Source organism: Phyllobates terribilis, unplaced genomic scaffold (genome assembly GCF_046119375.1).
Source record: "Phyllobates terribilis strain yellow unplaced genomic scaffold, ASM4611937v1 Scaffold_3__8_contigs__length_932513732, whole genome shotgun sequence".
In the NCBI taxonomy this organism is placed as follows: domain Eukaryota; kingdom Metazoa; phylum Chordata; class Amphibia; order Anura; family Dendrobatidae; genus Phyllobates; species Phyllobates terribilis.
In genome coordinates, this window is record NW_027362763.1 from 744,634,692 (window position 1) to 744,778,870 (window position 144,179).

Here is a 144,179-nt window from a genome sequence, read left to right on the forward strand (position 1 = left end):
TTGGTTTTTATTAAGTTGCCTAATAATTCAGCACAGTAATAGTTACCTGCACAAACAGATATCCTCCTAAAATAGCCAAATCTAAAAAAAAAACACTCCAACTTCCAAAAATATTAAGCTTGGATATTTATGAGTCTTTTGGGTTGATTGAGAACATAGTTGTTGATCAATAATAAAAATAATCCTCTAAAATACAACTTGCCTAATAATTCTGCACACAGTGTAGTGGTCGCCATGTTGCGTTTGGAGAGCCCCTGATGTGCCTAAACAGTGGAAACCCCACCCAAGTGACACCATTTGGGAAACTAGACCCCTCAGAGAACTTATCTAGATGTGTAGTGAGCACCTTGAACCCCCAGGTGCTTCACAGAAGTTTATAACATTCAGCCGTCAAAATAAATTTTCACATTTTCCCCACAAAAATGTTTTTCAGCCCCCAATTTTGCATTTTCATAAGGGTGACAGGAGAAATTGCACCATGGAATTTGTTGTGCAATTTCTCCTGAGCACGCCAATATGTCATATGTGGGGGAAAACCACTGTTTGGGCGCACGGCATGGCTCGGAAGGGAAGGAGCGCCATTTGACTTTTTGACTATAAAATTTACTTGAATAATTAGCGGATGCCATGTTGCGTTTGGAGAGCCCCTGATGTGCCTAAACAGTGGAAACCCCCCATAAGTGACACCATTTTGAAAACTAGACCGCTTAAGGATTTTATCAAAAGTTATAGTGAACATTTTGAACCCAGAGGTACGACACAGAATTTGATAACATTAGGTCATGTAAGATGGCTGCCGGACATGTCCTTGATGGGAGATACAGTACAGACCAAAAGTTTGGACACACCTTCTCATTTAAAGATTTTTCTGTATTTTCATGACTATGAAAATTGTACATTCACACTGAAGGCATCAAAACTATGAATTAACACATGTGGAATTATATACTTAACAAAAAAGTGTGAAACAACTGAAAATATGTCTTATATTCTAGGTTCCTCAAAGTAGCCACCTTTTGCTTTGATGACTGCTTTGCACACTCTTGGTATTCTCTTGATGAGCTTCAAGAGGTAGTCACCGGAAATGGTCTTCCAACAATCTTGAAGGAGTTCCCAGAGAAGCTTAGCACTTGTTGGCCCATTTTGCCTTCACTCTGCGGTCCAGCTCACCCCAAACCATCTCGATTGGGTTCAGGTCTAGTGACTGTGGAGGCCAGGTCATCTAGCGTAGCACCCCATCACTCTCCTTCTTGGTCAAATAGCCCTTACACAGCCTGGAGGTGCGTTTGGGGTCATTGTTCTGTTGAAAAATAAATGATGGTCCAACTAAACGCAAACCGGATGGAATAGCATGCCGCTGCAAGATGCTGTGGTAGCCATGCTGGTTCAGTATGCCTTCAATTTTGAATAAATCCCTCACAGTGTCACCAGCAAAGCACCCCCACACCATCACACCTCCTCCTCCATGCTTCACGGTGGGAACCAGGCATGTAGAGTCAATCCGTTCACCTTTTCTGCGTCGCACAAAGACACGGTGGTTGGAACCAAAGATCTCAAATTTGGACTCATCAGACCAAAGCACAGATTTCCACTGGTCTAATGTCCATTCCTTGTGTTCTTTAGCCCAAACAAGTCTCTTCTGCTTGTTGCCTGTCCTTAGCAGTGGTTTCCTAGCAGCTATTTTACCATGAAGGCCTGCTGCACAAAGTCTCCTCTTAACAGTTGTTGTAGAGATGTGTCTGCTGCTAGAACTCTGTGTCGCATTGACCTGGTCTCTAATCTGAGCTGCTGTTAACCTGCGATTTCTGAGGCTGGTGATTCAGATAAACTTATCCTCAGAAGCAGAGGTGACTCTTGGTCTTGCTTTCCTGGGGCGGTCCTCACATGAGCCAGTTCTTTATAGCGCTTGATGGTTTTTGCAACTACACTTGGTGACACTTTCAAAGTTTTCCCAATTTTTCGCACTGACTGACTTTCATTTCTTAAAGTAATGATGGCCACTCGTTTTTCTTTACTTAGCTGCTTTTTTCTTGCCATAATACAAATTCTAACAGTCTATTCAGTAGGACTATCAGCTGTGTACCCACCTGACTTCTACACAACACAACTGATGGTCCCAACCCCATTTATAAGGCAAGAAATCCCACTTATTAAACCTGACAGGGCACACCTGTGAAGTGAAAACCATTTCTGGTGACTACCTCTTGAAGCTCATCAAGAGAATGCCAAGAGTGTGCAAAGCAGTCATCAAAGCAAAAGGTGGCTACTTTGAAGAACCTAGAATATAAGACATATTTTCAGTTGTTTCACACTTTTTTGTATATAATTCCACATGTGTTAATCCATAGTTTTGATGCCTTCAGTGTGAATGTACAATTTTCAAAGTCATGAAAAGACAGAAAAATCTTTAAATGAGGAGGTGTGTCCAAACTTTTGGTCTGTACTGTATGTATCACTGAGGTTGGCAGCTTCAGTGATGTAAAACTGGGAAAGCATGCTCCAGCACACATAGTGCTGAGTGGGTTAATTGGGCGTATCAGGGCAAGTTATTACGCGCAGTCATAAGAGATGGGTGGAATTGGCTGCTCACATATCCCCACCCCAGGGCGTGTGTATAAAATGGAGACCGAGTATCTCATTCAGTGTCTGTGGCTGGAGGTGTGACGACTTCCGGCGTGTCTGTGCTACAGGACACTAACTAATAGCGGGCGAACCTGCAGCATTGTATGTGTTACGCTCGCGCCCGGACTGACTGGCGTGAGCGTGATTAGTGATCCCACTGTACCATGAACCGAGGAGTGCCTGGAGGGGCGTAACTAAGTATCAACCCGATCCGACCAAGGTTGCACGGCGGCTTAGTCGACTCCGTGGACCAAGGAGGAACTGAGCAGAGGGACCAGGTGCGACTCCAGGTCAGACCCCGGTCACAGTTGTTGACCCACACCGGGGAATGCAGGAACAGGCAGGTTAGACTGGCATACAGGCAGGTGGGTATTGGCAAGTACGGCTGGTATGCAGACAGGTGGGCAATGGCAAGCACGGCTGGTATGCAGACAGGTGGGCACTGTCAAGCACGGCTGGTATGCAGACAGGGAGATACTGGCAAGTGAAAATAGAGGAGAGTAAATTCAGCTCACCTGATTGCTGTAGGCTTTGGAAGGAAGCACGGGTACGTGTGGCCTCACGTGTTTGCATGAAAAAAGGTTGAAGAAACCAGCTTCCAAAAGTGCAAATATTTATTGAAACAAATCCACGCAGTTTAAAAATTTCCAAATTACATCGGGGAATCTCACATGGAAAAAACGCAACGCGTTTCGAACACAGAGCTGTGTTCTTTGTCAAAGCTGACATGCATATGACACTCTATAGTATTATATCCAATAACAACCAATCAGATCAATATACTTGGTCACATGAGAGTGTGAATAAGGTGCATAATTAGTGTGAGCCAATCACATAAAATGGAAAAAGGCAATAAAACCATTATAGAGAAAAAGGACAAGAAAGGAATTAAAATTAATTTTAACATAAAGTGTTACATGAAATGGATAAAATAAATTAACAGAAACATGAAGTGAAATCAATAATGAAACATGATTTCACGGCATGCATTGACTCCATCTGGGAAGAGGGATCCAAGGTTGTAAGTCCAGAATGCTTCTCTGGTGAGTAAACGATGTCTGGAATCTCCTCCTCGATGTGCAGGTTTAACCCTCTCTATACCAATGACCTGTAGAGAGCTGCACGATCTCTGGTGAAATTGAATAAAATGCCTAGAGGCATGTGAAATATTACGGTTGGTACTAGAAAGAGAAGATATATCAGTTAAATGTTCTGAAATGCGAACTTTAAGATTTCTTGTTGTGCAACCAACATATATGAGATCACAAATTTTGCATAGAATTATATAAACCACATTCGTGCTGTTGCAATTTATGTGTCCTTTGATTTTAAAAGTTTCTGTGTGGTTATAATTAAAAAATTCTTTGGTAGCTGATGTATATTTGCATGTCCGGCATCTATTTTGGCAGCACTTATAGAAACCAGAGTGATTTAGCCAAGTATTACTTTTTAAATTATTAGAGGAGAAAAAAGATGGTGAAACGATGTTACTGATAGTGACACCTCTCCTTGCTATTACAGAGCAATTGGATTGTAAAATTTTAGATAAAGTTGCAACCTCATACAAAATGGATATGTGTTTGAAAAAAATAGATTTGATTATATTAAACTGAGGGCTATACTGCAATGACAGGACTAGTTTATTAGAATTATTATGAACAATACGTGATCCCAAATTTTGGTGTCTCTTATTCTTGATTATATGTTTAGCTCTATTCAGGGTCCATTTAGGATACCCACTTTCCGAAAGTTTGGACCATGTATGTGTAAGTTCTGTAGATAAAGTGTTTTCATCATTGCAATTCCTTGCAACACATGTGAATTCACCCACAGGTAATGCTTTAGTAGTGTGGGGCGGATGACTACTACTTGCATGCAAAATAGTGTTTCCAGACTGTGGTTTACAATAAGAACTGGTCAATATGTGTCGATCTGGGATGGCCTGCAAATTCAAATCCAGAAATGAATTGGCAGAAATTTCAACCCTATACGTAAATGTCAGATTGCAATGATTGACATCTAAATATTGCACAAAGTCTGGTATGGCAGACACATCGCCCGACCAAACGAACAGTAGGTCGTCTATATACATGGGATACCAGACAAGGTGTTCGGCAAAAGGATTAACAGTACTGTAAAGATAACCTTCCTCCCAATAGGCCATAACTAGATTGGCTAATGATGGAGAGTGTTTAGCACCCATTGACACGCCTCAGGATTGCACATAATATTGGCCATCAAAAGAAAAATAATTACATGTCATAAGAAAATTGACCACTTGTATAATAAATGTACATAGGTCTTCCGTATAATCACTGTATTTTTTCAAATGATATGAGAGTGCTTCCACTGTAATTTCTAGAGGGATTGAGGTATATAATGCCGTTACGTCACAAGCAATCCATGCACAATCTTGTCTTGAAACTATGTTAGAAAGTTGTCCCAATACATCTCCAGTATCTTTGAGAAAACCAGCTGTTCGTTGTGATAATGGTTGCAAAAGCTAGTCAACCCACTCACTTAATCGTTCAGTGACCGATCCTATGCCCGAGATGATGGGCCTCATAGGGGGTGGGCTGACTCCCTTGTGTACCTTGGGCAATGCGTGCATAATAGGGGTGATTGGAAAATCTACCAAAAGGTAATCTCTTTGGTTTTTAGATAGTACACCCAACACATAACCGTCATTTACAATTTCATAGGTTTGTCTTTTAATATCTGCAATCGGATCACACCTTAATTTACGATATGTAGATTAATCCTCCAATAAAGATGCAATCTGGGATCTGTATGTGTCAGTGTCCAGCACAACTACTAAGCCCCCCTTATCAGCCATACGTATAACAATATGTGCCATATTTCTCAATTCCTGCAATGCTTGATAATGTAAAGATGATAAGTTATGGTGGGAACCATGATGCTTGACATCTTGTGCCAGCAATTTGAGCTCTCTTTCCATTGTATCCTGGAAGCGATCAATACAGTCCACCCTTGTCTGTAAGGGATAAAAAGAAGGATTTCTGGTTTTGAACAAAGTAGACATCGAGGTTTGAATAGAAGCCGGTTCCAGAGGATTCTGAAGATCCTGCAAATGCAATAGGGACATCTGTTCCATGAAATTCAAGTCTCTGTATTCATTGAGAGTAATTCGAGGAAGTTCAGGTTGCTCATTATCCCCTGTTATAAAATGTTTTTTGATAGTAAGATTCCGTATGAATCTATTCAGATCCAATAGAGTAGAGAAAAGGTTGAAATTACGGTCCGGTACAAAATTCAAGCCAAGTGAAAGAACTTCATCTTGTTTCTGAGTTAAAACTTGTTTTGACAAATTCAGAACATTGGATTTATGTGATGTTAAAAAGATACTGGCAAGCACGGCTGGAGTGCAGACCGGGAGGTACTAGCAGGTTGGAGAGCAGGCTGGATAGGGTCCAGTAGAGACTGGGAGACAGGTACAGAGCCGCAGATGCGGTAGACAAGCAGAGTAAAGCGAAACCGCCGTAGCGGAGGACAAGGTAGAGCAGAGAGGAACTGCTGGTGCGATGAGCAAGCAGAGCGGAGCGAAAACCGCAGGTGCAGTGGGCAAGGCAGAGCAGAGAGGAACCACCGGAGCGGTGGACAAAGCAGAGCAGAGAGAAACCGCCGGTGCGGTGGACAAGGCAGAACAGAGCGGAACCGCCGGAGCGGTGGGCAAGGCAGAGCAGAGAGAAGCCGCCGGAGTGGTGGGTAAGTCAGAGCAGAGAGAAGCCGCCGGAGTGGTGGGTAAGTCAGAGCAGAGAGAAGCCGCCGGAGCGGTGGGCAAGTCAGAGCGGAGAGAAACCACCGGAGCGGTGGGCAAGTCAGAGCAGAGGGAAACCGCCGGAGAGGTGGGCAAGTCAGAGCAGAGGGAAACCGCCGGAGCGGTGGGCAAGACAGAGCGGAGCGAAACCGCAGGTGCGGTGGACAAGGCAGAGAGGACCGGGCTCTGTTCACATGGAACAGACTGGAAAATACAGGAAGATATGGAGGAAGGGAAAAGGGACAAGCAGAACCAGATACTCACAAGGTACTTCCTATGAAGTAGCGAGTGGACACAAAACTCACAAACAGAAGTACAGAGACAACGAGTTGGAGTTAGGTGCAGGTTCAGATACTGCAGGAAAAGGGAAGGTATTGACATAGAGACAAACAGGTAACAGGCTAGGATACAGTTCAGACAGGAACTGCAGAGAGGACAGGGCTCTGTTCACATGGAACAGACTGGAAAATACAGGAGGATACGGAGGAAGGGAAAAGGGACAACCAGAACCAGATACTCACAAGGTACTTCCTATGAAGTAGCGAGTGGACACAAAACTCACAAACAGAAGTACAGAGACAACGAGTTGGAGTTAGGTGCAGGTTCATATACTGCAGGAAAAGGGAAGGTACGGACATAGAGACAAACAGGTAACAGGCTAGGATACAGTTCAGACAGGAACTGCTACTGCAAGAGATACAAGAACGAGCCTGGGAATACAGGCCCCAGAGTGGCGGAAACAGACTAGAAGTCAGAGATAACAGGTCTGGGAATGCAGCCCCCAGAGTGGCGGAAACAGACTAGAAGTCAGAGATAACAGGACAGGACCTGGCAATAAAGTTGCAAAGACAAACTGAGTTAAGGTGTTGCTCAGGCCCCTCCTACTGGGTGGAGGGGGTTTAAATATCCAGTGACTCACAGCAATAGGCTGGAGACGCATTAGGGGTGCGCCCACACCAGCTATAAGAATCAGGAAGTAACCGGGCCGCCGCCCTAAGCAGTCAGTCAAGGGAGCAAGGTTAGTAGGCTGGACTGACAGGTAAGATTGCGGTCTTGCATAGTGGTAGGTGGTGCACTATGCAAGCACGCCGCCAGGGATGTTACAGTATGGACTGTTTTTACTGTTTTGTTACTTTGTGCCGGACAAGGATGTTTTTCACTTACCTGGAGATTGCGGTTTATGATGTCCGAATGAACCCACCATGGACATTTTTATGGAACCTGGCTCCTGCGACTACCTTGAAAGAGGCTGAGTGAGTACCAACCCCCTACAGTCATCATATTGAATAAGTTGTCATTAGTCTTGAGCACAAGTGCTCGCTACTTGAGTTTGCATCGGGTACTCGGCTATGTACCAAGTATCGAGGGGGCTCGAGTGACATGCTCAAGTCCCGCCCTGCATGTTTCATGGTTGTTAGACACCCCAAAAAAAACATGCGGGTATCGCTTGTGCATGGCAGGCAATCTCCGCGTGTTTTTTTGGCTGTATAACAGCCGCAAAACATATGGGGCGGAGACTCGAGCATGTCACTCGAGCACCTGCGATGCTCGCTGCATACCCGAGCACCAAATGCAAACTCAAGTAGCAAGCACTTGCGCTCAACACTAGTCGCCATATCATCATTTTTTTTCTTTACTTTTGAAAAAATCCCAACCTCAACACAACCCTAACCCTAGCACAACTCTAACCTTAACACAACCCTTATACAACCCTAACCCTAACATAACCTAACCCTAGCACAACCCTAACCGTAACCCTAACCCTAGCACAACCCTAACCCCAGTGTTTATTTCTAACGCCGTTCCTCGTGCGGTATAAGTGATTAGATGACTTTATTCTTCGGGTAGGTGTGATTACAGCGATACCAGATTGATATCGGGTTTTTATGATTGACAGCTGTCACACACTAAAAAAAAACATTTTTGTTTGCAAAAAACTAGTTTTTGCATCGCCATATTTTGAGAGCTATAATTTTTCCATATTTCTGCCAACAGTCATGTAAGGGTTTGTTTTTTGCAGGACAAGTTGACGTTTTTATTGGTACCAATTTTGGGCACGTGACATTTTTGGATCGTTTTCTAATCCGATTTTTGGGAGGTAGAATAAACAAAAAACAACAATTCAGCGCTATTCTTCGGGTAAGTACGTTTACAGCGGTACTACATTTATATCTTTTTTATGTTTTAGCAATTTTACATAATAAAATCTATTTTATAGAAAAAAAAAATTCTTTGCATCGCTTTATTCTGAGAGCTATAACTTTTTTATTTTCGGCTGATGGAGCTGTATGCATTTTTATTTACATTTGTCTTTTTGATTGCATTTTATTCCATTTTTTGCTTGGCGGTATGATGATAAAGCATTGTTTTTTGCTTCGTTTTTTATTTTTTTTACCAACTTCACTAAAGGGGTTAACTAGTGGGACAGTTTTATAGGTTAGGTCGTTCTGGATGCGGGGATACCAAATATGTGTACTTTTATTGTTTTTTTTTTCATAATAATATTTATTTATGGGTACAGTATATATATATTTTTTTTTGATTATGTTTTAATTTTTTTTTTATATTTTTACAATTTTTTTTATATTTTTTTTCACTTTCTGACACTTTTTTTTACTTTTACACTTTGTCCCACTATGGGACTTTTATTTTTTGCAGGCTGATTGCTTGCATAGCATAGAGATGCAGCAACAGCATCTCTATGCTAAGCAGCCTGTCAGCCCTGCAGACGCAAGTTAGATAGATCATGCTCAGTGCACAATCTATCTAACTTCCTGATGCCTGGTGACCCGCATGTTGTCATGACGACATCGGGTCACCATGGCAACGATCAGGACCCTATGCTTACAGCACGGGTTCGCCGATACAAGGTAAGAGGGGCACTCTTACCTCTGCTTGTCCCGGAAATGCTGCGATCAACTTTGATTTCAGCATTTTGGGGGTTAATGTGCTGGGAGTTATTTCTGCAACAATTGTGTGACAAGTCTAGTGAAGGGCTGTATGTGTGATGTAAGGGAATAGTTATTTCTGAACCAATACTTGAGAGAGATGCCCCAAGTTTCTCCCCTGGATTTCTTTCTGTTTTTATGTATCATCATTTATTAACAACAAAAAGGAATTTATTGCTTGTTCTGGTTTTATATTAATCCGAGATGCAATATTTATTCTGCTAAATGATTCCTAGAAATCACATGTAACAGATGAATAATGATGAAGCATTACACACTGTACGGTTATATCTCTTCAGTTGCCACCAGAGGTCTCCAGTGAGCACGAAATCATGAGCCCTGAGAACTTTACAATGACTCTGATCTTATTTCTTTGTAATTATGTTACATGCTGCAGAGATCTATAAGTCATATCTGCGAATATATTATTACCTTACACCAAAATGTTCATATCGATAACAATCCTGTATTATCTGATGCATTATAGTTATATGCATAACATTAGATTGTGAGCCCTCGCTGGCAGGGTCCTCTCTCCTCCTGTACCAGTCGCTGACATGTATTGTTCAAGATTATTGTACTTGTTGTTTGCTATGTTTACTCCCATCTCACATGTAAAGCGCCATGGAATCAATGGTGCTATAATAATAAATAATAATAATACATTATATGCATTTTTCCTGGCGAAACCAAACGCAGTCTATTTTTTTGTTTGCAAACTAATTTCGGAATTTTAATATTAGTAAATAAATTTAGGGTTAAAGGAGTTTTCTAATATTATTTGACCCCCTTTCATAAGACCTAACTCTTCGTTGGGAAGTTCTTGCCATTAGAAGCATATCACAGCACTTGTCAGCAGAAGGCGCCGGCAGCTCCAAATCATCGGCAGGATCCATGCAAAGAAGTGCGATGTCAGTGATCTGAGCATTCGTGCTCAGTCTCCTGTCAATCATTGAAAGGCAGCTCTGCGCCCATCAGAGACGCCCTCCTCTTCTCATTTCATCCTATTCTAGTGCCCAGATCGGAAGTAGCAGAGCAGGAAGCAGCGGCTTCATGATAACAAAGGGCTATGGGACTCACACAGAGCTGCACTCATGAAAGCAGCGTAGGGAATAAAAGTATATTGAAAAAGTTAGGAAGAGTTAGAACCTATGAAAGATAGTCAAATAGTAGTGGAAAATCCCTTTAAATGGGATACTCAGATGAAGCGTCATCAATGACACTCGTTTCAGGATCTGTGCTCATCCCTGCACTGAGAGCCCCGCTGCCAGGGGGAAATTAACTTTATTCCCCCTGGCAGGCTCGGTCTTTCAGGCATAGGGGCGGCGACGACACTGTTTCAGTCACCGTTGTAATGATGAGTCAGCTGTCTCTTATTGTGGTGGTGTGGTTATAACTGCCGCTTTCTGTGTACTGAATGTCATGATCTGCAACATGTACTAAGGAAAGATAGGGGAAAGCTGTCCCTACAGTAAGACTAAGCTGAATCCCTACGATGTAGCGGGCTGCCTGTTCCTAGCGAACAGACCCGCCTTAGTCCTCGGCTAGTCTGAACGAAGACCTATAGAATAAAGGGATGGGTCCCTAAAAGAGCTAAGGACTGGGACAAAAATGGGACACCTCCTAAACAGAAGTTGTTGCAGAACACAAAAAGACAAACTGACAAAAGGTACTAGAGGTCCCAGAAGAACCAAGCGAACTGACAGAGAAAGACACCGAAACACCAGGCTAGAGAAACAGTCAAACACTGAAGTCCAGCACAGCCAAAAGGGCGGAGCTGGAATATAAAGGCAGATGGTCACGTGACCGCAAAACACAAGATGGAAAAAACAAATAGGAGGGTTCTAACACTGAAACCTTGATGGCACCACCCCTATGACTGAAAGACCGAGCCTGCCGGATGGAATAAAGTTCATGTCCTCCCGGCAGCGGGGCTCTCAGTGAGGCGGCCACATGGTGTCAGAACGCTATTAACCTACAGATTAACCCCAAATCTGCAGGTTAATACATTTTTTTACATGACAGGTTCCCTTTACGTAGGGTGTGGTATCGCCACATTGGCCACAGCAGGGAGCTGATTGCACTTGCTTAGCTGGCGGACAGCGCACATTACCATTCTTTCTGGCAGGGTGGTAAGACAAGTCCCAACCACAGCAGTATCCCTGACTGGGCACCACTTGTGTCTCCTCCATCACCAGCAGAAAGAATTTGGTGGCACCTGCCAACAGTAACAACTTTGCTGGTTATTGTTACATCCCCACCTGGACAATCTTGGGGCACTTTCATATTTAGCCAACAGGGAAGATATTATATTTTTAATTTTTACAGAAATACTACAATGTACTAAACTTTTGTAATGTATTTTCATGTTTCATTGTGCTTATACTTACTGTTTAGAATTAATCTAGATTGTGAGCCCCAATGGGGACAGTGCCCATAATGTCGGTAAAGCGCTGTGGAATTAATGGCGCTATATAAGTGAGTAAAATAAATAAATAAAACAAATTAATCACAATGATTGGATAAACCCACCTGCGAGGTGCGCAGTACGGAAAATAGGACATGTCTTCTGAGATGTGCACCTCTTGGGAGGGGATTGAAGCGATCAAGGGGACACTCAGGACTCAGCCCCCCACCAATTTTCTTGTAATTATAAGAGCAATGATATATGAAAATACATTACAAAGGGTTAGTTACTCTTCAAGTTAGAGCGAACCTGTCAGTAGGATCAACCCTCCTAAGCCATCCATATTGGCATGTAGGGCATAGGAAGCTGAAGAAAGTGTTACCTTGATACCTTGATATCTGTGATCTCATGTCTTATTCCAGAGAATATGGTTTATTCAGGACTATGGGTCGGACATAGATCTGCATGAGAATCTGCCTTTAGAAAAATAAAAGGGGGAGTTACCAGTGTGATGTGTGATGGCCGCTCTCTGCTCTCCTTTCACCTGTTTATCTTCTTTGTGTGTACTGGAACAAAAAAAAAAAAAAGAGAAAAAAGGAAAAAAATTGTACATAATTTCACCCAAAACTCCAAAAATGGACGGGACAAAATTGTTGGCACCTTTCCAAAATTGTGGGTAAACAACTTTGTTTCAAGCATGTGATGCTCGTTCAAACTCACTTGTGGCAAGTAACAGGTGTGGGCAATAAGAAAATCACACCTGAAACCAGAAAAAAAAGAAGAGAGGGAGAAGGTGACTCAATCTTTGCATTGTGTGTCTGTATGTGCCACATTAAGCATGGAGAACAGAAAGAGAAGAGATCTGTCTGAGGACTTGAGAACCCATATTGTTGAAAAATATCAACAATCTCAAGATTACGCCTCCATCTCCAGAGAACTTGATGTTCTCTTGTCCACGGTGCGCAACATAATTAATAAGTTTGCAACCTTTGGCACTGTAGCTAATCTCCCTGGATTTGGACAGCAGAGAAAAATTTATGAAAGATTGCAACGCAGTAGAGTCCGGATGGTGGATAAGCAGTCCCAATCAAGTTTCAAAGAAATTCAAGCTGTCTTGCAGGCTCAAGGTGCATCCGTATGCAGCGCGAACTATCAATCAACATTTGAATGAAATGAAGTGCTATGGCAGGAGACACAGTAGGACCCCGCTGCAGACACAGATACATAAAAAAGCTAGACTGCAGTTTGCCAAAATGTATGTGAGTAAGCCAAAATCTTTCTAGGAAAGCATCTTGTGGACAGATGAGACCAAGATCGAGCTTTTTCGTAAAGCACATCATTCTACTGTTTAGTGAAAACAGAATGAGGCCTACAAACAAAATAACACAGTACCTACAGTCAAATATGGTGGAGGTTCAAAGATGTTTTGGGATTGTTTTGCTACCTCTGGCACTGGGTGCCTTGTCTGTGTGCAAGGCATCATGAAATCTGAAGATCACCAAAGGATTTTGGGTGGCAATGTAATGCTTAGTGTCAGAGAGCGGGGTTTGCGTCCTAGGTCATGGTCTTCCAGCAGGACAATGACCCCAAACATATTTCAAGAAGCACCCAGAAATGGCTGGAAACAAAGCGCCTGAGAGTTCTGAAGTGGCCAGTGATGAGACCGGATCTAAATTCCATAGAACAACCATGGAAAGATCTTAAAATTGCTGTTGGGAACAGGCGCCTTCAAATATGAGAGACCTGGAGCTGTTTGCAAAAGAAGAGTCATCCAAAATTCCAGCAGTTTTTTTGTTATGTTGTTCCAATACACACAAAGGAAATAAACAAGTGTATAACAAAACGTGTGTAATTGCAATTGTCTGGGAGAAATACTTCATTTTCTTGAACAATATCAAGGGTACCAACACTTTTGCCAATGACTGTATCCCAGTGATTCTGAAATAGTTTTTTGTGACATGTTGTACTTCATATTAGTGGTAAATTTAGGTGCCTATGGTTTACCTTTACTTATGAAAATATTGAAAATTTGACAAATTTTCTTTAAAATGTTGCAATTTTCAAACATTAAATTTTTATGCTCTTAAACCAGAGAGTTATATCATACAAAATAGTTAATAAATAACATTTCCCACATGTCTCCTTCACATCACCATAATTTTTGAAACATATTTTTTTTTGTTAGGAAGTTATAAGGGTTAAAAGTTTATTAGCAATTTCTCATTTTTCCAACAAAATTTACAAAACCATTTTTTTTTAGGGACCACATCCCTTTTGAAGTGACTATGAGAGCCATGTGACAGTAAATACCCTAATGTTACATCAATTTAAAAACTGCACCCCTCAAGGTGCTCAAAATCTATAGGGGCTTCACCAGAATTAAATCAATTAAAACAACGTGGAGGGAAAAAAAAATAATTTTTTTCCCATCAAAATATTGATTTAACCCCAAATTTTGCATTTTCAAAAGATTAACAGAAGAAAATGAATCATACAATTTGTTGTGCAGTTTCTCATGTAAGGTTTGAGTACATGGCAGAGTTCAGAAAGGAAGGTGCACCCTGAACTTTTGTAGCGCAAAATTGGCTGGAATAATAAGCGGATGCCATGTTGCATTTGCAGAGCAAAAACTGGGGACTAGTGATGAGCAAGCACTAAAATGCTCGGGTCCTTGTTGCTCGGGTCGAGAACATTGGAATACTCGGGTGCTCGACCCGAGCAACGAGCCCAATGTAAGTCTATGGGAAACTCAAGCATTTTTCAGGCGGCTCCCCCCGGCGATCTGCAGAGGGCCTAAAAATTGCCCAAATCAATGTGAACAGTGCTCAAATGACATGGCAACAGCAAAGGGACGACCCCTGGAAGCATTTCTGACTCCCAGGTCACTGCTGTCAGCAACGTTGTCAGAGGTATTACGCCACTTTTAAGGACTCACAATAAAACATACAAAAACGAGTCCAAAATGGATTTTCCTGGGAAATATGTTAAGGAACATCCTTTCCAGGGTAATAACTTGTATATAAGGCAAAATAAATAACCAAAACCCAAAATACTCCTCCACACCTTGGGCTATGTTCACAAGTAGCATTTTTGATGCGGTTTTGCACTTTTGCATTGCTTTCAACCAAGACTAATGCATTTACTGGGAAATGTAATTTCAACATTTTACAACCTTATCTGGCAATGTGGTGTGTGACACGTCATCAGACACATGCATACAGTGCTGAAAAGACATGGGAACAGCACAGGGAAGACCCCTGGAAGCATCTCTGGCTCCCAGGTCACTGCCTAAAAGTGTGCCCATCATAAGTGATCCTTTGCACTTGCGAAGATGCCTCCCACCATGCACCTGTCGTTGCAGACTTGCAACAATCACCGTCCACGTCCTTGTCCCAGTGCAGCGTTCAGTTGTCCCTACCCCATTCCTTGGAATGCAAGCGCAAGTATGCAGCCAGCCACCCACCCACCCATAGGCCACAATACTATACTGCCAAATTTTTGACAGCTGCTTGCACTTGAAATGTAGCCTTTTAGGCTCGTGGAGGCGGAAGCTTTTCACAACCTCATGCCGGCAGCGGCCGGGGGTCCATACACGGTCCCCAGCCACCACTCTTTCTCCCGGTGTCTTCTCCGCCTTCCACAAGCATGGGTCACACAACATTACCTGTGCCCTCCCCAGTGAACTTACTGGGAAGGACCGCCTACCCACAAACATGTGGTCAAGTGAATGTGGCCAGGGACGGTACGGAGCCAGTCCACAGCTTTTTTTGCTGAGTTGTATTTCACCACAGCCATATTCTTTAGCTTGGTGAAAGGACTTGGGAAACCATACCTTCTCCAGCTGTCATTTCTCCCAGGAAGTCCTCTAAAGCTGCTTGCACTTGAAATGTGGCCTTTTAGGCTCGCGGAGGCAGAAGCTTTTCACAACCTCATGCCGGCGGCGGCTGGGTGTCCATACTCGGTCCCCAGCCGACACTATTTCTCCCGGTATCGCCTCCGCCTTCCACAATCATGGGTCCCACAACATTACCCGTGCACTCCCCAGTGCACTTACTGGGAAGGACCGCCTAACCACAAACACGTGGACAGGTGAATGTGGCCAGGGACGGTACAGAGCCAGTCCACAGCTTTTTTTGGTGAGAGTTGTATTTCACCACAGCCATATTCTTTAGCTCAGTGAAAGAACTGGCATAGAGGGAAACCGTATCTACTCTGGGTGTCATTTCTCCCAGGAAGTCCTCTAATGCAGCTTGTTGCAGAAGCAATGGCAGCCCATCCAAAATCAGCTCGCACTTGTCGGTGGTGCTTTGACACGTAAACATCTTTCTTTGCACATTTAATTTCATGACTACAGAGTTGGGCAATGGCCTGATCTGCAATGCGGTTTGAGAAATAACATGCATAAGCACGTCTGATCCACATTAAAAAAAGTTGCCATAGAGGGTCCGGGAACCTTCCCCCACACTTTTCTTAGCCAGGGTTGCTTCTTGGCAGGGTTGGACGGGCCCACCAGAGAACCGGAGACTCCTCCGGTGGGCCCTGGCTTCTCCTTCAGGAGAGTTCATAGTGCCGAGGTGAGGCCATGATGATGATAGAGGCCATAGTTTTCTGTTACTTGGAATGCAAGTATGCAGCCAGCCACCCACCCACTCACAGGCTGCAATACTAAACTGTCAGATTTCTGGGCAGCTGCTTGCACTTGAAATGTGGCCTTTTAGGCTCGTGGAGGCGGAAGCTTTTCACAACCTCATGCCGGCAGCGGCCGGGTGTCCATACTCGGTCCCCAGCCGCCACTATTTCTCCCGGTGTCGTCTCCGCCTTCCACAAGCACGGGTCCCACAACATTACCCGTGCCCTCCCCAGTGCACTTACTGGGAAGGACCACCTAACCACAAACACGTGGTCAAGTGAATGTGGCCATTGGCCAGGGACGGTACGGAGCCAGTCCACAGCTTTTTTTGCTGAGCTGTATTTCACCACAGCCATATTCTTTAGCTTGGTGAAAGGACTTGGGAAACCATATCTACTCCAGCTGTCATTTCTCCCAGGAAGTCCTCTGAAGCTGCTTTCACTTGAAATGTGGCCTATTAGGCTTGTGGAGGCGTAAGCTTTTCACAACCTTATGCCTCGTGTCCATACTCGGTCCCCAGCCGCTACTATTTCTCCCGGTATTGTCTCCACCTTCGACAAGCGCGGGTCCCTGGACATTACTGCTGGTACTTTTCTGTGGGAATCTGTTTGCCTCCTACCCGCCTGGAATATTTCCAGTAAACTATGGTACGACGCCATTGTATTAGCACTGCCCCCAGTACCAGTAGCAAAGCCATCCCCAATTTCCTTCTCAGGAATTTTATTTGGTAGACTGAGTGGCTGCCCAAATACATTAGTTTCTCACAAAGGAGCTGAAGATAGAGTGGCAGTAGGTGCAAGTTTTTCCAGCCTGTTAGATATCAGAGGGTGAACGGCAGCACATTGGATCAGTGGTTAGCACTGAAGCCTTGCAGCGCTGGGATCCTGGGTTCAAATCCCAGCAAGGACAACATCTGCAAGGATTTTGTGTGTTCTCCCCGTGTTTGCGTGGGTTTTCGCCTCAGTAAAAAAGCAGCCATAGAGTGTCCGGGAACCTTCCCACACACTTTTCTTAGCCAGGACTGCTTCTCGGCAGGGTTGGACGGTCCCACCAGAGAATCCTCTGGTGTGCCCTGGCTTATACATCAGGAGAGTTCATGATAGCGCTAACTTTGCAGCTGCTATGGGGCTATTGAGCGTGGGAGAAAGGTGAGCCCTTAGAATCAAATCCTCTGGTGGGCCCAATGTTTTTCAATCTGAAACAGCTTTTCAGTGGGAGTTGTACTTCACCACAGCCATATTCTTTAGCTCGGTGAAAGGACTGGCATAGAGGGAAACCATATCTACTCCGGCTGTCATTTCTCAGTCACCAGGTTCTGCCCATTGTCACACGCGATCATGCCTGGCTGTATGTTCAGCGGTGAGAGCCACAGATCAGGCTGCTGTGTTACAGCTTTCAACAACTCTGCAGCGCTGGGCAGTTTGTCACCTAAGCATTAAGCATGTTATCTTCATCACAGCTTGTTGCCGCTTGGCCAAGGCAGTGCTGCAGTGCTTTCAGCTTGTGATTGATGTGGTCATTTCGGAGATGGAGGAGGAGGTGCAGGAGCTGAACAATGTAATTACATTGAGGTTACATTGGAGACAAACGCATTTACCGGGAAATGTCATTTTAACATTTTACAACCTTATCTGGCAATGTGGTGTGTGAGACATCATCAGACACATCCTGTTTCATTTATGATGGAGGAACTCTGAAAGTCACAAAGCCTATTTTTATAGGGCCATCAGGCCGCCCTTACTATACTTAAAAGGCCAGCAGTCGGCCCTCGCTATTGTTAGAGAGCCATCAGCTGACTATGCTTTGAGGTTCCCATTATTAACGAGTGGGTCTCCTATACTGTTATTGCGTATGCAGTGACTGCAAGGGCTGCCAAAAATTCGGACGCAACCCAATACCCCTTTGAAGAGACATAGAGGATGTAACGGGTCTGGGAGGCGGAACCTCTGGGCTACTATACAAGGGAGCGGTCCTTGTAAGGGAGCGGGTGGCGACCAGGCAGGCAGTCACAGCAGGTGACCGGGACAGTCTCTGGGTGTACGGGCAGGAGGTCACGGCAAGTGATCAGGGCAGTCTCTGGAAGAACGGGCTGGAGGTCACGGCAAGTGACCGGGGCAGTCTCTGGAAGAACGGGCTGGAGGTCACGGCAAGTGACCGGGGCAGTCTCTAGGTAAAGGGTAGGTACGACCTGTGATGGCTGAACCTCCAGGTAGGCTAGCAAGGCAGATGGAGGATGTGTGCTCCCAGGTGAGCAAGCGAGAGTCTCTGGAATAGCAGGTGGTCACAGCACGTGACGGCGGAGCCTCCAGGTAGGCAAGCAGGCAGGTAGCGGAGAAGCGCTCCCAGGTGAGCGGGCAAGAGTCTGGAATAACTGGTGGTCACAGCACGTGACAGCGGAGCCTCCGGGCAGGCAAGCAGGCAGGTAGCGGAGAAGCGCTCCCAGGTGAGCGGGCAAGAGTCTGGAATAGCTGGTGGTCACAGCACGTGACAGCGGAGCCTCCGGGCAGGCAAGCAGGCAGGTAGCGGAGAAGCGCTCCCAGGTGAGCGGGCAAGCTGGTCCATAGACAGACTGACCGGAGTTGTAAGGCAGACCGTCGGACCTCAGGCAAGCAGGCAGGTAGCTGATGTGCGCTCCCAGGTGAGCGGGCAAGTTGGTCCTTAGACAGACTGACCGGAGTTGTAAGGCAGACCGTCGGACCTCAGGCAGGCAGGCAGGTAACAGGAAATCAGGCAGGATTAGGACAGCAAGCTGGCAGGAATCTGGCAGGTAACTGGCAGGTAACTGGCAACGGGACCTGAGGGCTGAAGCAGAGTAGAACGGTGCAACAACATTGCTCGGGCACCTCCATTTTGGAGGAGGTGCCTTATATATGGTAAAGTCCTCCGGCCATTGGCCGGGGACTCCTTAGGACGGCGCGCGCGGCCCCTTTAAGAGGGAGGGAGGGCGCGCGCGCGCGCCCTAAGCACAGTGGCCGGGAAGGAGCGCGCGCTGCCAGCAGAGCGGGAGAGGGACGCCGGGCACGGAGCAGAGCGGTGAGGGGAACAGCGTCCCTGCCTAGCAGAGGGCAGGGACGCCGGCACTACAGTACCCCCCCCTTTAGGCCCCCCCTTTTTTAGGCCAGATAGAAATTTAGCTAGGATGAGAGGGGCATGGATGTTCTCCCGGGGCTCCCACGTTCTCTCCTCAGGACCAAACCCCTTCCAATCTACCAGAAAAAAGGTCTTTCCTCTTACCCTTTTGGTGGCAAGAATGTTCTCTACCTCAAACTCGTCCTCAGCAGAAACCGGAGCAGGAGGCGTACCTGTAGACTTGGAAAAAGAGTTAAGCACCACGGGTTTGAGGAGAGATACATGGAAGGAGTTAGGGATCCGTAAGTTGGCCGGGAGTTTCAATTTATAGGCCACCGGGTTGATCTGACTGATGACCTCCAGAGGACCGATGAACCGAGGCCCTAACTTGTAAGAAGGTATCTTGAGTCGAACATATTTAGATGAGAGCCAGACTTTATCTCCTGGACGAAATTGTGGAGGATCCAGGCGTTTTTTGTCAGCGTGTCTTTTCATACGCTCGGATGACAGAAGGAGTGCGGACCAGGTACTCTCCCATATGGAGGAAAATTTGCTAACGAGAGATTCCGCAGCCGGGTTGTCCACAGAGGTGGAGACAGGAAAAGGAATCCGAGGATGCTGACCAAAGACTACAAAAAACGGGGATTTGGAGGAGGATTCGCTCTCGTGATTATTATAAGAGAACTTGGCCCATGGTAGGAGATCCACCCAGTCAGAATGGTGGGCATTAACGAAGTGCCGGAGGTAACTGGTCAGGTTCTGATTGATCCGCTCCACTTGACCATTGGACTGTGGGTGGTAAGCGGGAGAGAAGTCCAGGGTGACGTCTAGTAGTTTACAAGTGTCTCTCCAGAAACGTGAGGTGAACTGTACCCCACGATCCAACACGATGTGGAGGGGCAGGCCATGAAGACGGAAGATGTGGCGGATAAAGTCTTTAGCCAGCTCGGGTGCAGACGGAAGGCCTGGCAGGGGGAATAAAGTGAGCCATCTTGGAAAAGCGGTCAGCGACCACCCAAATGACCGTACAACCGGCAGAGACGGGGAGATCAGTTATAAAGTCCATTGCTATATGCTGCCAGGGGGCAGCAGGTACAGGAAGCGGAAGGAGGCGTCCGGCTGGCAGATGTCTCGGGACTTTGTTGCGGGCGCAGGACACACAGGCAGAAATAAAGTCTATTATGTCCTTGTGCAGGGTAGGCCACCAATAGTGCCGGGCAATAAGCTGGAGGGTCTTTTTCTGACCGGCGTGGCCAGCTAGTTTAGACGAATGGCCCCAGTGTAGGATCTTCTCCCGATCAGGTACTGAAACAAACGTGTTACCGGGAGGGAGACGATTTAGACTCACGGGAGCCACCTGCATTACTCTGGCGGGATCGATGATATGTTTAGGTTCTTCCTCGAGATCGGACACCAGAAAGGATCGGGACAAGGCGTCTGCTTTGACGTTTTTGTCTGCCGGGCGAAAATGAAGAACAAAATCAAAGCGAGCAAAAAACAAGGACCACCGGGCTTGGCGCGGGTTAAGTCTCTGGGCATGCTGGAGGTAAGCCAAGTTCTTGTGGTCAGTGTAAATTATTACCGGATGAAGAGCCCCCTCGAGTAGGTAACGCCACTCCTCCAACGCCAGCTTGATGGCCAATAACTCTCGGTCTCCTATGGAATAGTTGCGCTCAGAAGAGGAAAAGAGTTTGGAGAAGAAGCCACAAGTTACCATTCTCCCGGAAGATGATTTTTGAGTAAGTACCGCTCCGGCTCCAGAGGAGGAGGCGTCAACTTCCAGGAAGAACTGCTTGTTGCCGTCCGGGCGATGCAGCACCGGGGCGGAAGAGAAGGCCTGTTTTAGGGAAAGAAAGGCCTCCTCTGCTTCGGGCGGCCACTCTTTGGGATTAGTACCCTTACGGGTGAGCGCGGAAATTGGGGCAGTCCGGGAAGAGAAGTGCGGGATGAAGAGGCGGTAATAGTTGGCGAAGCCCAGGAACCGTTGAATAGCCTTCAACCCCTCTGGTCGGGGCCATTTCTCGATGGCAGACAGTTTCTCAGGATCCATTTGTAGGCCGGTCTGAGAGATAATGTAGCCCAGAAACGGAAGCGAGGTCTGCTCAAAGAGGCACTTCTCATATTTAGTGTAGAGATGGTTCTGCCTGAGCCTGAGCAGGACCTGACGAACATCCCTCCGGTGAGTCTGGAAATCCGGAGAGAAGACCAAGATGTCGTCCAGGTACACCACTACGCAGGAGTAGAGAAGGTCCCGGAAGATGTCATTGACCAACTCTTGAAAGATGGCAGGAGCGTTACAGAGGCCAAAGGGCATTACCAGATATTCATAGTGGCCGTCCCGGGTGTTGAATGCCGTCTTCCATTCATCCCCCTGACGGATACGAACCAGGTTGTACGCCCCACGGAGGTCCAGTTTGGTGAAGATTCTAGCCCCCCTCAGACGATCAAATAACTCCGGAATGAGCGGAAGGGGGTACTTATTCTTCACCGTGATCTGGTTAAGGCCTCTATAGTCTATACAGGGACGGAGAGAGCCGTCCTTCTTTTTGACGAAAAAGAAGCCTGCTCCCGCCGGGGAGGTAGATTTCCGGATGAATCCCCTGGCCAGATTCTCCTCAATATATTCGGACATCGACCGGGTCTCAGCAGCGGATAATGGATAAATACGCCCACGGGGAGGAGAAGTACCAGGTAACAGGTCGATAGGGCAGTCGTATGGTCTATGAGGGGGTAGTGTCTCTGCCTCCTTTTTATTAAAGACATCAGCATAAGACCAATAAGGAATCGGAAGTCCAGGTAGATTAGCTGGGGTAGGAGAAGGACGGACGGGATGAACGGGAACCAGACAGGTCTTATGGCAGCCCTGTCCCCAGCGAAGGACTTCTCCGGTCTGCCAGTCAAGAACGGGTGCATGTTTCTGGAGCCAAGGTAGGCCTAGCAAGAGGGCGTGAGAGAGTCCAGGCAGAACATGGAAGGAGATACTTTCAGAATGCAGCATTCCCACCTGCAGAGTAATGGATTCGGTGATGAGTTGGATGGGGCGTGGTAAGATCCCCCCATCCACGACAGCAACAGACAAGGGTACAGCCAGAGGTTTGGTGGGGATGCGGTATTTCTCTACCAGGGACTGTGAAATAAGATTCCCGGCTGCTCCAGAGTCCAGTTGGGCTAGTTCGAAATAACGGTTCTCCCCGTAGACGATTGAAACTGACAACAGCAGGGATGGAGAGGATTTATTCTTGTCTAGGTGGACCTCTCTGAGCGAACCTAGACACAGGCGTTTCCCGACCTCTCCGGGCAGGCACGGATCCGGTGCTCCTTACTGCCACAGTAGAAGCAGGTCCCCTCGGCACGGCGTAAGTCCTGACGGGTCTTGACCATCTTGGTCTGGTCGACCTGCATAGGCTCAGGAGGGTGTACCTGGTTAGAGACTGAAGGAGTGACGGGTTTCTGAAAAGTAGGAGCTAGACGTGGTAACCTCCTCTCACGGGTGACCTCTCTGGCACGCTCCTGGAACCGTAGGTCAATCCGGGTGGCAAGAGTTATTAAGTCATCGAGAGTGGTAGGAATGTCCCGACCGGCAAGTTCATCTTTAATACGGCCGGACAGACCCTCCCAGAAGACGGAAACCAGAGCGTCGTTATCCCAGGCCAGCTCCGAGGCAAGGGTACGGAACCGTATGGCATATTGGCCCACGGTGAGACTTTCCTGACGGAGGCGTAGCAACGATGATGCGGATGAGGTCTTCCGTCCGGGTTCGTCGAAGACTTTCCGGAAAGCCGTGAGAAAAGCAGGCAAGTTGGACACCAGGGGGTCTCCTCTCTCCCATAGAGGATTTAGCCAGGCCAGGGCCTCCCCGGTGAGATGGGACATGATGAATGCAATTTTGGCTCGGTCGGAGTTAAACTGGTGGGACAATAGTTCAAAGTGCAGGGTGCACTGATTTATGAAGCCCCGAGCCTGGGCTGAGTCGCCTCTGAAGCGAGGAGGTGCAGAAAGCCGAGGTCCGGAGTAGGATATCATGGTGTTAGTGGACAGCGGAGCTGCCGGATTGCGAGACATGGCACTGGCGGAGGTTGTTGGTGGAGCAGTCAGAGTGTCCAGGCGAGTATTGACATTCCGCAGGTGACCCAGGATGGACTCCTGTTGGGACCTTTGACGGGACAGTTCATGACACAGGTCCGAGAGCGAGGGAGCTTGGGTGCCACCGGGTTCCATGGCCCGAGCAAAACTGTAACGGGTCTGGGAGGCGGAACCTCTGGGCTACTATACAAGGGAGCGGTCCTTGTAAGGGAGCGGGTGGCGACCAGGCAGGCAGTCACAGCAGGTGACCGGGACAGTCTCTGGGTGTACGGGCAGGAGGTCACGGCAAGTGATCAGGGCAGTCTCTGGAAGAACGGGCTGGAGGTCACGGCAAGTGACCAGGGCAGTCTCTGGAAGAACGGGCTGGAGGTCACGGCAAGTGACCGGGGCAGTCTCTAGGTAAAGGGTAGGTACGACCTGTGATGGCTGAACCTCCAGGTAGGCTAGCAAGGCAGATGGAGGATGTGTGCTCCCAGGTGAGCAAGCGAGAGTCTCTGGAATAGCAGGTGGTCACAGCACGTGACGGCGGAGCCTCCAGGTAGGCAAGCAGGCAGGTAGCGGAGAAGCGCTCCCAGGTGAGCGGGCAAGAGTCTGGAATAACTGGTGGTCACAGCACGTGACAGCGGAGCCTCCGGGCAGGCAAGCAGGCAGGTAGCGGAGAAGCGCTCCCAGGTGAGCGGGCAAGAGTCTGGAATAGCTGGTGGTCACAGCACGTGACAGCGGAGCCTCCGGGCAGGCAAGCAGGCAGGTAGCGGAGAAGCGCTCCCAGGTGAGCGGGCAAGCTGGTCCATAGACAGACTGACCGGAGTTGTAAGGCAGACCGTCGGACCTCAGGCAAGCAGGCAGGTAGCTGATGTGCGCTCCCAGGTGAGCGGGCAAGTTGGTCCTTAGACAGACTGACCGGAGTTGTAAGGCAGACCGTCGGACCTCAGGCAGGCAGGCAGGTAACAGGAAATCAGGCAGGATTAGGACAGCAAGCTGGCAGGAATCTGGCAGGTAACTGGCAGGTAACTGGCAACGGGACCTGAGGGCTGAAGCAGAGTAGAACGGTGCAACAACATTGCTCGGGCACCTCCATTTTGGAGGAGGTGCCTTATATATGGTAAAGTCCTCCGGCCATTGGCCGGGGACTCCTTAGGACGGCGCGCGCAGCCCCTTTAAGAGGGAGGGAGGGCGCGCGCGCGCCCTAAGCACAGTGGCCGGGAAGGAGCGCGCGCTGCCAGCAGAGCGGGAGAGGGACGCCGGGCACGGAGCAGAGCGGTGAGGGGAACAGCGTCCCTGCCTAGCAGAGGGCAGGGACGCCGGCACTACAGAGGATGTTATGATCTGCAACATAAACTAGGGAAAGAAGGGGAGAGCTGTCCCTACAGTAAGACTAAGCTGAGTCCCTACGTTGTAGCGGGCGACCGGTTCCTTGTGAACAGACCCGCCTTCATCCTCGGCTAGTCTGAACGGAGACCTATAAAGAAAGGGAGGGGTCCCTAAAAGAACTAAGGACTGGGACATAAAATGGGACACCTCCTAACAGAAGTTGTTGCAGAGCAAAAGATAAACTGACAAAAGTACTAGAGGTCCAAAGGACAAAGCAAACTAGAGATAGATAGGCACAAAAGCACCTGGCTAGAAAGACAGTCTAAACAACACTGAAGTCCAGCAAGGCCAGAAGGGCGGAGCTGGAATATATAGGAAGATTGTCACGTGACCGCAAAACACAAGATAGAAGCAAAAACAAACAGGAGGGTTCTAACAGTACCCCCTCTTTTATGAGGATCCTCCGGATCCTCCAGGCCCAGGCCTATCCGGAAATCTCCTGTGGAAAGCTCTGACAAGTCTAGGGGCAGAGACATCATCCGCCTTAACCCAGGAGTTATCCTCGGGACCGAAAACTTTCCAAGCGACGAGATACTGCAATCTCCCTCTATGCTCTCTGGAATTCAGGATACGAGAAATTTCATATTCGCCGTCTTCCACCACCGGAGGAACTGTGACAGTGGTCTCCCTATCCGATACATCAGCCTTTTTTAACAAGGAAACATGAAACAGGATTATTCTTCCAGGAGGAGGGAACCTCCAACCTAACAGCAGACTGGTTAACCACCTGAAGCACTTTAAATGGACCCACAAACTTCGGACCCAATTTTTTAGAGGGAATCCTCAACCGCAGATTCTTTGAGGACAACCAAACCATGTCACCCACAGCAAACAAAACGTTTCCTGTTAAAATACTTCTTGGACTTTTTGTTAGCCTCTTGAAGGTTACAACGTACATTAGTCCAAACTCTCTCCAAATCACCGGAAAAATTCTCCTCCTCCGGCACCGCCGACCCCAATTTGGAGAACGAACCAAAAGATGGATGTCTCCCAGTACAACAAAAAAAAGGAGAACACTCAGCTGAGGAGGATGTATGATTGTTAAGAGCAAATTCTGCAAGTGGCAGAAACTCAGACCACCCCTCTTGATTGTCTGCCATAAAACAACGCAAAAACTGTTCAACATCCTAGTTCTTTCTTTCAGTCTGTCCATTAGACTCAGGATGATAACCAGACGAAAATGACAAATGGACTCCCAACCTGTCACAAAAAGCACGCCAAAAGCGAGCCACAAACTGAGGTCCCCTATCAGAAACAATGTCGGTGGGAACGCCATGGAGCCTGACAATTTCCTTAACAAACACCTTAGCGAGTGTCTTAGCGCAGGGTAGCTTAATTAATGGAACCAAATGACACATCTTGCTAAAACGGTCCACGACCACCCAGATGACAGTGAAACTGTTAGAACCTTGCTCTTAGGTTTTTTCCTTTGCTGGTCACATGACCTCGTTGGCCTATTTAATCCTGCTCCGCCCTTCTGGCTTTGCTGGACTTCATTGTATAACTACTTTCTAGCAAGCCTGTGCTCTGTATCTAACTCTGTTAGTTTGCTTGGTCTACGGACCTCAGTGTTCTATATATTTTGTTTGTTTGTCTGTCTGCTACTATTTCTGTTAGGAGGTGTCCCTTTTTCCTCCCAGTCCTTAGTACTTGTAGGGATTCCTTCCCCACATCTATAGGTCTCCGTACAGACTAGCTTAGGACTTTAGCAGGTCTGATCGCAGGATCAGGTTCCCTGTTACATCGTAGGGATTCAGCTGAGTTCTATCGTAGGGACAGATCTCCTCTCTTTCCTTAGCTCTGGTAGCAGAACATAACAGTAAGTCCAGCCTGCAAATTCTCTAAGGAAAGATTTTTCTGTTCCATCATGGTGTCGGTTCAGGATTTGGCTCATCGCCTGCAGGGACTCTCTCTGGAGGTGGCCGAGCTCCGTCAGCACGTGAGTAACTGTCCTGGAGCACATTTCTTGGAGCCTAAGGTATGTTTGCCGGATTTATTTTTTGGTGAACACCGAGAATTTTTTTCATTTAAAAATGCTTGCTTATTGTATTTTCGTTTGAGACCCAAGTCCTCTGGGGATGAATCCCAGCGCATAGGGTTCATAATGTCACTTTTGCGCAAAGAGCCTCAGGAGTGGGCCTTTTCTTTGCAACCTAGTGATACATGCTTCAGATCAGTGGATAGTTTTTTTTCTGCTTTGGGACTATTATATGATGATCCTGACCGTGTCGCATCAGCTGAGACTGAGTTAAGACGTTTGAGACAGGGATCAGGTAATGTGGAAAAATATTGTACTCATTTCCGTCGTTGGTCTACTCAAACAGGGTGGAACGATTCTGCTCTGAAAAGTCTATTTCTTGCTGGGCTCAATGAAAGGGTTAAAGACCTGCTAATTGCTTATCCTACACCTGAAGATTTGCAACAGGCTATGCAATTAGCTATACGGGTGGATAGGAGACTGCGTGCAAGGGTTAATGAGAGCAAATCCTCTGCTATGTCAGTTTCTGGTTATGAGAATGTGTGTACTAACAGTGGTGAATCGATGGAGATTGGATCGGTGGCACCTCGCTCTCAAGAAAAAGACCGTCGATTTTCTGAAGGCTTGTGTTTCTATTGCGGAAAATCTGGTCATTTGATTAAAGGCTGTGAGCTTCGTATGAAGAAAGAAAAAAAAATGGTCAGTCATGCCCGTATTGCCTGTTTAAATTCCAAGGGTGTATTTTTAGCTGCTTCCACGATTGCTCAGGAAAAATTAATGGAATTTCGGGTGTTTGTTGATTGTGGATCTACTCTGAATGTAATTGATGGGGGATTCTTGGAAAGACTCAATTTAAAACCCGAACCTTTATCATCCCCCATTGCTGTGGTTTCTGTGGATGGTTCCCCTTTGAAGAATATTACTCTCAAGGTCTGTGAATTTCCTCTCACTATTAATGGTGTTCACCATGAGAAATTGGATTTGGTAGTTTTGAATAACTTGCCTTCTCCAGTAATATTGGGATTGCCCTGGTTAAAATTTCACAATCCTGTACTGGATTGGTCTACCAATGAAATTAAATCCTGGAGCCATAAATGTTATGACAAGTGTTGTAACGGGCGTATTGCAGCTTTGGATAGGGGAGAATTGCCTGTTCCTATTCAGGATTTTTGGAGAGTTTTTTCTGAGAAGGAATCGCAGGTTTTGCCTCCCCATAGAGACTATGATTGTTCTATTGAATTTGTCCCTGGAGCGACTCTTCCTAAAAGTCGTTTATTTAACCTTACTATTCCTGAGAGGAAGGCTTTGGATGAATACATACAGACAAGTTTGGCCGCCGGTCACATTAGGCCCTCTAAGTCTCCTGTGGCGGTTGGATTTTTTTTTGTAAAAAAAAAGGACGGCGGTTTACGTCCTTGTCTGGATTTTCGTGAGATTAACAAAATTACTGTACGCAATCCTTACCCACTGCCATTGATTCCTGATCTGTTTAACCAGTTAATGGGGGCCAAGTGGTTCTCTAAAATTGACCTTAAGGGGGCATACAATCTGTTGCGCATGAAGGAGGGTGACGAATGGAAGACTGCTTTTAACACTCCTGTGGGTCATTTTGAGAATCTGGTTATGCCTTTTGGTCTTACTAATGCTCCTGCATTTTTTCAGAATCTTATTAATGACATCCTTAGACCTTTGATCGGCAAAAATGTGGTTGTGTATTTGGATGACATTTTGATTTATTCGCCGGATCTGGAGTCTCATTGGCGGAGCGTACGTGAGGTATTACAATTGTTAATGGACAATTCGCTTTTTGCTAAGCTGGAGAAATGTGAGTTCGCTGTACAGAGAATTAGTTTTTTGGGTTACATTATCTCCAGCGAAGGTTTTGAGATGGACCCGGTTAAAGTTCAAGCTGTACAGGAATGGCCTAGGCCTATTGGTTTGAAATCGATACAGAGGTTTTTAGGTTTCGCCAATTATTACAGAAAATTCATAAAAAAATTTTCTAGTATTGTCAAACCTCTGACCGATCTCACCAGGAAAGGTGCTGATGCGGTTCAGTGGTCTTCTGAGGCCATTGAAGCTTTTGTGTATCTCAAGGAGAGGTTCACCTCTGCTCCCATCCTTATGCAGCCTGATGTGACTAAGCCGTTTTTGGTTGAGGTTGATGCTTCTTCGGTGGGGGTTGGCGCAGTATTGTCTCAGGATAACGGGGATGGATTACATCCCTGTGCCTTTTTTTCAAAAAATTTTTCGGAGACTGAACTGAATTACGATATTGGTAATCGGGAATTATTGGCTATTAAACTCGCATTTGAACACTGGCGCCACTTCTTGGAAGGTGCGGAATTTCCCGTTCAGGTTCTTACGGATCATAAAAATCTGATATATCTTGATGCTGCCAAGCGCCTGAATGCCCGTCAGGCTAGGTGGGCACTGTTTTTCTCGCGGTTTAATTTCTCCGTTACTTACATCCCTGGTACTAAGAATGTTAAGGCGGATGCCTTGTCTCGCAGTTTTTCTCCCATAGTCGGTGCTGAGAAAGAGGAGAACATTTTACAAGAAGGTGTTGTGATAGCTGCTTTGGACTCCGTTTTGGAAGATGAGATTCTTAAAGCACAGGAGAATGCCCCATCTAACACTCCTCATGGGAGGTTGTTTGTGCCTGGGACCTTTAGGAGAGATTTGTTTATTGAGTGTCACGAATCTCGGTTGGCAGGTCATCCCGGAATCTCTGAGACCAAGAGACTGGTGGGTCGCAGTTTTTGGTGGCCTGGATGGCAGAAGGAAGTCATTAAGTGGGTGCGTCAATGTACTATAGGTGCTAGATCTAAGTCCTCACATACTCCTGCTGCGGGGTTGCTTTGTCCTTTGGAGGTTCCTAGTGCTCCTTGGACACATTTGGCTATGGACTTTATATCTGACCTTCCCCCCTCTGAGGGTTTTACTGTCATCTGGGTGGTCGTGGATCGTTTTAGCAAGATGTGTCACTTGGTTCCCTTCGTCAAACTGCCCTGCGCTAAAACTCTCGCTAAGGCCTTTGTCAAGGAAATTGTCAGACTTCATGGCGTTCCTACTGACATTGTTTCTGATAGGGGTCCTCAGTTCGTGGCTCGTTTTTGGCGTGCCTTTTGTGACAGGTTGGGAGTTCATCTGTCGTTCTCGTCCGGATATCATCCTGAATCTAATGGCCAGACAGAAAGGAAAAACCAGGATGTTGAGCAGTTCTTGCGTTGTTTTGTGGCAGACAATCAAGAGGGGTGGTCTGAGTTTCTGCCACTTGCTGAATTTGCTCTGAACAATCATACATCTTCTTCTGCTGGTTGTTCGCCTTTTTTTTGTTGTTCTGGGAGACATCCGTCGTTTGGGTCGTTCTCCAAGTTGGGATCTGCCGTGCCTGAGGAGGAGAATTTTTCCGGTGATTTGGAGAGAGTTTGGACGGATGTGCGTGGTAATCTTCAGGAGGCCAACAGAAAATCTAAAGACTACTTTGATAGGAAACGACAGGAGGTTTTGTTCGCTGTTGGTAACATGGTTTGGTTGTCCTCTAGGAATCTGCGGTTGAGGATTCCTTCTAAGAAATTGGGTCCCAAGTTTGTAGGGCCCTTTAAGGTGCTTCAGGTTGTCAACCAATCTGCTGTTAGGTTGGAGGTTCCTACCTCCTGGAGAATTAATCCGGTATTTCATGTCTCTCTGTTAAAAAAAGCTGTTGTGTCGGATGGTGACGCCTCTGCCTCTGTTCCTCCGGTGGTGGAGGACGGGGAATATGAAATTTCTCGCATCCTTAACTCTAGACGGTATAGAGGTAGTTTGCAGTATCTGGTGGCCTGGAAAGGTTTCGGACCCGAGGATAACTCTTGGGTGAGGTCAGATGATGTTTCAGCGTCCAGACTTATCAGAGCGTTTCACAGGAGATTTCCTGATAAGCCTGGTCCTAGGGGATCCGGAGGATCCTCTTAGAAGGGGGGGTACTGTTAGAACCTTGCTCTTAGGTTTTTTCCTTTGCTGGTCACATGACCTCGTTGGCCTATTTAATCCTGCTCCGCCCTTCTGGCTTTGCTGGACTTCATTGTATAACTACTTTCTAGCTAGCCTGTGCTCTGTATCTAACTCTGTTAGTTTGCTTGGTCTACGGACCTCAGTGTTCTATATATTTTGTTTGTTTGTCTGTCTGCTACTATTTCTGTTAGGAGGTGTCCCTCTTTCCTCCCAGTCCTTAGTACTTGTAGGGATTCCTTCCCCACATCTATAGGTCTCCGTACAGACTAGCTTAGGACTTTAGCAGGTCTGATCGCAGGATCAGGTTCCCTGTTACATCGTAGGGATTCAGCTGAGTTCTATCGTAGGGACAGATCTCCTCTCTTTCCTTAGCTCTGGTAGCAGAACATAACAGAAACCCTCGGACACAGGAAGGTCAGTAATAAAATCCATTGCCAGATGCGTCCAAGGCGCACTAGGAACCTCCAGAGGGCAAAGCAACCCTGCAGCAGGGGTATGGGAAGCCTTTGACCTAGCACACACTGTACATTGACGCACCCACTTGATGACTTCCTTCTGCCACCCAGGCCACCAAAAACTGCGACTGATAAGTCTCTTAGTCTCAGAAATTCCTGGATGACCTGCCAACCGAGACTCATGATACTCCACAAACAAATCTCTCCTAGAGGTTCTAGGTACAAACAACCTCCCATGAGGAGTGTTAGATGGGGCATCCTCTTGGGCTTTCAGAATCCCTTCTTCCAAAACGGAATCCAATGCTGCTACCACAACTCCTTCCTGTAAAATGCTCTCCTCCTCCTCAGTACCAACCATGGGAGAAAAGCTGCGAGATAAAGCATCGGCTTTAACATTCTTAGTACCAGGGATATAGGTAACAGAAAAATTAAACCGAGAAAAAAAAAGTGCTCACCTAGCTTGACGGGCATTCAAGCGTTTGGCAGCATCCAGATAGATCAAATTCTTATGATCTGTGAAAACCTGAACAGGAAATTTAGCACCTTCCAAGAAATGACGCCAATGTTCAAACGCAAGTTTAATAGCCAGCAATTCCCGATTACCAACATCGTAATTAAGTTCGGTTTCTGAAAATTTTTTCGAAAAAAAAGCACAGGGATGTACTCCATCCTTGTTCTCCTGAGACAAAACTGCACCGACCCCCACCGAAGAAGCATCAACCTCGACCAAAAAAGGCTTGGTCTCATCAGGCTGCATAAGGATAGGGGCAGAACTGAACCTCTCCTTGAGATACTCAAAAGCTTCAATGGCCTCAGTAGTCCACTGGACCGTATTCGCACCTTTCCTGGTGAGATCGGTCAGCGGCTTAACAATTATAGAAAAATTCTTAATGAATTTCCTGTAATAATTGGCAAAACCCAAAATTCTCTGTATTGATTTCAAACCAATAGGCCTAGGCCATTCCTGCACAGCCTGAACCTTCACTGGGTCCATCTCAAAGCCCTCGCTGGAGATAATGTAGCCCAAAAACTAATTCTCTGCACAGCGAACTCACATTTCTCCAGCTTAGCAAAAAGTGAATTATCACTCAATAACTGCAACACCTCATGTACGCTCTGCCAATGGGACTCCAGATCTGGTCAATAAATCAGAATGTCATCCAAATACGCAACCACATTCTTGCCAATCAAAGGTCTCAGGATGTCATTAATAAGGTTCTGAAAAAACGCGGGAGCATTGGTAAGACCGAAGGGCATCACCAGATTCTCAAAATGACCTACCGGAGTGTTAAAAGCAGTTTTCCATTCATCACCCTCTTTCATTTGTAACAAATTGTATGCCCCCTGGAGATCAATTTTAGAGAACCACTTGGCCCCTACTAACTGGTTAAACAAGTCCGGAATTAACGGCAATGGGTAGGAATTGCGTACGGTAATCTTACTAATTTCACGAAAGTCCAGACATGGACGTAAACCACCGTCTCTTTTTTTTACAAAGAAAAATCCAACGGCCACAGGCGACTTAGAAGGTCTAATGTGATCAGCAGCCAAGCTCGTCTGTATGTATTCCTCCAAGGCCTTTCTTTCAGGGATAGTCAGATTAAATAAGCGACTCTTGGGAAGAGTAGCTCCAGGAACAAACTCAATGATGCAATCATAGTCCCTATGAGGAGGTAAAACTTGCGACTCCTCCTCTGAAAAAACCTTCCAAAACTCCTGAATAGGTACAGGTAATTCCCCTTTTTCCGCAGCCGCAATTTGACCAATACAACATTTATCATAGCACTTAGGACTTCAAGACTTAATCTCATTAGTAGACCAGTCCAGTAAAGGATTGTGCAGTTTTAACCAAGGCAAACCTAAAACGACTGGAGAGGGTAAATGATTTAAAACCACCAAATCAAAATTTTCTTGGTGAATGCCATTGATAGTGAGGGGAAATGCTGCAACCTTGTGAGTAATACATTTCAAAGGAGTGTTATCAATTGCAATCACAGAAATAGGTGATGACAATGGTTTAGATTCCAATTTAAGTTTTTCCAAAAACCACTTATCAATCACATTAAGTGTTGAACCACAATCCACAAATACCTGAAATTCAAGCAAATCTTCCTGCAATGAGGTACTCCCTGAAAGAAATACTCCCTTAGAGTTTAAACAAGCAATACGGGCGTAACTGACCTTTTTTTTTTTCTTTACTTAAACGAAGCTCACAGTTCTTAATCAAATGGTCAGATTTACCACAATAAAAACACAATCCCTTGGAAAACCTGCGGTATCTTTCCTGAGAGCGGAGTGACATCGCCCCAACCTCCATTGGTTCTCTGCCGTCCAAGCAGACCCTCTGGGAACTAGGAGCTGCCATTGCAGTAATCTTTTCATCATAAACCCTGGCACGCAGTCTCCTGTCCACACGTGTAGCTAATTGCATGGCTTCTTGCAAGGTTTCAGGTACAGGAAATGCAATCAGCAGATCCTTAACCCTTTCACTTAGACCAGCAAGAAAAAAATTTTTTTAACGCTGAATCATTCCATTTCACTTCTGAGGACCACCTTCTGAAGTGTGTACAATAATTTTCAACATCACCTGACCCCTGCTTCAAACGTCTCAGTTCTGTCTCAGCAGATGAGACTCGATCAGGATCGTCATACAATAGCCCCATAGCAGAAAAAAAATCCTCCACTGACCTAAAGCATGGATCATTTGGTTGGAGAGAAAAGGCCCACCCCTGTGGTTCCTTGCACAAAAGTGACATGATAAACCCAATGCGCTGTGATTCATTCCCAGAGGACTTTGGTCACAAACGAAAATATAATAAACAAGCATTTTTAAAGGAAAAAAAATCTTGTTGTTTACTATCAAAAATATCAGGCAGTCCTACCTTCGGATCCACAAAATGCGCTCCAGGACAGCTACTCACGTGTTGCCGGAGCTCGGACACCTCCAGAGACAATCCCTGCAGGCGTTGAGCCAAATCTTGAACAGAAACCATACTGATCCCCGGATTTCTTTCCTTAAAGTTTTTTTGTTTGTTTTGGGCTGGACTTACTGTTATGATCTGCAACATAAACTAGGGAAAGAAGGGGAGAGCTGTCCCTACAGTAAGACTAAGCTGAGCCCCTACGTTGTAGCGGGCGACCTTGTCAACAGACCCGCCTTCGTCCTCGGCTAGTCTGAACGGAGTCCTATAGAGAAAGGGAGGGGTCCCTAAAAGAACTAAGGACTGGGACAAAAAATGGGACACCTCCTAACAGAAGTTGTTGCAGAGCAAAAGATAAACTGACAAAAGTACTAGAGGTCCAAAGGACCAAGCAAACTAGAGATAGATAGGCACAAAAGCACCTGGCTAGAAAGACAGTCTAAACAACAATGAAGTCCAGCAAGGCCAGAAGGGCGGAGCTGGAATATATAGGAAGATGGTCACGTGACTGCAAAACACAAGATAGAAACAAAAACAAACAGGAGGGTTCTAACAGAGAAGGGTCTCAGTAAAAAAATGTTCCCATTAGAAAGGAGCGGGTCTCCTATAGTAGTAATGCCCATGCTGTGACTGCAAGGGCTGCCAAAATTTGGGAAAAACCCCACTAAGAATTTAAAGACACAAAGAGCAGGGCCACAGTAACGAGTACGACATGTTCCCATTAGAAAGGAGAGAGTTTGTTATACAGTTACACGGTATGCAGTGAGCCCAACGGCTGACCAAATTTAGGAAAAACCCCACTAAGAATTTAAAGACACATAGAGCAGGGCCACAGAAACGAGTACATGTTCCCATTAGAAAGGAGCGGGTGTGCTATACAGTTATAGGGTATGCAGTGAGTCCAACAGCTGACCAAATTTAGGAAAAACCCCACTAAAAATTTAAAGACACATAGAGCAGAGCCACAGTAACGAGTACAACATGCTCCCATTAGAAAGGAGCGAGTCTGCTATACAGTTATAGGGTATGCAGTGAGTCCAGCGGCTGACCAAATTTAGGAAAAACCCCTCTAAGAATTTAAAGACACATAGAGCAGGGCCACAGTAACGACAAATTCCCATTAGAAAGGAAAGGGTCTCCCATAGTGTTGGCCTATGCAGTGAATGCAAGGGCTGCCAAAAATTGGGAGGCACTCCAATGCCACATGCAAGAGACGTACAGGGCCTCATGAAAAAATGTTCCCATTATTAGGAAGTGGGTCTCCCATAGTGTTGGCCTATGCAGTGAATGCAAGGGTTGCCAAAAATTGGGAGGCACTCCAATGCCACATGCAAGAGACGTACAGGGCCTCATGAAAAAATGTTCCCATTATTAGGAAGTGGGTCTCCCATAGTGTTGGCCTATGCAGTGAATGCAAGGGCTGCCAAAAATTGGGAGGCACTCCAATGCCCCTTGGAAGAGACGTGGAGGAGGGCCTGATAAAAAAATGTTCCCATTAGAAAGGAGCGGGTCTCCTCAACTTGTAATGCCCATGCACTAAGTGTATGGGCTGACAAACCTTTACCCCTGGGGGGGTATACATGAACATACTGTCTAAAAAAATTGTTTTACAGGCATGATAAAGACCCTTTAAAAAAATTATGTGGGTGTTGCATCACGGACCACGGTCACCCTGGTGATATGGTGGTGGACGATGAGGATGAGGAGAAGGAGGACAAGAGCAAATAGCCAAAATCAGGAAGCGTATACCCATGTGTGGGTGTGAAAAGGTGCATGGGAATACACCTCCCAAAATAAGACACTGGATTTGAGTTTGTTACGCTGCTATCATTCGATGGTATTGAAAAGTCTGGCCCAATCCAGCCCTTGTTCATTTTTATAAGAGTCAGCCTGTCAGCATTTTCAGTTGACAAGTGGATGTGCTTATCAGTTATAATTCCACCAGCGGCACTAAAAACCCGCTCTGATAAAACGCTGGCGGCAGGGCAGGCCAGGACTTCCAAGGCGTAGAGAGCCAGTTCATTCCACGTATCCACCTTGGATACCCAATAATTATAAGGCATAGAGGAATCACGGAGGATGTTGGTACGGTTGGCAAGGTACTCCATCAGCATCTTCCCAAACTTTGCACTCCTTGTGAGAGTACCCCGCGCCTCAGGCCTTGTGTGATGGGAGGGGCTGAGAAAATTCTCCCAGAACTTTGACAGTGTTCCCCTGTCTCTGCTGGATTGGAGTTGTGTCTCTCTCGCCTGTAGTCCTTGGTTGTCCAACAAACTATGACCTCTGCTGCCAGCATTTTCAGATGGGAATTTTTTTAATAGTTCCGCAACAAGGGCCTTCTGGTACTGCCCCATTTTTGTAGACCTGTCCGCCTCGGGAATAAGAGATATAAAGTTCTCCTTGTAGCGTGGGTCTAGAAGTGTCACCAACCAGTAATGATTGTCACCCAAAATTTTGAGAACGCGGGGGTCATGGGAAAGGCAGCGTAACATAAACTCAGCCATGCGTGCCAGACTACTAACAGGCAAGACTTCCGTGTCCCCACCAAGAGGACATGTGACCATGCTCTCCTCCTCCTTCTCTCTGTCCTCAGGCCATCCACGCTGAACAGACGGTATGAGAGTTGTGCAGGTAGTACCATCTATAGCGCATGAAACTAGCTCCTGTTCTTCCTCTTCCTCATTGTCACCCAATCCACGTTGGGGTGAGATGAGGCTGGGCTGTGTGTAATCACCCTCTATCTCATCATGCTCCGCCTGCAATGCATGCTATTTGATCGTGAGCAGAGAGCGTTTCAGAAGACAGAGAAGCGGGATGCTGATGCTAATTATGGCATCATCGCCGCTCACCATCTTGGTGGAGTCCTCAAAGTTTTGGAGGATGGTACGTACCTTGTTGATGCTGGTACTCGAAAACTGCCCTCTTCTGCTCACAAATCCTTCCCAACATCTGCAGTGTAGAGTTCCAATGCGTGGGGACATCACACACCAGTCTGTGAGCCGGAAGCTGCAAACGCTGCTGAAGCACGGCAAGGGCGGCGGAAGCTGTAGCTGACTTTCTAAAATGGGCACACAGGCGGCGTACTTTGACAAGCAGATCTGGCAGCACCGGGTAGGATTTGAGAAATCGCTGAACCACGACGTTAAGCACATGGGCCAGGCATGGTATGTGTGTGAGCTCACCTCGCCTCAGAGCCGCCAACAGGTTCTGGCCATTGTCACACATGACCATGCCTGGCTGTAGGTTCAGCGGTGTGAGCCACAGATCTGCCTGCTCTTTCAGAGCTGTCCACAACTCTTCAGCATTGTGCGGTTTGTCACCTAAGCATATTAGCTTCAACACAGCCTGTTGCTGCTTGGCCGAGGCGGTGTTGCAGTGCTTCCAGCTTGTGACTGATGTGGTCATTTCTGTGATGGAGGCTGAAGAGGATGGGGTGCAGGAGCTGTACACTGTGGGGGCAACCCTGATTGACCTAGGGCCTGTGATCCTTGGCGTCTGGAGGATGTGTTCTGTCCCAAGTTCCGACTGGGTCCCTGCTTCCACTATGTTAACCCAGTGTGCCGTCAGCGAGATGTACCGTCCCTGCCCACAAGCACTTGTCCACATGTCCGTGGTTAGGTGGACTTTCCCAGTAACTGCGTTGTTGAGGGCACGGCTAATGTTTTGGGGCACGTGCTTGTGTAATGCGGGGAAGGCACACCGAGAGAAATAGTGGCGGCTGGGGAACGAGTACCGAGGAAAGGCCACCGCCATCAGGTTGCGGAATGCTTCCGTCTCCATGAGCTTAAAAGGCAACATTTCTAGCGCAAGCAATCGTGAAGTGTGGGAATTTATTAGTGTGGCCTGTGGGGCATTGGCTGCGTATTTGCGATTGCGTTCCAAGGACTGGGGTATGTACTGGCAACTTCCTTCGTGTTGGTGTTATGGGGAACGGTTGCCTGCCTTCTTTCTGTGGCCACCACACTGCTTCTTCCTGCCTGTTGGGGTGCTCTGCCTCCCTCCCCCTGTGTGCTGTTCTCCTCGCTCTGCATGTCCTCCTGCCAGGTTGGGTCAGTTACTATATCATCCACCACCTCGTCTTCCAGTTCCGCACTCTGGTCCTCCTCCTGACTTTCTGGCAATTGTGTCTCATCATCGTCCACCTCTTGTGACACTTTCCCACCGTTGCCTTCGTGTGACCGTGCCTGCTACATGCGATCTCCTCTTGCCCCGCTTCAAGTGGACCGGGCGAGAGGCCCGAATCTATAAATGGAAAAGTGAACAGCTCTTCAGAGTGTCCTAGTGTGGGATCAGTTGTCTTCGGGCACTCGGCATGGTTGGAGGAAGGAGGTTCAGGGTGAGGAATATGCGGTCCAGACTCACAGCTACTGAGACTTGACCGTGTGGAAGACAAGGTGGTGGTGGTGGTGGCGGCTTAGTGACTGGAAGCATTATCTGCTATCCAACCAATAACCTTTTCACACTGCTCTGTGTTCAATAATGGTGTTCTGCGGTCCCTTATTAATTGGGACAGGAAGGTCGAGCGAGAAGATGTGGGTGTTTGTTGTGGCACAATTTCAGTTTGCCCACGGCCTTGGCGTGCACCATCACGTCCAGTTCCCTGTCCCTTGCCATGCGCCTTGCCTATTTTAAATGGAGGACAATATCTTCCACGCTCACTACAAATGACTGAATTTGGAGTGACCGTATATGTGATCTGTGTGACGGACAAACCACAGTTTTAAATACCTGGCCTGTAGGTAACTATTTTGAACAGCAAACTGGTGTCAATTGCTTCACTGACACACTGAAACAAATTTTTAATGGAGGCCAGAAATGGCAGTATTTCTGAAACGTATGTGTGATCCGTGTGACGGAGAAAACACAGTTTTGAATACCTGGCCTGTAGGTAACTATTTTGAACAGAAAACTGGTGTCAATTGCTTCACTGACACACTGAAACAAATTTTTAATGGAGGCCAGAAATGGCAGTATTTCAGCGCAATTATATGTGATCCGTATGACGGACAATCCAGAGTTTTAAATAGCTGGATTTTTAGCGCTGTAATATGGAAAGGACCTGGCTGTATTCTGCAGTGCCAACAAGCAAATGGCGCAGAACAACGGTGTTCTCTGGACTGCTTTTTAAGCAAATAATGAGGATTAAGATCCCCAAAAAAATTATTCCTGGCCTGAGACCTGGGCCTATTTCTAGAAATATCTAACAGCAGCAGCAGACAAAAGTGGAATGGAGCCTCTTGTGCACTGAAGTCTGCTATATACCCTTCCTGCCTATATACACTGCCTGCCTGATATCTCTGCAGATGGATTAGTCCTCAGAAGGACTGTTTGTTGACATGGATATGTGTCTCTAATATAGTTTGGTATACCTACACTAACTAGAAACAAGCAAATCTCCCCCTAGCTCAGCAGAACCTCTCCCTACACTGTCTGATTCCGGAGTGACTGTGACGAGCATGGCGACGCCAGGTCTGGTATAGACCTGATGACGCTGTGCGGCCAGCCAATCACTGTAATGCGACAACCAACATGACTGCGGCATTACAGTGAGTGGCAGGCAATCCCTGCATATTCATTGGCTCTCTAAAGAGCGCCAAACATGCAGGGAGGGGACCCGAGCTCCCGCCGAGCAACACCGGAAATACTCGGCGAGCATCGAGCATGCTCGCTCATCACTACTGGGGACTTCTGACCTGGTGACACAAAGTTGGCAGCTTCTGATACGTTGGCCCAGTAATCTAGCACTTGGGACCTGGTTCAAAATTCAAATCACTCGATTCCCATTCTAATGCGGAGTCACACATATAAACGTATAATGAATGTGATGTTGGTACGGACTGACATTCTGGTTTGGAAACATTTATCCTTGTTGCCGTCCTGGTAGGCTGGAAGAAATAATTAGGCCACAGCCCCACTATCAGTATTCGGTCAGCATTTTTTCTCAGGAGTGGGAGCCAAAACCAGGTGAAGAACTCCTGAGAAAAAATACTGACCGAATACTGACCAAATACCGTTAGTGGGGCCATGGCCTTAGATACGATGTAGCAATGTGACAAACCTTTCCTGTAGGTCACAGTGATTGTCCCTCATATGGGATCGGCCAACTCTAGGCTAAGTGACTCGCCCCCAGGGCCGTGGGGTACTCGGCAGCCGGGCCTCTGGTTGCCAAGGGATATCACGGTGGCTAGCCCGATCCGTGACCCAGGGCGGTCAGTGAAATGGGGGGCGAAACTTTTATATGGGGTTTTTGGGATTTTTCGTGACGCCACCTGTGGTGTCTGGTGAGGATCACCAGCGCTGCAACAGTCCTCTGAGGCAGTTGGTAGGGCAGCTTGTGATGGAACGGCTCCCCACAGGTGGAGCAGGCCTCAGGGCAGTGTAGATAAATGGAGGAGGTGCGCTGGGCGTTGTAGTGCAGGGAGGGAAATGGCACTGGCGAAATAAAGGAGCAGAGGCAGCTCAGTGCAGTCATCCAAGATTTACTCACAGTTCTTAGACAGTCCACAGGTGCACTGTACTGGTGCAAGTCTCCCGCGTCGCACTGCGTTCACCGGGCAGGGGTTCAGTCCTTCCTCAGGCAGTTCGGGTGTACCTGGCGGAACCCCACTTTCTTATGTACCTCTCTAGACCGACTTCACGCTGGGTCTTACGCCCTCCTGCCCTGCGCTTCCCACTGTGGATCCTGTTCGGGTGCTGCGAGGTCCCCCCTGTCCGTCGGAGTTGCACAGACCTGCTTGACCTTACTTGGATTAAAGTGGGGGTTTGGCTTCTGGCTATAGAAGTGAGAAGCCTCTGGTTTTTCCAGCCGAGGCCTGAAGCTGCACGACTGGGCCAGGGGCCGGTCCCCTTCTTGCGGCCTAGATCCTCCTGACAGTTGGCAGGTTCGGGGTGTACGGGTGCCGCCTGCACTCGCCGTACACCCCTAGGATCCCTTCTGTAGAACGGAGCTTTCTCCTTGCTCCCCTCCTGGGCCTCAGTCCTGGGCCCTTATAGTGGAGCAGAGCTCCTACAGAGACTCTGCTCCCAGACTGTTCCTCTGAACCACACTCCTCGACTTACCACTGTTCTAAGATGTTTGCCTTTTATATATCTACTATATGAGTGCTCCCATAAACTACTTCCTCCACCCACACCCACTACTGGTTCCCCCTAACTTTGGGTTCCCCCCACCCCAGCCAGGGTCAGGGCTCAGCAGAAAACTACATTGCGTCTTGCCCCTCCTGCTGACCTGGGGTAGTGTAGTGTTGGATGTAGGTGTTGGGGTCCTGTGCAGCACTCCCTCCTTAGCTGAGAGAAGGGAGACACCACACCTCTGGGTGAGGTGCAGTACCTCTGTAGCGACCGAACCCTCATGGGCGCCACATTCCCCCCCCAGTAAAACACAGCACGTCCGCGGGCTGGAACAAAGCAAAACATGGCATCAATGACATGCAAATTTTTAAGATGCATCCGCATATAAGATTATAAACACATTTCTTCCCTTTATGGGAGGCACATCATTTTAAACGTTACATTATAAAATACTCTTTGTAGAAAACATTTTAAGAGAGTTCCTGCACCAGGGTGCAACAGCAGCAGAATGAGGGACCCGTCCGCAAGCCTCCCGCGTCGCACTGCATTCACCGGGCAGGGGTTCAGTCCTTCCTCAGGCAGTTCGGGTGTACCTGGCGGAACCCCACTTTCTTATGTACCTCTCTAGACCGACTTCACGCTAGGTCTTACGCCCTCCTGCCCTGCGCTTCCCACTGTGGATCCTGTTCGGGTGCTGCGAGGTCCCCCTTGTCCGTTGGAGTTGCACAGACCTGCTTGACCTTACTTGCATTAAAGTGGGGGTTTGGCTTCTGGCGATAGAAGTCATAAGCCTCCGGTTTTTCCAGCCGAGACCTGAAGCTGCACGACTGGGCCAGGGGCCGGTCCCCTTCTTGCGGCCTAGATCCTCCTGACACTTGGCAGGTTCGGGGTGTACGGGTGCCGCCTGCACTCGCCGTACTCCCCTAGGATCCCTTCTGTAGAACGGAGCTTACTCCCTGCTCCCCTCCTGGGCCCTTGTAGTGGAGCAGAGCTCCTACAGAGACTCTGCTCCCAGACTGTTCCTCTGAACCACACTCCTCGACTCACCACTGTTCTAAGATGTCTACCTTTTATATATCTACTATATGAGTGTTATGATCTGCTACAAGCACTAAGGAAAGACAGGAGATCTGTCCCTACAATAGAACTAGACTGGATCCCTACGATGTAAAGGGGAACCTGATCCTGCGATCAGACCCGCTAAAGTCCTTGGCTAGTCTGTACGAAGACCTATAGATGCAAGGGAGGGATCCCTACAAGAACTAGGGACTGGGATAAAGTTGGACACCTCCTAGCAGAAATTGTAGCAGTAAAAAACAAACACAACATAGAACATAGAGGTCAGAAGACCTAGCAAAACTAACAGAGAAAGGTAACAGAGTACCAAGCTAGCTCAAGAGTAGAAAATACAATGAAGTCCAGCAAGGCCAGGAGGGCGGAGCCGGATTAAAAAGGAAAAATGGTCATGTGACCAGCAAACTAGAAAAAACCTAACAGGAGAGTTCTAACAATGAGTGCTCCCATAAACTACTTCCTCCACCCATACCCACTATTGGTTCCCCCTAACTTTGGGTTCCCCCCACCCCAGCCAGGGTCAGGGCTCAGCAGAAAACTACATTGCGTCTTGCCCCTCCTGCTGGCCTAGGGTAGTGTAGTGTTGGATGTAGGTGTTGGGGTCCAGTGCAGCACTCCCTCCTTACCTGAGAGAAGTAAGACATCACACCTCTGGGTGAGGTGCAGAACCTCTGTGGCGACCGAACCCTCAGGGGCGCCACATAAGGACACAATGGACGGCTGTGATCTAGAGCTCGGGCAGATTTGCCAACTTTCCCAGAACGTTCAAGAGACTCACAGAAAAGGTGGATGGGTTTGTAAATCACCAAGGTGACACAGAAGCTTCTACAGGATGTCTCTTCCAGAAGGTTCCTCATCTCAGAAGCAGCCCTGGTGTCAATATGCACATTCAGGAGGTGAGAAATGGTGAGCGGGGTAACAGTGGGGTGTAGTGATGGGCTTCAGGTGCTGCGCTCAGACAGTTCGCAGGGATCAGCAGTGATGGTGACATGGTGTGAGATAAAAATAACAATGCTGCATTGTACCGACGAGTAATTGCTACTGTGCTTGCATTGCAGCACGGCACAATAACCAACATCTCCAATGCAAAACTGATGACTGCTGTGAACGCTGCACAAAATTGGGAACGTTAACAAGTATGAATGTATGCAGCTTAGTTCCGGCTGCAGGTAATCGTGCACCGTACACGAAATTGTGCACCAGCGCTGAACTGGGACTTTTTTTTTCTTTGTAAAATAGTCTCAGCACGAGGCACTGGGTCGACACCCTGAGAACACAGGTGCATTGGTCCAGGAGATCAGTTTTGCCCAGCACCCACTGAGTGTATGGGGCGACACCAGAGCCAAGACCACTCCGTACAGCAGGGCTGTGGAGTCGAAGCCACTGTCCATTATGGTGGAGTCGGTCTAAAATGGATCAACACCTAAAACATATAATAAATTGGGCACAGTAGTAGTTTTACATCAGTATCTGTAAGCCAAAACCAAATACTGAACGTGGTAAACGTGACCTAATCCCTTAAGCTAAGTGCCCACGATGCAGAAATGCTGCATCTCCCTGGCTGGAAAAACACATGTAAAAGCCGCATGCGTAGAAGCGTTTGCATGCGGGTTATCAAGCACTTTTCCAAGCGATTTTAGCATCACTTGGAAAAGTGCTTGACAACTTGGTCACACTATAAATCCATGCAACCGGCATGGATTTATATAGTGTGACCAAGTTAATAGTTAAAAAAAAAAAAAAGAATAAAAATGGTAAAAAAAAAAAAAAAAAAAAAAAAAAAAAAAACATTATACTTACCTTCTGATGGCCCCCGGTCTTTTCTCCGCTGCGTCCCGGTCGCTTGTACGGCTCGCGGTCGTGTGAAAGGACCTTTCATGACATCATTTAGTCATGTGACAAGTCACGCAACTGCCGATGTCAGCGGTCGCGTGACCTGTCACATGACTAAATGACATCATGGAAGGTCTTTTAGACCATCACGAGCCACCGGGGAGCCAGGACTCATCATACAGGAGACTGGGGGCCATCGGAAGGTGAGTATAATGTTTATTTTAATTTTTTTTTTTACAGATACTATGGTACCGGAGTCTGGAGGAGAGTCTCCTCTTCTCCAGACCCGGGTACCATCTGCACATTGAATCGCTTAATATCCGCATGTGCACATGTAGTCATGCGGACATTAAGTGATTGAATACAAGTCAATGGCGGCAATTATGCTGCGTGTCCGCAAAATTAATGGACATGCATATTTTTCCGCAATGATAATCCGCAGGGGAAATTTCCGCAGCATGTGCACAGCACATGTGAATTATCATTGGGGACCATGGGCCACGTATTACCAAGTGTTTAAGCGTTTTCGCTGCGGAAATTCAGTGGCAAAAATGCTTGAAAAACGCATAGTGGGCACGCAGCCTTAGACATGGCCGGACTGGAACTGAAACTCAGCCCTGACATTTGAGAGCACATAGGCTCAGGCCCACCCAATGTATGTTGAATGTGAACATTTTTTCTTGAACTTTTAGGTTATGGCTGATTTGGTTATATATGACACATTGTTTAAAAAAATTTACTGCAAACGGCACTTTATCATCGACAGACAAAACTGAATTGACATAATATATATATAAATATCCCTCCATGAAAATGTTAATTTCTTTCAACGGGAAGGACGGACCTATTTGTAATATAGAGCTCCATGATCTCAAAAAACTATGTTTGATAGTATCAGAAAAGTGAATGAAATGTCTGAAATCTCATGGAAAAGCAGCTTATTTTCTCCTTGCAGATTTGAAGCAGTTTCATGTCTGCAGCATCGATTCTTTCGTCATTTTTCATCCATTCTAAAGAACGGGAAAAAAAAATCTCTTAAAAAATGCAACAATATCAAGATGATTTTCCTGCCAAGAGACACGTTTTTAGTGCAGAAATGTCTGCAGCAAATACATAGTGTGCACATACCCTGCCGTATCATTACCAGTACACATCCAGGTCCCCCATATTGCAGACATGGTCCCCCATCCAGGTTCCCCCATACTGCGGTCAGTGCACCCCAATGCTATATTTCACATGACAGAGGAAGGGGGGAAAAAAAAAAAAAAAAAAAAAAAAAAAAAAAAAAAAAAAAAAAAAGACTCTCACCTGTCCTCCGTTCCCTCGGCGTCCTTTCTGCACCTGTGGCCCGCAGGCACAGACCCCGTAACGATTGCAGCTCTCTCCAGCAGCCGCCGACATCAGCGCTGTAGTCCAGTGTATTGCCGCGTAGAGACCGGCTCTCTGCACAGCAATACCAGTGTCAGCCGCCGGCCTATCAGAGGCCAGCAGCTGACATCTGCGCATGGCAGTGACGTCATATGCCGCTGCGCTGGGACACAGACGTCAGCTGCTGGCCTCTGATAGGCCGGCGGCTGGCACGGATATTGCTGTGCAGAGAGCCGGTCTCTGCGCGGCAATATACTGCACTACAGCGCTGATGTCAGCGGCTGCTGGAGAGAGCCGCGATCGTTACGGGGTCTGTGCCTGCAGGCCGTAAGAAGCAGCCGGAGGGGCCGCATGCGGTCCGCGTGTTTGAGACCCCTGATTTAGGCTATGTGCCCATGATGCAGAAACACTCAGGATTTTTTCCTGAGCGTTTCTGCATCTCCCTGGCAGAAAAAACGCATGTGGATTGTACATGCGTTTCTCCTGCCAGGGACAAGCGGATGTGAAGCGTTCTTCACATGCATTTCTGCATGCGGGTTGACAAGCGCTTTCCAAGCGATTTTAGCATCACTTGGAAAGTGCTTGACAACTTGGTCACACTATATAAATCCATGCAACCGGCATGGATTTATATAGTGTGACCGTAAAGAATGTTAAAAAATAAATATTATACTTACCTTCTGATAGCCCCCGGTGTCTTTATTCGATGGGTCTCGGCTTGCCGGCAGCTCGTGCTAGACTAAAGGACCAGCTGACGTCAGCGGTCGCGTGACCCGTCACATGACTAAATGACGTCACGGCAGGTCCTTTTCAGACCATCGCGAGCTGCCAGCAAGCCGAGACACATCACTAAGGACACCGGGGGCCATCAGAAGGTGAATATAAATGTAGATTTTTTATTTTTATTTATTTATTTTTTTACAGGTTCTATGGTACCCGGGTCTGGTGGAGAGTCTCCTGTTCTCCAGACCCGTGTACCATCCGCACATTGAATCACTTAATATCCACATGTGCACATGTAGTGATGCGGAATCCAAGCGTTCCAATGCAAGTCAATGGCGGCGAAAACGCCGGGTTTACGCAAAATAGTTGGTAGTGCTGCGGATTTTTCCGCAATGATAATCAGCAGCGGAAATTTCCATAGCATGTGCACAGCACATGCGGATTATCATTGGGGAATATGGCAGACCTTCTACCAAGCATTTTTTAAGCGTTTCTGCAGCGGAATTGCCACTGCGGAAACGCTTAAAAACGCATAGTGCGTACACAGCCTAACACCGGTTGACTGCAGCTGTTAACCCCTGTACGACCTTGGACGTATGAGTACGTCCAAGGTCGTATTTGGCACATAACAGCTGACCCTAACATACTCTGACAGCGGCATTAACTCATGCTTACGGAAGAGCGTAACTAATCCTGCCCATCGGCGTCCGTGTTACATGATCGCCGATGGGTTGGCATGACAACCCGGGGTCCGCAGGAGACCCCTGAGGCTCTCATTGCCGGGATGCTATAAGCGCCATTCAGCGATCAGCATTTATAGTAAGTGATCAGATGATCACAGCTTCTAGTCTCTCATGGAGATTATTGAAGCCAGTAAAAAACACACACAAATGTACACATATTTGGTGACACCGAAAAATCAAAACGCCAGAATTATGGGTTTTTTTGGTCGCTGCAACACTGAAATAAAATGCAATAATGGGCGATCAAAACATCATATCTACCCCAAAATTGTATCAATAAAAACATAAGCTCGGCGCACAAAAAATAAGCCACCACCCGGCCCCAGATCCCAAAAAATGGAATTGCTACGGGTCTCAGTAAAAGGCGACTTTTTTTTATTTTTTGCAAACTTTGGATTTTTTTTTTCACCATTTAAATAAAAAAAACCTATATATGTTTGGTATCTAGGAACTCGTAATGACCTGGAGAATCATAATAGAAGGTCAGTTTAAGCATTTAATGAATGTGGTAAAAAAAAAAAATAAAATAAAAATAAAGACAAACCCAAGAGACAATTGGGAAATTGCACATTTTTGGCAATTTCACCGCACTTTGATTTTTTTTTCCTGTTTTAAAGTACACGATATGGTAAAACCAATGGTGTCGTTCAAAAGTACAACTCGTTTTGCAAAAAACAAGCCATCATACGGCAATATTGACTGAAAAATAAAAAAAAGTTATGGCATGTCAATGTGTTTCCATGGATCATGAGCCCGTGTGATCCACACGTAGACATGTCCGTTTTAGGCCGTTAGCAAGGATGACACTGACTCATTCAAGTCAATGGGTCCGCGTGACAAATACCAGCGCTTGGGAATCAGTGTACAGTTAACGCTGTTCCCAAGCGCCGGGTGCTGAACACTGCCCTCATCATAGTCCCCTGCTGGCGCTGCAATCAGCACCAGCAAGGGATAATGAGAGCAGTATTCTGCTCCCACAGTGTCCACCTGTAAAAATAAGAATAAAATAAAAAAATCCATATAGTCACCTGTCCTAAGTGTCCCCCGCTGTAATCCATCTGACTGCTCACGAAGAGGAGCCGGGGGAGAATGACTCCTGCAACGAGCGGCCCTGGAGCAAGTCATTCTCCCCGACACTTTTTTTTTTTTTTTTTTTTTAAATAGCAAACTTTGGAATTTTTTTTCACCACTTCAAAAATGTACAGGTTCTTTTTTGTGTCTACGAACTCGTAATGACGTGGAGAATAATAATGGCAGGTCAGTTTTAGCATTCAGTGAAAGTGGTAATAAAAAAAAAAAAAAAAAACAAAAAACTGTGGTATTGCACTTTTTTTGCAATTTCACCGCACTTGGAATTTTTTTCCCATTTTCCCGTACACGATATGGTAAAACCAGTAATATCGTTCAAAAGTACAACTCGTACCGCAAAAAATAAGCTCTCACACGTCCATATTGACAAAAAATAAAGACGCTATGGCTCTGGGAACAAGGGGAGCAAAAAACGAAAATGCAAAAAGGGAAAATCCCAGGGTTGCAAAGGGGTTAACAAAACCCAACATTGTGAGTTATAAATAATCTAGAAATGGAAAAATTGTAACTTTGAAGATAGTAGACCTAGGACCATAAAATTCAAACTTTTTTCAACCTATATAACCATGTAACTAACTATGTAGAATGTACATTAGGAAAATGCTTGAAATGCAATTCCCTGTAATATTATTTTACAAGTAATTTCCTCTTAATTTTTTTTCTTTGTAAAGTGCTAGTTATAAGCCCAATCTCTGGATCTAAAAAGTGCATAACACACCTGAAACACCTGAACTTTTAATCTGTATTTCTTAGGGCACCTAAAGAAAGCCATACTGATAAGGTTCCTGCTTGGCAATAAGTTCAGTTATTTGCCTCTATAATGAAAGCATATTTCCAATGATGAAAGGGTTAATACTTGGGCCCTGCATCAGTAACAGCCCCCGTAGTAACCATGACAACTGTTATGAGGTAATAAACACATGTCATAACGAAGATTCCATAAAAGAATGCCGCGCTGCCACGATCAGTGCCATTACTGATGCGCCTGAGGACCTTGAGCTTGACCACTCCACGTAATGTGCAGACCTTGGTGTAAATTGGAGGTTCTAGCAGGGAAAGGGGTTGTCTGCTTTAGACACCCCAAGGGTATGGGAAGGTAACAGAGGGGGTCCCCAGGACAGGATCTCCTTCTGTTACCCTCTACATACAGCTACTCTCCTTTGGGAGTTGATGGACGGATCTATGACTTCAATGGGTGATAAATTGGGAGGGTATATTTATCCTATTAGGGGTTATCCATAATCAACTGTAACCGAGTGTCCAACTTCTTGAGAGGCGGACCTGGATCTGTAAGGGAGAAATGGTACATCCACCTGGGCAACCAGATCCGCTAAATTCATTCTATCAATCAATGTGGTGACAGATATCGCAGCCGGATCTCTCCCACATCCAGTTTATCATAGTCTATATTTATGTCGTTCTCTGTAAATCTAGTAAAATGTACAAATTCTAAAACTCTATATTATAATCGGCACTAACTCTCTAAGCCCAAGGGAAGGGCAGCCCTCCAGCCATGGTTTCCTAGAGGTTTCCTCCACAGGGGGTTTTCCTCTCCTGAGTGCTGGAGGGTGACTCTTTGTGAGTCGGGGGTTGTGCTATTTTTGGTGTCATTTAAATAAAGTTGAGAACGTTTGACACCTAATTGCAGTGCTTTGTGTATTTATTTTGTGTGCTTCTGTCTTATTCATTTTGTTTGGGAGTCGGGGTCCATGACAGATCACAGAGTGATCTGTCTGGACATCTGCTGGCCGCAGTTCTGCCCCAGGGGTTGCCCCTGCTCTGGGGAGTATGATGGAGCAGAGAAGACAAGCATTACAGCACAGCACCGGCAAGTGTGCACTCATCTTCAGAATATTACAAGCAGCTTCCTCGCCTCATTCACACAGTGACTATTTTGTACAGTAATTTACATCAGCATTTGCAAGCTAAAAACCAAAGGGGAACAAACAGAGAAAAATAATAACTGAATCACTTTCACCCCTTATGTGTTTTGGATCCACTCCTGGAGTCTGTTATCAAATACTGATGCAAAATATCGCCATGTAAAAGTGCCCTAAATCCTCACTGACTGATTTGACAGATTGAGTTGCAGTGAAGCAGCAGAGGTTGCAAGCGTTAAAGGAGTTTTCCGGTTTAAAAAAAAAAAAAAAAAAACCATGTCCCCCAGTGGCTGTCCTGTACTTTCCTCACCCTCCCTAAGAAAGACTGTGCAGCATATGATCACTTCTATGAGAAATGCCTCTCTATCATCACTTCACTTACAACCAGCTACTGCATCTGAGTTTGAGATGCACTCATTTAAGATCATTTCTGCTGCATATTTTCATGCAAAAAAAAAAATACAGCGTATTACAGTTCCCGCAAAGTGGATGACATGTATATAATCAAAAAGGAAAAAAAAACAAAGTCAGCTCAACCAAAAGAAGATCTGTGCACAGAGACTTGTAGCGCAGAGACAGGTAAACCGAAGCAAAAAAACAGCGATCCAGCATCACAATCTTCTACTAAAAGCCAAACTTTATTGGGCAAAAATAGAGAAAGGAAATCACAACTTCACCTCTAAAAACTATTAAAAAATTATGCAAACGCATTTCAGGCGACTGTCATAATCACTGCATGTTTTTGCTTCTGACATGTCTGTAAATCTCACGCCCCTGTGACTTTTTAACACTAAAGAATTTGAAATGCATTGAGCTTTTAAAATCTGCAGCATCACTTACTCTATCCTGAACCTGTGCTGCCTGCCCCGACCTCATCATCGCCTTTGACCCTCCTGTCTGCTGCACACTGCAAATTTGTCTTGAACAAAATGGTGCTGGAGATCGCACTATGCGCAAGAGCGAACTCCGGTGCCACACTTTTCCTCCAGACTCAACGGAGATCAAGGTATGTGTCCTAATGGCGCCAGAGATAGCGGTATGCGGTCAGCGCTTCTGCATACCGCGATCTCCGGCACCACAGTCTTTCATCCGCCTCCGTCTCATCTGTAACGGCTGATGTTTTCTTCTGTCTCTAGCCAGACTGCACAGGCGCATCGCACTTGCCCAGTCTATAGAAGCTTTGGACAGAATGACACATCTACCGTTCTATTATAGAGGAGGGATCTGCCTGCAATCTAATTCTGATCAGATTTTATGAGGAGGTAAGATCTAGACTGGACCAGGAAAATACAGTGGATCTGGTCTATCTGGACTTTTCAAAAGGCATTTGATACGGTGCCACACACAAGCCTGGTACATAAAATGAGAGCAATGGAACCAGGGGAAATAATGTGTGACTGGGTTAACAACTGGCTCAGTGATAGGAAACAGAAAGTGGTTATAATGGGACACACTCAGACTGGGTCACAGTGAACAGTGGGGTCACAGGGATCAGTAATGGCAGGGGCGGACATATCGCCGATGCAGCTACACGGGGGGCCCAAAGTTGGAGGGGGTCTCGCAATGGTGCACATCCAGCTAAAATGTATTGGGACGCCAGATCCCTACACTGCACCATAAGCCACTGGCCAATCAGCTGATGTTGGCAGTGACGTCATGCGCCATGGCTCGCTCGCCGAAGATCATGTGTAGCAAGATGGGAGCAGCAGATCAGAGACAGGATCTGCCGGACAGAACAGAGGACAAGCGTTTCACCTAACATCCTCCCGCACACCGGAAAAAAGTCCTTCTCACCAGCTGGACCGGGGGAGGGTTCCTGCACTAATGTGATGCTGCTCTTCAGTGTGTGGCGGTAACCATGCTGAGTGGCTGAGGCGTCATCTCCTCTGTCATACGTCATGTGCATAATGTGAATGTGAAGGAAAGGAGGTCACGTGGGAGAAGGGGTGCGACATTGATCCCTGCGCAGTGGAAGATACCCGGAGACACCAAGTGACAGAGCAGCCCAGTGCAGGTACCAGCTCATCTGGCAATTACCAGAATAACCAGATGGCCAGTCCTGCCCTGCCTTTACATGCTGCTATCAAATGCAACCCACAGCACTTAATTGGTTTAATTGTTGCAGAAATGGTGTTGTCATGGCAGCCAGGGGCCATTGAAGGTCTTTCATTATATTGATCGCAGGTTCAAGTCCTCTAAGGGAAAGAAAAAAAAAAGAAAAAAAAAAAAAAAACACATTATAGTGAAAATCAAAATAGTAGAATTGTTGGTTTTGGTCCCTTCATTAAAACAAAAAAAAAACATCAGAAAGTCGCACATACACCAAAATGGAGCCAATAAAAACTACAGTACTGCAAAAAAAAAACAACAACAATAAACATTACAGCTCTTGGAAGGTGAGGAGCAAAGAGCACAGGCACAGAGTGGCCCCTGGGACTCTCCTGGGCCCCGCACAGCAGACTGGAAAGCGCTTTCTGTTCTATGAGCAGCCCTTACCAGGTGAAACGTCTGTCCAGGAATTAAGGGGCGTGGTCACAACATATAAGGGCGGAGCTTATATACGAAATCGGTGAGGCGGGGCCTATACTTCCTCCCTTCGGCCATTACTTACATTTATAAGTGGCTGCTGTGCGGTACGTGAGGACGGCGTCATTTATCATATTATAATCACACGCCAGCAACAAAGATGGCGTCCACGGCTTCAACCCGCTTTGAATGGGCAGCCGGCTTCCTGTCTGCTCCGCCCAATCATAGTGACCGCTCGCCCACTCTCCCAGCAGCCTTCTTCCTGATTGGCTACACGGGGCGGAGCGTCAGGTCACGTGTTCTCTTACCGGAGGAGAAGGAGAAGTGGTAGTAGGTGTCGGGCGAAGGGGGGGACGCACTTCCGGTTTTGCCAGTCATTGAGAGCTTGGCGGCTCCTGCGGAGGGAGGCACCGATATGGACAGCCAAGGCAGGAAGGTGGTGGTGTGCGACAACGGGACCGGGGTGAGTCGTGGAGAGCCGGGTACTCTCTGGGCGTTGGTTGTCACCACCCTCAGTCTCTGAGCAACTCACTCCCCCACAGTCAGTGGCCATCTGCAGCAGCAGCACACCCAGTGCCAGCAGCGCCCACAGACCCGGCTGCTGCTCTGACGGGCACTGCCACAGTGTGTGCTATGTGCTGGGTATAGCGCTGACACAGACCGCAGCGCAGCACACAGCAATCCTGGCCAAGCCCTCCTAGCCCAGGCTCCATTCATCTGATGCCCAATCCCCAGCTATTGCTCAATCTACAGTGTGTGTCTATATATATATATATGTGTGTGTGTGTATTCTATTACTAGCTGTCATCTACTGCATCTCATTCATATGTGGGACGCTTCCTCTTTCCCTACCAGCGATGATCCGGCATGTTGGGGGTTACTGCCTTCCTGCCTGTCCCCGCCTGCTGCTGGGGAGGGAGGGGGAGCTGCAGGCCCCAGCCTGATCAAAGGGAGCTGCATACCTTGACATGTGTTGAGGTGGCAGCAAAATATTTTGTGTTCTTGGTCCTCACTGGAGCCATCTCCCCTCCCGATCATTAACCCCTGAAGGACGCTGCCGCTTTCTATTTTTATATTTTAATTTTTTACAATTTTTTTTGAAAAATGTAACTTTTTTTTTTTTTTTTTTTATGCCTGATCATAGTCGTAATGAATGTTTGTTCTGTGTTTTTTTTTTGTCTTCCTCTGGATGAGCTGTAGTTTTGAGTGACCCCATATCATGTATTGGGAAAAGAGCAAAAAAAAAAAAAAAAAAAAAAAAAAATTGACAATGTGGCGAAAGAACGTAAGACTCCAATGTTTGGGGACGTTTCATTTTTAGTTTGTTACGAATGACCTGGCAGTGTGATTCTATAAATTATTTTGGTGATACCAGTCTAGTATGTAATTTTTTTAAAAAAGATTTTATTGTGAAAATAAATAACTGGATTTTTGTTGCCATAACTTTTTTTCTCCTTGTGCTGCTCTAGATTTTAACTGTACCGTTTGATTGCTTTTTTGTTGCACCTTTTTGGGGAGGGAGGAAAAATGGAATTTATTTGTAAACTTCATTCAAGGACTATTTTAAACTTTGATTGGACTTTTACTGACACTGCAGTACTGAACAGGCTTTTATAGATTTATCTTTAACTTGGGTGTTAATTCTAATTTTATTTCTTTTTTTTTGGTCCCCATAGTGGATTTGAACCTGAAATCATTTGATCGCTTGTTCTGTACACGTCCATAGTTAAGTAGTGTGAATATAATGAAAATCCAAGTCGCTTATGAAGCTGACCAGCCTGTGACTGATCTTTACAGTAGTATAAACATGGCGTTTACAGGGGCCTACAATAGACCCCTGGATATTCAGTATCGTGACTAGAACACAGCCTTTGCCGGGATCACACAGTTTAAATATTGCAATCAGGGTTTGACAGCGACATCTAAATAATTAAATAGCAGCCATTGGACCTAGCTCTGGTCCCTTCTATTAGAGGTAGGTGCTGGCTGTTATAACACAGCTGGCACCTGCCCTGTATGCAGCATGCTCGGCTCTAGGGCCTGCTCCATAGACCCATTCCTCCACACCATGACATCTTGGTGCCACAAGGAGCTATGTGATCTCAGATTTACCAATATTGTGGCGATCTCTTCATGCAGAACTTTTCACCTGTCGTGACATTATGGAGTCTGCATCCTGCCCTAATTGTAGGAACGGTGACCCTTACAGCTCCAGCAGCGGTGGTCACACAGATTTAATGACTGATCTATAAAGTTGTGCCACAATTCTGCCATTGCTGCCAGTACTGTGACAGCTGGGTGATAACCTATATGAAATTTTTAGGAAAACCGCAGCATAAATGGTTTTTGATTTCTTTGCTGAAATGCTGCAGGTTTGGCACAGACTTCGCCTTGTGCATCGCAGAAATTGAAATTGTGCCTCTTTCCAATCCTTAGTGCCGGTCAGCTCAGCCGCGACTTTCTCCTGCATGAGATTTCTGTTCAAAATCCTCCTCTTTACTGGTGAAATTCGTTGCTGATTTTCCAAGCTCTGTCAGTCTCATGTGGACGTAGGCTCAGAAGCTGATCTAAAAGATGTTTTTATCATCGTGACTGATGGCAATGACTCTCACGACTGACTGAGGACACGGAGAGATGTCAGTGAGCTGCCCATGCATAGTCACAAGTGATTGTGTGGCCTCTTGTAGGCAGCTCCGCAGGACTCTCTTGTGTTGGGTCCAATCACAGGAAGAGGCTTGATGGGTTTTGTAGATTACAGTGCATTATGGATTGTGTCCCGTCCACTTTTTCACTTAGTAAAGATTCAGTTTCTGAAACTAAGGCTGTGTTCACACGTTGCATTTTTGCCGCTTTTTTTCATGCCAATTATACACGCTTGTTTTTTTTTTTTCCTGACTGAATTGGAAAACTGCAGCGTTTTTTAAAAAGTTCTACCAGAATTTTTTTAAGCATTTTTTTTCACCCATATAAAGCACTGAGAGAATGCAAAAAACGCTTCGTTTAATTCACCAAAATCGCAACTATCTTTATTAAACGTATACTGTAGACAAATCACACAAGGAAGCCGAACCAAAAAACGCTGCAAAACAGGCATTTTGAACGGAGAGTTTTTACTGCCGATAGCAAGTTTTGACTCCTGAAAAAAACACGTGCAAAAACACGACGTGTGAATATAGCTCAAGGCACAGAAGCGTTCTGTCCGACCCACAGACCCATATATTTTCTATTAAGCCCAGCCACCACTCTCCTTGTGCTTGAGCCTTTCTGTGCCTCCTTTTCAGCAATTGTTGGGGGTCTCCGTACCTGGACCCTTACAGATCAACACTGCTGAACATGGGCAATAACAGAACAAACGTGTAAATGTTTAATTATAGCTGAATGCTGGTGAGACTGGCCGGCCATATAATGTGCATGGCTGTGTCTGGACCCCCCCCCCCGCCAATACAAGTATTAGAGATAATTGAGGAAAGAAGGATCTTACCCGCTGATTCTGGCAGCACTTACTACCCATTGAGGACACACGCAGGTCCGGCTGGGTCGAGCACTCATGTGTTTGGTAGGTGGTTAGGCAGAATAGTGTGGGTTGAGCGTTCAGCCAAATTATAAAAGTTTTGTCCAGCTCTTTTTCACATATATAATCCTGCATTGCTGTCTAGAGCTGCATCAACCATTCTGAGGGCTTCAGAGCTGAAATCTCCAAATATTCATTACTTTTATGGTTGTTTTACATGTTGTCTTCTATAGTGCATTTACCATGAACTATTTCTCAAAGGTTTGGCATATTGCTAGGCTGGGGTCTGATATCCAGGGCCGTCGTTGATCCTAAGAATGAAGGGTCTGTAAGTGCTATTGTATTGTGTCCGGATTGATGATCCTTGCTATACAGGGAACCCCAGCAGCCCTGGAAAAAAGCCCCTATGCAGCTTTCAGTCTTAGGCCTATGTGGACCCCCAGCGATCATTAAAGAGTAACTGACTTTTCAGGTGAACTTGCAGCAGATTGTGTGTTGGCCTTCCAGCGCCTCCCTCTCCATAGAATCTTATGAGCACCAACTGCCATCTCCTATCTCAGTAATGGGAAAGTCTGTATTCAATGAACACAGAATTTACCCCTGAATCGAGAATGAAAAATAAGTCGAGATGGAGAAAGAAGCCGATTTGTCTGATAAAGTTTCTTGTTTTCATGTGTCCTATCACTTCATGAATTAAAAATTAAAACGAACCTTTAAAGAGGTTGTCCACTACTTTAACTCTGATGGCCTATCCTTATGATAGGCCATCAATGTCTAATCAGTTAGGATGCGACACACAGCACCCCCGCTGATCAGCTGGCTTCGGTGACCAGTTAGGCAGCTACACAGCTCCGTGAACTTAATAGTGGCTGTGGCCGGGTACTGCACATCCGTCATCTATTCACATCAATAGGGGGCACATGTGTAGCTCCATAATTGGTCTGTTTCTGCCGGCACAGAGAACAGCTGATTGGGGAGGGAAGCCTGGTATCGGACTCCCACCGATCAGACATTAATGACCTATCCTAAGAATTGGCCATAAATGTTAAAATATCGGGCAACCCCTCTAAGCCCTGACCTATCACTTTAGTGATATATTGAGATGGGTACACCTCTTTTTAGTTCCATCATAAAAACAAAACAATGAAACAAATTTTTGAGCCGAAACACGATGGACACATGATGGACCTCATGAGGTTTGTCAAGTTGGGTTGGTGACGCAGACTCTGATACATGTTAGCACAGCCGATCCCAACGTTTTATGATGTTGCTGAACTATAAACTACTGATCAAAGGTGATTGTGAGCTCTTGGTTTCTGCCTTTCTGTCAGTAAGGAGCGGAAGAGCAGTGTAAGGTCCATCCAGACTGAGTTCAGTGCGGCGGGGCGTACAACACAGGGGGCAGAACATCATTCCCTGGTAATCCAGAACTGTTACAGATCTCCCCTTGTGACACATTTCTTGCTCAGCGCCCGCACAGTCCTCTCTGCTACGCAGAGTCCTGTGCACTGAGATCTTCATGTCTGGTTTCCGTTTTAATAATTGAACCCAACTTCCTTTTAAGACTTGGCGACTCTTGTTCCTTGTCAGTTAGAGGAAGTACGGTGACGAGGAAGAACTGCGTTCACGTAGCAATCGCCGTGTAGCACCTCTACTCAAAAGAAAAAGGCCTTGTGCAATATAGTATTTGCAAAATGCCCTTTGTCCTGTAGTCAGCCCCTCATTTCTGCGGCATTATTCCTGCTGTACTGTGCAGAATTAAGATGCTTGTGTTAGAAAACCACATGTTGCTTTGGAATCGCACTTTTTTTTTTTTTTTTCCATTCAATTCCTCATTTCCTGTATTAAAGATGAATTCTGTGATGATTATTCAGCTGATTTATCCTCTGTGGAGCCAGTCAAACCCTCACTGGATTGTTCATTTTCTTATGTGTGTGATCAGCTTTGTTGGGCACTTGCACAGCCACAAAATAATCCATTTGAGATGGATTTAAATGCAATTTAAACCTTCTGCAGAATTGATTAATATTTAAAAAAAATCTGTGAATCCCACAGCATGGTAATTTTTTTTTCTTTCCTTTGTGAATTTTAATTGTTTTTCACCCTTTGCCATGCATTAAGGAGGAGCTGTCACCAGGTCAAAAGTAGCCAGTTTTTGCTCTTATTTTATTCCCACCGCTCCCCTGAGAAATAGAAAAAAATTATCTAATTTATTTCATTTTATTATACTGTAGATTTTTTGTTTATGTATTAAAGGGTTTGTCCCTTTCAGAAATTCTCAGTCCTTAGGCAATTTGTTTATAGAAAATAAAAAAACACAAAACCTACAAGCCATGCTTTGCTGATCTCTTCATGCCCAGCGCAGAGTCTCCTCCGCTTCTCCAGGAGACTTAATGACTTCAGTGCTGATGTCATGCTGACAGCGTTGCAGCCAATCAGTGAGCTCTGCAGCGGTGAGCTCGCTGGTTGCCGCGCCGTTGGAGCCGCTGAGCTCGCTGATAACAGACACAGTAATGGCAGAGACTGTGCCTGACCAGGGGAGGGTGAGTAGGGCGCTTTTGTATTTTTCTAACTGCGTTTCAGGACTCGATTTTTCTAAAAGGAGACAACCCCTCGAAGGTGCTTTGCATTTTTCTAGCAGAGTGTAGTCTGCGATATGTAGCCCGTGTTTGGTGGCTATTTTCTATGGCGGTCCACTCTTGCATTAGACGGCTGTTGCTTTGTGCTTCGTACATCTGCGTGGACTTTGTGTGACCGATGTGACTTATAGGACACGTGTAATTAGATGTAAAGTTTATGATAGAAATCTCCCTTTAGGCCATGTTCATACATTGCATTTTTGCTGCATTTTTTTTTATGCAAATTTTAAGCTGCATTTTACAGTACCAGCAAAAGCTATGAGATTTCAGGAATCTCCTGCACACACATTGTTTTTTTTTTTCCTGACTGATTTGGAAAACTGCTGCGTTTTTGCGGACTGCAGCCGGTCACTTCTTTCAGCGTTTTTGCAGAGTTTTTTTCACCCATAGAAAGAAAGCTATGAGTAAATGCAAAAAAACGCAGGTATCAGATTTTGCTGTGTTTTTGGTGCAGAAACCTAAGGAAGTTGAATCATGTTTTTTCTTTATGCACTAAATGTTAAGCAAGCACAAGAGACACATGTACACTGATAAAAATGCTGCAAAAACTGCTTTTTTTAAGCAGCTTCTTTACTGCCAGGAGAGCAGGTTTTGCCTGCAGCAGAAACGCAATGTGTGAACAGTCTTAAAGTCTCTCTTCGTCATGGTAAGCAATCAGTCCAGTAGCCGGATAGTGTGGTCCCTTTGTCTGTAAGCTGCATGAATTTGTCTTTTTTTTTCTCGTCTTTTTAGCTGATGGAAACAGATGACTCATCTTTCCTGTCCAGAACTTCAGCAGATTTGCAATTTCCCTTAGGATCCTGTGTACTTCTTGGTTTAGCACTTGATGGTCTCTTGCCAGCCTGAAGTAACCCCTTCCATTTCAGATTGGCAAAAATCCATGTACTAAATAAAGTCTGAAAACCACAAGTATTTCTTCGGCACATCTGGTTGCACGGCTCTGATGGCGGCTGATCAGTTTCAGGGCTGATAAAATGAACAGACCTCCTCCCCTTCCTGTAACTTTGCGAGAGCTCCGAGTTACAGGTCAGAAACACGTATGTTACAGTGTCAAGATATTCCACAGCTCTGCGCAGTGATCGTCTCGGTCACCAGTGGGACCCGCAATCTGCTTTTCTGTACTTTAGACAGGGGTCAGCTTCATAGAAAGCCAGTTAACCTCCTGGTGTATTTTTAGAGTGTGAGATAAAATGGGAGCCCCCAGAGGAAACTAAGGGAAACCCATGCAGAGCGTGCAGATATGGTCCTTTGTCCGTTTTTAACACAGGACCCCAGTGCTGCTGTGACCACTGGATTGGTGATAAATGCTTCATCGCTTTGGGTTTGATTGCTAGGACCCCCCTTTTTAAAAGGGAATCCTTCACCAGGTTTTTTTCCTCCTAATCTGAGAGACAGAGACCTTGATTCCAGCGATATGTCACTTACTAGGCTTACTGCTGTAGTTTTGATAGAATCTGTGTTTTCTTAGCAGGAGATTCACTAAAGGACTAGTAATCCTGCTTCCTCCATATTCATGAGCTCTGTATAACACCGTCCCCACCACTAGCAGCTTTCAGCCTATGCACAGTGTAGACAGAAAACGACCAATCAGTGATGTGGGCGAAGTTATACAGGGCTCATCATTCAGAGAGACATTGATTTTATCAAAACTGCAACAAGCAGCCCAGTAAGTGACACATCGCCAAAATAAGGATCTCTGCCCCTGCATCATGCTGCTTTCAGATGTGGCAGAAAAATCCTGGTGGAATTACCAAATTCACTTTAAAGTCTATGAAAGTCAGTGTCCTAGCAGTCGAACCCCCAGCAATACAGTATTTGTCTCCTATTCACCGGATTGGCGATATCTCTCTGGCAGGCGCTCCGCTTCAATGTTTTCATTCACATCTATACGCAAGTTCACTTTAAATTAGGCCGTACAGTGATGCGCTAAAGCACAAAAAAAAAAAACAGCGCTCCTGACATGTTTGTTTTTGTAAATGTTTTTTTTTCTACAAAATAACAATGCAGAAGCTTCTTTCCGTATAACTCTGCTTTGTGCCATTCCTCTGTTATTCCTCCTACAAATTTATAGACAAGTTGACACACACAGAGTTGTAATTTTCAATTGTCAAAGGGGTGACACTGGCAGCACTGATTGGACTTTGTCACTCTTCAGGGGACGCACCCACAACTATTAACACCTAGTTGTTTAGTTGTAGATTTGTAAGGGTACGTTCCCACGTTCAGGATTCGCTGCGGGTTTGACGCGTATTTATGCAGCCTCAAACCCGCAGCGTCCAGATGTTACAGCATAGTTGTTGGGATTTCTTGCGGATTTACCTGTGTTCAATAGAACGCAGCATTTTGGACACATCAAAAATATGCTGCGTCCAAAGCGCTGCTACGTCCGGATCATGGGCACATAGCCTAAGGGAAATAACAGAGGAACGTCACAATGCAGAGATATATGATGAGATGATCCACTCCACAATTTATTTTTTTTCCTAAAAGATTACATTTTTTAAGTCAGTTTCTCAACTCATGTCTTCAAGCCCAAAACAGGTCGCAGGGATATTCTGTAAATAAGTGTCATTATAGGTGATGGCTCAGAACTCTGAATAGGAAAACCTGAAAATAGGACCTGCTAGGGTTAACCAAGGACTGGGGATGGGAAATGCTTTCAGATGACATTTCAAATCAACAGTCAGGACTAGAAAATTGTAACCGGCTGGGAAATGTTTTATACTAAGCAGAGATAAGGATTGATTTGCAGGACCTGGTCCACCTACCACGTAAACCTGTGATTGCCAGACAGGAGTCCTGAGAACTGACTGCTACGTGACTGTATCCTTGCCTCTTCTTTCAACTAGCCTGCCTTGCACATTATCACATGTGCATCATGCCGCAATGATTTATTATCCTTTGTGTATATAGCACGCAGCTTTTTACAGACCTGATGATCACTGTCCCCATTGGGGCTCACAATCTACATTCCCTATCAGTATGTCTTTGGAGTCTGGGAGGAAACCGGAGAACCCAGAGGAAACCCACGCAAACACGGGGAGAACATACAAACTCCTTGCAGATGTTGTCCTTGGTGGGATTTGAACCCAGGACTTCAGCGCTGTAAAGTTACAGTGCTAACTACTTAGCCACCGTGCTGCCGCCCGATGAATTCTCGCTAGGCTGGCTAATCAAAAGGGGAACCGAGGATGCTGCCAGTTAATCTGTCTGAAACCAGCGAATCCCCGCAGCGCACGGGTGGGGGTGGGGGGAGTTCATAAGTCTGCAGTCACACAGAGAAACTGCAGACTTATTGGTTTTCACCGGACAACCCCTTTAACAGAAGAAACTCTGGTTTTCATCCCAGAAACACGGATTTTTGATCAGCAGAAGCCAAAAGTGATAAATATATTCCTGGAAAACCCCTTGAAGCCAAGCAGGGCTGTGGAGTCGGTAAGCCAAACCTCCAACTCCTCAATTTCCATGACACCGACTCCATGACTCCCTCATACGTGGCTCATGTTTAAGTGATAAATCTCCGCTAAAAGTCTAGACCCTTAGATCAGGAATAGGACAGACATTTATAGGACATTTCATGACTTTCCCAAATTCTTATGAAAAAATATTCCCCACAAACTGCATTGAACTACTGTACCCAATTTATTATATATATTAGGAGTCGGAGTTGATCCATTTTATACCGACTCCACCAAAATGGGCTCCAACTCCACAGCCCTGAAGCCAAGAGATAAGGTTGGGTCCACACGAGTGTCCGACACTGTTCTAGTGACAGAGAATCTGAACTCCTGCATGAAACGCACACCAAACATGAGGGTTGTAGGTACATATATAAAATACCTAGTGACATACATTACTGGAAAAAGATCTGGAGTGACGTCACTTCATAACTTTCCAATTCAATATTTGATATGTTCATTTTGTTTCCTTCTCTTTCTTTTAATACATAGGATTAAAAAAAAATCCCCATTAATAAGTTCCTGGTGAGCTTTGGAGGTGCTTGTACCAGCGGCTGTACTCCTATGGAGTTTCATAGTTGAAGCACTTCCAGCAGTGTTTATCCTCTTAATATATTGCAGTCATCATATTATATAGCACTGTGTACTTAAAATTGCTCATTTTGCCTTTCTACCCAGTTAATTCTTCTCTTTTCCATTAGGTCTATGACATCACATGATTAGAAACTAACTGAATCCTTCTAAGCTCTATGTAGAAACAGGAGGTAAATTTTCCCTGTATGAGTCATGAGTCACTGCAAAAGTCCCTGGCGGAGGGGGGGCGGTCAGGAGTTGAAGAGAGGAATGCTAAATGCAGGGAAAAAAAGACTTACCGTTTCTACATAAAGCAGAGAAAAGAAAATAATTTACTGGGTAGAAAGGCAAAATGAGCAATTGTAAGTACACAGTGCTATATAATATGATGACTGCAATATATTAAGAGGATAAAAACTTTGATGGAAGGATGAGGAGTGCTTCTTTAAAGGGGTTTTCTGATATTCGATAATGTTGATTAAAGTATGGATAGTGCCATACAATAAAGACAAGTTGAATTACTAATAAAAAGCCTTTTCTGGAAAACTAAACAGCAAAGACTGTTCAACCACACATCAGTAATATCACCCAGTGATTGCTTAGGGCCATGTGTATAGAGCACTGCTACATATGCGACCACAAATTTCTTTTCGGTGGTTAATGCTCATACTGGGTCTTCAAGGCTGTCCATAGACCGCAGCTCAGTGTGAGGACGACCATCCTGCAATCTGCTGAAGCATAGTATTTACTTACTCGCTAAAAAGCCTCTGTTCACACAGATGTCAACAGTCCCTGCTGACTTTAAGGGTTGGTCCACTTTTGGGGACATTCCTATTTTTTATTTATTTATTTTTGTTAAATACAGTGTTTCCCTAAAAATAAGACAGGATCTTGCGTTATATTTTTGCTCAAAGATGGGTTAGGGCTTATTTTCAGGGTCTGATGTCTTATTTATTTGTTTTCCATGAACAACAATCCACATTTTATTCTTGAACCAAAAAATCAACATTTATTCAAATATAATCATGTCATCACACACACCTATACATACACCCTGCACACATGGTACATACCATCCTAGTTCCTCTAGACTCCTGCAGTTAATGAACCTTTGGTGACATCATGGTCACATGACTGTGATGTCACCAAAGGTCCTTACGAAGTCTTAACCTCGGAATAGAAATGCTGGCACTTCGAAGAGTCAGGGTCCTGAGCAATTGCCCAGTTCCCTCCCCCCTCTCTAACGCCGGCCCTCGGTGTAGTTTGAACTGTTTTTTGGAGTAGGGATTATATTCCAAGCATACTCCAAGAATCCTTTAGGCTGTGTGCCCACTATGCGTTTTTTAAGCGTTTCCGAGCGGCAATTCCGCTGCAGAAACGATTAAACGCTTGGTAGAAGGTCTGCCATGTTCCCCAATGATAATCCGCATGTGCTGTGCACATGCTGCGGAAATTTCCGCTGCGGATTATCATTGCGGAAAAATCCACAGCACTACCAATTATTTTGCGGAATCGCTGCGTTTTCGCTGCTATTGACTTGTATTGGACCGCATGTCATCCGCATCACTGCATCTGTACATGCGGGTAACATGCGTTTCAATGTGCGGATGGCACCCGGGTTTGGAGAAGAGGAGACTCTCCTCCGGACCCGGGTACCATAGTACCTGTAAAAAAAAAATATATATATTTATTTTACCTTCTGATGGCCCCCAGTGTCCTTGTCCTGGCTTTCCGGCAGCTCGCGGTAGACTAAAAGGACCTGCCATGACGTTTTTAGTCATGTGACCCGTCACATGACTAAATGACGTCATGGCCGGTCCTTTTAGTCTACCGCGAGCTGCCGGCAAGCCAGGACAAGGACACTGGGGGCCATCAGAAGGTAAGTATAGATTTATTTTTTATTTTTTGACATTCTCTCGGGTCACACTATATAAATCCATGCCGTTTGCATGGATTTATATAGTGTGACCAAGTTGTCAAGCACTTTCCAAGTAATGCTAAAATTGCTTGGAAAGCGCTTGACAAACCCGCATGCGGAAATGCATGTGAAGAACGCTTCACATCCGCATGTCCCTGGCAGGAAAACGCATGTACAATCCGCATGCGATTTTTCTGCCAGGGAGATGCAGAAACGCTCAGGAAAAATCCGGAGCATTTCTGCATCGTGGGCACATAGCTTTAAGCTCATGCTAGGGCTTATTTCCGGGGAAAGTTAAAAATCATTGTTGCTAAAAAGAATTAAGAAATGTTGCACCGTTTGGCTTTTACAGGCTTTTTGCTCTCCAGCACATTCAGCTTTTACGCCGGGTTTCTGGTCATAAATCGGCTGAGAGGAGCTCAGTAAAAAAGGATGAAAGTTACAAACCCCCTGTCAGACTCTCATAGTGAGCTGGCTGACGGATTCTCAGTTAACTCATTTTTCAGCTAGCAATAAACAGTGCAACACAGGGACTATAGAAGGCAAACTGCAAATTATTTAATGAAACCCAATAGCAAAAATGTTTAGTCCCAGCTACATGCATTTAAGTAAACAAAAATACTGTATGCTTGTCTATTTTTCTTGTCAAACGCACAGAAATCCCAGTGGAAGCTGATGGATCCCATTAAACAGTAGTTTCCTTTTATGATCCAAAACCACAGTACAAGTGTGAACAAAGCCTAGGATCCACAACCTGCAGGACTCCGGCTGTTTCTTGTAGGGAGTTGGACTGTTGCAGCAGCTGAAGTGGCGCAGGTCGCTGACCCCTCGAGCCGCGCCGACTCCACTCATTATAGGGTGTTATAGAAGGGAGAATTATTTAAAGGCTTACCCTTAGGCTAGGGCTACTTGGGAGACTTGTGGCCACGTGAAATAAGTTGTGAAACTCCCCAGGTAACAGTGGTGAAGGGGACGTGCAGAGATCCTGCACTGGTGGATTTCTGGTCACTTCTGGAGGGTGGTCGCAGCCACTTACAGGGCACAGCATCCCCCCATTTATTATAACTTCTCGCGATGTAGTCATGTGACGTTGCAGTCTTTTGCGCTCACAATTCCCTCTGAAGCTTTGGGTCATGTCTTCCTATGCAAGAACAGTCGTAGTGTTATACTGGTAGTGTGATTTCTGGGTGGGTTTACAGCTCTTCAGAAGTGATCCTGTGCTGCCCGTATGGTACATGAACGTATTGCCCTCTGCTCACCCTACTTGGCCATAATCAGGAGCTATTTGTATGGTGAGTTGGGCGACCATGGGCGCCTTTATGGGAATGGCTGTATTGATGCCCAGCTCTTTCCATACCTTTTTGCAGTTGTATTGCGTGGCATCGCTTGCCTTGTCACACAAGCTCCTCACTGTGGTCGTGCTGGTGGGTTTCGTCTCCAGGAACCTCCATCAATTTTGTGAATGGTAGATATCGCCTATCCAGAAAAGTTTATTCATCTTGGAGTAAACTAAAGATGCCAATTTCTATGGGGACAGCCAAACATGTAAAGTGAGTGGGTGCTGGGACCCTTGGGGAAGCGCAGGATCACTGTTTCTCCATGGGTTGAGATTTCTCTCCCCCAGTGCAGTATGGCTGTCGGCCATGCGGGTGGTCGGCTGACCACTATGTATGGGGTATGTGCACCTTTACTCTGGGACCCATCCATGGATGCAGGAATGTAAGGTGATCTGTGTTACACCTATGCGTCGCTCCCTTCCCCCTTCCTTCCTGAGGACGCGCTCACAGCTATGTGCGGAATGAGCCAATGTGCTCTTTGTATCTTATCACTTTGTGAGATTGCCACCCAGATTTCTTCTGGAACAGAGAGCCTTTATTGACACAGTAACATGCCAGTCCCTCATTGACTGCAGAGTATAGATTGCTTCTCCATGTGCAGACTCCAGTGTCTGGTGAAGACCAAGCCCATGAATCTGGTGCCATGCAGCCAGGATCTGAAGTCTCATCTGTGCCTTCAAGATGAGTTTTGTGCTTTGTCTTCCTGGTGACCACAAAGTCTGCACCTCCCCCATTCTGAGCCGTGAACGTCCTGTGTGAGATCACTCTTAGTAATTTCCTTCTCTTTCAAACCCGTTCTTCCTCTTTTAATATGAAAAGTTTTTTTGTACAAGACACAGAAATACACACACACACACGGAAAAGTCCTGGAATTATGGATCTGTAGATACGTTCTATGTCTGGAGACGCTGTAGGCCATGGCAGCATGTTTAGATCAAGCAGGCCGCTCACAGTAGCACGAGCAACGTGTGGCCTGGCTTTGTATGTTGAAAAAAATGGCTCCTCAGACACTTTGGAGAAATGGCCGTGTCACTTGTTCCACCACCAAAGCAATGTAACACCGAGCTGACTAGAGGGGTTTACCTACCATACATTATGCCACCCTACACCATAATCCTGGGAGTAGGACTAGTGTGACGTTCCCTCATGAAGGCCTCTTCATGGAGTTGCCCACAAGGTCTCCAGACCAATCTCTGGCTATCATTACATCCAGGACCAAAGCAGAACGCATTGTTGAAGAGGAAAGACCCCCACCTCCCTCCATTCTTGCTCTGCACCATGATGACCTTTTAAGTGCATTGGGGTGAGGTGAATGGAAGACCTGGACGTCTGGCTCATGTTCACTCGCCTTCTGATGGTTTGTGAAGACACTGTTTGACGACTTAAAGCAGAGGTTCTCAACTTTTCTGACCTTGGAAGCCACATTCAGCTCCCCCCCCCTCCTCACTGTAGTGACACCCAGAGCCCCCATTAACCGGTACAATGACCACCAAAGCTTTTCTACAGAAATCACACGAAGGTAGTATACAAAGATTTAGGGTCTCCAACTTTACCCCCATTCAGCATTCTCAAATCAGTCACTCCCACCACACTGTCGCATCTTTTCTACGGTCAAACCTCTTCTGACAGGTGGTAGTATTCAGGCTCCAGCTTACCATGCTTAATTAATCTCTCCAACCCCAGGGCCAGTATATGTGCATCCAGATCTGCTCTTCTTTGCCGGACTCATCACAAAAGTCACCATCTGGAGACCTGTTCTTCATAACTGTTTGCTAGATTGGGTGCTAATGCTAAATCGAGCCACATGTGGGAACCCCTTCCTTTTAAAGGGTTTTTCCCAGGAACAAAGTTAGTTTGAATCAATGGATCTTGGAATAAAAATTAGCTACTTATTCTTTCTGTGAGCTAAAACCTGTTTAAAAACAGGCAGTGAAATGTTTTACAGAAAGAATAAGCTGTGATCCCATACTTTCTTGTCTGTATACTCTCTTTTATTCTGTATAGTCTCTTTTCCGTCCTCCCCTGCCCAGGAGATGTGGTATGGTCAGACACAGCCATTACACAGTACACAGCAGGGGCACATTTATAAGATTATCTCAGCACAGGAACATTTTATTTAAACACATCCAATTGTGAAACTTATTTACAAACATCATCACTGTCCCCACTGGGGCTCACAGTCGATATCCCTATCAGTATTTCTTTGGAGTGTGGGAGGAATTGCAGAGTAAACCCTCACAAACACGGCGAGAACATACAAACTCCTTGCAGATGTTGTCCTTGGTGGGATTTGAACCCAGGATCCCAACGTTGCAAGGTAACAATGCTAACTATTGCCCAATCAGTACTGACAGCATCAGGGACCCGCCATTGACAATAGAAATTGTATTATTGTCGATTTAGACATTTCCAGGAGGTATAATAGAGGAACACAGATCTTAGGTTAAAAAAATGCTGCATAATTATTTAATAAAAATATGTGCTATTGTTCTCCCTTGATGGCATGGGTTTTCTCTAGTCAAACTGGTTTCATCCCCTGTTCCAAAAATCTCTCCAAATAGATGAAATGGCCTCAGAGTGTGTTAGGGTTCAGGTGGGCGTATCTGACCACAATACCTGAACTTTACGGGGGTCTCCCAACATGAATTTACACCCTTATGGACAGACTGTAACTTCGGGTCTGGGGTCTTGTGGTCCCTATGTGACCGGTGTAGTACGCCCATCTGAACCCGGCTGTAAGGAGGCTAGATAGTGAGTCCCATGGCACGGTGTCTCCATATATCTGGCCCTTCACAAGCCATGGTGACACCTCTCCATGTGTGAGGAGGCAATCATCTTACCTAGTTGAGACTTGTTTGGGCTGAGGAATGTGTTCTTCATGTTCTCCCTCCCTGCAGGACCTCACATTGCTGGTTCTACGTGTTTTTCTTTCCTAGCGACAATTAGTTTCCATATCTTGATAAGACGGGTATATTTTATGTCCTATTACTGCAATCTCCGGTGTGATCGGGCGTCAGAGTGTGGCTGGCCGCTGTACTGGAGTCTATAAGTGCTAAAACATCTGAAATGGGTTTTGCATGACTATTATTAATGACTGTGGGACCAGGTGCAGATGACCGTATTTTCGGTCCGAGTGCGATCCGACAAAACATCAAATCGCACTTGGACCAATTTTATGCTACGGGACCGTGCACATGTCGGATTTTTTCCGCATACAGGGTTGGTCCGAGGAAAAAATTGCAGCATGCCCGAGTGATCCGATATTTGGATCGCACTCAGCCATGCAAGTCGTGGAAAACATTAGACTGCACTCGGGTGACATCTGAGTGCCGTCCGATTTTTCGCGCACTGACAGAATGGAGAAGATAAAGAAATATTTTTTTTTTCCTCCATCTTATCTGAGAGAATCAGAGCAAAACAAAACTATCGCTTATGGTGTGAATAATGGTACTTTACAATTCTAAAGCATGTTTAACCTCTTCCTGCATCACTGCCCTATATCGCTATCATGGGGTATCAACTACTGTTTTGGCAGCTGGGGATCTAATAATGGACATCAGACATGGTATATGCCTGTTAATGGGCATTGCTGACCTTTATTTTACTTGCTTATATAAGGATATTAATTCCTCAGCACTTTACAGGCATCATCACTGTCCCCATTGGGACTCACAATCTACATTCCCTATCAGTATGTCTTTGGAGTGTGGGAACAATCCGGAGAACCCGGAGGAAACCCACACAAACAAGGGGAGAACATACAAACTTCTTGCAGATGTTGTCCTTGGTGGGATTTGAACCCAGGACCCCAGCGCTGCAAAGCAACAGTGCTAACCACTGAGCCACCGTGCTGCCCAGCCCATGACATGTACCATGTTGTTTAACTGCACAGTGCATGAAAAAGTAGTGTTATTTTTTCCATTCCCCATTATCCTCCCAAAAAGTGTGTATGCATGTATGTAGGTATATGTTTGCATGTGTGCGTGAAATTGCTGTAATAATATGGTAGAAAGATAACGCAATTATTTATACTGAACGTCATTAAATTTAAAATGCAAAAAGTACTTTCAAAATTAAAAGTTTTATTTGTACCCAAAATTGGTGGCATTAAAAAAAATGCATCTCACACCACAAAAACATGCTGAAAAAAATAAAAAGCTTTGTCTTTAAGACCCAAATTAGATTACTCCTAAGGGTTAATACATTTTGCCAAGCAAATGGTGCTGTACCCGGGAATTTTTTTCTGTAGGGAAGGTCCGCCGCTGTGTTAGGTGAATAGAACAATGCGCGGCACATCGCTGGCTTATAATGGGCAGTCGGCATGAGTTTCAGCTAGAAGGCGGCATTTGTGCTGTGTACACTATGGCTGTGCGTGACTCAATAGGAAGTGTAATCACACATCTCTATATATGGTCCATAGACTGCACCCCGCACTTCATGCTCTCTGTACTGTGTTGTAAACGGAAAATACTGCTCTGCGGCCGGCACTCTGATAGGAGTTGTAGTTCTAAGAGGAGCAGTGTTTAGCTTCTTGTGCTTACTTGTCACAGATCTTGCAACACATTAGTGCATCTCCACCTATACACACCAGAGACTGATCCTTTCTAGTCTATTGCTCTCTCATTTAAAGGAAAACCTCTATTGAGTAACCTTTCAATTTAACTGTATTAAAAAAAAGTGAAGTAATTCAATGTGAAAGATCAATGAAGACAGGTTAGCAACTTACTGAGGAATCGGGTTACAATTTTCTTCTTATTGAAGGTTAAGAGGTTTTGCGGGAGAGTAAAATGAGAGAGGCGAGAGTGCTGCTTTCCCAGCATCACCCTAGAACTGGATTCACAGCCACACTGCTCACTACTTCTGTAAAATGCTCTCAATTCAACCGCCGCTTATGCAAAAGGTGATCTCACAGCTCCTCTCCCCTGCTGCAGATGGATCGCTGCACAGAGCATGTCCAGAAAACTATCTCAAGGAAGTCAATGAGCATCTCCAGTCTATTCATTGACCCTTGCAGTTGCTGCACATTGTATCTCTGATGTTGACACCAGCTCAGGCAAGATGGCTGCCCTTTTCTTGTAGAATAAAAATAGAAATGAAACAGCTAATTTAAAATAGGTATCAATATCTGATCCTGATTAGTAATAAATCTAGGTGCAACATTTACTTGTTTGGCCATCTAGTAATAAGGGAGTGTCGCTTCACTGCTGTGATTTATTTCTGTTTTATGATGATTTATTTTTATTTGTAATTTTTCTCTATTTTTTTCTCTCTTCCAGTTTGTGAAATGTGGCTATGCCGGCTCCAACTTCCCAGAGCACATTTTCCCAGCTCTGGTCGGGCGACCTGTTATCCGTTCTACTGCCAAAGTGGGAAACATTGAGATCAAGGTAACTATTCCTCAAAAGAGCATGAACTGAACTTTGGCTGTATAGGGTTGAAGGGAGACCAGAGAACTTTCTGGTAATGCAAATTTGGTTTTTTGGCATGGGGAGCCCTGGAGAAATTCTCAACCTTGTCACCTCTACTTGTTCTCTGCTGTGGGATGGACACAACACCATCATCACCGGCGCTGGTACATTGCTTACCTAGGGAAAGGTGGGGGGGTGAGGCTCAAACTTATCACGGTGCTTTCCATGCCACTTCGATGGACATTTTGGCAAAAATACCCCACTGCACCGATGACATGCATTAAGTATGGTGACAATAGATCCTAAATGTATAGGCACATTTAATATCTCTGTGGGTCACTTTAAAGGGGTTTTCCAGGCTTAAGGCTCAAGTCTGCAGTCACTTTATCCGATTGCAGACTTGTGAATCCTCACAATGCGTGCTGTCAGGATTCCCCAGCAATGGCTCCAAGAGCAGATGGACACATGACCATAAGTATGAGATTTGCATACATACGGTCACGTGCCGACTAGACGTGCGAGACTGGACACATCTAGTTGGATTGTGACCGGAAATATGAAAATTGCGTACTTGCTGTCACGTGTCTGGTACAAGAGAATTCTGACAGAGGATTCACAAGTCTGCAGTTTCACTCTTTCTGCAGTCACCCTTTATGGGGTCTGATTGTGATATATTGGCAATAGGCCGGTGTGTCCCATAACTACAGATGCAGCAGCTGCTCGGAGTTCTTAGCATTGTGCTCATTATGAGACATTGTGGTCATGTGCTGGCTAAAAATAGTGATGGCGTGGTAAGGTGCTGAGTACCAGCCAAAATCTGAAGGGCTAGTATGGAGAACACTATTTGTTACACATCAATGTAGCAAAAGCAGGAAAAACGATCAACCAAAAATGACTCTGCCCAATCCTGCTAGGCCCGTGTAGATGTTGTATGGTGGCCGCCTGCTTCGTACCGCACACTGAGCTGCTAAACAGAGCAGCACTCAGCACAGCCCTCACCATATGCTGTACGGCCACTGATTGCCGAATAATCTCCATTTTAGAAGTCGTGTCTTGAGCCGTGTTCTCCAACCTCACCTCTGACTTTCTCTTCTGCTTCACTTCTGTCTCTTCCACCTTTTACTGAAAACCTCAAGTAGAATAAGAAAAAGATGGTAAGTGAGGCTGCAGGTTGGTGTTTGCGCCTCCTCTGCGGTGCCGCTGACCACAGTTCTGGCAGATGTGTTCCCCTGCATGTTCTGGCATGTCTAATGCTCTATAATAAGGCCATACAGCTCCCCGTCGTACTGCGCCTCCACGGCCTGTCCAGGTTGTGCAGAAACCTTTCTATCCACGGGAGATATTGAATCTATGTAACACTAACCCGCGTTACCTGTAAATGTTCTTTGCTGTATGGATTTTGAAGTTTGCAGTTCTGCATGAAGAATCAATAACGGCTTCTTTGCTAATAGTGTTTTTCAGAAGTGAAATGCGCTGTAACCCTTAACAGATTTTTCTTTTTTATAAATGGCGATCAAACGTAATTTCCATTTATCATGGTCTTCACTGCTGAGATGGGATCACTTCAGATTATAACCCTAAAGTCGGAGTCTGCGCTACTGAGAGCGTCTGACGCGGCCCCTTCATCGAGACACTAAATCTGTGTTACTGCACTAGTTGGATGTAGATATTGTTGTATTTTTGGATAAAGACACAGAAATTCAATGTGTCTGCTGATTCCCCCTAATAAATATTCCCAGATTGGGAATCTATTGAAGTTGTGGTTTTAGTAAGCTCAATTATCAAACACTGAGTTAAGGCCCCGTCACACTTAGCGACGCTGCAACGATCCCGACAACGATACGACCTGTCAGGGATCGTTGCTGCATCGCTAATACATCGCTGGTGAGCTGTCAAACAGGCAGGCTCACCAACGATCAGGGGAGCAGCGACATCGTGGAAAGAATCTCTCCACGATGTCCTGCTCCTGGTTACCAGCCTGCTGAAGCAGGAGCAGGTTGGTAACCATGATAAACATCGGGTTACTAGGGGCACACGCGCACCTAGTAACCCGTTGTTTATCATAGTTACCACTCTGCTACGGTGAGCGGGAGGTTACCGCTCACTTTAGCAGGCTCGTAACCATGATAAACAGCGGGTTACTAGGTGCGCGTGTGCCCCTAGTAACCCGATGTTTATCATGGTTACCAGCCTGATCGCTGGTCACACACAGCGATGTGTGCTGACCAGCGGGAGGGCAACAACCAAAAAATGGTCCAGGACATTTTGCAGCGATCAGCGACATCACAGCAGGGGCCTGATCGCTGCAAAGTGTCACACATAGCGACATCGCTGGTGAGGTCGCTGTTGCGTCACCAAAACCGTGACACAGCAGCGATCTCGCTATGTGAGACGGGGGCTTTAGGGAATTTTGGGGAGATTAAAGTTAGTTTTCTGATCATATGAAACTAATCTTGGGATGGCTATTGATATCAGATCGGTGAGGGTCTAACACCTAGCAGCAGGGCTGGGGAGTCGGTGAGCTAAACCTCCAACTAGGACTCCTCAATTTCCCTAACTCCTGACTCCACAGCCCTGCCTCACTGCCGAGCATGTAGATAAAGTGCAGCCCTGCCTCACTGCCGAGCGTGTAGATAAAGTGCAGCCCTGCCTCACTGCCGAGCGTGTAGATAAAGTGCAGCCCTGCCTCACTGCCGAGCGTGTAGATAAAGTGCAGCCCTGCCTCACTGCCGAGCGTGTAGATAAAGTGCAGCCCTGCCTCACTGCCGAGCGTGTAGATAAAGTGCAGCCCTGCCTCACTGCCGAGCGTGTAGATAAAGTGCAGCCCTGCCTCACTGCCGAGCGTGTAGATAAAGTGCAGCCCTGCCTCACTGCCGAGCGTGTAGATAAAGTGCAGCCGTGCCTCACTGCCGAGCGTGTAGATAAAGTGCAGCCGTGCCTCACTGCCGAGCGTGTAGATAAAGTGCAGCCGTGCCTCACTGCCGAGCGTGTAGATAAAGTGCAGCCGTGCCTCACTGCCGAGCGTGTAGATAAAGTGCAGCCGTGCCTCACTGCCGAGCGTGTAGATAAAGTGCAGCCGTGCCTCACTGCCGAGCGTGTAGATAAAGTGCAGCCGTGCCTCACTGCCGAGCGTGTAGATAAAGTGCAGCCGTGCCTCACTGCCGAGCGTGTAGATAAAGTGCAGCCCGGCCTCACTGCCGAGCGTGTAGATAAAGTGCAGCCCGGCCTCACTGCCGAGCGTGTAGATAAAGTGCAGCCCGGCCTCACTGCCGAGCGTGTACATAAAGTGCAGCACTGATTCATCTCAACTTAAAGCCGAGATCCTTAGATCAGGAACAGAACAGACATTTATGGGACATTTCATAACTCTCCCAAATTCTTATGAAAACATTTACAGCACATCCTGCATTGTACTACTGTACCTAATTTACTATATATTTTAGGAGCTTGTCCTTTTTTTGTACCGACTCCACCAAAATGAACACCGACTCCTCAGCCCTGCCTGGCAGCGGCCACTATACATTGGGATGGGTGTTGATATCAGATCAGTGGGGGTCCAACACTCTTCAGCGGCCACTATACATTGGGATGGGTATTGATTAGTGTGCGTGTTCTGTTAACCCTTTCGACAAGCATGCTCGGGTGCTCGCCGTGTATTTGCGGCATGCTCGAATGTTATGTTTGAGTCATTGTTTGTGCATGATTTGCAACTGACAGCTTTAATACATGTGAGGAATACCTGTTTGTTAGGCATTCCTCACATGTATTAAAGCTGTCAAACAGTCGCAAATCATGCACACACAGTGACTCAAACATAACATTCAAGCGCGTAAATCTCAAGTAACGAGCATGTTCGCTCATCACTAGTATTGATATCAGGTCGGTGGGGGTCCGACACCTGGCAGCAGGGCTGTGGAATCAGCAAGCCAAACCTCTGACTCCACGACTCTGACTCCACAGCCCTGCCTGGCAGCGGCCACTATACATTGGGATGGCTATTGATATTAGATCGGAGGGGGTCCAACACCCAGCAGCGGCCACTATACATTGGGATGGGTATGGATATCAGATCGGTGGGGGTCTGACACCCGTCAGCGGCCGCTATACATTGAATGGCGCTGTGTAGTGCCACTCTGTTTAGACTTGCATCCAGCACCCTCCATCATAGCTGGTTGTGGGGGGGTGCCGGATGTCGGTCTCCCAACTACTTGATATTGATTACTAATCCTAAGGCTAGGGTAGCAATATTATATGAGAATCCCTTTAAGGACAATATTCTCCTACAACACAGAGCATCTACAAAGGCTCCGGAGGAATCACCATGCATGTCCATTGCATTGACAGCCCGGTCATTTCAGTGAGAACTGTGTAATGCTTCTTTTCGCCTGTGGTGGTGCTGTGGAGATATTCAGCACTTTCCACCTGATCACCTCCAATCAGTTGGTTGATGGAGGTTCCAGCAATTTTATTGTTCAGGGACTTTTCTTACACAAAGACCTTCTATCTATGGCCAATTAATGGAATTATTTAAAGGGATCCTATAGTTAAAGGATTGAAGGACGAAAGTGATAAAAAAAAAACAAAAAAACAATTAGGATACGGTGCACTTGTCGGACATGTGCTCCGTTTTGATTTTGTCTTTTTGCAATGGTCATGGGACTTATAGTCTGTGGGGGCCGTGGTGCAGAGGTAAAATCCTGGATGCAGCCCCTACAGATAAGGTTTTTATAGAAGTAAAGAGTCCTGTTACTTGACTAGAGACCGTTCATATTAGAAGGGGGCTATCCTACAAACGGCATTCATCACCTGTCTGGAGGTTGGGTGTGGTTGCTGAGGGTCTGACCACAGGGATCCCCACCGATAATGTCGTACGGGGGTCTCTTATTCCCCATGTGAACGGAGCAGTAGTGTGCCCAGGTGACTGCTCCCTTTACACTGGGCTTTGGACCCCCTTTTTAATGCAGTCACTGGGGGGTCTCCGTAATCGGACCCTGACCATGCACATATGTGTCTGTATGCCGGCTACTACCAGTGTTTGGCTTTCTCCGTTCTTTCTGCATTCCCCTTGAGTTCCCTTGTGTCGCCGCACACCAGGTTAGACGAGTTCAGGAATGTAAACAGTTGTACATCGCAGGAAAACCTGGTGCCGCAATGCTGCACTCACAAAGCGACGTGACCCGGGGGGGGGGGGGCTTGTTCTAATGGTGGCACACCTCAGCCTGTATGCCGATGAATAGTCACTATGTGAAGGCTTAGTGCAAATAATTAAAAAGAAAATAAAACCTCAAACATCAGGACTCAAAGAAGGAGAGGATCAGTAAGCCTGGGATATGAGTTTAACATCCCTTATTGCTGACTGCTGATTCCAGCTCTGCAGCATCGGACGAGTGCAGGAACAGGGAGGAGGTGCAACCAGGTTTCCTGTATAAGATGTGCAGCACATTACCTGGCTCCTGGGGTTAGTCTAACTCCAATATGGACGTTGCAGGAAGCTTTATGGTAGAGTGGTATGTTAGACTGAGCTGGCAGCAGTCTGCACCCACACAGTGATGTACAATCTCCTGGTGCAGATCGTGGGGGGACGGATGTAATGAACATCTGCCGCCCAATATATCAGAGAGAAGACCAGCTTTGACTGTGGCATTGAAGGGCACAGAGACAAAGAGCGAGTTGCATTACAAGGAATCCCCGGGATGCAACCTGTGACCATTCTGAAAGCTCAGGTCGCTGCTGTCTGGGCATAGTTCTAGTTGTAAGGCCATGCTTAGGTTTACACTTACAGCTGCTTGTGTATGGCCATTATGTGGTTAATGTACTCGCATATGGATGTATGATCATACAATGTACTCAGATGATTTATGATGCCCACATGATGCCAATGACCACACGGTTGAACTTATTATTAATAATAATAATATTATGCAAAATTTGAGACTCTTGACAATTTTGGCTTTGTAGACTATACAACCCCTGGCAAAAATTATGGAATCACTGGGCTCGGAGGATGTTCATTCAGTTGTTTAATGTTGTTGTAAAAAAGCAGATCAGACATGGCACAAAACTAAAGTCATTTCAAATGGCATCTTTATAGCTTTAAGAAACACTAAAAGAAATCAAGATAAAAAATGTGGTACTCGGTAAGGGTAACTTTTTTTCAGACCAAGCAGAGGGAAAAAATTATGGAATCACTCAATTCTGAGGAAAAAATTATGGAATCATGAAAAACAAACACACCAAAGAACACTCCAGTATATCACTAGTATTTTGTTGCACCACCTCTGGCTTTAATAACAGCTTGCAGTCTCTGAGGCATGGACTTAATGAGTGACAAACAGTACTCTTCATCATTCTGGCTCCAACTTTCCCTGATTGCTGTTGCCAGTTCAGCTTTGCAGGTTGGAGCCTTGTCATGGACCATTTTCTTCAACTTCCACCAAAGATTTTCAATTGGGTTGAGATCCGGACTATTTGCAGGCCATGACATTAACCTTATGTGTCTTCTTTCAAGGAATGTTTTCACAGTTTTTGCTCTATGGCAGGATGCATTATCATCTTGAAAAATGATGTCATCATCCTCAAACATCCTTTCAATTGATGGGATAAGAAAACTGTCCAACATATCAATGTAAACGTGAAGATGTAATGACAGCCATCTCCCCAGTGCCTTTACCTGACATGCAGCCCCATATCATCAATGACTGGAAATTTGCATGTTCTCTTCATGCAGTCATCTTTATTAATCTCATTGGAACGGCACCAAACAAAAGTTCCAGCATCATCACCTTGCCCAATGCAGATTTGCGATTCATCACTGAATATGACTTAAATCCAGTCATCCACAGTCCACGATTGCTTTTCCTTAGCCCATTGTAACCTTGCTTTTTTCTGTTTAGGTGTTAATGATGGCTTTTGTTTAGCTTTTCTGTATGTAAATCCCATTTCCTTTAGGCGGTTTCTTAGTTCGGTCACAGACATTGACTCCAGTTTCCTCCCATTCGTTCATCATTTGTTTTGTTGTGCATTTCCTGTTTTGGAGACATATTGCTTTAAATTTCCGGTCTTGACGCTTTGATGTCTTCCTTGGTCTTCCAGTATGTTAGCCTTTAACAACCTTCCCATGTTGTTTATATTTGGTCCAGATTTTAGACACAGCTGACTGAACAACCAACATCTTTTGCAACACTGCGTGATGTTTTACCTTCTTTTAAAAGTTTGATAATCCTCTCCTTTGTTTCAGTTAACATCTCTCATGTTGGAGCCATGATTCATGTCAGTCCACTTGGTGCAACAGCTCTCCAAGGTGTGATCACTCCATTTTTAGATGCAGACTAACGAGCTGATCTAATTTGATGCAGGTGTTAGTTTTGGAAATGAAAATTTACAGGGTGATAACATTAATTTTTTTTTTTTCAGAATTGAGTGATTTCATAATTTTTTCCCTCTGCTTGGTCTCAAAAAAAAATTACCCTTACTGAACACCACATTTTTTATCTTGATTTCTTTGAGTTTCTTAAGGCCCTAAAGTTGCCATTTGAAATTGCTTTAGTTTTGTGCCATGTCTGTGATCTGCTTTTTTTCAACAATATTAAACAACTGAATGAACATCCTCCGAGCCCGGTGATTCCATAATTTTTGCCAAGGGTCGTATAAATGCTGCTTTCAGAATATAAAATGGAAGTTAAAAGGGTATTCCCATCTCCAAGATCCAATCCCAATATGTAGTAGGTGTAATAATTATATTGGCATATGTCTCCAATTAGAGATGTAGTATAGTTCTTCTGATTTCGCTATATCGCTTACCACATGTGCAGGGCATTGCAGTAGCTTAGATATCCATGGTTATGGTCACTAACAAGTAACTGTCACTGTGTGGTCATAACCATGCTTGTCTAATCTACTGCAATGCCCTGCACATGGGGTAAGCAACATAGCGAATCAGAAGAACTATACTACATTTCTAATTGTAGGCATTTGCTAATATTATTACACCGCCGAATTGTGTTTCATCCAATGGTTCGTCCGACTCTCCCATACGCATGAACTCTCTCTCTACCAAGTGCTCCTATGCTCTCTATGAGAGCGCTGCTGCTAAACATCTTTTAGAGAACAAAAGGACCGGCATTCTGAAATCAGACAAGCTAGATCCTTCTGACCTCCGACATCTCTCATGAAGTCCCCATGCACATTAGACTGTTGATTGAACTTGTTGATGTCGGAGGGAGGGGGGTTGGGCTTACCCAAGTCTAATGTGTATGGGGGGCTTGTCTGACTGCTGTATTTGATCCAGGCACTACACTGGTGCTACTCTACCTGCGAGGCTCCCTTCTTTCTTGATGTATATGTGGCACCCCAGGGGTCTGGTTTCCACAGTAACAGCAGTGTTATGTCTGAGAGCAGGTGGGAGGTCTCTTGGTCAGGAATCCTATGCATGCCACACCTCCTGCCCAGTCCTGGGAGGGGAAGGACTTCCCCTATATAAACCTGGGGCTGAGGCAGGGTTAGAGAGAAGAGTAGAGAGAAGAAGAGAAGCAGTGATAGGAAAGAAAGATCAGGAGCTCTGTGGGAGTCGTGCTAAGAGGAGATCAGGGCTGGAAGCTGTAGAGCTCGCCCTGATTGAAGATTTCTTACCGGACCCGGAGTCCGAGGCTGTGGGGACTAACTCCTACCCAGCAGCAGAAACCGACCGGCAGGGGATTTCAGGTCCTCTGGCCCAGAAACCCGAAGGCTCGGTCACACGTGTGGGACCAGCACCGCCGTCGTGGAGCGGAAGCTACTAGAAGGCCCCGAGTCACCGGCCATACGGGTGAGCACCACACGGTACACTCAGGGACGTGGGCTACCTTTACCCGCCTCTAGCAAGGTAGCCAGAAGAGTACAATTAGTTGGGGAGGATCCCATCTGCTCAAGTACTGACCAGGCCCCGACCGCTAGCCAGTACTCCGGGAGGGTCTATCTTTGTCACCAGTAAAGACCCTGAACTACACCGTATCGTCTCTGAGTGATTCCTGCTACCCCCATCATCCACGTCGGCTGCCCTGAGGCCATACCCCTCCCGTTGGGGGTTATACCATCCACGCTGCACCATCCTCCCACCGGCCTCAGCGGTTTGCCCTGCAGCGGCAGCTCCATAGCTGCATTCAACGGGTGGCGTAGTCGTCCTACATCTACTGCTAATATACCGCCACTTAGTCTGACTCCCTGGGCACGGACCGGGTCACCGCCACGAGACTACTACCCCTATCAGATCCGGCTCCGGGTAGTCCCTGCGTGCGCAACGCTACATCACATAGGCCCAGGGCGCGTCATATACGGCTGCCGTCGAGTTTTCCGTAGATTCTAGAACTTGATCTGAGACCAATACACCTGCAGGTGTCCTTGTGGCAAGATTTGCGTAAATCTCACATTTCTGTGTCTGAACAAGACCTTGTTGTGTCCTTCAGGACCTCATGGTTGGCGATGAAGCCAGCGAGTTGCGTTCAATGCTGGAAGTGAACTATCCCATGGAAAATGGCATAGTGCGGAACTGGGATGACATGAAGCACTTGTGGGACTACACATTCGGACCTGAGAAACTCAACATTGACACCAGAGACTGTAAAATCCTCCTAACTGAGCCTCCGATGAACCCAACCAAAAACAGAGAGAAGATTGTGGAGGTAAGTCCTGAGTCCAGACTAGTCCGGTCTGTAATCCTTATTCAGTGTTCTATAAAATGGGACCCTAATCTATCTTGTAATCATGGTCCCGATGGATGCTGTCAGAAAAGACCGAACATGCATGTGTTGAGAAAGCCGCTGCCAGTCACTTCCGGTGGTGGTTCATTCTACCTGGTAATACAAGGATCCGGCGTTATAATATAATATGCCCCATCGTTCTCTGCACCGGCCTAACCTTTCAGGAGAGAATCAGAAAACTTTAAAGTATTTTGAATTTTTACCGACAAGGTTTTGTTATGACCATGCACATCGTAGCCTTTTTACTCTCCTGTTATGTTTCCATTGTTTCCAGCGTCCTTTTTATACTAAATGTCTTTTCTTCCAGGTGATGTTTGAGACTTACCAGTTTTCAGGAGTTTATGTTGCTATCCAGGCCGTTCTCACACTGTATGCACAAGGTGGGTACGGCGACTAAGATTACCATGTCTCCTGACTTATACCTGCTAATCTTATCTAAATATAACTACTGAGATTGGCACACAACATATGATATTGCCCAAAATGCTCAGAGGTGGGATAAACCCATCTTGACATCATCTAGCCCAGTGCTACTGAACATGAAGTAGCACTAAAGGTGCCCATACACCTTAGATACTGGTCTCTCCTGACACTGCCTTCCACGTCCACGTTCATGCTCAGCCTGTGAGTGCGTGTTTTTTGTTTATGGGGAGAATGGAGTAAGCTGCTGCCAAAATCCTTTTGCGGTGGCTTATGTCTCAGGAGGACAAAAGGAACCGTACATTACAATTCAACATGCCAATCCTTCTATGAGGATATCAGGAGGGCCTAAGGTGTAATGTTCCTCTTTGAGAAGAGTAGTAAGTTGGTGTTAGACTTGTAGGCTATGCAGTGCTCCAATGGGAATTTAAAGAAAACCGGTCTCATGAAAAACACTATTAACCTGCAGATATGGGGTTAATCTGCAGGTTAATAGCGTTCTGAACCTGCCCAGCACCCGCACTTTGAGCCCCTCTGCCGGGAGGAAATTAACTTTATCCCTCCCAGCAGCATTCGGGTTTCACCGGTTCGAGTTCAGTCACCGCTCTCTGTATAGAAAGTGGAGGCTGTATCAGCGCCTTGGCACTGACTGACAGCCGACCCTAATGCTCAGCTGCTGTCAGTCAGTGCTGGGGGTGCGTTTACTGCTGCCGCTCTGGTGACTGGACCCCCCCCCCATGACTGAACGCTGCCTGGAGGAATAAAGTTTATTTCCTCCCGGCAGCAGGGCTCAAAGTGTCGGCGCTGGTCAGGTTCATAACGCTATTAACCTGTAGATTTACCTGCTATCTGCAGGTTAATGGCGTTTTTTCAATTGACCGGTTCCTTTTTAAATTTGCAAATATCCTCTTCAGAGAGAGAGAGAGAGAGACCATCTCTAGTGCCAACTATCGGACGCAGCAATCCTAAAAGTCAATATCAACCTGTTAAAAGGCCTTGCCATGTGACTTTGGATAAGAAGGAACTCCATTTGCAGACAAGTGTTTCAGGCTGTTTGCTCCTCATCAGTACAAATCTGAAGACCTAGTTTGGCTGGCTACGAGGCTTCTGACAGAGCGTGTACGAGGCATGTCACCCAGCCAAACCAGTTCTCCTGCTTTGCACTGATGAGGGGCAAATGCCCAGAAACACTTATCTGCAAATAGTGTTTCTATTTATCCGAAATCAAGTGGCAAGACTTGTTAAAGGGTTGATACTGACACTTAAGATTGTAACCGCCAATAGGTGGCGCTAGAATTACGGTCCTCTTCTCTTTGAAAAGGCTATTTACATATCATTGGTCAGAAGAGAGGAGCCCATGTATAGTAGATAGCTGACCGAAATTGGCGAGTTCAGAGAACTGTCTCTGGAACAGTTGAGAGCAGCTGAGCTGCGCTGTATCTCTAGGTTCAGTTCACACCAGTGTCATAGCTTCCCAGCAAATAGTGGAAATCTGTGGGTGAGGGCTGCCATGGTGTGTCCACGCCATCTGCGGTAAATTCCTCTCGATGTTCCTCTGACGAACACTGTGGTACAGTGACCTAAAGGTGATCTGCGAGATCCGCGGACATTGTTTTCCTCCTTTGTTCTGTGCATAAGATGAATGAAGGAGTCATTGAATTGTTGGCGTTCCTGGCATTTTCACTTGTCACCAGTGCACTCGGGAGCGTGACAGTGTATAATTATGCCTCATCCCACGCAGTTAACTAGTCCTCGTCAAGAGCCGAGCACGCATGAAACCTATCCAGTTACTATGACAACAGCAATTTACTCCATTAGCCCACGGAGGATGGATGTAGTCCCAGAGCGTACGGCACATATCACACTCTGTAGTCCTGCTAATGGCCTCCACCATGCCGGATACTGCTCACCTCGCAGGATGAGCGCATGCCTTCTGCAGATACGGCGACAGGAGCCGCCAACCACAAAAAAAACCCACAATTTGGTAGTTTCACCCCCCTTACTTTAGTCTTGTCTCCTCTGGACAGGGGGTCCACGTGTCCTGTTAGGCAATATAGATGGTAGAGGGTTTTGTCTCTTGCTTCAGACTCTTGTAATAGCTGCTATAGCAAGGACAGACTTTCCTTTGCGTACAAGATGGTGCCTGGGTCAGACTGTCTGAACGATGCTGCAGTGACTCAATAATTAGTCACCTGGCTAATGTGTAACCATGTGTTGCGCCCCCTGATGGGTCTGACCCGTCATCCGTTATGATCTTTCCTTTCTCTACAGGGTTGCTGACTGGTGTCGTGGTGGATTCTGGTGATGGAGTCACTCATATCTGCCCGGTATATGAAGGCTTCTCTCTGCCTCACCTCACCAGGAGACTGGACATTGCCGGTAGGGATATCACCCGCTATCTGATCAAGGTAAGATATGGCTCCTAACTAGGGATGAGTGAACCCGAACTGTAAAGTGTATGTGTGTGTGTTTATATACTGTATATATTACGGACCAAAAGTTTGGACACGCCTTCTCATTTAAAGATTTTTCTGTATTTTCATGACTATGAAAATTGTATATTCACACTGAAGGCATCAAAACTATGAATTAACACATGTGGAATTATATAGTGAACAAAAAAGTGTGAAACAACTGAAAATATGTCTTATATTCTAGGTTCTTCAAAGTAGCCACCTTTTGCTTTGATGACTGCTTTGCACACTCTTGGCATTCTCTTGATGAGCTTCAAGAGATAGTCACCGGAAATGGTCTTCCAACAATCTTGAAGGAGTTCCCAGAGATGCTTAGCACTTGTTGGCCCTTTTGCCTTCACTCTGCGGTCCAGCTCACCCCAAACCATCTCGATTGGGTTCAGGTCTGGTGACTGTGGAGGCCAGGTCATCTGGCGTAGCACCCCATCACTCTCCTTCTTGGTCAAATAGCCCTTACACAGCCTGGAGGTGTGTCTGGGGTCATTGTCCTGTTGAAAAATAAATGATGGTCCAACTAAACACAAACCGGATGGAATAGCATGCCGCTGCAAGATGCTGTGGTAGCCATGCTTGTTCAGTATGCCTTCAATTTTGAATAAATCCCCAACAGTATCACCAGCAAAGCACCATGACACCATCACACCTCCTCCTCCATGCTTCACGGTGGGAACCAGGCATGTAGAGTCCATCCGTTCACCTTTTCTGCGTCGCACAAAGACACGGTGGTTGGAACCAAAGATCTCAAATTTGGACTCATCAGACCAAAGCACAGATTTCCACTGGTCTAATGTCCATTGCTTGTGTTCTTTAGCCCAAACAAGTCTCTTCTGCTTGTTACCTGTCCTTAGCAGTGGTTTCCTAGCAGCTATTTTACCATGAAGGCCTGCTGCACAAAGTCTCCTTAACAGTTGGTGAAGAGATGTGTCTGCTGCTAGAACTGTGTGTGGCATTGACCTAGCCTCTAATCTGAGCTGCTGTTAACCTGCAATTTCTGAGGCTGGTGACTCAGATAAACTTATCCTCAGAAGCAGAGGTGACTCTTGGTCTTCCTTTCCTGGGGCGGTCCTCGTGTGAGCCAGTTTCTTTGTAGCGCTTGATGGTTTTTGCAACTGCACTTGGGGACACTTTCAAAGATTGCCCAATTTTCCGGACTGACTGACCTTCATTTCTTAAAGTAATGATGGTCACTCGTTTTTCTTTACTTAGCTGCTTTTTTCTTGCCATAATACAAATTCTAACAGTCTATTCAGTAGGACTATCAGCTGTTTATCCACCAGACTTCTGCACAACACAACTGATGGTCCCAACCCCATTTATAAGCCAAGAAATCCCACTTATTAAACCTGACAGGGCACACCTGTGAAGTGAAAACCATTTCCGGTGACTACCTCTTGAAGCTCATCAAGAGAATGCCAAGAGTGTGCAAAACAGTCATGAAAGCGAAAGGTGGCTACTTTGAAGAACCTAGAATATAAGACATATTTTCAGTTGTTTCACACTTTTTTGTTCACTATATAATTCCACATGTGTTAATTCATAGTTTTGGTGCCTTCAGTGTGAATGTACAATTTTCATAGTCATGAAAATACAGAAAAATCTTTGAGAAGGTGTGTCCAAACTTTTGGTCTGTACTGTATGTATGTATGTATGTATGTATGTATGTATGTGTATGTTAATGATATTGCTCATTACAAAATCTTGTTTTACTCAAATTACTTGATGCAAGAACTATTACATCTAGTATTTTGTGTGACCTCCATAATTTTTAAGGACAGCACCAGATCTTCTAGGCATGGAATGAACAAGTTGGCGACATATTGCAACATCTGTCTTTGTACATTCTTCAAGAACAAGCTTTGAGCCTGGATGACAACTTGTCTATTCTGAATTCTCCATATTTCTTTGGTTGGGTTCAGATCGGGAGACACTTGGCCACTGAATCACTTTCACCCTGTTAGTCTTCGGAAATGCAACAGATGTGGAAAAAGTTTCTAAACTCATTCTTCTGAAACATGGTGGTGGCAGTGTCCTTATGTGGGGCTGCATGAGATGCTTGTGTCGAGGAGCTACATTTCATTGATGGTATCATGAATCCACAGATGTACTGCTCTGTTTAGAAAGAGAAGATGCTACCATCACTCCGTGCCGTTGGTAGACATGCAGTTTTCCAACATGACAAAGATCCAAAACACACATCTAAGGCCATGGCTGCATTTCTGAAGAACAAGGTGAAAGTGATTCGGTGAACAACTGAACACCTATTGGTAATTCTGAAGATTCGAGTTGTCATCACTCTCCATCCAGCCTATAAAAGACGTCCATTCTGGAAGAATAGAAAAACAGAAAATGTTGCAATATGTCGCCAACTTGTTCATTCTGTCTATAAGATTTGGTGCTTTGCTTAAAAATCATACAGGTCATACAAAATACTAGATGTCACTTGATGAAACGTAGGCTTGTCAAAATTTTGGAGATGGTCCTTGTTTTCAGTGAGATATTGATTAAAAAAAAATGTACTTGTCAAAAGGGGGTGTACTCAGTTATGCTGAGCACTGTATGTATGTAAATTATTTATATATATATATATATATATATATATATATATATATATATATATATATATATATATATATATATATATATATATATATTTAACTTATATTTATTTATAATGTTTATATGTTAAAAAAAATGTTCTGTCTTGTCAAAATTTTGGAAATTGTTCTTGTGTTCAATGAGCTATTGAGTTAAATCTTATTTTTCAAAGGTGTACTCATTTATGCTGAGCACTGTTATATATAGATATCGATAGGTTTAGCCCAAGTTCTATCTTTTTTGCTCTCCTCTAAATATATATATAATATAATGAAATGAGAGCAAAACATGGGTTTAACCCACATTCTGTGTGTGTGTGTATATATATATATAGAGAGAGAGAGAGAGAGAGGTGTATATCTTAATAAAATTAAGGCGAGCAAAAGATAAGTTTAGTCCACCCTCACACTATATCGAACATATATTTCATATACCTGTTGTATAATATTCAAAGTACTGTAAAAGGATTGTCTAGTGTGGGGAAAAAAAAAAAAAAAAAAAAAAAAATACTCTCAAAAATAGAATTATTACGTTTATTGTTTATTTATCAATGAACAAAAGGGAAATCTCAATCAAATCAATATTTAGTGTCCGCACTTTTACCTTCATCAATTCTTTCCGGTACACTTGTACTTGATCACAGTTTTTGAAGGAACTCGACAGGGTGGTTGTTCCAAACATCTAGGAGAACTAACCACAGATCTGTGGATGTCACTTGTGCAAACCCTTCTGTCTCTTCATGCAGTCCCAGACAGTCTCTGTGATGATCAGTGCGCTATGGGGGCCGTATCATCACTTTTAGAACAGTGTGTTAAGAGCGGTCACACCAAATATTCATTTCATTTAGATTTCTCCTTTTTTTCATTCACTTTGCACTTGTGAACTGATTAAAAAAATGTAGTTTATTTTTAACATTGCTATTTTATTTTTTTCCTTTTACCCCCACATGGAATTTTTTCCCACATTTTTCAATACATTTTATATGGTAAATTGAATGGATTTACTCACAACTACAACTAGCTTCACAAAAAGAAGCCTTCATGTCGCTGTGTCAACAGGAAAACAAAAAAATGCATGTATCCTACGCTCCCATATCCCTGCATTACTTTACTATTGTGTTCAGTGCTGAGGAGAAGCCGCCATTCTTGTGCTTAGAAGCGTTTTCCCATGAACAAAGTTGATTTTAATCAATAGATCTTGGAATAATAATAAGTTCCACAATTGGATGTGTTTAAATAAAATGTTCCTGTGTGAGATAATCTTATAAATGTGCCCCTGCTGTGTACTGTGTAATGGCTGTGTCTGACCGTGCAGGAACATCTGGGCAGGCGGGTGTGCGGAGGAGGGGGGCGGGTGTGCGGAGGAGGGGGGCGGGTGTGCGGAGGAGGGGGGCGGGTGTGCGGAGGAGGGGGGCGGGTGTGCGGAGGAGGGGGGCGGGTGTGCTGACAAAGTTCTTAAAAGTAGCCAAATTGTTGTTAAAGCCGGGATGGCGGCACAGCTTTTAGCCACTTGTTGCTGTGAAATAATTTTGTCATCACTTCAATGAGAAAATGTTAGTCACCTTTTGTCCATCGCTAACAAACCAACATGATCACAGTGTCCCCTGGAGCTTGCATCATGGTAATCCCTACAATTTTTCTTTGACTCATGGGGGTCGCCGAAACCTTTTTACATGATTAAAATGTAAATATGGCAATGCTTTTTCTATATTTCTGTAGATGCTTGTGGCTCCTGTGTCCCGACTGCTTCATTGCCTCAGGAGCTGAATTACCGTAACTCTGTAGCGCCACCTTGTGTCCTGCAGTTGAAACTTGCATTAGGTTGAACGTAACACAAGGAAGTGGATTATCACTGATCTACTTTTTGGGGGGTATATGTAAGCTGGGGGAAAAAAATTAAACGTTTGTGCTAACAAAATAATTTTGCTTTTCAGTCAGCCACATCACAATCCCAAAATGCTTTACTTTCCATTTCCAAGATGTATTAGGGCCAGGCGGAGAAGGGACATATAGTGACGTGGTAATTTAAGTTCAGGAGGTAACCCCGGCCTGTGTCTGCTTTCTTGCAGTTGCTTCTTCTTCGTGGATACGCATTCAATCACTCTGCGGATTTTGAGACCGTTCGCATGATTAAGGAGAAGCTCTGCTATGTCGGCTACAATATAGAGCAAGAGCAAAAGCTGGCGCTGGAGACTACGGTGCTGGTGGAGTCCTACACAGTGAGTAATGGGCAGGCGTGGTGCCATATGTTATTGTAGGGTGGTTTGCTCGCTACAAAGAATTGGGGCTAATTAGTGACTGACTACTAATCTGGTGTTCCCTATATGCATGCATTAGGTGTTCCCTATATACCCTGCTCAAAAAAGTAAAGGGAACACTAAAATACCACATCCTAGTTATCACTGAAATATTCCAGTTGCAAATCTTTATTCATTACGTAGTGGAATGCGTTGAGAACAATAAAACCTAAACATGATCAATGTAAATCAAAATTATTATCCCATGGAGGTCTGGATCTGGAATGATACTCAAAATGAAAGTGGAAAATCAAATTACAGGCTGATCCAACTTCAGTAGAAATGCCTCAAGACAAGGAAATGATGTTCAGTAGTGTGTGGCCTCCACGTGCCTGTATGACCTCCCTACAATGCCTGGGCATGCTCCTGATGAGGTTGCGGATGGTCTCCTGTGGGATCTCCTCCCAGACCTGGACTAAAGCATCCCCCAACTCCTGGACAGTCTCTGGTGCAACGTGTGGCGTTGGTGGATGGAACGAGACATGATGTCCCAGATGTTCTCGATTGGATTCAGGTCTGGGGAACGGGCGGGCCAGTCCATACCTTCAATGCCTTCATCATGCAGGAACTGCTGACACACACCAGCCACATGAGGTCTGGCATTGTCCTGCATTAGGAGGAACCCAGGGCCAACCGCACCAGCATATGGTCTCACAATGAGTCTGAGAATCTCATCCCGGTACCTAATGGCAGTCAGGGTGCTTCTGGCTAGCACATGGAGGGCTGTGCGGCCCTCCAAAGAAATGCCACCCCACTCCATTACTGACCCACTGCCAAACCGGTCATGCTGAAGGATGTTGCAGGCAGCAGATCGCTCTCCACGGCGTCTCCAGTCTCTGTCACATGTGCTCAGTGTGAACCTGCTTTCATCTGTGAAGAGCACAGGGCGCCAGTGGCGAATCTACCAATCTTGGTGTTCTCTGGCGTCAGGCCCTCATACCACCCTCATGGAGTCTCTTTCTGACAGTTTGAGCAGACACATGCACATTTGTGGCCTGCCGGAGGTCATTTTGCAGGGCTCTGGCAGTGCTCCTCCTGTTCCTCCTTGCACAAAGGCGGAGGTAACGTTCCTGCTGCTGGGTTGTTGCCCTCCTACGGCCTCTCCACAACTCCTAGTGTACTGGCCTGTCTCCTGGTACCTGCTCCATGCTTTGGACACTGTTCTGACAGGCACAGCTATCCTTCTTGCGACAGCTCGCATTGATGTGCCATCCTGAATGAGCTGCACTACCTGAGCAACTTCTGTGGGTTGTAGACACCGCCTCATGCTACTGTACCTCTAGGGGTGAAAGCAATGACAAAATGCAAAAGTGACCAAAACATCAGCCAGAAAGGATGAGAACAGAAAAATTGTCTGTGGTCACCACCTGCAGAACCACTCCTTTATAGAGGGTATCTTGCTAATTGCCTATCATTTCTACCAGTTGTCTGTTCCATTTGCACAACAGCAGGAGAGATTTATTCACAATCAGCGTTGCTTCATAACTGAACAGGTTGATTTCACAGGAGTGTTTTTGACTTAGAGTTGCATTGTGTTAAGTGCTCCCTTTATTTTTTTAACAGTGTATATACATTGGGTATTCCCTGACTCTATATTACACAATGCACTAGACTGCTATTTGATTGCAAAATGCTGATATCATAGGTCCGAATCCAGAAATGCCCACCATGGCCAGTTAAATATCACTCCATACAGTGCACCAGGTGTCTAGATTACAGCGTGTCATACATTGGAGGATGTCACTACCAATGGCCATAGTTTTCAACGCCTTAAAAAACCTGGACTTGGCCAGACTCAAAGTAGAAATCACTTGAAATTACTTTCTTGTAGATCAAGTTTTATATAATGCTGTTTGGGTTAATACCCTCTTAAGCATGTAAACTTGAAAAAACTATTGTTCTATCAGAACTACTCATTGATGAAGGTATGAGACCCTTCCTGAGACTCTAATGGGGTCAAAGTTACTGAAAGCTTTAGAAATAAATGTCCTGTATGTCCTTACAGCACACTTACACCCTGTACCATGAAGTCCAGAATTCAACATGCCACAAATGAGCTTTTTTTGCATGACACTTTCAATGTGTGCTAAGCCACGAAACAGTAGTGTGCATGAGCCCTAATGCTGGGATTATTCTTCAATATTGCTATTACTATTGTATCAATAGTATTTGTTATGCCGGAGTTCAGATGCCACTGAGATGACTGCCGCAAAATCTGCATTTTACATGTAGACTCTACCACTGATTCGGCACAGTAGTTTTACAATAGGTTAAATACTCTGTGACAATGGGGTGCAAATCCAGCATCTCAATTGGCATATGATGAAAATCCACAGTATATCTGCTCCAAAAGAGAAAAAGGCAGCAATCACTTAAAGATAGTCTGCCGCACAGAGAACAATCTCGCTCACACTGCTGCCGTCGCGCATGTCCGCCACGCTCTCCCGCCGTCGCTGTGGTGCAGTAGACTAGAGGAATATCAGTGAGCGCCACTCTCCTTGTCTTTAAACTGATGGATGGCTGAGCACCACATGCACAATAGTGGCTCCTGTCCTTGTACCTTTCTTTGCACGGCTTTGCCCATTCGCTTTTTCCTTCACATTCAGACAAATTTATTGAAGCCAAAGGGTTTGTTTTCCCCATTAAGATTTGGTAAAGTTATTACGTCTCATTAAATCACAAGGATTTAAGGAGCTTAGAACAGAGAATACTAATACCTGTGCTGGGTGTATTAATCTGTATCGCCGCTGTGCACATGCCATGCTAGTGGAGGGCACTGTAAACCTAGAGGGGGCGCTGTAAATGCAGCCATGTTTCTTTTTATCGCATAGCTTCCAGATGGCAGGGTTATTAAAGTCGGCGGAGAACGCTTTGAAGCCCCCGAAGCTTTGTTCCAGCCTCATCTTATCAACGTAGAAGGGGTTGGTGTCGCCGAGTTGCTGTTCAACACCATCCAGGCAGCCGACATTGACACCCGGTGAGATTTTCTGTGCTTTCTACCACTGCGGTGACATGTAGGACATCAGACCTATGTGCTGTAATACATGGCTGATAATCTAGAAGACACTGCTTTCTTTGCTTCTCTCTTTCGTGTCTCCTAATAATTACCTTTTTCGTTTACAGGCCAGAGTTTTATAAGCACATTGTGCTGTCCGGAGGCTCCACCATGTACCCGGGGCTGCCGTCACGCCTGGAGAGGGAACTGAAACAGCTCTACTTGGAAAGAGTCCTAAAGGGAGATGTTGAGAAATTATCGGTAAGGGTTAATCACGTCTCCATACAAAATGTGTATTTGGGTTGGAGTAAAATAGCACCAAGTTTAGCAACTTTCTAAAAAGTCGAACGTAGAGAACAAAAAAATACGGACGAGCCCATATAAAATAGACCTAAAAAGCACAAATAGAATAATTGTGTGCAGAAAAAAGAACAAAACTAAACAAAAAATAGGCGCAAAGGCAATGATGAATAATTTAAACTCTTGCAGTTTTCACAGGGGTCAGTGAGCTTCATAGTAAGCCAATACCTCCTGTTCTGTACAGAAGACTTTTCAGCAGTCTCATTATCATTTCAGGCAGGATTACAGGGTCAAAAAACCCCACAAAATTTGAGTTTGGTTTAAAATGGTCAACATGCAGCACATAAGTGCATGTTTCACAATGGCCATAGATCAGAAAAACCTACAAGAAGCAAAAAATGAAAATAAACCCTGCTGTAAATAAATGAAAGCAAGTGCATTTAAATAAAATAGGGTTCTTAGAAACACTGTTTTTGATCAAAAATAGTATGAAAGCTATCCCACCAGCGACAAGATGAACCCGTTCGGGATAGAACCTACTCTGTCTAATATTAAAAACCTTACCATGTGTCAAAGTTGACCTCTGTGTGAATAAGGGCAGACTGAGGCCCCGGTCCCAAACTAGGAACACCAGCCAAGGGAAGCTTTTAAATGTGTTGTCCAGCTGAAGGCAGGGAGGCCACAGAATGCAAAACATACAAAGAAAAAAAACCCACAAAATTGGGATAGCTTTCATACTATTTTTGATCAAAAACAGTGTTACTAAGAACCCTATTTTATTTAAATGCACTTGCTTTTTATTTATTTACAGCAGGGTTTATGTTCATTTTGCTTCTTGTAGGTTTTTCAGGATTACAGTATCAGATGACGCCTCTAGTTACAGAGGATAACACACAGGATCCGTCATTGATAATGTGTAATGTTACAGCTCATCTCCTCCCCCTCCCTACAGTGATCTCGCCACAGGTCATAGCGCAGACCCACAACACCCTCCTGTAGAAATCAATGAGTGATTCCCAGATACCAGGTCCAGGTGGCTGCTGTAAAGCAGGTCTTTAAATACGACCCATTTAAAGGGAATCTGTCACCAGGTTTTTGCCACCTAATCTGAAATCAGCATAATGTAGAGACAGACCCAGATTCCAGCAGTGTGTCACTTACTGGGCTACTTGCTGTAGTTTTCATAAAATCACTGTTTTATCAGCAGGAGCAGTCCTCCATATTCATGAGCTCTGAGTAATCCCGCCCCATCACTGATTGGCTGCTTTTTATGTACACACTACATAGGCATAAAGCTGCCTATCAGTGATGTGTGCTGTGGTTATACAGAGCTCAGCATTCAGAGAACTGCTAGATCTGCAGCACATACAACAGGAATTTTATCAAAACTGCAGCAAGCAGCCCTGTAAGTGACACATGACTGGAATCAGGTTCTCTTCCCCTATATCTGTTGCTGTCCCATCTGAAAGCAGCATATCTGGTGACAAATTTCCTTTAAGGTTAAGCTAGAATATTTTTATATACAATAGGTCCTGCTTGCTATGTAGACTGAGCTCATTATAAAAGCATACAATAATCCTTTTCTGCATCTTGCATGTCTGGAATTATATATTCTGATCTGTGCTGATGACATATTATATTTTACTTTTCAAATATCTGCCTTTTTCTGAAAAATAATTCTAACTTCGGTCATTTGAGTGGAGGATAGTCATGAGGATTATTTCACTATTCTGCCACCAGAGGGCGCCTGTGTACCATTGCGGAAGGCTTCCTGGCTTGGTAGAAGTTTGCTGTTAGATTTCCGTTTCTTTGTATAATAATAATAATTATTATTATTTTTATAGCGCCAACATATTCCGCAGCACTTTACAATTTGTATGAAGCAGACGTGGCGTGCAGATCATATTATAATGTGTATGATCAGTGCTTTTGCATTGTAGAGACTTTAATCCCTTCATTTTACGGGCTGAGAATGACACCAGACACAGCACTTCTCCATCACATTTCATATGATCCGGATGCCTCCACACTGAGGGCGACAACCGTGACACTCCTCATATGATCTCACTAGGGGGAGAGCCATGGCTGCAGCCTAGCAATAGTCACTTATAGGCCAGTAAGCTTAACCTCTACTGTGGGTAAAATCCTGGAGGGTTTCCTAAGAGATGCTATACTAGAGTATCTGAAGAAGAATAACCTCATAACCCAATATCAACATGGGTTTACGAGGGACCGTTCCTGTCAAACTAATCTGATCAGCTTTTATGAGGAGGCAAGTTCCAAACTGGACCAAGGAAATGCAGTGGATGTTGTGTATATGGACTTTTCAAAAGCTTTTGATACGGTTCCACACAAAAGGATGATACATAAAATGAGAACAATGGGGATAGGGGAAAATATATGTATGTGGGTTAAGAATTGGCTCAGTGATAGGAAACAAAGGGTGGTTATTAATGGAAAACACTCAGACTGGGTCTCAGTTAACAGTGGGGTACCACAGGGGTCAGTATTGGGCCCCCTTCTTTTTAACATATTTATTAATGACCTTGTAGGGGGCATACAGAGTAATATTTCAATATTTGCAGATGACACTAAACTCTGCAGGGTAATCAATACAGAGGAGGACAATTTTATATTACAGGAGGATCTATGTAAACTAGAAGCTTGGGCTGATAAATGGCAAATGAGCTTTAATGGGGATAAATGTAAGGTAATGCACTTGGGCAGAGGAAATAAAATGTATAATTATATGCTTAATTGTAAAACTCTGGGCAAAACTGTAACTGAAAAAGACCTGGGTGTATTGGTGGACGACAAGCTCACATTTAGTGGCCAGTGTCAGGCAGCTGCTGCAAAGGCAAATAAAATAATGGGATGCATTAAAAGAGGCATAGATGCTCATGAGGAGAACATAATTTTACCTCTATACAAGTCACTAGTGCAACCACACTTAGAATACTGTGTACAGTTCTGGTATCCGGTGTATAAGACATAGCTGAACTAGAGCGGGTGCAGAGAAGAGCGACCAAGGTTATTAGAGGACTGGGGGGTCTGCAATACTAAGACAGGTTATTACACTTGGGGTTATTTACTGTGGAAAAAAGAAGGCTTAGGGGTGATCTTATTACTATGTACAAGTATATGAGGGGACAGTACAAAGACCTGTCTGCTGATCTTTTTACTCTGAGGCCAGAGACGGGGACAAGGGGGCATCTTCTACGTCTGGAGGAAAGAAGGTTTAATCATAATCACAGACGCGGATTCTTTACTGTAAGAGCAGTGAGACTATGGAGCTCTCTGCCGCATGATGTTGTAATGAGTGATTCACTATTAAAATATAAGAAGGGCATGGATGCCTTTCTAGAAAAGTATAATATTTCAGGTTATAAATACTAGATTCCTTGATAGGGCGTTGATCCAGGGAACTAGTCTGATTGTCGTATGGAGTCGGGAAGGAATTTTTTTCCCCAATGTGGAGCTTAGTGTTTGCCACATGTTTTTTTTTTTGCCTTCCTCTGGATCAACAAGTTAGGCTATGGGTTGAACTAAAACTATGTTACTTCTCCTCCATGGGGCAGCATGACAGCGAGGGCACGGTGCCGGGCTTTAGAGGCAGCTGAAACTGATCTCAGCTGGAAAGCAGCGACTGGATCCCGGCGGCGGTGGCTTTTCCTTGACCGGGGGTCTCAGAACAGTAGTGCACACAGCTGGGAGGGAAGCCGTATCCGGAGGACACCCCCCCCCCCCCCCCATTGATAACACCCAGTAATGGGCAGTGACTGGAGCCAGACTGCAACTTGTCCGGATAATGGAGAAATACGGCATCATTCGGGCATTCTACGTGAATAGTCCCCTTGCGCTAAGCAGACAGGTCATTGATTTTAATGGAAAACTGTAATGCTTCATTTCTACTGTGGAGGCGCTGCAGGGGGATGGAACACTTGCTGACTATCTTTAAACAGATCATATTCTCTACGGTGTGAAATCCTCAGCTCCTGTATATAGCGGGGCCATGACTGTCTGTGCCAGGGATGGAGTTCCCATGATGGCGCTCTCAAAACAAACAAGTCATAGATGCCTTTTTATCATGAGATCTTACACCATCAGAATTTTTTTCATATCTTTCAGAATTCCAGTTTACGAACTCCCCTCGTACCCAGTAATGGCAGGGCAGAGAAATGGCCCGCTTATGCAAATCATAGTGTAATCTGATCAATGGAGAAGATGAAGGAAAAAAATGACTCAATCTTCTCCATTGTGTCAGTCTGTGGAATTCGGACTGCGCTCAGATGTCACCCGAGTGCAGTCCGATGGTTTCCACTGACTCATTGACTTTCATGGCAGAGTGTGATCTGAATATCTGGGCATACAGCGATCATTTTCCCAGATATGTGCACTGCCCCGTAAAATAACACTGGTCTGAGTGCGATCCGATGGTTTGTTACATCGCACTCAGACCGAAAATACGTCCATGTGCATGAGCCCTAATATTAATATTGTTTTATATTGATCTTTTTCTTTTTTTTTTTTTCTTGCAGAAATTCAAGATTCGCATTGAAGACCCTCCCCGTCGTAAGCACATGGTATTCCTGGGGGGCGCAGTGTTAGCAGACATCATGAAAGACAAAGACAACTTCTGGATGACCAGGCAGGAGTACCAGGAGAAGGGCGTGCGCGTGCTGGAGAAGCTGGGTGTGACTGTCCGATAAACTCCGCTGCCTGTCCTGTTGCTTCTCTAAAGCTTTCCTTATATTTCCTTTATTGCCAATCTTTGAACTCATTCAGCTACATGACTCGGAAAAGCCTATCGACGTTAGCAGTCGGGCGGGGGAGAGGGTATCCATTTTTTTTTTTTGTCCTGGTTTCCTGGGGGGAGCTTTGTTCCATATTTGTTAATGTGGCCAATGTAATAGCACAAAGCTCCAACTACAACACCTGTCGGCTCTATGGTCTGCCCCCGAGGGTGGGCTTTTTTCTCTCCACATAGTATCCTGCTTTAAATCTGCTCTTTCTCTTCTGGTCTCTGGGTGATTTTGATTTTTGTTTTTTTTTAACCGTACCGACTCCGTGTAGCACGGCTACCTACCTAGCTCGCTCTGCACCCCACACTGCCCTGCTCAGCAATATGATCATTCTTCCAGCTCGGCTATGTTTCCTCTATCGACCTGCTCTGTCTTATTTCGTTTATTTTTTTTTTCTAATTTTAATTTTTTTGGGGAATATTTATGGTACATTTCCAATATATTATATACTGTAAACTGGACGCAGCCTCCCCAGCTCCTCTTCCCCCTTCCTTTTACTCTGTGGCCTAAGAAGAAAGCACTTGTCCAGGCAATGAGGTCAGAGGACGACGAGATTCTCAATAATCATTCCCAGGAACAGAATCGGTTACAAATGTGTATGTGATCATTTCTAAATATAGAGAACTGTATCTATAAAAGAGAACAAAACAAAAAAAAAAAAAATCTTTTTTTGTGTTTATTTTTTCCCCTCCTCTTAGTTTGCTTGTCTTATTTGGTTTATTTCCGGCACCAATGTTTCTTTAAGAAGCACAGAGACAAAAAATAAGTCAGTGCCAATTACACAATAGACGGTGGTTCGGTGCAAAGTCAGGGGCACGCAGTGTTGGGCGCTATATACAGTGGTATGAAAAAGTGTTTGCTCCCTTCCCGATTTCTTGTTCTTTGGCATGTTTGTCACACTTAAATGTTTCAGATGACAAAAGAAATTTAAATATTAGACAAAGATAACACAAGTAACCACAAAATGCAGTTTTTAAATGAAGGACTTTATTATTAAGGGAAAAAGAAATCCAAACCTACACGGCCCTGTGTGAAAAAGTGATTCCCCCTAAACCTTATAACTGGTTGTGCCACCCTTAGCTGCAACAACTGCAATCAAGCTTTTGCGATAACTTGCAAGGAGTCTTTCTCAACGCTCTGGAGGAATTTTGACCACTCATCTTTGCAAAATTGTTGCAATTCTGCCACATTGGAGGGTTTTCGAGCATGAACCGCCTTTTTAAGGTCATGCCACAGCATCTCAATTGGATTGGGGTTAGGACTTTGACTAGGCCATTCCAAAGTCTTCACTTTGTTTTTCTTAAGCCATTCAGAGGTGGACTTGCTGGTGTGTTTTGGATCATTGTCCTGCTGCATAACCCAAGTGCACTTCAGCTTGAGGTCACGAACAGATGGCCGGAAATTCTCCTTCAGGATTTTTTGGTAGACAGCAGAATTCATGGTTCCATTTGCCACAGCAAGTCTTCCAGGTCCTGAAGCAGCAAAACAGCCCCAGACCATCACACTACCACCACATTTTACTGTTAGTATGATGTTCTTTTTCTGAAAGCAGTTACTTCTACACCAGATGTAATTAGACATACACAAGACAAAAGTTTAACTTTTGTCTTGTCAGTCCACAGAGTATTCTCCCAAAAGTCTTGACAATCAAGATATTTTCTGGCAAAATTGAGACGAGCCTTTGTTCTTTTTTGCTCAGCAGTGGTTTTCGTCTTGGAACTCTGCCATTTTTGCCCAGTCTTTGTTATGGTGGAGTCATGAACACTTACCTTAACTGAGGCAAGTGAGGCCTGCAGTTCTTTGGATGTTGTTGTGGGGTCTTTTGTGACCTCTTGGATGACCCATCGCTGTGCTCTTGGGGTAATTTTAGTTGGCCAGTCACTCCTGGGAAGGTTCACCACTGTTCCATGTTTTCACCATGTAGGCGCTGTAGGTTTGGATTTCTTTTTCCCTTAATAAAGATGTTAATTTACAAAGTGCATTTTGAGTTTTTGTGTTAATATTATCTAATATTTAATTGTTTTTTGTGATCTGAAACATTTAAGTGTGACAAACATGCAAAAGAATAAGAAGTCAGGAAGGGGGCAAACACTTTTTCACACGACTGTATACAGTGATGCACACGTCGTCTTTTACCTAGTAAGGTCGGAGTTTACAGAAAGTGTTGCTAAATCGTAACTAGTGTTACACCTTTTCCGTAGCGTTCCTGTAGATCGCAGTCAGATTGCGGACCCTTTGCTTTTTGTCTGCTGGACCGTATACTTATTCGGAGATGGAGCTGGATCTTGGCAAAGCCATTTAGAGCACAGAAATTGTTATCTATCCCCAATAGGTCTGTTTTACTCAATCTTTGTGCTATCCCTCTGTTGTTCCTCCTGGCAATGTATTAGTAAATGGACAGTCGGGTGTTACCATTGCTCTCTAGGTTGTATGCTTGTGTAATCGGGGAATGGTAAGGCCTCATGCACATTGTAGTTTTTACAACTTCAGGGTAAGAGGACAATAACAGTCTTGATACCATGTGCATATATATTGTCCTTGAAGCATTGATTATAGGAAAGAATACTGCTGCCATGCTGCATCGCACAGGGGACTTGGTAGCCAATGTACGTGTTAAGTCTAACACTCAGTTGTCAAGTTACTCATGCATTTCCAGGAGGAATAACAGAGGAAAACAACAATGCAGAATTCCAAGAAAAATGTCACTTCAGGGGGAATACAAGTATCTAATGAAGCAGGAATGCTAGAAGCCTAGATAAATGGTAGAGACTAACTTGCCCTTTGCCGGTTCTGCGCCACCAGTGAATGTGATTGCCACATATTTTATATTGCTTTGATCTGTAAAACTTTCCGCCTATCCCTTTTATAGGCTTTCTATGCAGCCGTATCATGCAGGGTTTCCATAATTCCTGGATAGCTCTATGTAGTAAACCAGCGTCCAGAAATGGGATAAAGAAACTTTCTGGCAATTCCCATTCTGCATTTACAACTTGAAGACAATAAGTCCTAAGTCCTCTTCTAGGCTAGAGAGATTACTTTTTTTTTTTTTAAATACATAATTATGTCATAAAATTTTAAGATCAATTTTTAAAGTAATTTGGAATAAATTTGTCCTTCTCTCTGAGCGACTCCTCGTCATCATCTGTTTATTTAAAGGGAAAGCGGGAACGTTCACATCTTGTGTTATCCGTTTTTGTGGGTTATGGCTGCTTCTGGCAGCTTGTACAAATAATAAATTGTGAAATGGCGACTCCCGGGAGTATGTTATTATAGGAAAGTGTCACCGCTATTGAGGGGAATAGGAGCGGAGCTGCAGTTCTCAGCCACTACATGGTGCACAGAGCTGCGCCATTCTGCATCCACTCACTGTATACATCCAGCCGTCGCTAGAGGTGAATACAGCTGATCTGTGGTGGTGCTGGCCGTCCGACCCCCAACTATGACCATAACAATGGACACCCCCATTATAAAAACGTATAAGACAACTGCTGTGATTGATGTATAATGGAGAGTTCTGCAACTGAGTAATATAAAGTTACATTATGGACTCCTTTTTATATGGAAAAACATGATTTTTGCATGTTGATGGTTACCTTTTTAGGCCTAATTCAGATGTTTTTTTCTCACAAGAAAAGTAGACCGATTATTTTGATCAGTGTCATCAGTTTTTCTCGTACGTGGAGGGGAAAAAAAAGGCCACACTCTGATCAAAATTGGACATCTCCAACATTTTGCGAGGACCACTCAGTACATGTGAATGGTTCCATGGTGGACTATCACAGGTACGAATACTATCCATTTAGAACATTGATAAAACTCTTAAAATAATATCTGATGTCTGAATGAGTCCCTAGGGTCAGACTTTTGTGGGAGTGTCACTCCCTGTAATATAGGCTGGATGTGAGCTCTATATGTATCCAGGGCGCTGAGATCTTCCTTAGCTCATATCAGAACAGCTTCTCTCCTGCACTCATTTCCTCTCCATACACTTTCCCCCTTTTATATACAGTCTGTTTTTTCTGTTCTCCATAAGACTTGAAATACGTCTCCCTTCTTTGCACTGCAGATCGGTGTACAATCTCCTTTTTCCTCCCTACTGCTATCTCTAACACTGAGAGAACGGAGAGGAAATCCAGGAGCATTTGGAACATTGTAATTTTTTCTTTTTGCAGATCACGGAGCAATGCAGCAGCAAAATAGAACATTTTTTTTGTGTGAAGACTATTTAGAAAGTTGCTTAAAGAGGTTGTCCACTACTTTAACATTGATGACTTATACGTAGGATACGTCATCAATGTCTGATCGGTGGGGGTGAGACATTCGGCACACTCTTGATCAGCTGTTCTCCGTGCCAGCAGTGTCCAGAAGGGCTCAGTTACGGAGCTGCTCCGTTTGATAGTGGCTGTGGCCGGGTACAGCACATCCTCCTATTGATTTGAATAGGGGCGGATGTGCAATACCCAGCCGCGGCCACTGTCTGTAAACGGAGCAGCTCCAGCCGCCGCTGGCACAGAGAACAACTAATCGGCGGGGGTGCCGGGAGTCACATCCCCACTGATCAGACATAGGATAGGTCATCAGTCTGCTTTCCGTCAATATAATGGAAACCTTTCTAACCACTCTCCAATTTACCTATTTGTAGACGTGTGAGTGATACATATCCTTCCTATGCAATACTAAGGAAATCCTGAAAACATGACCTGTTGGGGGGCTGGAAGGACTGGAGTTTGGGAGACACTGGTCTAGAAAATACTCTATCTCCCAATCATTGGGCATGTGACGTAGTCAGTGCAGTATTTCCTTGCATCTGATGATGGCCGTACATTCAGTAAATCGTTTTTAAACACCTCCTCACTGAGGGTTTCAGCCGGGGTGGGGGGGGGCGTCCTCAGTTGTACTCTGTTTGTGCAGCATGTGCTGTCTAGAACCCTTGTTGCTCTATTTCTCCTTATTCTGTTGTACAATCAGAGAAAGGGATTGGAAGTTCAAAGATCGTGCAATGCAGTTTGGGATCACAGCAAAGTGGCAAGTAGCGGAAGTGCGTCTTATCGACAATCGGGCGCGCGTCAGGACAAATGGTATACGCAAAAAAAAAAGTCAGAATACAAAAAGCAGTGACCCATAAGTAATGTGATACATGGCCAATTAGCCAATTGTATATTGTGGGAATAAACAAGATTACTCCGGAAACATGAAGATGCCATTGCTCAGATGTGAATCCAGGGCACCCCAGTGCTGCAGGTAAGAGCTCTCAAATTTATTGTCCCCATCCTGCCCCTGGTCAATTTCTACAACAAATCTGCCTTTGGAAATTCGGACTCATTCACAAGTCAGTTTTAGGGCTCATTCAGATGTCCGAGTTTCACGTAGAAGTGTTATCTGTGGTTTTCACGACTAGCACTCGTGGCTGTGCTCGTGTCCCAGTGGTCCTTTGAAAATATCGAAGACGCATCTGATGGCATCCAAGTGCGATCCGATTTTCACGAACTGTCAGAATGAAGAAGATGGAGAATTTTTTTTTAAATTTCTCCATATGAGAAAAATGGATGACACTCGGACCACACTCTGATTAAAATAATCGGTCCATTTTTCTCATACGTGGAAAAATCGGAAGTGTGAATGAGTCCTTACTCATGCCATTTCTAAAACGGAAAGCACATGGACCAGTAGTGTTTATGGCTAAAAGTCCTCATACACATTAAAGTCGGATGATATGGTTGGAATCTGCTGATAGATAATGTCCAGCGGCTGAAATTTCAATGGCTGATCCTTTTGTTCTATGTGTGGATAAGCCGATGCCGGAGGAGTCTGGCAGCTGCTCCCATAGAGAGCACCACAGCGTTCGGGTGACATCAAAAATGCTGTTTCTGAGGCAAAGCCAACAAATGCCAAAAAATTGTGTGATGTAGTCAAAGCATCCTGGACTGGAAGAACAGTTGACAGGTGCCAGAAGTTAGTCGACTCTATGCAACATAGATGTGAAGCAGTTCTAAAAAACACTGGGTATACAGTGGTGGCCAAAAGTATTGGCACCCCTGCAATTCTGTCAGATAATACTCAGTTTCTTCCTGAAAATGATTGCAATCACAAATTCTTTGGTATTATTCTCTTCATTTAATTTGTCTTCAATGAAAAAAACGCAAAAAGAATTGTCCTAAAGCCAAATTGGATATAATTCCACACCAAACCTAAAAAAGGGGGTGGACAAAAGTATTGGCACTGTTTGAAAAATCATGTGATGCTTCTCTAATTTGTGTAATTAACAGCACCTGTAACTTACCTGTGGCACCTAACAGGTGTTGGAAATAACTAAATCACACTTGCAGCCAGTTAACATGGATTAAAGTTGACTCAACCTCTGTCCTGTGTCCTTGTGTGTACCACATTCAGCATGGAGAAAAGAAAGAAGACCAAAGAACTGTCTGAGGACTTGAGAAACCAAATTGTGAGGAAGCATGAGCAATCTCAAGGCTACAAGTCCATCTCCAAAGACCTGAATGTTCCTGTGTCTTCCGTGCGCAGTGTCATCAAGAAGTTTAAAGCCCATGGCACTGTGGCTAACCTCCCTAGATGTGGACGGAAAAGAAAAATTGACGAGAGATTTCAAAATTGTGCGGATGGTGGATAAAGAACCTTGACTAACATCCAAACAAGTTCAAGCTGCCCTGCAGTCCGAGGGTACAACAGTGTCAACCCGTACTATCTGTTGGCGTCTGAATGAAAAGGGACTGTATGGTAGGATACCCAGGAAGACCCCACTTCTTACCCCGAGACATAAAAAAGCCAGGCTGGAGTTTGCCAAAACTTACCTGAGAAAGCCTAAAACGTTTTGGAAGAATGTTCTCTGGTCAGATGAGACAAAAATAGAGCTTTTTGGCAAAAGGCATCAACATAGAGTGTACAGGGAAAAAAAAAGAGGCATTCAAAGAAAACACGGTCCCTACAGTCAAACATGGCGGAGGTTCCCTGATGTTTTGGGGTTGCTTTGCTGCCTCTGGCACTGGACTGCTTGACCATGTGCATGGCATTATGAAGTCTGAGGACTACCAACAAATTTTGCAGCATAATGTAGGGCCCAGTGTGAGAAAGCTGGTTCTCCCTCAGAGGTCATGGGTCTTCCAGCAGGACAATGACCCAAAACACACTTCCAAAAGCACTATAAAATGGTTTAAGAGAAAGCACTGGAGACTTCTAGGGCCAGCAATGAGTCCAGACCTGAATCCCATAGAACACCTGTGGAGAGATCTCAAAATGGCAGTTTGGAGAAGGCACCCTTCAAATATCAGGGACCTGGAGCAGTTTGCCAAAGAAGAATGGTCTACAATTCCAGCAGAGCATTGTAAGAAACTCATTGATGGTTACCGGAAGCGGTTGTTCGCAGTTATTTTGGCTAAAGGTTGTGCAACCAAGTATTAGGCTGAGGGTGCCAATACTTTTGTCCGGCCCTTTTTTGGAGTTTTGTGTGAAATGATCAATGATTTGATTTTTGCTTCATTCTCTTTTGTGTTTTTTCCTTGCAAGCAAATTAAATGAAGATAATAATACCAAAGAATTTGTGATAGCAATCATTTCCAGGGAGAAACTGAGTATTATCTGACAGAATTGCAGGGGTGCCAATACTTTTGGCCAGCACTGTACAACTAAATATTAGGTTAGTGACTCACGGGAAAATCCTAAAAAAAAGTACATTTTGTGAGTTTGTAAAGACAAATGCAGACATCGCTATTTTTTTAGAACAACCCAATGTTAAGTTTTTGTTATTTTCTGTAAAAGTACTTAAAAATTATATACATTTCTCTTCATGTTATGAATTAAGAAACCGTTTGCAATGTTCCCAATACATGGAAATAAAAACGAGTATAAACATTTTGTGCTTAAATCATGTTTTAAAACACACTGCTATTATTTTGAACACTACTGTACTTGTGTCCTGGGAATATTTCTAATGGAACTATTCACACATCCATTTTAGAGTTGATCCATGTGTCCGTTCCGTTAAAATAAGAGCATGTCCTACTTCCATACACTTTTTGTTCCCTGATTTCCATTCAAGTCTGTGAATCCATTGAAATACAAAAGACAAAAAATGGGAGAAAAGTGGGTCCCTTTTTTGTGGATGAAAAAAGGGGAACAAGCATGTGAATGGGCCCTTACTCCTGGATTAATGTGGCCATACACACATTAATGTCTGCCTAAGGGCTTATCAACACATCAGTTTTTCGAGTAAGTGTTCTTCATGGATAGCACTGGTCTCAATGATAGTCTGTGGGGCTGTTCTCATGTCAATGATTTTTTGAGGACTGGATGGTCCATGTAAAATCGCAGAGATGTGTCTAACATTGATCAGACTGTGGGATCGAACTTGGCAAAGAAAGTCTATGGGTCCATAAAAAATCGGTCGGCAGTTGGATACCATCAGAGTGCTTACTATTTCAGCAGCAGAAGGGAAGGAAGGGAGTCTCAGATTCTCTATTTCGTGGGTAGGCGGAGCCCCATAGGATAGTCACCTCAGATTGGAAAATGATGACCGGCCCCTCCAGTATATAGGCTCCTCCTACTCCCATGTTCATCAGTCTTTTTATCTGAGGTCTCAGAGGATAGTCGCTGCTTCGGCAGCTCCTCAGAAGAGTTATTTTATATCCAGCGAGTCCTGGACCCCCCGTGGTCTAGAGGTCTCTGGGGGTCTCGGCGCTGCTGAGACCCCTGACCCTCCCCTGGCAGCTCTGTGTACCCCTTGAGGAGGTTCCCACTTATGCCTGCCGGCCCCGGGGGATACAGGGCCCTCCCTGGCGGAGGCGCACACCACACATCTGAGAGGGTCCCTGCGTGCTCCTCCATAGGGGGGAGCAAAGGGCCATGGCGCCACACATCCCTGAGGATCCCTGTGGCGTTCAGCCGGGTAAGTGCTCTTTGGTCTAAAGAGTATCTTTGACGGCTACGGAAAGTGTACTGCCTGTGTGTTTCTTGTCTATTTCAGACGCTGCCTTGACTGGGGAGCAGAGACGGAGGCCAGTAATTTTTATTTTTTATTTGCGCATGCTTTTTCGTTTTTGCTTCCTGCCTTCATTGAGGCAGGAAGCTCCCTGTATTGGCGCGCGTTTTCTTGCTTTTATTGACTTGCTTCCTGCCTTCATAGAGGTAGGAAGTTTTCTGCCCTCGTTTTTGTTGTTTGAATAAGCGCGGGCTTTGGCGGGGGCGTGGCCTAGCGGGGGCGTCGCCTAGAGGGGGCGTGGCTTATCGTCTCCTGGCTTCCTGCCGTCATTACTTAGGCAGGAAGCGCTTGGTTGAGCGTGCGCTGGCGGTCCCTGCTTCTCCCTCCGGCGTCCAGCTATTTAGTTCACTGACCTTTTAGGCTGCGTAGTATTATAGTTGCTGTGATGTTAACCCCATCTGAAAAAGTGGAGCTTTAGGGGAAACGCATGGTGTTTAAGGGAGTTTCCCCCTATTGATTTTTTGCTCGGCATTTCTGGGGTAGCTCTTTTCTAAGGGTGAGCTTTAACCCTTCAGAGCCTGTCGCATAAATATATAAAAAAAAAAAAAAAAGAAAAAAAAGTGAGTTTTGAAAACAGGCTGTGCAGCTTTAACACTCTTTTGCCATCCTTGTTGTACATCCTGGCATCTGGTGTGGGTGGCATGTCGGATCAGGGGCCTGGGAGTGCGGATCGGTCTCCTGATCCGTTTCAGGTTCAGTCGCACGCCTCTGATACACTCAGGCCTTCTACTACATCAAGTTCAACGCTCAGTGATGTTAAGGTGGAGGCGCTCACTCGCTCCATTGATAGTCTCTCTAGTCTCTTGGGACAGTGGGTGTCAGCTAGATCACACCCGATGCCACGAGGTAAAAAGCGCCGCAAGACTATGGTGGCGTTGTCTCCCTCGCAGAGCGCATCAGAGGCTTCGGATTCACCAACAGATTCGGTTGATGACATTTCTGAGTCCGAAGAGGAGGATCAACAGGATCGCTCTGTTTCTCTTTCTGGTCGCGTAGATGGGCTTATTAAGGACATGCGGGAAGTATTAGAGCTGTCTGAAGAGCCGACAAGACCGTCTAGGTCGGGACGTCTGTATCAGAAGACGCGCCGTGTTCGTTCTACATTACCTGCGCATGAGGAACTTAACGAAGCGGTAGAGAAGGAGCGTCAGTGTCCGGATAAACGCTTCCGAGGAACGCGTTTTTTTGATGCCCTATATCCCTGTGCCAAGGAGATGGTTACTAATTGGGTTCCCTCTCCTGAGGTGGATATATCTCTGTCTCAGCTGACCAAGTCTTCCCTGCTTCCTGTTAAAGGGAGAGCCAATCTTCAGGATCCTTTGGACAGAAGATCGGAGTCAGCGGCAAAATCCATCTATGAAGCCGCGAGTCATGGTTTCCGAGCGGCCTTGGGGGCCATGTGGGCCGGTGAGGCTTCTCTGCGGTGGTTGGATCCGCTGCATTGGCGTGGCAGGATGGGACTTCGCGTTCAGAAGTGGAAAGAAGCTATGTGTTATGGCAGAGATGCAGTACTGGACACTGCTTCAATTCTGTCCAGGGCTCAGGCTTCGGCAGTCACGATTAGAAGAGCTCTGTGGCTTAAACAGTGGACCAGGGATGCAGTATCCAAACAGGGATTGCTTAGTCTGGCATATAAGGGCGGTCAGCTCTTTGGTTCAGATCTTTCGGAACTAATTGCCAAAGCTAAAGCTAAGGATGTTACTCTGCCTGGGAAAAAGGCAGTGGCATCCACAGCCAGCAGGACAGGGCCCGGCAGAGGTCTTCGGTCCCTTCGGGCCAGGGGACGATTCAGTCAGCCTTCTTGGAGGTTGGGTCGTGCCTCATCCTCCGGCAGATCCGCCCAGAAATCTTGTACTCCTTGGAAGCAACGGTCCCGTCAGGACAGACTGGAGGTTGATAAAAAGTCCTCTAAGGCTGACTGACGCCAGGGATCCCCCCGAGGGCTCTCGGGTGGGAGGTCGTCTGCTACAATTCGGGTCGATCTGGGCATCCCACATAGCAGACGCCTGGGTGACACGGGTTATGTCGGCAGGCTATTTCATAGAGTTTCATTCGCTGCCTCTAGACAGGTTTCGTCTGACGGGCATTCCGTCCGTGCCAAGACTGGCTGCCGCACTGTTTCAGGAGGTCGACTCTCTCCTACAGCAGGGTGTGGTGGTTCAGGTTCCTCCGGAAGACCAGGGAAAGGGTTTTTATTCCAACCTTTTTGTGGTCCCCAAAAAGGAGGACAAGTTTCGTCTGGTGCTGGATCTCAGGGATTTGAATATTTACGTCCGGACACGGAAGTTCCACATGGAGTCTCTCCGATCGGTGATAGCGACCCTGTCGCAGTACGATTTCTTGGTGTCCATAGACATCCGCGACGCCTATTTGCATATCCCTATCGGCAGGGCTCACCAGCGTTTCTTGCGTTTCGCTATAGGTCAAGCCCATTACCAGTTTGTGGCCCTGCCTTTCGGGTTGGCCTCAGCTCCCAGGGTTTTTACAAAAATTCTGGCTCCTCTCATGGCACTTCTTCGAAGACAGGGGGTTACGATCCTCCCCTACCTGGACGACCTGTTCATAGTGTCACCCACAGCGGAGGAGGCAATAGCAGCTCGCGATCTCTCCCTTCAGTACCTGATGGACTTCGGGTGGCTGATCAAATGGAAGAAATCGTCATTGGAGCCAGCACAGTCCATTCTTTTCCTGGGGATGCAGTTCGATACTGTTCGGGCAGTTGTGTCCCTGCCTCCTGTCAAACAGACGAACCTTCGTCTTCTGGTCTAGGCTATGAGGTCGGCGATGTCAATGTCCCTTCTGGAATGCATGCGCCTTCTGGGTCAAATGGTGGCAACTATGGAAGCAGTACCATTTGCACAATTTCATTCCCGGGATCTCCAGAGCCTTATTCTGACCCATTGGGATCGATCGCTAACTTCTCTGGATCGCTCGGTCATTATCTCCCGCAGGGTGCGAGAATCTCTTGGATGGTGGTTACGTCCGGAGACTCTATCCGTGGGGAAATCCTTCCTTCCTCCGAGATGGTCGGTGGTGACAACCGATGCCAGCCGGACAGGCTGGGGGGGAGTTTGGAACGACCTCTAGATTCAGGGGGTCTGGTCGCCAAAGAAGTCGTCTCTCCCGATCAACATTTTGGAGTTGAGAGCAATATTTCTCTGCCTCCAACATTGGACGGTCTTATTGAGTGGTCTACCGGTCCGGATCCAGTCGGACAATGCTACGGCTGTCGCGTACATCAATCACCAAGGAGGGACGAGGAGTTCCAGTCTCATGTCTCTCGGATTCTGGTCTGGGCCGAGTCCAAAGTTCCAGCAATCTCTGCAATTCACATTCCAGGGGTGTTGAATATCTCGGCGGACTTCCTCAGTCGCAAGCAAGTGGACCCTGGGGAATGGAGTCTCCATCCAGAAGTGTTTTCTCTGCTGTGTTCCTGTTGGGGGACTCCTCAGGTGGACTTGATGGCATCCAGGCTGAACGCCAGGGTTCCGACGTTCATGTCCAGGTACAGGGACCCGGAGGCGGTGGCGGTGGATGCTCTAGTGGCCCCGTGGGGTCAGTTCAAGCTGATCTATGCGTTTCCGCCAATATCCTTACTACCTCTGGTGATCCGACGGATCAAACTCGAAAGGGTATCAATAATTCTGATAGCACCAGACTGGCCGCAGAGGACATGGTATTCGACGCTGGTGTCTCTTCAGGCGGCACCTCCGTTTCCGCTGCCCCTTCGCCCGGACTTGCTCACTCAGGGGCCCATTCGTCATCCGGACCTGAGGTCCCTTCGTTTGACGGCGTGGCTCTTGAGACCGAGATCTTGACCCGTTGCGGTTTTTCGCCCGAGGTCATTGCTACCTTGCGGGCGGCCCGGAGTCCAGCTACGTCCAGGATTTATCACAGAACTTGGGAGTCTTTCTATTCATGGTGTTCTGGATCCTCAAGAAACCCGAGGGTTTTTTCCATCCCCAACTTCTTGGCCTTTCTGCAATCTAGTCTGGCCAGGGGTTTGGCAGTTAGTACGGTGCGGGGACAGGTATCTGCTCTTTCCGCACTTTTTAGGAAGGCTATTGCCTCTCGCAGGGATGTGCGCTCTTTTTTTCGCGGAGTCACACGTCAGTTTCCGCCACGGAGGGCAGTTGTGGCTCCATGGCGGCTTAATCTAGTCCTGGAAGCCCTTCAGCATAGGCCTTTTGAGCCTATGGATTCTGCTAAACTTTCACTACTTTCTTGGAAGGTGGCCTTCTTGGTGGCAGTCACCTCTTTGAGAAGGGTATCGGAATTGGCAGCACTTTCTTGCTCACCTCCTTTTCTGGAATTTTTTCCGGATCGCGTGGTGCTTCGTACTCGTGAAGATTTTTTGCCTAAGGTAGTGTCACAATTCCACATTAATCAGGACATTGTGTTGCCTTCTCTTTGTCCAGGACCTAAGAATCCAAGGGAGCGGGCCTTGCACTCGTTGGACTTAGTGCGGGCATTGAAGTTCTATCTTACGATCACTCAAGGTTTTCGGAAGTCGGACTCTCTTTTTATAATTCCGGCAGGTCGTCGGCGTGGTCAACGTGCTTCCAAAGACACGATAGCTCGGTGGATCCGTTCAGCTATCCTGGAAGCGTACCGGCTCAAGGGCGAGCCTTGTCCGGTTAAAGTTAAAGCTCATTCCACAAGAGCCATTGGCTCATCGTGGGCTTTTCGTCAGGGGGCCTCGGCAGCGCAGCTCTGCCGGGCGGCCACCTGGCGCTCCGTTCACACCTTTACTAAGTTTTATAAGGTGGACGTAAGTGCTTCAGCCGATGCGGCCCTGGGACGCAGGGTCCTGCAGGCGGCGGTAATTTAAGTCATCCCTTTACTTAGTTTTCCGTTATTTAGCGCGGTTTGCGCTCTTGCCTAAGTTTTGGGGTATGGAAGCTTCTGCCTCTATTTCCCACCCTTAAGTAGGTACTGCTTTAGGACGTCCCACGAAGTAGAGAATCTGTGTCTCCCTTCCTTCCCTTCTGCTGCTGAAAGCCGGATTTTGGTAAGAACTTACCTGTAAAATCCTTTTCAGCGAAGGAAGGAAGGGAGACACAGCACCCTCCCAGGGCAGAAGTGTTTTTTTGTGTTTCTAGATGCAGCGCGTCTCCTTCCTGATGTCGATCTTCTGGACTGGGTTTAGCGCTCTACGGCTCTCCTTCCAGTTTCGTCAGCTCTACACAGTTGTCAGGTCCAATGGGGTATGCCTAAGACTGTGTGTTTCTATTACATAACCTGTTTTCTCTCATTTCTGAAATTTCAGAAGGGGATATGTTGTTCTGCTGGTTGGTCTGCTCTTCCTTAGCTTGTGTATGGACTGATGAACATGGGAGTAGGAGGAGCCTATATACTGGAGGGGCCGGTCGTCATTTTCCAATCTGAGGTGACTATCCTATGGGGCTCCGCCTACCCACGAAGTAGAGAATCTGTGTCTCCCTTCCTTCCTTCGCTGAAAAGGATTTTACAGGTAAGTTCTTACCAAAATCCGGCTTTTTCATTCTAATTTTTCATTTCCATTTTAATATGAGAAAGCGGGGACACTTTTTTTTTTTCTTTTTTTTTTAATTCGAAAAACTGATGAAACTCTGACCAAACTCTGAAGAAGATCTGATGAAACTCTGGTCAATTTCATCAGATCTTCTTCAGAGTTTGGTCAAACTCTGAAGAAGAACTGATGAAACTCTGAAGAAGATCTGATGAAACTCTGATCAAAAACACTGATAAACCACAGACCGAGTACAAGAAAATGATTGATGTGATTGAGCCCTGAGTTGTCATTTCTGGCAGGACTGGCAAAGCATTAAATGTGTAAAGGGGCATCTGACTCTACCCCAATGACAAATGTTGGGTGGAAGGAGTATCAGGCATGTTTGATTTTGATACTGAATCGTTCTTTCTCATGGGATATAAGCTGCCACCAGAGGTGTCCAGTATATGCTTATTTCCTTGCTGAGGACACATGCACTCTCGGCGGAGCATGCATGTGTATAGAGGGGTTGTGATCTATGGCTATCTAAGGTGTGTGAGCACTTTTACTGCTGCTTTATGAAAGAAGTGAATGTTCTCAAGGATTTCAATGGGAATCCTAGGAGAACAGAGTAAGTGCAGTGTCACAGTTTGGACTTGATCCTTTCTGGCGCCAACATTTGCTGCAGGAAGATCAATGCTCCATTTCTGAAAGTAAAGAATTTATTGTTGAGCAAACTTTGCTTTTATGACTTGTAAACGGGCCTGACCTTCCTCTCTATCATTTCCCTGAAGCTCTATGGATCTTGCCAGTTGTAGGATGTATCCACTCATCTGTTCAGCCCTCACTTGTCCCACTCACGGATTCTGCAAACGTTCTGTCACCTCTTCACCCCTGTTCCTTCCCCTTTTATGTGTCATCTGGGAATTGTTCCATTTCAAACACTTGTCTCATTCACCGTGCCCACTCCAGCTACTTCCTAAAACGACGGCGTGTTTGTTCTTAATGCTCTGCGTTCATTTACCCGGTTTGTTTTTCAGCTTTATGTGACATGCTTGACTATTTCAATCAGGCATTGCGTGAGTTTTATTTCTGTACATCTTCCATAATCTCTTCCATACGCCCACTCCATTCTGCTGCACTATCCGCTCATCGCTGGAGTCTGCATGATGCAACAAGAAGCTAGATAACATTTCTGCCTCCATGAGCGCGTTATTGTCAGCCCCAGTCTGCCATCTCCATCCCTTGTGTTCTCGTCTTCGATGTAGGTCAGGGTCATGGGCCACTTTCTAATACAACAGATTGTGTTGACCACAAGCTGTTGTGTTGACCGGAAGCTGCCATAGAGATCAGACAATTACTGCCAGTGTGGCTCATCTAATCCTTGATGTAATGCATGGATGGGCTGGCTGTGGGAGCTGCCCTTAAAGGGGTTGTCCAAGACTTTAACATTGATGTGCCTATCCACATGTGGCGGCGATCAGCTGTTCCTGATAGCAGCGGCTGGAACTGCTCAGTTATGGTGCTGCACATCTCAGTCAACTGTATAGTGGGCGGATGTGCAGTAACTGGGCCACTATACTGTAGACGGAGCTGCGCCGACACCTAAAACAGCTGATCCGCGGGGGTGCCGGGTGTTGCTCCCACTCCAATCAGACATTGATGACCTATTATTAGGATAAAACATCAATGTTAAAGCTCTAGACGACCCTTTAAGGTGGCTGTACATGTGGGATGAATGTTAGGGAAAAGAGGGGTCAGGCATGTTCTATTTCAATATACCCGATCCTTTTCTCACAAGACATAAGCGGCCAAAAGAGGTGTCTGGCAGTGAACTACTCCACTCTCCCCATTGAGAACACATTTCCACTAAGCCGAGGTTGGTCGTTTTTTTAAGGAATCGGCGTCCACTGAGCAAGTGTTCATCCAACAGCTATGGAAAGTGTATGGCAACCCTTATCAGGTAAATTCCTTCAGAGTCTTGCCGCGCCTCCCTATAGCCAGGTGGAGACGGCAGAAGGAAGCAGTGCTGGGAGTACTGCAAGAGGCAACTCAGAGAGACGGCCTGACTCTGGGAGGAGCAGAGCGGCGAACGCAGTGAGTAGGATAGCACTAAGAAGGTGTGCGAGTTACAAACGTGATATTCCATAGGTATCTTTATATAATCTTACATTATGCTTGATTTTACTTATATATGTGGTTATATATATTCATCTTTATTTCTATTCAGGATCATGGATTTTTACATAATCATTGTTCCCCTGTCATTTATGTCTTGTTCATTTTTTAGCCTTGTATTGCCAATAAAATAAAAAAAATTTGATTAGATCACAGACATCTCAGTCATCTATGTGAATATCTTTTTTGGGATTATGAACCATAAATCTGCTCTTGTCTTGAATGTGTTTTCTTATGGGTCTGTGTAGCCGGTATAAACCTACAGACAGATATAGCATCCCATATACATCACTGCAAAAATATATGGCCCCTGCATGAATATATTTTTGGTGATTTTTCTGCTGCTATCAGTCCCTTGCTCATCCATGCAGTTAATTCAGGACACGTGCAATAACTAACTTCTCAGTATTTTTCCGAGATATTTTCCCATTAAACTTTCCGACGTTACCGTGGCAACTCAAGAAAGAATCACGTTTTAAGGAACAAACATTCAAACACTTGGCTGAAAATCACTTTCTGTGCGTTCCTCCAGTATATGGCTGGTATGCAGGTTCATATGGAAGTGAAGACGACTGCTTCATTAAGACCCTCAACAGGTGGCATGGCATTACTAACAGGAAGTCCGGGAAGGGGTGAACACAGCTGAGAATGGCATGTGCCAGGGCCGTGGACACAACAATAACCCTTGTCTAGCTAAATGACCCCCCTCTGCTTTATCGTGATTACTTTGGTATTATGTTACTCCCTCTGTGCAGTTTCACAGTGTGCCAATGCCATTCTCTGCATGGTGACCTCGTGCCACCAGTCCTAACTAAAGGTACAAGTGAACATCTAGCTGCATTCCTTATGCCTGTATGGACATATGTTCTAAATATTGCGTGGGGTCACTTATGGCTACCCAAAAGTACAGTACAGACCAAAAGTTTGGACACACCTTCTCATTTAAAGATTTTTCTGTATTTTCATGACTATGAAAATTATACATTCACACTGAAGGCATCAAAACTATAAATTAACACATGTGGAATTATATACGTAACAAAAAGTGTGAAACAGCTGAAAATATGTCTTATATTCTAGGTTCTTCAAAGTAGCCACCTTTTGCTTTGATGACTGCTTTGCACACTCTTGGCATTCTCTTGATGAGCTTCAAGAGGTAGTCACCGGAAATGGTCTTCCAACAATCTTGAAGGAGTTCCCAGAGATGCTTAGCACTTGTTGGCCCTTTTTGCCTTCACTCTGCAGTCCAGCTCACTCCAAACCATCTCGATTGGGTTCAGGTCTGGTGACTGTGGAGGCCATGTCATCTGGTATAGCACCCCATCACTCTCCTCCTTTGTCAAATAGCCCTTACAGAGCCTGGAGGTGTGTCTGGGGTCATTGTCCTCTTGAAAAATAAATGATGGTCCAACTAAACGCAAACCGGATGGAATAACATGCCGCTGCAAGATGCTGTGGTAGCCATGCTGGTTCAGTATGCCTTCAATTTTGAATAAATCCCCAACAGTGTCACCAGCAAAGCACCCCCACACCATCACACCTCCTCCATGCTTCACGGTGGGAACCAGGCATGTAGAGTCCATCCGTTCACCTTTTCTGCGTCGCACAAAGACATGGTGGTTGGAACCAAAGATCTCAAATTTGGACTCATCAGACCAAAGCACAGATTTCCACTGGTCTAATGTCCATTCCTTGAGTTCTTTAGCCCAAACAAGTCTCTTCTGCTTGTTGCCTGTCCTTAGCAGTGGTTTCCTAGCAGCTATTTTACCATGAAGGCCTGCTGCACAAAGTCTCCTCTTAACAGTTGTTGAAGAGATGTGTCTGCTGCTAGAACTCTGTGTGGCATTGACCTGGTCTCTAATCTGAGCTGCTGTTAACCTGCGATTTCTGAGGCTGGTGACTCGGATAAACTTATCCTCAGAAGCAGAGGTGACTCTTGGTCTTCCTTTCCTGGGGCGGTCCTCATGTGAGCCAGTTTCTTTGTAGCACTTGATGGTTTTTGCAACTGCACTTGGGGACACTTTCAAAGTTTTCCCAATTTTTCGGACTGGCTGACCTTCATTTCTTAAAGTAATGATGGCCACTCGTTTTTCTTTACTTAGAATTTGTATTATGGCAAGAAAAAAGCAGCTAACAGTCTATTCAGTAGGATTATCAGCTGTGTATCCACCAGAGTTCTGCACAACACAACTGATGGTCCCAACCCCATTTATAAGGCAAGAAATCCCACTTATTAAACCTGACAGGGCACACCTGTGAAGTGAAAACCATTTCCGGTGACTACCTCTTGAAGCTTATCAAGAGAATGCGAAGAGTGTGCAAAGCAGTCATCAAAGCAAAAGGTGGCTACTTTGAAGAACATAGAATATAAGACATATTTTCAGTTGTTTCACACTTTTTTGTTAAGTATATGATTCCACATGTGTTAATTCATAGTTTTGATGCCTTCAGTGTGAATGTACAATTTTCATAGTCATGAAAATACAGAAAAATCTTTAAATGAGAAGGTGTGTCCAAACTTTTGGTCTGTACTGTATATTGAAAGGGTTGTCCAGCAGGTAAAATGTTTTAGATCCCATTTGCAGATCAAACTCGCCCATCCAGGTGAATGGCCATCCATGCCACACGTGTCATCCAAGTGCCGCCCAATTTTTATTTTTCGATTAGTAGGACAAGTTTGGAATTTTTTTTTTTTTTGCATACAAAAAAAAACAGATCAGAGACCAAAAAAATAGATGAAAATTGGACCCAATACACTGATGAAAAAAAAGTGTTTTTTCCTAGCATGCAAAATAAAAAACAAAAATAAGATAAGTGATATCTAAATGAATCACTAAGACATATCTCTTTAGTGAGACCCCCACACAAATAAAACCTTGGGGAGAGTTGAGCCAACACAGTGCAACTGGAAATGTGTGAAAAGAAAGCGATACCCTTCCACAGCAGTGCCCTCCTCTTTAGTAGTATGAATCATTTCTCAACTCTCCCCCCTTTTTTAGTAGGTGTAGTACTCTCGTTTTTTAATCATATTAACCTCCACACTCCAATATTAATAACAGCCCCTCTTTATTCCCTCACTAGTCATAGCAGGCTCACCCTATACCCCCAGTAGTCACAGCAGTGACTGAATCTAATTACTTGGAAGCATCTGGCTGCCGGATGCAACGAAGAGCAGGGGATAATAATCTCCAGGGTTGGTCTTGCAGATGCTACCTGGTGATGGCAAAACATGTTTTGGCCAGAACTTTAATGGTCAAAATATAGGGGCATTAGTACATTGTTGGCTCTTTAGCAGGGGTGCGCCTCATGAGCACTTATTTCCTTTTTTATGCAAAAAAAAAAATAGAAAAAGTGTTAATTTAGCTCACCACTTATGTGTTATAGATAAGTATCCCAGGAGACTTCCAGGTGGGACAGTCTGTGGTCTGGGTGTGGTGCACGGAGTATGCACTGGTCTGGCTTCCAGGTTAAATAGCTCTCAATAGTCCAAAAAGGGATGTTCTCTAGCACCAAAGGAAAAAAGTTAACTTAGCCTTTTATACTATAGGATAAAGAAAAAAATTTGGGAAAATGTACACACTTTAAAAAAAGAGAACCTACAATGCTTACGCATTTCGGGTAGAAGAGCCCTTAATCATAGTTTTTCTACCCGAAACGCGTAAGCATTGTAGGCTTTCTTTTTTAAAATGTGCACATTCTCCCAATTTTTTTTATCTTTTACGATTAAATGCTAAGATTTAACTCCTTTTTTATGGCCTTGGTAGTCATGAAGTTTGGTGTTCAGTCACTAACGGCTCTCCACAAAGGACAACTTAAAGTAAAAAGAGCAAACAAGCCACATAGGGTGGGCTAGCTACTGCCAACTATGATCTGTGAGGATTTGGCAGCTGGGATTAGCAAATACACTGCTCAAAAAAATAAAGGGAACACTTAAACAACAGAATATAACTCCAAGTAAATCAAAATTCTGTGAAATCAAACTGTCCACTTAGGAAGCAACACTGATTGACAATCAATTTCACATGCTCTTGTGCAAATGGAATAGACAATAGATGGAAATTATTGGCAATTATCAAGACACCCTCAATAAAGGAGTGGTTCTGCAGGTGGGGACCACAGACCACATCTCCGTACCAATGCTTTCTGGCTGATGTTTTGGTCACTTTTGAATGTTGGTTGTGCTTTCACACTCGTGGTAGCATGAGACGGACTCTACAACCCACAGAAGTTGCTCAGGTAGTGCAGCTCATCCAGGATGGCACATCAATGTGAGCTGTGGCAAGAAGGTTTGCTGTGACTGTCAGCGTAGTGTCCAGGGGCTGGAGGCGCTACCAGGAGACAGGCCAGTACACCAGGAGACGTGGAGGGGGCTGTAGGAGGGCAACAACCCAGCAGCAGGATCGCTACCTCCGCCTTTGTGCAAGGAAGAACAGGAGGAGCACTGCCAGAGCCCTGCAAAATGACCTCCAGCAGGCCACAAATGTGCATGTGTCTGCACAAACTGTTAGAAACCGACTCCATGAGGGTGGTATGAGGGCCCGACATCCACAGATGGGGGTTGTGCTCACAGCCCAACACCGTGCAGGATGCTTGACATTTGCCACAGAACACCAGGATTGGCAAAGTCACCACTGGCGCCCTGTGCTCTTCACAGATGAAAGCAGGTTCACACTGAGCACATGTGACAGACGTGACAGAGTCTGGAGACGCCGTGGAGAGCGATGTGCTGCCTGCAACATCCTTCAGCATGACCGGTTTGGCAGTGGGTCAGTAATGGTGTGGGGTGGCATTTCTTTGGAGGGCCGCACAGCCCTCCATGTGCTCGCCAGAGGTAGTCTGACTGCCATTAGGTACCGAGGTGAGATCCTCAGACCCCTTGTGAGACCATATGCTGGTGCAGTTGGCCCTGGGTTCCTCCTAATGCAGGACAATGCCAGACCTCATGTGGCTGGAGTGTGTCAGCAGTTCCTGCAAGATGAAGGCATTGAAGCTATGGACTGGCCCGCCCGTTCCCCAGACCTGAATCCGATTCAGCACATCTGGGACATCATGTCTCGCTCTATCCACCAACGTCACGTTGCACCACAGACTGTCCAGGAGTTGGCGGATGCTTTAGTCCAGGTCTGGGAGGAGATCCCACAGGAGACCATCCGCAACCTCATCAGGAGCATGCCCAGGCGTTGTAGGGAGGTCATACAGGCACGTGGAGGCCACACACAATACTGAGCCTCATTTTGACTTGTTTTAAGGACATTACATCAAAGTTGGATCAGCCTGTAGTGTGTTTTTCCACTTTAATTTTGGTGGTGACTCCAAATCCAGGCCTCCATTGGTTAATAAATTTGATTTCCATTGATGATTTTTGGGTGATTTTGTTGTCAGCACATTCAACTTTGTACAGAACAAAGTATTCAATGAGAATATTTCATTCATTCAGATCTAGGATGTGTTATTTGAGTGTTCCCTTTATTTTTTTGAGCAGTGTGTATACCCTAAGCATTCTTATATAGGTACGGCACCTTATCCTTCAAGATGCTTGTAGTCATGTGAAGCTTTGACTCGATGTGCCGGAGTGTAGTCAGGTATTCTATATACACGACTGTTTAACTAACGCAGAGAAAGAATAAACATAAGGAGTATATTACCCCCCGAGCGAAGGAAACAGTCAGCAAACACCACAGTTATAGCTTATCAGAATAGTTTCCCGAGATGTTATTTGCACTATGTATAGAGCTATATGAGAGTGCGCCGTTCACTCTCAAAAGCTCATAGTGTGTCCTCAAGCTTCATTTCACTATAACTAAGCAGAAATCTTTAACCCTTTTTTTCTGAAAGAATACAGTCTATCCTATGCACTTGCCTAAGGAAATAAGGGTATGTTCACACTGCGTCTTTTTGAGACTTTTTTTTGAGACAGGTCCACTAAAAAAATAGGGAAAATACCGCTCAGCAAACGATCAAAAAACTCGTCCTATAAATTTGTATGGCAAAATAACTCGCTGTTCATATATTCAGGCTTTCAAAGACTCCAAGCACTTAAAAGAAATGACATGTACGTTCTGCTGGCGTTTTCCGCTAGAAAGACACTCAATACTTTACAATAGAAGTCAATGGGAAGTCCAAAAAAAGACTTATTTTTGAGAATTTTGTTCGATTTTTTTTGTTTCAAAGAAAAGCTTAGAAGAAGAAAGGTAAGAGTTATAAACTTCCCCATGAAAAGAAGCTCACTGACAGAATCTTAGTAAACTCATTCTGCAGCCGGTAATAGACGGTGCAACACAAAGTCTATAGAAGGCAAATGGTGCAAAATTTTTCAGAAAACCCAATTCCAAAAATAATTTTAGCCAAAAATACATGCATTTAACTAAAAAAAGAACTATATCAAAATAATCCATATCCTTTCAGCCAAAGTTTGGTAATTATTATCGTTTGTAAAATAAATACATAGTCATTTTTCTTTTTTGTTGTGATAACAGTTGTTGCAAATGTGACAGCAGTAAGTGCAGCCACCAACATAGTTTGACACTGTCTTGAGATGTATTGGATTTGGGCCCATATTCTTCATTTTGTTTTTCCCCCTTTCTGTACTCTGTCTCTCTGCCACCGTTCCTTGTTTTTCAGGAGTTCTATCTCTTCATTACTATTCGGTGCCTCTCAAGGATCTCTCACACATTCACAGCTCTGACCAATAGATATTTCCACTCTAGAATACTCAGTCCACCTTCCAGCTCCTCTCCACACTTGTTCGCTATGATAGTTGGGTAGCTTTTTACTTAGGCGGTGACTCTAAGGGGCCACTTATGTACCCTACATATTCCAGTATAGCTCAATACTCTACTACCAGACCACAACTCAGGCCGACAGGAGTACAGGACCCCAATGTAATGTCTGCTGGGCTACAGGGGTCCTCCAAACCCGTCTACAGTATCCAAAAACAGTCTTTGCCAGTTTGATTACACCACCATCACCCAACACCGGTTCCCTCACTGGACTATTTCCTAAAACAGACTCTATAGAACTAACTACGCAGGTCAATAATACTCCTAAGCCACCACTGGTTAGGAGGCAGCACACACGTTATACCTACAGGCCCACTCCCAACATCACTACTCAGTTCTCCATACTTCCGATGTAACCATCACCCAGAAGACTCTCATGCCTTCGGCCAGTTAGGACAGCACAACCAGTCAGACCTGTGAAATAAATCATATATATAGAGCAGCAAAACATATGTACATGGCATAATGAGAAACATCTAAGAAGTCGCCCAGTAGTCTCAAGTCCTCAAAGGAATATTCACTGTCAAAGGATACGTGGCATATCACATGCCACAAATAAATCACATTTATAGGCAGGAGGTACACTCTAAGGCAGCATTCAGACATCCGTGTGACGCGTTCATGTGCGCTACACTTTTTTTTCTCAGACAGCACATGGACCCATATAACTTAATGGATCCATACGCACATCCATTTTAAAAAAGTTATATTTTTCGATGTTAATAATTGTAATGGATCCACAACCAAAACATGCTGCAATATGGATGGTATCCTGCACGTGATCTGTTTTTTTGCCTGATCTGAAATGTGGATCAAAATGGCGCATGCTGTGATTTTTTATACACATACCGGTCCTAAATCAGGGATGGAGCCATCGTGACATTGGGATGAATGTCCTGAAGGAAGTAGGACAGAACCTGGTGGATAGCCGGTGAGGAAGCAACTGGAGGTGCGAGACACTGCATCGCCCCAATAGAAGAATATTCCAGCAACTAATTCGGGCTAGTCAAATCCAGAGATCACTTCCCAGGCCTTGAGGAAAGTGGTGGTACCCACTACTACCACCATGATTTTACCACATGGTCAGGAGGTGATCACTATGCTTGTTTGGGCCTGGACATCTCTGGAAGAAGTGGAGGTGCAGTATGAACCCCGGGGGACAGGAGTGGTGATGCTGAGACTGCTTGTAGTCTGCACTTTGACGACAGTACACCAGGGATGTGTGCTGTTGAGATGTCGTATCCTCAGTGGAACAAGCCTACGGCTGGCTCCCAAGAAGGAAGTGTCACGAGTCTATGTGATGTGGGAAAAGCTAGCGAGACTGAATTCTGTGAACCTGACCCCTCTGGATGGGGATCCATTGACATTATCAGTGTCCATAGACCACAAGAAGAGAGGGCTTGAGGCAAGAGACGGCCGTGATATATTGGAACCGATGGAAGAGGATCTATCTGACCTCTCCAGACAAGTGGGACAAGTGGAAGACCTGTTGGGACAACATTAGGGAGTGTTTGTCCGACACAATGATTATTTTGGATGTACAGAGACCATTCAACATGATATCCTTATGGGAAATAAAGACCCCATACGAGAGAGAGATATTGTCAGATTTCAACTCAGATATATCAAGACATGAAGGATCTGTTGGCCCACATACTACACAAAACGGGGTGACATGAGAAAGTCAGCGCCCTTGGGCGCATCGTATAGCATCGTGTTGGTCTGGAAGAAGGATGGGATTCTGAGGTTCTGTGTGGACTATCGACGGTTGAAAACCTGCACGGTCCCAGATTCGTACCCTCTGCCAAGGATGGAAGAACTCTTGTTGGCACTAGGAAGAGCTAGATAGTTTTCTTCTCTCAAATTGGCCAGGGGCTACCGGCAAGTCCCCATGGTCGAGCGGGATTGGCCGAAGACCACTTTCATCCTCTCTATGGGATTGTTCGAGTTTAATCGAATGCTATTTGGTCTAACTAACGCCCCAGGGACCTTCCAGCAATTGATGGAAAGGTGTTTTGGAAATTTGAACTTTGAGGCAACGTTGATATATCTGCATGACATTATAGTATACTCCACCACGTGGAGCATATTTTTAGACTCTGGCAGGTGCTTGAGCAACTTCAGAAACATGGACTGAAAAAATCTCGAAAGTGCCAACTGTTCCAGAAGGAAATAGAGTACGTAGTGCATATGATCTCCAGTGAAGGTGTGTACCCGACGAAGGAGAAAGTGGTTGCCGTGCAGAAGTGGCCTACACCCACGACATTGATGGAATTGAGAGCATTCCTGGGTCTGTCAGGGTATTATAGAAGATTCATCAAGAATTTCGCAAACACTGTGGTGCCACTACATGAACTGCTAAGGGGTACCGCAGGAGGTCCCAAGAATTGGCCGATCCAGTGGGGGCCGAGGCAAGAAGAAGCCTTCCAGGCACTAAAGGTCGCATTTACAAACGCCCCTATTTTGGCCTACGCAGACTTCTCTCAACCATTTGTGTTATAGACGGACTGGAATCTCTACAGTCTGCAAAACTTTCTGGCTCAGATGCAGGAAGGATAGGAATGAGTGATTGCGTATGCCAGTCGATCCTTATGGGATACAGAGGGAAATCCTGAAAAATTATAGCTCATTGAAACTGGAATTGTTAGCCATGGTATGGTCCATGACTGAGAAGTTTGCAGAGTATCTGTCAGGGTCTGAAGTTAATGTGCGGACTGACAATAACCCACTCGCCCACTTAGAAAACGTGAAACTAGGAGCATTGGAACAACGGTGGGTCGCAAGGATGTCCAAGTGCTGGTATGAGAGAGTCTATTGGACAAAGGCTAAAAATACCCATGCAGACACACTATCCAGAGTGACCCATGAGCGACCGGTCCAGGATATGGACGAAAATCTGGAGGGGTATGAGACCCCAGATTTCATGCCCTGTGCCACAGCTCTCATGGCCTCTCAAGAATTGAGAGGAAATCATTGACCAAATCAAGTGCTGGGATGCCCAAGAGACGAATGGGTACAACTGCAACAGTCAGACCATGAGCTGTCGATGTTACGTAAGTAGGTGACTCTCGGGCAGAAGCCCAGCAGAGAAGAGAGGCCAGCCTTGTCTATCGGTGCCTTACAGACGCTAGGACAATGGGAGCAGCCGGTATGTCACTCTCCACAAGGAGAAACGTTACCCCTTAGACCTCAGTCCAGAGCCTCTTATCTAACCAAATCAGTTCTTATACTTTGCATTGACTAGGGCCAACAGCCCGAAACACCGTGTCTGCAAATTGAGATTCTGATTTGGCTTTTATCCTAAGTCATATTACACGACTCGTTAAAGGGTTGATTGTGACTTGTAGGATTGCTGCTTCCAATAGGTGGCGCTATAGAGTTCAAGTCCTTTTTCTCCTTCCCCCATGATGGCACCACGGAGAGAGGGGATCCGCCCTTCAAGGATAGGAAACCTACAGATAAAAGGGCGGTACCTCTCACGCATCAGTTGGTTTCCTGTTCTTGACGGGATCCTACAGTTCTGGAAGGAGGCATACCTGCGGGGTGCCTGAAGATGATCTTTGTGGGATGCCAGGCCCGGCCAGTCCGATCCAGGCAGCGGGGGTTCCCTGCCTCAGCTGGTGCGGTGCCCTGATGCGCCACCGCTAGGGTCAGTGGCCTTTATGGTGTGCGGGGGGGTCCAGACGAAGAGGACGGGACCTGCCGAGGTGCTGTGCTGGACCCCCCTGGTTGCAGCAGGTGGAAGCGCGGCGCTGCCCGGCGGTGTTCTAATGAACTTCCGGGTCTGCCGCGCGAGCGCCTCCTGATGACGCGGCGCCGCAATGCATGACTGGGAAACCAGTCTGCGCAGGCACGAGCGTCCCCCTGCAGGTGCGGGTGATGAGGGGGAGCCGGATCACCACAGCCACAATGGGAGGGTCTCCCAGTGCCTTAAAAGACAGCTGAGCTGGGGATGCCAGGAAATTGCTTCTTTGAAGCTCTGGCACGCTGTCTAGGAAAAAAAAAAGGAAATATATATATATAAACACAAAAATGAGTGACCAGGAGCTACTTGAGGAGCAAGAGCTGCATCTTCAGTCGCCACCACTGCCGCCAACCCAACGCAAGAAGAAGCCGGAAGAGACGGGACACCAGGACCGTAACAGTGGAAGCGGGCACTCCAGCAGACCGTCACAGCGCAGCAAAGACTTCACCTCAGCATCCTCCACGAGGACTCCGTCTACAAAGATGGCTCCGCCTCCTGAACCGGTACCCGCTCTTCCGTCTGATTGGTAAGTGATGTTCGTGAAAGTCCACTTTGTAACTAGGGCCCCCCCTCTCTCTCTTTTTTTCTCTTATTAGGGAAGAAAGAGTATGGGGAAAGCAAAGAATAGGACCTGTGCAATATGCACAGAAGTCTTACCCACTACTTGGGATATGAGACTCTGCAGCTCCTGCATTGAGCAAACTATATGCGAGGAAACCCCGAAATTTGCTCTGAACTTAGAGACCTGATAAAGTCGCTGGTCGAAGATACCATTAAATCCTTTTCGGAGGGGTAAAAAGCTAAAAAAAACTAAAAACGTATCCCCCGAGCCCGGGTCTAGCAGCTCTGAGAATGGCGGAGATTCGGACACATCCGTCTCTTCCTCGTCTACAGATAGAGGAGGACGGAGCTGTTTCCCTATTGACGAAACAGCCTGATTAAGGCCGTCAGGTCCACCACGGGGTTAGCAGATCCCCAGCCCAAGAAGTCTATCCAGGACGTAATGTTCGGCGGTTTAGAACAAAAAAAGAGGAGATCTTTTCCACTAAATGAGCAAGTTCACTCTTTAATTAAGAAAGAGTGGAAAAGACCGGAGAGGAAGGGCTTCCTTTCCCCTAAGCGAAAGTACCCGTTTGATGACCCTGCATGTTCCTTTTGGGATAAAGCGCCAAAACTGGACGTCGCCAAAGCCTCAAAGAAATACTCCCTTCCATTTGAGGACATGGGCGTCTTAAAAGACCCCCATGGATAAAAAAGCAGATGCCTTCCTAAAGGGTTCCTGGGAAGCCACTGGGGGGGGGTTAAAACCTGCGGTAGCGCCACATGTACGGCCAGGTCATTAATGGTCTGGCTAGACCAGCTTGAAACACAACTGCGGCAGAAAACATCTAGAGACACCATTCTAGAAACCATCCCGGTAATGAAAGCAGCAGCGCCCTAGCGTCAGATTAGGAGCTAGGGCGACAGGGCTCGCTAAAGCGGCCAGATGAGCCCTCTGGCTCAAATGTTGGCCCGGGGATCTACTGACAAAATCGAGATTGTGCTCCATCACATGTGAGGGCATATTTCTATTTTGGCCCACCCTTGATGTCATCTTAGAAAAAGCCGGGGACAATAAGAAGCGGTTCCCTACCCTGTCTAACAATGCTTACGGAAAACCTTTTCGGAGCAAAAGGTTTATCCGTAGAAAACCCCCTAAAGAGCAGGATAGGTGGGAAGACAGGAGAAGGAAGACCAAAGGGTTCCTATTTAACAAACCCCCCAACGATAGCAGAAAGCCCTCCCAATGAGGATTTGCCCCGGGTGGGGGGAAGGCTTTCTCCCGGCCTGGGAATTAATATCCGACAGCTCTTGGATTCTGAGCCTAATACAATCGGGCCTGAAACTCCAGTTCCTCACATTTCCTCAGCCAAACTTTGTCGTAACCCCCGAAAAGTCCTCAAGCAAGGAGCAGCTGGCCTTGGAGCAGGAAATCCGGGGATTGGTAGGGAAGGCTGTCCTTCAGGAGGTCCCGTGGGGGGAGGAAGGCAAGGGCTTCTATTCTCCATTATTCCTAAGAAAAAAAAACAGATGGGACTTACAGGACGATTGTAAACCTAAAAAAGCTGAACAAACTTTTGAAGGAGGAAGCCTTCAAAATGGAGACAATAAAATCATCAGTAAAAATGCTGTTTCCCGATTGTTTCATGGCCGTCCTGGATTTAAAAGACGCTTATTATCACGTCCCGATACACAAAGATTACCAGAAGTTCCTCAGAGTAGCAGTTCCCATAGGTGGAGTGGTCAAACACTATCAATATACGGCCCTCCCATTCGGCGTCGCCATAGCCCCAAGGGTTTTCACCAAAGTTATTGCGGAGGTGATGGCTCATCTAAGGGAACAGAACACCCTAGTCGTCCCATGTCTAGACGACTTTCTGGTAATAGGCAGTTCCTTCCTAAACTGCAAAACCCATCTGGAAAAGGTCAAGGATTCCTTGACACACTTAGGATGGCTTTTGAATCTGGAAAAATCCAAAACAGAACCATGCCAGATACAGGAATACCTAGACATTGTGCTGGATTCAAAAAGATAAGAGGGTCGTCTCCCCACAGGGAAAATGCACAAAATCATAGACCAAATATCGCGGGCAAAGTCCCACCCGTCTATGTCCCTACGGAAAGCCATGTCCCTTCTAGGCTCCCTGACAGCATGTTTCCTGGCCATCCAATGGGCCCAAATACACACCAGGGTCCTACAGTGGGAAATCTTAGAGGCAGAAAAATCCCTAAAAGGGCATTTAGAAGGGCAGCTAACGCTATCTGCAGAAACCACACTTTCCCTAGAGTGGTGGGGGAAGATAGACAATCTAGACCGGGGTATTCCTTGGACAATCCCTACACCTCAAATCCTGACCACAGATGCAAGTCCCGGGGGCTGGGGGGCTCACCTCAACAACCTTGTAGCTCAGGGGGTCTGGACAGAACGTCTAAAGCTAGTTTCCTCAAACATGAAGGAGCTTCTAGCAGTAGAGTGGGCACTCCGGGAATTCATGCACATACTACAAGACCACCACGTGAGGGTCTTCTCAGACAACAGAGTAGTAGTGGCATACCTGAACCACCAGAGGGGTACACGGTCCCATTCCCTGATGCAGGCGACAGAGGTCATCTTTCGCTTTGCTGAGGAAAACTTACAATCCCTATCAGCCCTACAAATAAAAGGGATAGAAAATCGCACTGCAGACTTCCTGAGTCGGACACAGTTAAAGCAGGGCGAATGGGAGTTAAATCAGTCAGTTTTTCGTCAGATTGTACAAATGTGGGGACGCCCCTCCATAGATCTGTTCGCCAACAGTCGGAACAAGAAAATGCACTCTTTCTGCTCCCTAGACCCCAAAGGAAACCCCATAGCTTTGGATGCCTTCATGATCCCATGGAGTTACCCTCTAGCTTACGCTTTTCCTCTGGCCGCCCTGATTCCAGCTGTTCTGAGGAAAATCAGGGAAGAGAAAGCGAGAGTAATCTTGATAGCCCCCTTTTGGCCAAAGAGGGCGTGGTTTTCTTGGCTGAGGATGTTATCAATCTCCGACCCATGGGTTCTTCTGGAGCTTCCGGACGTTCTTTCTCAGGGTCTGGTTCTCCATCCTCAGGCATCAAACTTACACTTGACAGCCTGGAATTTGAGAGGGCTCTTCTGAAGGACAAAGATTTCTCCCCAAATCTTATCACCACACTACTTCAAAGTAGGAAACCAGTGACCACCAAACTTTACGGGAAAACCTGGAAGAAATTCCTTTCAGTCTCAGGTTCCAGGCTGGGAGGGGAGGTTCCATTGACAGCTATCCTGGAATTTTTACAGAGGGGTTTGGAACAGGGTCTGGCCACAAGTACCTTAAAAGTTCAGGTTGCGGCCCTGGGAGCCTTCTACAATTTTGATCTGGCTAGGGATAAATGGGTATCTAGGTTCATTAAAGCATCATCCAGATCCCGACCCATCCCCTCCCGAAATACTACACCCTGCGATTTAAACTTGGTCCTTTCAGCTTTAACGGAGGCCCCTTTTGAACCTCTGTCAGAAGCGTCCATAAAAATTCTATCCCTCAAAACAGCGCTCTTAGTAGCTCTCACATCCACACGTAGGGTTAGTGATATTCAGGCCCTATCAGCAGGCCCCCCCTTCACACAAATCTTGGAGGATAGGGTTACTCTGAGAACTGACCCTGCCTACCTGCCAAAAGTGGCGTCAAGATTTCACAGGTCCCAGGAAATCATCTTCCCTTCTTTTTGCCCCAACCCTAGGAACACGAAAGAGAGAGTCTTGCATACACTAGACATCAGAAGGTGCCTAACCCGTTACCTAGAGGCGACATGAGTGTAGGGAGGATAGTTCTCTCTTTGTTTGCTTTCAGGGCCCTCGTAAGGGGAAGAAAGCTTCCAAGGGCACACTGGCCAGGTGGATAAGGGAGGCCATCAAACTATTGTACTCCTCACGCGGGGAAGTTGCCCCGGAAAAACTGAAGGCCCACTCAACAAGAGCGGTGGCAGCCTCCTGGGCGGAGAAGGCCGGTGCTACATTAGAGCAGATATGTAGAGCGGCAACCTGGTCTTCCTCCTCTACCTTCTTCAATCACTACCGGCTAGACTTAACCTCTTCTTCAGACCTTACTTTCGGGAGAAGGGTTCTCGAAGATGTGGTCCCCCCCCTAATGAGTCACTTCTCTATAAGTCTCTCCGTGGTGCCGTCATGGGGGAAAGAGAAAGATGTAGTTACTTACTGGTAACGGGATTTCTCAGAGCCCATGACGGCACCCGTACATTCCCTCCCTTCACGTGTGGGTGTACACACTTATTAGTTACCTGTTGTAGCCACGTGGTGTTTCTGACAAGTTCTTAAAATGTAAAATGTTGTGTTACTAACCTGGTGGTCCTCTCATGCTCTGTAAACAACTGATGCGGGAGAGAGGTACCGCCCTTTTATCTGTAGGTTTCCTGTCCTTGAAGGGCGGATCTCCTCTCTCCGTGGTGCCGTCATGGGCTCGGAGAAATCCCGTTACCGGTAAGTAACTAACTACGTCTTTTTTTCTGAAGAGGCAATTTGCATATAAAGTTTAGATTCTAATTTTAGTTAAGACCAAGGGGACATTAGCAGAGATTCATCTCTGGGGGCATTGATCGTTTCCCCTGCATGACATTGACCAATCATGAGCAGGAGGTGTCATGCAGGGGAAGAATAAGAAAACTTTCCCAGTGAAGCTCAGAACTGGCTTTCTCTGGGTGATATGAAACGACATGACAATGACACACAGTCCTGCTCTCCTCACTCATCTCACTACTAGCATCTACTGTGATTACAAGTGTAGGAGGGGATCATAGCAGAGCTGTGTCTCATTACAAACACCTCTGCTCTCATCCCACAGCTCTGTTAGCTCTGTTTTACTTCCTCTCCCCCGATACTGACAATGCCGTGGGATGATAGCTGCAGATGCAGAAGATGCTCATAATGACACAGAGGACTGCTTTACTCCTTTACCCCACTTGTAATGACTGTAGATGCTGGCAGTGAGGTGTGTAATGAGAACAGGGCTGTCTACCATTACATGTCTCATACTGAGAAATCCTCTTTTGACCTTCTGTGGGCGTGTTCTTTATTTCCCCTTCAAGACACCTCCTGCTTATGATTGGTCAATGTCATACAGGGGAAAAGATCAACTATTCTATGATGTGGCCAGTTTAACAAGCTACAACTGGAGAGACATCCTTTTTAAACAGTATTTGAAGCAGTTTTGAAAGGGATTTATCAAGCATCAACTCCGTGGCATACCACTAATAGCGGTAGACCACACGGCCGCTATGGGGCTTCTGAGTCGATGGGGATGTGGGCAGCCAGCCCTCCCCACCTGGCATCACACTTTCAGCTGTATCTGCATTCTAAAGGCGGATTCAGTTGAAAGCAATGATGGAACAGGGAGACCGTCACCCTCTGCAAAAGACCGGAGCAGGAGCGGAACAGGGAGAAGTGAGTATTTTCTTTTTTTAATCAATGAGTACTTTGTGGGAGCTACAAAGGGGGCTATCATACTATCTGGAAAGCTATTTTGGTGGAAGATATCATACTATTTGAAGTGCAATTTGGGGGTCCATCATACTATTTGGAGGACTATGTTGGGGGCAATCATACTATTTTGAGGACTATGTAGGGACCATTGTATTATTTGGAGGGCTGTGGGGGCCATTATACAGTTTGGATGGCTATGTGAGGTCAAATTTACTGATTGGAGGGCTATATTGGGGGGCATTATACTGTTTGGAGGACCCCTACGAGCTGGGAGGGGTGGGGAATAGGACTTCTGCTATGGGGCCCCATGGCCCCATGAGATATATGTACGCTCCTGGACAGGGTCGGCTCCAGGTTTTCGTGGGCCCCGGGCGAAAGAGTCTCAGTGGGCCCCTTTAGCACATACCACCATTCATGATGCACAGACACGGCGAAATATAGGTATACAACACAGGGCCCAGCCTGCCACCTCATCCTTCACATATGCAAACATGTACGCACACACACAGTATGCAGACACACACAGTACGCAGATACGCACATACACACAGTACGCAGACACGCACACACAGTACACAGACACACATACACAGTACGCAGACATGCACACACACACACTACGCAGACATGCACACACACACACTATGCAGACACGCACACACACACAATACGCAGACACGCACACATAATACGCAGACATGCACACACACAATACGCAGACACACGCGCACACACAATACGCAGACACACGCGCACACACAATATGCAGACACGCACACACACAATACGCAGACACGCACACACGACACGCGTGCACACACAATACGCAGGCGCGCACACACAATACGCAGACACGCACACAATACGCAGACACGCACACACAGTGCACAGACATGCGCATTCACACGGTACACATGAACATGGTACACAGATATACACACACAAAACGCAGACACGCACAGATACATACACATACATATTTGAACACATTCTTAGAAACACATATAAAACAGACATAAATATATATACACACTGACATACACAGGTATTCACATCATACATGCACACATACATAAGAAATATTTTTTAAATGGGGATTGGGGAAGCTCGTTCACCTACACCCTGGCCTGTGTCCCGTCCAGCTCCTCAGTCATGTGGCAGTGCAAGGCCTCAGGCATGTCACATGGCCCTGGACCATCAGAGGGGCCCACTCGCCGTCAGGGCCCGGTTCGCTTCCCCGGCATCTGTGCAGGACCGCCGGTGCTGTTCAAGCCCTGCTCTGTTACATGCAGCAGCAGCAGTGTGCTGCTGCTCCACCACTCAGGCCCAGTGCTGTCACTTTCCAGACATGGCTGTGCGCTGTGCGGCTGTGTCTGGTAGTAATGATGCGGCAGGTGCGACACACAAGCACAATTAAAGGCGCAGTGTCGCCCCCGCGTGTCATTACTACCAAACACAGCCGCACAGCGCGCGGCCATGTCTTGAAAGTGACAGCACTGGGCCTGATTGGTGGAGCAGCAGCACACTGACCGCACACTGCTGCTGCTGCATGAAGCAGAGCAGGGCTTGAACAGCACCGGCGGTCCTGCACAGATGCCGGGGAAGCGGCCCGGGCCCCGATAACGAGTGGGCCCCCCTGATGGTCCAGGGCCCCGGCACTTGCCCGGGCGCTGACGCCAGCCCTGCCCCTGGATCTGCTTCAATATCCTCCTAAAAAGCCTCTATGGCAATCTAGCCTTACATTGTATTCATGGCAGTTTGCAATTTTTCATAATGCTACCTTCCCCCTCCTAGGGCACTGTAGTGCCCGCTATTATCTAATAGCTTCATGTTAGGTGACATTTTTTATTACACATTTACCTACTTGACAGGACACTACATTTATCTACATGCATTGCTACTGATTGCTATGGTTATTTAGACAGCTAGGTCATCATTTAAACCAGTTTTACTTGCTGTGTTACTATTGCCTTTTTTCTTGCTAAAGACTCTACCTATCAAAAAAAACATTCAAAACAAAAAAATCTGCCTGATCATCGCCCTTATTAGAGGTTTAGTGATGTCATTGTGCTTTACTCTTTACCAAAATGTTCCAATAAATTATAATGGGCAGATGAGGGGATTAACAAAAATCAAGTCCCAACAAATCTTCATTTCAAAAACAAATGAAATAAAACATAGAACAAAAAATCACATAACTTGGCTTAACTCAAGGGCGCAAGTAGGTCCCCCCCTCACCATGAATATCAACGCTACTGGGTAATAATGTAAGAAATAATGTCCTGATCAGTGCCTGCCATATTTATTAGGCTTGTGGACCTTTCTTTTTTACGGATTGTCTTCATGGCTTAGGGTTTGGTTTTCCACATGTACCAAATGTCCTCCACTTATTTCAAAATTCAAAAACATGTGGTCTAAATATGGAGGTAAAACCTACCGATCCCCCGTGGGTCCTCCATACTTCTGCTCAGCTCCTCGGCCAGCCTCCTGATTCTGTTATACTGGTCAGTGACTGGTTCATGAAGCTTTTTCATATTCCCATTGGCAAAACAAGGGGCTGGTCCGCTCATGGGACCAAATGGTGTCATCGATGATGACAACAACATTCCATATTCCAAACCTTTGGAGTTTTATAGTTGGAAAACCTCTTTTATAACAAAAAATTGTCGATACTGACATTTCTACAGCCTCCAACATCGCTTATATCTGGGAAAGAGTATATTAAGGCAGGTAGAATTCAGTCTTTACCTTTCATGTTTAAAGGGGTTGTTCATAGCTTTATTTATACCGTAAATGCATATATTTTGGGGTAAAAATTTTTGCAATTGGGTATCATTAAAAATTTTGCATTCCATAGCGACTGTGGTGTATCGTATACTGCTAGTTACAGAATGAGTTAACTGAGAATCCATCAGTGAGCTTGTTCTAACGGTAAAATGGAAGGGTTTGTCACTCTTTTATTTGTCTTTTTTCTAAGTTCCTCTCAGCTGATTTATGACAACAGACCACATGACATTTAATGTGCAGGGAAACAAAGAGTCTGTAAAAGCCAAACGATACAAAATATTTCTTGAAAAAAAGACTGTAGCCCAAAATACATGTTTACACATGAGTGTAAATCTAAAACGAATGAGCCGATTCTTCAGCTGCCACATTCGTCAGCCTTGTACTTACCTGGTGATTAAATGCTATCTGCTAATATCAAAAAAATGTTCTGAATCTGAGTTGATGCTATTACACAGACAGGGATAGGATTGTGTTGAGCATAGCAGTGCTCCCCATAGTACGTAGCTTGAGGGACACATGGTGGCACAGTACCCAATTCTAGTCATCTGTGGTCCATATTGCCTATTTGTATATTTGGCAGTGTTGGTTCTGCCCTGGTATCATCCCTCTTTATTTTATATTTCAGTGGTTCTTAGAAGCTTATCTGTAGGTCAATGTTGTGTAAGGTGCCAGAGGGCGGTAGTCATGGGCAAGCTGCTGTTCCATGTTTCCCCAGCACTTTACAGGAAAATCGTGTCCCAGCAGGGCCAGCCCCCCCCCCCACACACACACCCACATCTGATGTATCACGTGACTTGTCACATGATCCCCCTTTGATAGATCATGTGATAGTTCATGTGAAATTAATTCTGCACAATATTAATATATTAATTATAATTATTTTTTTATATTAATTGTATGACTTAATATTGAGCACAATTAAGTATGCTGACATCCCCCTATGTATGTAGGGTCTCATACTGTATAATATGAGCTTTCACATAATTCTCCTATACACGGCCGGAGGCCGCACGGCTCCCCCCCAGACACGGCCAGAGACCGCACGGCGCCCCCCCAGACACGGCGCCCATCCAGATACAGCATGAGGCCGCACGGCGCCCATCCAGATACAGCATGAGGCCGCACGGCACCCCCCCCAGATACAGCAGGAGGCCGCACACACACAAACAAACATATACAGACATATACAAAGACAAATACATACACGCATAGGATGCGTGCCCACTATGCGTCTTTCAAGCTTTTTTGCCGCGGAATTTCCGCAGCGAAAACGCTTAAAAAACACTTGGTAATACGTGCCCCATGTTCCCCAATGATAATCTGCATGTGCTGTGCACATGCTGCGGAGATTTCCGCTGCGGATTATCATTGCGAAAAAATACGCAGCATGTCCATTAATTTTGCGGACACACAGCGTAATTGCCGCCATTGACTTGCATTGAATCGCATAATATCCATATGAGCATATGTGCACATGTGGATATTATGCTATTCTATGTGCAGATGGTACCCGGGTTTGGAGAAGAGGAGACTCTCCTCCAGACTCGGGTACCATAGTACCTGTTAAAAAAAAAATTTTAAATAAAAAAAATAAAGATTATACTTACCTTCTGATGGCCCCCGGTCTCCTCAGCGATGCGTCCGGTGTGTTGTATGGGTCGCGGTGGTGTGAAAGGACCTGCCATGACGTCATTTAGTCATGTGACAGGTCACACGACCGATGACGTCGGCTGTTGCGTGACCCGCCACATGACTAAATGACGTCATGAAAGGTCCTTTCACACCACCGCGAGTCGCCCAACACACCGTACGCATCGCTGAGGAGACCGGGGGACATCGGAAGGTAAGTATAATCTTTATTTTGTATTTTTTACCATTCTTATTCTTTTTTTTTTTTAACTATTACTTGGTCACACTATATAAATCCATTCCAGTTGCATGGATTTATATAGTGTGACTAAGTTTTCAAGCACTTTTCCAAGTGATGCTAAAATGGCTTGGAAAAGCGCTTGATAACCCACATGCAGAAATGCATGCAAAAACGCTTGACAAACGCTTCTACCTGTCAGGAAAAAGGCATGTAAAATCCGCATGCGTTTTTCCTGCCAGGGAGAAGCGGAAAAAATATGCAGCATTTCTGCATCATGGGCACATAGCCATAAACACATTTGAAACACAAAAATACATATACAGTGGTGGCCAAAAGTATTGGCACCCCTGCAATTCTGTCAGATAATACTCAGTTTCTTCCTGAAAATGATTGCAATCACAAATTCTTTGGTATTATTCTCTTCATTTAATTTGCTTGCAAGGAAAAAACACAAAAGAGAATGAAGCAAAAATCAAATCATTGATCATTTCACACAAAACTCCAAAAATGGGCCAGACAAAAGTATTGGCACCCTCAGCCTAATACTTGGTTGCACAACCTTTAGCCAAAATAACTGCGAACAACCGCTTCTGGTAACCATCAATGAGTTTCTTACAATGCTCTGCTGGAATTGTAGACCATTCTTCTTTGGCAAACTGCTCCAGGTCCCTGATATTTGAAGGGTGCCTTCTCCAAACTGACATTTTAAGATCTCTCCACAGGTGTTCTATGGGATTCAGGTCTGGATTCATTGCTGGCCACCTTAGAAGTCTCCAGTGCTTTCTCTCAAACCATTTTATAGTGCTTTTGGAAGTGGGTTTTGGGTCATTGTCCTGCTGGAAGACCCATGACCTCTGAGGGAGACCCAGCTTTCTCACACTGGGCCCTACATTATGCTGCAAAATTTGTTGGTAGTCTTCAGACTTCATTATGCCATGCACACGGTCAAGCAGTCCAGTGCCAGAGGCAGCAAAGCAACCCCAAAACATCAGGGAACCTCCGCCATGTTTGACTGTAGGGACCGTGCTCTTTTCTTTGAATGCCTCTTTTTTTTTTTCCTGTACACTCTATGTTGATGCTTTTTCCCAAAAAGCTCTACTTTTGTCTCATCTGACCAGAGAACATTCTTCCAAAACGTTTTAGGCTTTCTCAGGTAAGTTTTGGCAAACTCCAGCCTGGCTTTTTTATGTCTCGGGGTAAGAAGTGGGGTCTTCTTGGGTATCCTACCATACAGTCCCTTTTCATTCAGACGCCGACGGATAGTACGGGTTGACACTGTTGTATCCTTGGACTGCAGGGCAGCTTGAACTTGTTTGGATGTTAGTCGAGGTTCTTTATCCACCATTCGCACAATCTTGCGTTGAAATCTCTCGTCAATTTTTCTTTTCCGTCCACATCTAGGGAGGTTAGCCACAGTGCCATGGGCTTTAAACTTCTTGATGACACTGCGCACGGGAGACACAGGAGCATTCCGGTCTTTGGAGATGGACTTGTAGCCTTGAGATTGCTCATGCTTCCTCACAATTTGGTTTCTCAAGTCCTCAGACAGTTCTTTGGTCTTCTTTCTTTTCTCCATGCTCAATGTGGTACACACAAGGACACAGGACAGAGGTTGAGTCAACTTTAATCCATGTTAACTGGCTGCAAGTGTGATTTAGTTATTGCCAACACCTGTTAGGTGCCACAGGTAAGCTACAGGTGCAGTTAATTACACGAATTAGAGAAGCATCACATGATTTTTCAAACAGTGCCAATACTTTTGTCCACCCCCTTTTTTAGGTTTGGTGTGGAATTGTATCCAATTTGGCTTTAGGACAATTATTTTTGTGTTTTTTCATTGAAGACAAATTAAATGAAGATAATAATACCAAAGAATTTGTGATTGCAATCATTTTCAGGAAGAAACTGAGTATTATCTGACAGAATTGCAGGGGTGCCAATACTTTTGGCCACCACTGTAAACAGACATATCACACAATGATATCTGCACACACTGACACACACTATGACACACACACACACCCCACTCACCATTTCCCTGCTCGGCTCCCATCATCCAGCTCCTCTCTGGTGGTAAGAAGCAATGCAGGGTGCACTGCATGATGTCACGCTAGCAGACACTGCCGCGCACAGGGCCGTGTCTTCTAGCTGTGATGCGGCCGGGCCAGCACACGTGCACACGCACGGTACGCAGACATGCGCACACGGTACGCAGATATGCGCACAGACACATGCATACGTACATATTTTATAAGCACATAAAACTGTCCTGTCCAGCAGCTCCTCAGGCATGTCTCAGTGCAGGGCCGCCGGCGTGTCACAGACATGGCCCTGGACCATCAGAGGGGCCCACTCGCCGTTGGGGTGTGGGCTGCTTCTACAGCATCTGAGTAGGACCTCTGGTGCTGCTTGATGCCGGCACTTCACCCGACTTGGCCGTGCGCTGTGCGGTTGTGTCTGGTAGTAATGACGAGGCAGGGCAATACACAAGCACAAATATAGGCGCAGTGTCGTCCCTGCCGTGTCATTAATACCAGACACAGTCACACAGCTCACGACCATGTCAGGTGAAGTGACGGCGGTCCTGCACTGATGCCGGGGAAGCGGCCCGGGCCACGACAGTGAGTGAGGCCCTCTGATGGTCCACAAATACATAGACATAGATACATACACACACACATATATATACAGTACAGACCAAAAGGTTGGACACACCTTCTCATTTAAAGATTTTTCTGTATTTTCATGACTAAGAAAATTGTACATTCACACTGAAGGCATCAAAACTATGAATTAACACATGTGGAATTATATATTTAACAAAAAAGTGTGAAATAACTGAAAATATGTCTTATATTCTAGGTTCTTCAAAGTAGCCACCTTTTGCTTTGATGACTGCTTTGCACACTCTTGGCATTCTCTTGATGAGCTTCAAGAGGTAGTCACCGGAAATGGTCTTCCAACAATCTTGAAGGAGTTCCCAAAGATGCTTAGCACTTGTTGGCCCTTTTGCCTTCACTCTGCGGTCCAGCTCACCCCAAACCATCTCGATTGGGTTCAGGTCTGGTGACTGTGGAAGCCAGGTCATCTGGCGTAGCACCCCATCACTCTCCTTCTTGGTCAAATAGCCCTTACACAGCCTGGAGATATGTTTGGGGTCATTGTCCTGTTGAAAAATAAATGATGGTCCAACTAAACGCAAACCGGATGAAATAGCATGCCGCTGCAAGATGCTGTGGTAGCCATGCTGGTTCAGTATCCCTTCAATTTTGAATATATCCCCAACAGTGTCACCAGCAAAGCACCCCCACACCATCACACCTCCTCCTTTATGCTTCACGGTGGGAACCAGGCATGTAGAGTCCATCCGTTCACCTTTTCTGCGTCGCACAAAGACACGGTGGTTGGAACCAAAGATCTCAAATTTGGACTCATCAGACCAAAGCACAGATTTCCACTGGTCTAATGTCCATTCCTTGTGTTCTTTAGCCCAAACAAGTCTCTTCTGCTTGTTGCCTGTCCTTAACAGTGGTTTCCTAGCAGCTATTTTACCATGAAGACCTGCTGCACAAAGTCTCCTCTTAACAGTTGTTGAAGAGATGTGTCTGCTGCTAGAACTCTGTGTGGCATTGACCTGGTCTCTAATCTGAGCTGCTGTTAACCTGCGATTTCTGAGGCTGGTGACTCGGATAAACTTATCCTCAGAAGCAGAGGTGACTCTTGGTCTTCCTTTCCTGGGGCGGTCCTCATGTGAGCCAGTTTCTTTGTAGCGCTTGATGGTTTTTGCAACTGCACTTGGGGACACTTTCAAAGTTTTCCCAATTTTTTCACTGACTGACCTTAATTTCTTAAAGTAATGATGGCCACTCGTTTTTCTTTACTTAGCTGCTTTTTTCTTGCCATAATACAAATTCTAACAGTCTATTCAGTAGGACTATCAGCTGTGTATCCACCTGACTTCTACACAACACAACTGATGGTCCCAACCCCATTTATAAGGCAAGAAATCCCACTTATTAAACTTGACAGGGCACACCTGTGAAGTGAAAACCATTTCCGGTGACTACCTCTTGAAGCTCATCAAGAGAATGCCAAGAGTGTGCAAAGCAGTCATGAAAGCGAAAGGTGGCTACTTTTAAGAACCTAGAATATAAGACATATTTTCAGTTGTTTCACACTTTTTTGTTAAGTATATAATTCCACATGTGTTAATTCATAGGTTTGATGCCTTCAGTGTGAATGTACAATTTTCATAGTCATGAAAATACAGAAAAATCTTTAAATGAGAAGGTGTGTCCAAACTTTTGGTCTGTACTGTACATACATACACATATATGTATATATATGTATATACACACACACATTGCAGAAGGACTTACCCTTTCTGTACATGATGCAGGTTCTTCCATCTTCTCTGTGGGGCAGCCTCCCCTCCTCTTGGGGCCCGACTGCAGAGCTCTCGTGTAATTGCAGGGCAAGAGGGGGAGAGCGGAGAGGTTATATTCAGAGCAGGGGAGGGGGCAGGGAGAGCAGTGGCCATGCTGTAAGCTAGCTCTATGCTCTGCTGGAGGCCGAAGCAGGTGGGCGGAGCCTTCTCTCCTGCACTTACACAGTCAGCAGCTGGTGAGTCATCCTCGCAGCGCCGCCTGACACAGCAGTTTTACAGAGCAGATTCCATCTTCCGTCCGACTCCCGGGCCCTCCTGTCACACATTATAATGAGGCCAATCTGGCCCTGCGAGCCCTGGGCCCCATGGCAGACCCAGGCCCAGGGCGGTAGCCCAGATTGACCTCCTTATAATCCCCTATGCACACACCTGTCTATATAAGACCTCACAGTGCATGTCAGAAAAATGAGAATCATGAGCTCAAAGGAACTGCCCAAGGAGCTCAGAGACAGAATTGTGCCAAGACACAAATCCGGTCAAGGTTATAAAAGAATTTCTGCATTACTCAAGGTTCCTAAGAGCACAGTGGCCTCCATAATCCTTAAATGGAAGAAGTTTGGGACCACCAGAAATCTTCCTAGACCTGGCCATCAAGCCAAACTGAGCAATCGTGGGAGAAGAGCCTTTGCGAGAGAGTTAAAGAAGAACCCCAAGATCACTGTGGCTGAGCTCCAGAGATGCAGTAGAGAGATGGGAGAAAGATCCACAAATTCAACTATCACTGCAGTCCTCCACCAGTCGGGCCTTTATGGCAGAGTGGCCCGACGGAAGCCTCCCCTCAGTGCAAGCAAGACATATGAAAGCCCGCATAGAGTTTGCTCAAAATCACATGAATGACTCCCAGACTATGAGAACTAAGATGCTCTGGTCTGATGAGTTGAAGATAGAACTTTTTGGTGATAATTCTAAGCGTTATGTGTGGAGAAAACCAGGCACTGCTCATCACTTGCCCAATACAATCCCAACAGTGAAACATGGTGGTGGCAGCATCATGCTATGGGGGAGTTTTTCAGCTGCAGGGACAGGACGACTGGTTGCAATTGAAGGAAACATGAATGCGGCCAAGTACAGAGATATCCTGGATGAAAACCTCTTCCAGAGTGCTCTGGACCTCAGACTTGGCTAAAGGTTCACCTTCCAACAAGACAATGACCCTAAGCACACAGCTAAAATAACAAAGGAGTGGCTTCAGAACAACTCTGTGACCATTATTGACTGCCCCAGCCAGAGCCCTGACCTAAACCCAATTGAGCATCTCTGGAGACACCTGAAAATGGCTGTCCACCAACGTTCACCATCCAACCTGACGGAACTGGAGAGGATTTGCCAGGAAGAATGACAGAGGATCCCCAAATCCAAGTGTGAAAAACTTGTTGCATCATTCCCAGGAAGACTCATGGCTGTACTAGCTCAAAAGGTTGCTTCTACTCAATACTGAGCAAAGGGTCTGAATACTTATGACCATGTGATATTTCAGTTTTTGTTTTTTAATAAATTTGCAAAAATTTCTACATTTGTTTTTTTTTCAGTCAAGATGGGGTGCAGAGTGTACATTAATGAGAAAAAAATGAACTTTTTAGAATTTACCAAATGGCTGCAATGAAACAAAGAGTGAAAAATTTAAAGGGGTCTGAATACTTTCCGTACCCACTGTACATATCATCCACTTTGCTGGAACTGTAATATGCTGTATTATGGATTTTTTTTGCATGAAAATATGCAGCAGAACTTAGCCTAAATGAGTGTGTCTTATCATAGAAGTGACTATATGCTGCACAGTCTTTCCTGGGGAGAGTGAGGAAAGTACAGTATGGCAACTGGGGTACCGGGGTTTTTGAAACTGTAAAACTCCTTTAATGCTTGCAACCTCTGCTGCTTCATTGCAACTCAATCTGTCAAATCAGTCAGTGAGGATTTAGGGCACTTTTACTTGGCGATATTTTGCAGCAGTATTTGATAACAGACGCCAGGAGTGGATCCAAAACAGATAAGAGGTGAAAGTGATTCAGTTATTATTTTTCTCTGTCTGTTCCCCTTTGGTTTTTAGTTTACAAATACTGATGTAAATTATTGTCCAAAATACTCACTGTGTGAATGATGCGAGGAAGCTGCTTGTAATACTGCTGTAATATTATTCCTTATTCTGAAGATGAGTGCACATTTGCCTGTGCTGTTCTGTAATGCTTGTCATCTCTGCTCCATCTTACTCCCCAGAGCAGGGGCAATCTCTGTGGCAAAACTGCAGCTGGCAGATGTCCAGACATATGACTCTGTGACCCCGACTCCCAAACAAAATGAATCCGACAGAAGCACACAAAATAAATACATGAAGCACTGCAATTAGGTGTCAAACGTTCTCAACTTTATTTAAATTTACAAGACAACAAAAATAGCACAACCCCCGACTCACGAAGAGTCACCCTCCAGCACTCAGAGGAAAACCCCCCTGTGGAGGAAACCTCTAGGGAACCATGGCTGGAGGGCTGCCCTTCCCTTGGGCTTAGAGAGTTAGTGCCGATATAATACAGAGTTTTAGAATTTGTACATTTTACCAGATTTACAGAGAACAGCATAAATATAGACTGTGATAAACTGGATGTGGGAGAGATCTGGCTGCGATATCTGTCACCACATTGATTGATAGAATGTTTGCTGTTTGCTCAGGTGGACATACCATTTCTCCCTTACAGATCCAGGTCCGCCTCTCAAGAAGTTAGTCACTCGGTTACAGTTCATTATGGATAACCCCTAACAGGATAAATATACCCTCCCAATTTATCACCCATTGAAGTCGTATATCCATCCATCAACTCCCAAAGGAGAGTAGCTGTATGTAGAGGGTAACAGAAGGAGATCCTGTCCTGGGGACCCCCTCTGTTACCTTCCCATGCCCTTGGGGTGTCTAAAGCAAACAACCCCTTTCCCTGGTAGAACCTCCAATTTACACCAAGGTCAGCACATTACGTGGGGTGGTCAAGCTCAAGGTCCTCAGGTGCATCAGTAATGGCGCTGATCGTGGCAGTGCGGCATTCTTTTATGGAATCTTCTTTATGACTCATGTTTATGACCTCATAACAGTTGTCATGGATACTACAGTGGCTATTACTGATGCAGGGCCCAAGTATTAACCCTTTCATCATTGGAAATATGTTTTCATTATAGAGGCAAATAACTGCACTTGTTACCAAGCAGACACCTTATCAGTATGGCTTCTTTAAGGCACCATAAGAAATCCAGATTAAATTAAGTGTTTCAGGAGTGGTTTTAGATGTTTTTAGGAGTGCACTTTTTAGATGCAGATATTGGGCTTATAATTACCACTTTACAAAGAAAAAAATTAAGAGGAAATTATTTGTAAAATAATATTGTAGGGAATTGCATTTTCCTATTGTACATTCTACATAGATATATAAGCTGAAAAAAGACCTCGAACCATAAAGTTCAAACTATCTCTTCGAAGTTATACATTTTCTATTGCTAGATTATTTATAACTCACAATGTCATGTTTTGTTAAAGTATCCAGCCCTTTTTTGAATGCTGCTATAGTGTCTGCCATCACTACCTCTTGTGGTCGGGCATTCCACATTCTGACTGCTCTGACTGTAAAGAACCCTTTCCTGTTTAGCTGCCTGAATTAGTCCTCAGGAGCACATAACCCTGAAATATGCAGTGATTATACACTACCCATTATAAAAGTGCCTAATGTGCTACGTACGACTCATGTTTTAGCTAAGATACAAGACATACTAGTAAGGAGAGATGAAAAAGATAAATAGAGGATGATATAGAAATATACTGAGGAACTGTATAGAACATAAAATATAAGCAAAAAAGAAAGGGAAGAATGGCTGACACATCTGTTCTTGGACGTATTGCAACCATTCTTTTAAAAATGGTTATAGCCGTTAAAGGGGTTTTTCACCTCAAAGGAACCTTTCAGCGAGCAGTACATCTTCCGGAATAACTGACGTGCACAGTATATACAATGTCAGGATTTGGCTCTGCTCGTTGTATGGAGTGGTTGTCACGTCGCTGCAGGAATGTGATTTGCGCTAAATTGTGGTCATGTTCTGGCTGCACTCTCACCTGCTTTACCCAGCAGAACATTGAGAGAAGATGATGAGAATCTATTCAGCACGTAACTGCAACTGTGGAAATCACGTACTTGCAGTTATGGCTCTTTCACATGTCCTGATATTTCCGGTACCGGAAAAAACAGTACCGGAGATATCCGTGTGTCCGTGTGCGCTTGTGTGGCACATCAAGAGCACATGTACCGGCGCCTGGGAATCAGCGTATAGTTAGCGCTGCTCCCAAGCTCCAGGTGCTGAACACTGCCCTCATCATTGTTCCCTGCCAGTGCTGCGATCAGCATCAGCAGGGGACCATGGTGAGAGTAGTAGAGTCTGCTCTCGCAGTGTCCACCTATAAAAATAAGAATAAAATTTAAAAAAAAACATATACTCACCTATCTTAAATGTTCACCGCTGTAATCCATGTGACCACTCAGCAGAGGAGCCGGGGAGAATGACTCCTGCAACGAGCGGCCCCGGACCTCTGCTGCGCTCAGTGAGTGACAGGACACTGCTCTCTGTACGCAGCTCCGGAGCCGCTTACTGTAGGAGTCATTCTCCCCGGCTCCTCTACTGAGAGGTCGCATGGATTATAGCGGGGGACACTTGGGTGAGTTTAAGGATTTTTTAAATTTTATTCTTATTTTAACAGGTGGACACTTCAGGGGCAGAATACTACTCTCATTATCCCTTGCTGGTGTTGATTGCATCGCTGGCAGGGGACAATGATGAGGGCAGCGTTCAGCACCCGGCGGGGACTTGGGAACAGCGC

General features: G+C 45.6%; 1 protein-coding gene across 1 annotated transcript; it reads left to right on the plus strand.

Annotated features, from left to right (window-relative positions):
* Window positions 1–52,831: 52,831 nt before the first annotated feature.
* On the plus strand, window positions 52,832–100,149 carry ACTR2 (actin related protein 2). Its single transcript, XM_073672171.1, has 9 exons — window positions 52,832–53,028; window positions 71,278–71,388; window positions 80,850–81,065; window positions 81,451–81,523; window positions 83,835–83,971; window positions 88,701–88,850; window positions 91,760–91,905; window positions 92,052–92,184; window positions 96,762–100,149. Exons 1-9 carry the CDS (start codon window positions 52,981–52,983, stop codon window positions 96,930–96,932), a joined length of 1,185 nt encoding a protein of 394 aa, XP_073528272.1. The 5' UTR covers window positions 52,832–52,980; the 3' UTR covers window positions 96,933–100,149.
* The last annotated feature ends 44,030 nt before the right edge of the window (window positions 100,150–144,179 follow it).

Bases quoted from the DNA above. Each gene is read 5' to 3' on its own strand.
- ACTR2 (XM_073672171.1), top strand. From the start codon at position 52,981: ATGGACAGCCAAGGCAGGAAGGTGGTGGTGTGCGACAACGGGACCGGG. The intron at 53,029-71,277 runs GTGAGTCGTGGA...TCTCTCTTCCAG, and splicing joins TGTGCGACAACGGGACCGGG to TTTGTGAAATGTGGCTATGC. The intron at 91,906-92,051 runs GTGAGATTTTCT...TTTCGTTTACAG, and splicing joins GCAGCCGACATTGACACCCG to GCCAGAGTTTTATAAGCACA.